Source organism: Manis javanica, chromosome 15 (genome assembly GCF_040802235.1).
Source record: "Manis javanica isolate MJ-LG chromosome 15, MJ_LKY, whole genome shotgun sequence".
In the NCBI taxonomy this organism is placed as follows: domain Eukaryota; kingdom Metazoa; phylum Chordata; class Mammalia; order Pholidota; family Manidae; genus Manis; species Manis javanica.
In genome coordinates this window covers 39,282,156-39,402,530 of record NC_133170.1, presented here as the reverse complement: position 1 = coordinate 39,402,530, position 120,375 = coordinate 39,282,156, and the positions used below count along the sequence as shown (strand labels likewise).

The 120,375-nt window shown below is 42.7% G+C and overlaps 2 protein-coding genes across 6 annotated transcripts; one reads left to right on the top strand and one right to left on the bottom strand.

Moving 5' to 3' along the window:
* Window positions 1-13,319: 13,319 nt before the first annotated feature.
* Window positions 13,320-71,281, bottom strand: BTD (biotinidase). Of its 4 annotated transcripts, XM_073223464.1 has the most exons (6): window positions 71,149-71,261; window positions 28,415-28,473; window positions 21,060-21,315; window positions 16,234-16,383; window positions 13,872-14,780; window positions 13,606-13,732 (listed from the first exon to the last, which is right to left on the bottom strand). In XM_073223464.1, the coding sequence occupies exons 2-6, from the start codon at window positions 28,456-28,458 to the stop codon at window positions 13,727-13,729; spliced, it is 1,365 nt and encodes a 454-aa protein (XP_073079565.1). In that variant the 5' UTR covers window positions 28,459-28,473; window positions 71,149-71,261; the 3' UTR covers window positions 13,606-13,726. The 4 variants fall into 4 exon arrangements, with proteins under 4 accessions (XP_036851200.2, XP_036851204.2, XP_036851206.2 ...); XM_036995305.2 differs by having other exon boundaries at window positions 13,320-14,780; XM_036995309.2 differs by lacking the exon at window positions 28,415-28,473 and having other exon boundaries at window positions 13,320-14,780; window positions 71,149-71,281.
* A 38-nt stretch (window positions 71,282-71,319) lies between these two features.
* On the top strand, window positions 71,320-107,470 carry HACL1 (2-hydroxyacyl-CoA lyase 1). Of its 2 annotated transcripts, XM_017650143.2 has the most exons (17): window positions 71,320-71,505; window positions 71,647-71,751; window positions 76,210-76,250; window positions 76,852-76,932; window positions 77,971-78,043; window positions 79,993-80,070; window positions 80,946-81,040; window positions 82,583-82,695; window positions 93,163-93,298; window positions 98,332-98,437; window positions 99,636-99,719; window positions 100,618-100,719; window positions 102,650-102,804; window positions 103,198-103,356; window positions 105,239-105,346; window positions 106,228-106,414; window positions 107,315-107,470. In XM_017650143.2, exons 1-17 carry the CDS (start codon window positions 71,422-71,424, stop codon window positions 107,345-107,347), a joined length of 1,740 nt encoding a protein of 579 aa, XP_017505632.1. In that variant the 5' UTR covers window positions 71,320-71,421; the 3' UTR covers window positions 107,348-107,470. The 2 variants fall into 2 exon arrangements, with proteins under 2 accessions (XP_017505632.1, XP_036851183.1); XM_036995288.1 differs by lacking the exons at window positions 76,210-76,250; window positions 76,852-76,932 and having other exon boundaries at window positions 71,414-71,505.
* Window positions 107,471-120,375: the final 12,905 nt, after the last annotated feature.

Genomic DNA, 120,375 nt, shown 5'->3' with positions numbered 1-120,375 from the left:
CTACACAGGAATGAGTGGGCGGATCTGCCTGATCACTGATGGGAAGCAAGGAGGCTAGGTTAAGGGGTGGAGAGACTTGTAGGGTTACCTGTGGATGTTCAATAAACAGGAGGTGGAATTCCTGTACTCTTGAAGGACTCAAGGAGGCCAGGGGTTTATGACTCAAAAGATCTTGTAACCAGTGTGGGGAATACACAGTAATGGGCTGTTGCAGCATTAATTTCAGGGCTTCTCAGGCCGGACTTTCCACAGCTGCCAGGGCTCGTAGGCAAGGCTGCCACCCTCTGGCGGTGGCATCCAACTGTTTGGAGAGAAATGCAATGGGACGGCACCCCAGCCCCACTGGCTGTACCAGCACTCCGGTGGCCACTCCTGCCCTTTCTGCTGTATATAGGGTAAAGGGCTTGGTTAGGTTGGGGAGCATCAATGGGGGGGATGAGAGTAATGCATTCCGCAACTGATTGAAAGCAGAAGCTACTTCAGTGGGTGAAGTTAGCGGCCCAGTAGGAGTCTCTGTAGCAGCTGCATAGAGCGGTCTGGCCAGAAAGGCAAAGTTAGGCACCCAGTGTCTGAAAAACCCTACTAATCCTAGAAAGGATAGTATCTCGGCTCCTGAAGTAGGTGGCAGGAGAGCTTTAATCGTAACCACTCAGTCTGCCGTCAGGGCTTTAGTGGTGGGAGTTAGAGTCAGCCCAAGGTATGTAACTTGAAGTAGAGACAGCTGTGCTTTGGCCGGGGATACTCTGTACTCTAGGTCTGCCAGGAAATTGAGAAGGGATGTGGTGTCTAGGACCGAGGCCTCCTTTGAGGGGCTGGAAAGTAAAAGATCGTCCACATATTGGAGGAAAGTACTCTTGCCTGTTGAATGTCACGAGAAGTCCTCTGCCAGGGCCTGTCCAAAAAGATGGGAGCTGTCTCTAAAACCTTGAGGTAGTACAGTCCAGGTCAGTTGTCTAGATTGACAGGTATCAGGGTCTTCCCACGTGAAGGCAAATAGCGGCTGCTATTCTGAGTGGAGGGGTATAGTGAAAAAGGCATCTTTAAGGTCTAGTACAGTAAAATGAGAGGTACCGGATGGGACCTGAGATAGAAGAGTGTATGGGTTAGGCACTACTAGGTGTAGAGGCATAACAGCCTCGTTAATTATTCAGAGGTCTTGAACGAGGTGGTACGCTCCAGAAGGCTTTTTTACTGGCAAGATGGGAGTATTGCATGGAGAGTTAGTCAGTACTAAAAACCCTTGCGAGAGTAGACGGTTAACAATAAGCTGTAGTCCCTTTCGGTGAATCTGCAAAATAGGAAATTGAGGCCGAGAAGGGAAGCGGGATGGGTCTTTAAGGCGTATTAAAACTGGGGTGTGGTGAGTTGCCACCATGGGGGTGGAGATGTCCCATACAACTGAATTGACAGCAGTCCAGGGAGTTGGGAGACTTAGGTCTCTGTCATCTAACTCTCCTTCGCCGACTAAAGCAACAAGGGTGTTTCTAGCATTTTGTAAGCATTTAAAAGGTGGGAGGGAAATAGAAGCTTCTAACTTATAGAGCAAATCTCGTCCTAACAGAGGGGTAGGACAGGAAGGCATGACTGGAAAGGAATGAGTAAACGGGATGCTTTGAAAGGTGCAGGCTACTGGGCCTGTCTCTAAAGGCTTGAAGAAGGTTCCCATGACTCCAACTATGGAGACCTTGGCAGGGTATAAAGGCCCTGTAAAGGAGGGGAGAACAGAGTAGGTAGCCCCCGTGTCCACCAAGAAAGAGATGGACTTACCTGCTACCCACAGCTTAGCCCTGGGCTCGGCGAGGGTGATCGGGGTGTCTGAGTCCAGGCGTCTTCAATCTTCAAGGATGCCCAGCAGGTCTGAAGGGTAGTCCTTCGAGGGCATCTGCCCCCCACGGAACTCTGCTGCCGGGAGAGGACCACCCTCTAGAGGACAGTCTACTTTCCAATGACCTCGCTTACCACAGCTGGGGCATGGTTTGGTCGGTTTGCTTGGGTTGGGGCACTTCTGTGCCCAGTGCCCTTCTTCACCGCACCAAAAGCAAGGGCCCGGAGGTTCAAGTCGATCTTCAGGGACACCCCAACGATCCCTACGAGCCAGCCGCAGAGCAGCTGTTATGGCACCAGTTTGTTCTGCCATTCGGGCAGCTGACTTCTCGCTCTCGTCCTCTCAGGCATGAAAAACTTTAAATGCCATATCTATCTACTAGGTCTCCAAGAGGGGTTTGGGGACCATCTTCAGCCTTTTTAAGCTTGTGCCTGATGTCAGGAGCTGACTGAGTTATAAAATGCATGGCTAGGAGAGAGGAACCCAATGCTGAGGGCGGGTCAATCTTAGTGAAAGCTCCTAGAGTTTCTTTGAGGCGCTTGAGGAATTCTAATGGGTTTTCGTCAGGTTTCTGGGTAATTTCTCTAAGCTTATCATAATTGATAGCTTTTTGGGTAGTAGAGTTCATACCTGCCAATAAGTAGCGAACCATGTGATCCCAGCAAGCTTCACCCTTGGGAGAATTATAATCCCACAGGGGTTCTTGTAGAGGAATAGCTTCTCTGCCCATAGGTTCCCGCTCATCTGTGGCATGGGCCTCATTGGCACAGTGCTGTGCTGCTGATGTGACACGGTCATATTCCTCCGGGGTTAGAGTGGATTGGAGGACCACATGTACATCGTGCCAGGTGAGCTTGTAAGCTCGAGTAAGATATTTAAACTGTTTAGCAAACATTACGGGGTTGGAGGAAAAGGATCCCAATCGCTGTTCCACTTGGGACAAGTCTGCCAGGGAAAAGGGAACATGAACTTGCATGAGCCTCTGCTTTGGAGGACTGGTTCCCCATGTCTGCGCCCACTTCCTAAAAAAAAAATCCCGCTGAGAGGCACACCCAGTGTCCCAAGCACACCAAGTCAGGGGAGACGGCCTGGGAGCCTGGGTGAGGGACGTCTCCCCCACCGCAGGGTCAGGGGTGAGTATCCCGGATACTCACAACAGATGGGCTGAATGCCCACACCTTCAGCTCCTGCTACCTCTCTTAGAGGAGCTATCACGTGGGCTTGAGACCGCTGTGACTTACAGCGAGTTACAGGAGGGCTAGACCATATGGGCACCAGCTGCAGCAAGTAAGACGGTGGTGGATTTGAAGGAGGGGATGGAGGAGGCGACTTTGGTAGTGGGGGATACAACCTGGGAATCAGTACAGAACTAGAAGGCAGGGGATTAGGATATGAGGGAGTTTTATCTGAAGTGGAGTCAGCACCTGTGGAGTAAAATGGTGGGCAGACTGGAAGAGAAGGGGAACAAGGCAGAGGAGAGACCGGAAGAGAAGGAGAACAAGATGGAGGACATGAACAATGAGGAAGGGAGCTGGCCCCCGGGGTGGGCCTGGAGGAGCTGGAAGGGGGGTAGCCGAGATCCTCCACTGAGTCCATCAGAGAAGAGCCTCCCAGTAATAGGAGTGGTAGAGCTCGGTGGTCTTTGGCGGAGGCCTGAGCCAACAAAACTTGGGAAGGAGAACACTTAACATATAGATCGGGACGGGTGCACAAAGTCCAAAAGGCCTGCACATATGGGATTTCACTCCACTTTCGCCCCAGTGGCAAGAATTAGTTAAATCGGTGAGGAGGCCAAAATCAAAAGTTCCCTCAGGGGGCCAGCGAGATTGGTTGTCCAAGGGATACTGAGGCCAGGCCTGAGAGCAAAGGAAGACTAACTTCCGTTTGCGAATTTCCCGGGACAAATATAGAGTAGCCAGATTAGAAATGAGACACTGCAGTGGGGTCTGAGCCTCTGCTTTGGAGGACTGGTTCCCATGTCTGTGCCCACTTCCTAAAGAAAAATCCCGCTGTGAGGCACGCCCAGTGTCCCAAGCATACCAAGTCAGGGGAGACGGCCTGGGAGCCTGGGTGAGGGACGTCTCCCCCACCACAGGGCCAGGGGCGAGTATCCCGGATACTTGCAACAGATGGGCTGGATGCCCACACCTGGACGTAGCTACGATTTCGGACGGACCAGGTGAAACGGAGTCAGGAAGGGAAGCAGACCGGGGGAAACTGAGGGACTCACCAGAAAATAGTCCATGCAGTGTAGAGCAGGCTGAGGTCCCAGGTCCGGGAAGGAGAGGGTGGGGCCGCCAGTGGCCGGTCAGGGCCCCACGCTCACACTCCTTCCCGGGTTTTGGCACCAAATGTAAAATAAATTCTAGCCGAAATAAGCAGGCGAAGAGAGGCAACAAAGGGCCAGGTAGTTTATTTGAATGCAAACACCCGGGCGAGATTTCCCCAGTCTACAGAAATAGAGGCTGGGGAATTCACACACATAAGCAGACAGGCACCGAGTTTTTAAAGAAGGCAGGGGGAGGCAGAGCTTAGATTTACAGCAGTGCGAGGATTGGCTAACGTAAGGCACATTTTTCAGGTTGGGAGGGGGCAACAGCCGGGAACTTGACACATTATCAGGGTCCGACATGCTTGCTCCTCCCATCAGCGCTCTCAGCCTTACAGATACCAAAAAAAAAAAAGCACAATCAACACAAGCAAAAATAAACAAACAAAAAAAGTAAGAACAGAGGAAAAAGAATGAGTCTCCAAGGCTGTCTGACCTGAAATCCCCTGGTCTAACCCCCTGTTACAGAGGCCTGGCCCAGCTCACCCAGCGAGCGTGGGTGGAGAAGCAAGGCCTGCTCCCTGTGCTCTCAAACCAGCGCTTCCATATTGTATGTAACTTCCTGTTTTGTTTATATTTTTGTTGTGCTGCTTTGCAGAAACAAATCTGTTCTATGACATATGTTCACTTTACGTATTCAACCCAGATGGCCCGTTCCTAGGAAAGATCTGGGACAGCATTTTATCAGTGTCTGTGTAAGAGAGGGTCCAAACTGTGGTGTACTAATTGCACAAGAATGAAATTCCCCAACCATTTCAGATTCCGTTACAATCCCAGAGGGGTGGCCCTTGGTAGAGCTTTGTCTTTACATCCCATCAACCCTATAATTACCCTCACACAGGCCGCAGTTCCCAAATGAGTCACCACGCTCAGCACATTATGATTCGGAGGACAAGTCCTTGTTTTTTTGATAGTTGCTGTAAAATTTGGACTGAAACCATTCTTTGAAAATGTATACTTTTACTGGAAACAAACACCTCTGTTATCTATGATTGTATTCCCCTCTTTGGTTTGACGTCTTTTAAAAACTGATGCTGGCCTCTATTAGAGGGTGTTAGGCTTACCGTAGATAATCCCAAAGAATTGCTGCTTTTTCCTTTAAATAAATTGGTATTCTATTATGAACCTAAAATTTCCCTTTTTTCTTAAATTGCTATTTACCATGGCCCCTTGTGAGTCCTCATGGTGGTCAAAGAGCACGACTGATTTAGGAGGGGGTGGGGCTTCTGGAAACTTCTCTGAGCAGTAGGCGGAGTCATTCCCCTGCTTGGTTCCCATAGAAACTCGGACTCCTGCCTCCCTCCCTGACCCTATGGCTCCTTCACTCTTCACCAGGAACCTTTTTTAGTTTGTAGTGTTTTGATTCTCCAAATATGACAAACTTCTATTGCTGATTTAAATCAGTTTTGTCTGTTATTTGCTGCATAACAAACCACCTCAGAATGTAATGGCTGAAAGCCACACAACCGCTCGCTTTGCTCACGAACCAGCAAGGCGGCGGGCTGGTCCGGGCCCTACTCTGGGGGCGGCTCCCACCGCCTGTGGACCTGGAAGCTGGAGGCTGGGGCTTGGGGGGGAGGGGCGATTTCTCTCCCCGGGTCTCTGCGCGCGGCCTGCATGGCCTCAGGGTGTGGCGTTTGGGTTCCTGGGACAAAAGCAGCAGGAGGCAGAGCCAGCGGGGAGCCGCATCGTTGTGTAACTGGCTTTGCAGCCATAGCGTCCCGCCCACCACACCCTGGTCCCTGGGGCGCTAGGTCAGGCTCCCACCTCTTGATGGGGACTGGCAACATTTCAGGAGAGCAAGTGGGTCCAGAAACGTGACTGCGGCCACTCTGGGAAAGTACAATTGCCACGATATCTTTCACTGCTTTCTTTTGGGGATGCATGTGTGTAGGTGTGTTTTTAAATCTCCTGTTTACGCAAACCCCCGACAAGGCACAGTATTTCACTAGACACAGTATTTTACTAGGAGCTAACCCTTAATTTTCACACCTGCTTTTATGAAAGTCGCAAAATATCTATAGTTGAATCAACAATTTTTTAAAGAATTAGAACCCTCAGATCTGTGTTCTCTTAAATCACACCGTACATAGCTTTATCTCTCTTTGAATTTTCAGGAATCACTTTAGAAGCACACAGTTCTTTCAGATCAATGGTATGACTTTCAACCATTACATTCCACAGTACAGAGAAAAACGTAAAATGCTGATCATTTACATTTTCTGTAGGGATATTTAGTGTGTGAAAAATAAGAAAGGTGATGTCTTTGCTCTTAGTGTCATGGTGTCGTCAGTTAGAGCATCAGGACCCTACAGCACAAGTCTTAGGATTTGTAAAATAAACTGCAAACCAGGTCTTGAAGTTCAACGGCACAGCATCTAGAATTTCATTCTGTCAAATCAGGTGATACTGTATCAGAAATTTTAAACACTTGGAAGTATTGATAAAACTACTGCAGCTTGTATGGTAGGCTCAGTACAGACACACAGCAAACATGGAAACAGGCGACTCCACACTTTATTCTGAGTGTTGAAGCACCAAGTGAAAGGACTTCATGCCAGCTTCTCACATTGGAGCTGAATAAAAGGATTATACTCAAAATAATTGCAAATAAATTGGTTCAACAAGATTTCTGCATTCCCAGGAAGCCTTCCAGAAGCTTTCAAAATTACACAGGACCTGATTAAAGGCAATTACTTAACTATATGTCATATTTTCCTATTTTGTCTTTGGTCAAACAAAACAAAAACAAAAGTAGAGTAATATGTTTGGGTAACAAAATGTCAACCAAAAAGGGTGATAATAGGTTGAAAACTAACATGAGGAGAGGAGAGAGTGTTCTGGCTTGGCAGTCTGGAGGCTACGCACCTAGCTGTGCGTAGGTGCTGGGGGAGCCCTGGCTCTGTTCTGGGTACTGCTGGGCAAGGCACTTCCCTCTGAAGCCTCAGTCCCCACTTCTGTAAAGTGGGCACGCTTGCATGTGTCCAACACCCGGTGTGAGCAGCTGCACTGCTGCTCTGGGGCGAGCAGAGGTCTCCTGATCAGGGTCGGGATCACCAGGAGAGCTTCACTAAACAGAATTGGAGCCCTGTCCTGGAGTTTCTTGCTAGAGCTGACTTGGGGGTGGAAAGAATGAAGAATGTACATTTCTAACAAGCCCCCAGGTGCTGCAGCTGGTCGGGGACCACCTTTGAGAAGCCTGGCCGATATCACACCAGGATGATGAGAGAGTCTGCCTGGGGCAGCTCCGGTAAATCCTGGAGGCAGAAGACATGCCTGGTCACTCTCAGATTGCCTCCTATACAACTGCTAATTTCAAAGCAACCAGGGTTGCTCAGCAGGGACCCCTCATTGTGTCTTCTCACTCCATCTCAGGACATTTCCTGGGTTCCCTTTAGTCTTCAAAATCGTAAGGAGATGATTTCTGACTTTGTGTAATCCACCAAATAATAGCTTCTAGTAGCACTTGAGTTACACACCTGACCCTTAAACATGGGTTTGAACTGTGCAGGTCAGCTTGTACGTGGATTTGTTTCAGTAAATACATTGGAAAAGTGTTTGGACATTTGCAACAATTTGAAAAAAAACGCTTTCTTTTCTCTGGGTTACTTTAAGAATACAGTATATAATGCATGTTAGGGCTTCTAGTCAGCAGCTGGCTATTGGTAGTTAAGTTTTGGGGGAGTCAGGAGTTATATGCAGGCTTCTCTGACTGTGCAGGGCACGGCACCCCTGACCTGCATGATCCGGGATCAGTTGTACACACTGGGGGGGCCTGTGAGGGCAGCCGGGGCAGCGAGCCTGGGCATCACATGGGTCTGAGCTTTGGCAGGAGGTTGAGGTGCCGCAGGAAGGTTATTGCACTGGTGGTATTTATTGCTGCCTAATAAATTACCCCCAAACTTAAAAGCTTAAAATATTACCTCACAGCCTCTGGGGGTTGCGATACGACTTCACTGGGTGGTTATGGCTTGGGGCTCATGAGCCTGCAGTCAGGATACTGGCAGCAGTTGCCCAATGCGTGGCTGGAGGAAGGAGGAGACATCTCCTTGCTGAATGGGCCTCTCCATGGGGCTCCACGGGACACAGCAAGCGGGCCACCAAGACGGAAGCCTCAGTATCTTTTATAACCTAATCTCAGAAGCAACGCAACACTGCATCTGCTGTTTCCTGTTGCTCTCACAGAACCACCGTGGAACAGCGTGGGAGGGCACCACGCAAGGGCCGGGAAGGGGGCGTCGCTGGGCTGGTGGCCACAGGTGTGCTCACCAAGAAGCCCGTCTGTTCCCTGGGCGCTCTGCCCTAACCCCCTGACTCTTAGATGAACTGGTCCCTTGAGCTTCCAGAAGGTGTGAGGGGCACCATGCCTGTGCGGCAGTTTCTTCCCAGCAAGCTGTCCCTGCTGCATCCTTTTCTGCGACCTTCCCGCTGGCTTCTGCAGACAGCACAGGCTGGACTTTCTCGCCCTCTGCCTCCTGTTGAGTCCAGCCGGTGGGGGGCAGCTGCAGGTTGCTCCCGCGGGAGCTACAAGCGGGGAGCAGAGAGGACGCGGCATCTGAGGCCTCCCGCCCCACCAAGCCACGTGATCCGCGGGGCTCTGGGGAAGCTGCCGCCTGCCGGGCTGCTCTCCGCACCGGTGGCCCGCCCCGGGTTCTGCGAGCACACGGGGGCCTGGGGAGCCCGCGGCTCCTTCCCTGGTGTGGGGCTGCCCTACAGCCCTGCCCGCGCCTGTGGGGACCGCCTTGTTATCAGACTCCCCTCAGTTCATCAGGGTGTCCCACCTGCGTCCTGCGCTGGCCCAGACTGGCACAGCGCCAGACGGGTGCCAGAGGGAAGCGTGGCTCAGAGACGGCCGCCGGTGACAGTCACCGTTCCCGCCGGCCCCACGCCCCGGGGCTCCCTCGGGGAACCACCTGTCCCCATCTCCGGGCAGCGCCAGGGCACCATTCCCCTCGCGGCCCTGCCCTACGGCCCGAGGCGCGGGGAGGCTCAGTCCCGGGGCTCTTTTAACTGCGAAAGAGAAACTTCTCCTGTGGGGCTGCTGAGAGGCTCAGATGAAGCCCAGGCCTGTGGCGGCCACTGTCACTACCGCTACCTGGAGAGTCTGTCTAGGAAAGACAGTGGTAAGAAAAATGCAGGTGCAGAGACAGACAGACACGTGTCCAAAGTCACCCTCCGGCCCGCGGACCCGGCAATACCTGAGAACTACTCTTCAGACTCTTGTTATACAAACCAGTGAATGATACCTTTTCCTTAGGCCAACAAAAGAAACTAAGAAGAAAAACTATATGTGAAAAAATTAGACATTCATGAAGCCTACAGTTCAGATTATTGGTTAATTTCTATTTTAACTGTTCAGCTGGTAGATTTTTTTTTTAACTTCGGTGTGAAAGAACTAAAAGAAAAGTTTCCCAAGGGAAGGAAAATTTGGTTTTGCTGTTTCAGCCTGTCTAAATGGAGTCAGCACACTTGGTGACTGCCCGTTGCTCACGCATTCATCCAGCTGTTAACATGTGCCAGGCACAGATTTGATGAGCCCAGGGGCCGTGCTGGGAGCTGGAGGCACAGTGGCTCTTCCCGCAGAGGGTGGGGCCCCACAGTCACTGCCGGGCCTCGCAGACCCCGGTGTCAGCGCTCGCCTGCACGTCTCAGCCTTCATCTGCAAATGGCCATATTTGACCTCTAAAGGCTTGTGGAGAGGGTAAGGCTGCCGCTCCCTGCAGGGCAGCTGCCCTAGGCGTGGCCCACACTCCAGCAGAGAGGACCGGTCAGGGTCTCAGCCGGTATGGAAGGGCTATGGGAACTGGGCGCAGGACAAGTCGGTTGCTGGGAGAACAGTCTCGACGAGCTGATGAGGGGGTGGCCTTCAAGGATGGGTGATTCCCCATCAAAAGAGGCATTTCAAGACCACAGCTGAGGCCAGACTTGAGGCCAGACTGTGCTCAGCACACAGCAGGGTCAGGAGGACCCGGCACAGCAGGACCAGAGAGCCGGGTTGCTGGTGAGGGCTCAGCATGCAGGCAGCCTGCACAGGTGTGGGCTTCAGGGGTGTGGGAAACGAGAGACAGTGTCTGGACAGAATGGCAACCAGCTCCAAAAAGGTCCCCAGTGGTCGTCCCCCATGGCATCCATGCCGTATGTCCTCCCTCAGTGAGCGGGCTGGGCCGGGGAGCCCAGCAGGAGAGCAGGGAGGTGACGGAGTCTGAAGACTTCTCAGGCTGGGACGGGAAGGCCTCTGCTTTCCACCTTGCTCTCTCCTGGACCACTTGTTCTGGGGGAAGCCAACTGCCCCATCAGTGAGGGCACCTGGACAGCCCGAAGGGAAGGCCCCTGCACGGAGGACCTCTGCGTCTGGTGAGCAGCAGCGCCCACGTGCCAGCCCATCAGAGAGGGAGCCCCTGTGTCAGTTTCCCGGGGCTCCCATGCCAAGGTGCCACCCACTGAGTGGTTCAAGGCACAAACATTTATGGTCTCACAGTTCTGAGGCTGGAAGTCTAAGATCAAGGGTGGGCTGGGACTGGTGTTCCTTCTGAGGCCTGTAGGGGAGACTCCCTCCGTGATTTTTCGAGCTGCTGTTTGAGGCAATCCTGTTTTCTCTGGTTCATGGATGTTTCCCTCCGGTCTCTGCCGACGCCATCACACGACCATCTTCACCTTGTGTGCCTGTGTCTCTCGTCTCATTAGGACACCAGTCATACTGGAGAGGGGCACTCTGGTCTAGTAGGACCATATCTCAATGTGCACCTTAACCACATCTACAAAGACTCCACATAAAGTCACATTCTGAGGTACTGGGGGTAGAAACTTGTTTTACCTTTTGGGTGGACACAGTCACTGTAACACCCTCCAACTCCATCCTCTTCAGCTGCCATTAGCCCAGGCCGCCATCCTGGTTGTAGCCTCATGAGGCCCTGAGCCAGCACGGTCCCACAGGGCCACTCCCAGACTCCTGCCCCATGGACACTGTGAGCTAATCATATGCACAATGGGTTTAAGCCACTCAGTTTTGGGGCAAAAATTTATCATGTGGGAATCAGTCATGGCCACCAGGTGGGGGACCTGGCGATGGGAGCCTGCAGTCCCCTCAGCAGGCCTGCTTACAGCACTTCATGCCCTGCCGGCACTACGCGGCCCTTCTGCATAACCTGTCAGGCTGTTAAAACTTCAAAGAAAGTTTTGCCATATGTAAGCCCACTTTGCTGAAAACTCATTTGATTTCAGTGAGTGGGTAACTGGTATTTGAGGTGTTCTGAATTTCACTGTGACCCCAAGCAGCTGACTCACCATCGGTTCCTCCAAGCAGAGCTTCTGCGCCAGGAGCCTCCCCAACTTCAGAATCACAGTTCACAGAAGAGGGTATATCACAACCATTAGTCAGAGGTATATTTTTTCCCTGAAAATGACTTATTTTGCTCATGTTCCCATCCTCCACTTTTGTTCTAATCTGGCAACCACTTTTTTATTGTAAAAATCATTTTTTTACCACCATTATTTATTTCCCCCCTTGGGCCTACCTCATGGGCAGTTTATTCTAAATTGTCAGTAGAAGTAACTCAGGGAAAGCTCCGAAGGGTGGAATGTACACCTTGCAGGTGCTCCGCACGTGTTTATTGGGTGAGGCAGGCCCACCAAGTCTGCACTTAGGACTGGTCTCTCTCAGGCTGTTTTGAGTCATCTTGGCATGAAGCAACAGTATGCATTTTTAAGATGATTTCCATTTCCCTGGGGCTTGGGGCTTGGGGCAGGGAAGCCGAGTGGGCGCAGACAACCACATCCTGAGCTACATGCCACCCTCCCGCTCCCGCTTCCACCGGGGGCCCCCACGGGGATGCAGGCGAGCTCTGTCATCTGCTGCCAGAGGTTCCACTCCCATCCAGGGGACTTCCCAGGGCTCAGGAATTCTGAGAGGTTCCTGTTCACTCCCTGAGGATTGACTCATTCCAGCCCTTGGCAAGCGAGCAGAGTCAGCAGGGGCTTTGCTTCTTTCCAACGTGGATTACTCAATACACGTTCTACGAATGGGAAAACCAGGACACCACAAGGTTCAAATAAACGGTCCAAGGTCTGCACAGGGCGAAATAAACGGCAAGGCTGAGAGTAACCCTGGCCAGTCTGACTCCAGGACTATGCTCTCCATTGTCCTGCCCAAAGGCTGGAAAAGTCTGGAAGGCTGCACTGAGGGGGAAGGGGGAAGGAATTTCATCTTCTACTTTGTGTGATTATGTATCTGTATCTGTATGTGTGTGGGTGTGTTTGTATATATACGCCCATAGTGTTTTTAAAAACCCAATTTAAAAAAGAAAACTAAATAACCATAACATGACAGGGGAAAACCACAGAAAGCTATCCATTCTTTTTAAAACTTAGACGTTTTACACTTTTAAAATTATCTGAAATGTTACTAGACATCAAGTCAAAATGACTGATATGTTGGATACAAAGAATACGGTAATCAGTGGCCTAAAAATATCTTCATACAGTGACAGCTATTTTGCATCGGGGAATAATATTGTGGGAGGCCTTGCTCTGTACCTGGCAGGCTCTCCGAAACCCGCTGAGTGATTCAATAGGTGAATGACTGAAGTGAGCCAACCTCCACGGCAGTTCTGGCAACTTCTCTTCAAGAGGTATGGCGCCTCTCGCCAAGGGCAGACAGCGAGCTGATTCTCCGTGTCACCCACCCTGTGCAGCTGGGCACCTGTGAGTTTCTTGTCCAAAGCCAGCATGATTTATTCATGGAATAAATGGAACCCCTGGAGGAGACACTTGGGCAGAAAGATCCTTATTACTCACCCCACCCAGGGCTGCCCCCCTTCAGCGTGATTTTCCAGTCTCTCTGGGGCACCGCACTCTTCCCGGCTGTAGGAGTCCCGCCTGACACATTCCGTTTACACAGAAAGGCAGGCGTAGGCTTCTGTTTTTAGAAGCTGCTTCAAGATCCACATTGCTGATGTGGCTGGTGGCTCTGGCATCACCGTTCCACTTGGATAGAACTCCGGCCGACTGGGATGGAAAAGGGTCCCCAGGCAGCCATTTCTAATACAGCTTTTGCTTCGAGATTTGTTTCTTACCTTAGAAAAAGTTTGAGGCAGGTGGAATACTCAGGTGTCACCTGATCAGCAACAGACAAAACACACACACACAACCCACTGCTTTGTGGCTGTGTAAAATATAAACTGACATTTATTTTTGTTTCAGTCTGAAAACCAACTGTGCAATGAGAGACTTCCTGGAGGAAGATTTGGCCTGAAAAAGACAAGTGCAAGTAGGAAATACTAGAAAATGACTCAACAATTTGTGTAAGAAGGAGAGTCCACAAGGGAATCACCTCCCCTGCTTCTTCCCACAGCTCCAAGGGCAGCTCCGGGGCAGAGGGGCCCCAAGCGCCTGCGCACTGCAGCCTGCGCCAGAACAGGGCTGTGGCGTGGGGCCCGGGCCCAGCCTGCACATCCCCTAGTCCCGCTCATACCACCGCCCATAGAGACCTGCTGTCACCAGGCCGGAGGAAAGGCTGCTCTTCCTGAGGAAGTAGTGGTCATTCTCCCAGCCAAGCTGGTCAGGGGTTTCCAGGGTCATCCCTGAGGTCAGAAGCAGAGGAAAAATATAGGAAGTGCTGAAGTTCCCCCACAGGTGAAATTCAAACATCCCCGAGGCCTCTGTGACCTCCTGTCCACAGGTGTCAAAGCCAAGACCCCCACACTTGACCAGGGCACACACCTGAACATAGTAAGTGCCATGCACAGTGTGAGGGCCGTCAAAGGCCCCCAGGGCGTACAGCTCTCTGGACAAAGTGTGCCTCCGGTAAAGTAAATAGCAGCAGAGGTCACTGGCACAGACCCGGAGATGGCCTTCCTTCCCTGACACAGGGACCAGGGTGAAATTGTCATACATCATCTCAGAGTGAAATGTGGGCAGAGCATCCATGTTCCATCTGGTGGCTCCTTCACAGCGGACTTCCTGGGCATCCTTTTCACAGTATGGACCCCCTGCCACAACTTCTAGAAACTTACTATGTGATGGGTCCATTTCACCTGTGGCATTCTCCGTACCAGTGAGACCCAGTGGATGTTTGGCTACCTGGGCAATTATAAGGCGACCTCTGGGGCTTTCCATGTCATGGTGCCAGAAGGACTCCAGAGGGGTATGAATGCCACTTCCGGTCATCCCCAGAGATGGGTGGTGGATATTGGCAGCGAGAAAGTTGATGCCAAAGGCGACGGCAAAAGCACTCTGGATCTGAATAGCTGCCAAGAGGGGGAGCTGGTTCATCCAGGCGGTTGGATACACAACGTGCCGCACCTCAGAGTCTCGAAGGAGTCTGACGGCAGGGTCAAAGAACAGTATGTCAAAGCAAGTGAACATACCAAACTTGCCAGCAAATGGGGTATCAAACACGATGTGATCCACTTTGAGAGGGGCATCAAAAGCAGCCTCAAAGTACAGGTTGTGTTTACGGTAGCGGTCAACAAGGGTTCCATTATTGCTGAACACGACATTCGTGTTAAATTGGTACCTTCCATCATCTGGGCACCCTGGGTCACTGTTATGACAAGGCTGCTTTGTCCCGAGATTGGCCACCAGGAACATCTCTCCCTTGATAGCCAGACAACTCAGGCGCTGGAGGACCTAGAGAATAAAAAAGGTATAAATGATTTTTTTAAATCCTGCCTTTGCCTTAAAATTTAAAATCGAAAGCTACCTCTACTGTGTCCATTATGTATAAACAGCTATCATAAATCAATAAAAAAGGCAACCAATACTGAAAATGTGCAAAGGATATGAACAGGTGATTCACCAAAGAGCAAATACCAACAAACATATAAGATGCTCAGCCTTATTAGTAATATGGAAGTGTGAATTAAAATGAGATAAAATTTTTATCTTCATAAGATTGGAAAAAATACAAAACACTCTTCTATCTGTACTGACTGAAGGGTGGGAAAACAGGCACTCATACACTGTTACTGGAGATGTGAAGTGAAATCAAAGTCTTTTAAAAGGGACATTTAGTATTTTTTAAAGTGTGCATATCCTTCAGCTGAGAAATTCCATTTCTGGGAATCTTACCTTACAGAAAAACTTGGGCATGTTTACAAAGATGTATGTACAGAAGATGTGGTACATATACACAATGGAATATTATTCAACCATAAGAAGAAAACAAATCCTACCATTTGCAACAACATGGATGGAGCTAGAGGGTATCATGCTCAGTAAAATAAGCCAGGCAGAGAAAAACAAGTACCAAATGACTTCACTCATTTGTGGAGTATAAGAACAAAGCAAAAAACTGAAGGAACAAAACAACAGCAGACTCACAGAACCCAAGAATGGACTAAGAGTTGCCAAAGGGAAAGGGACTGGGGGGGGGCAGGTGTGCGTGTGAAGGGAGGGAGAAGGGGAATAAGGGGCATTACAATTAGCACACATAATGTAGGGGGAGCACAGGGAAGGCAGTACAGCACAGAGAAGACAAGTAGTGACTCTATAGCATCTTACTATGCTGATGGACAGTGAGTGCAATGGGTATGTGGTGGGGACTTGATAATGGGGGGAGTCTAGTAACCACAATGTTGTTGTCCATGTGATTTTATATTAATAATACTAAAATAAAAAAATAAAAATAAATAAAGATGTATGTACAGGATATTCATTGAACAGCAAGAGTTTTTAAAAAAAGGATAAGCATGTTGCATGCTAACCAAGAGGATGTCAATCACCACAACATGCACAGAAAAGAATATAGCTGGGTGTACATCAAATGGCTCACGCAGTTTCTCTAGAAAGGGATGTGGGATGAGGGGTGGGCTTTCATTATTTAAAATTTCTTTCATAAGCATATATTCACATATTTCTTGTGTGATTTATAAATAGAAGCATCTATAGCTGAGTAAATGCCTCATAGTAGCAGACACTCTCCAAATGAATGCCTGTTTGCACAGGGAGTGTGGGGAACATGATTTCATTTTTATAATCCAAGTTTCTCCTTTTGGTCTCCTTGAACGTGTGTGGCTGTGACCCCGGCCCGGCTCTGTGCATTTGCAGCCTGCTGAGGAAGAAGGCTGGGACCCTTACATACCTCCGTGTCACTGAATCGGTGGGGTTCCAGGCATGGGTTCCACCTGACCAACCGGGGAGATGGCATGAAGTCCAAAAATGGGTAAATGGATGTTCTTGTAAAGTTGAATCCATGAATGCCATCTTCTGGAAACACTATGATCTGTACACCCTGTAAGACAAAAACATCAAAGTACAGGATGTTACCAGATAACACACAGCACCACTTAATTCCTCAGTTCTTTTTATCCACTCCTTTGACGGCCTGCAAGTGACTGCAGGAACCGGGGGTGAAGAGACGGTGGCTGGGCCCTCCTCAGGGAACTTAAGTCTTGGGGAAGCTGTCTCATTTGGCCTACTCAGAGGGAACAAAGACAGTCCTCCGCGAGTCACCCGGAACTGTGCCTGGGGGCATGTCAGGGAAGGAGGGGACGAGTGAGCTTGGTTGAAAGGAGCAGGAGTTTGCAGGCTAACAGGAGGGGTTTGGAGTTTTGGGTGGTGCAATGGGAGATGGGGCTGATTATAAACAGCCCTCAGCATTGGGCTAATTCACAGATGTGGCATCTCCAACAAGTGGTTTTCAACCTTCACCATGCATCTAAACCACATAGGGAACTTGTGAAAAAAGACTTTGTTCAGGGGTGATGCTGGGGCCCACCTCTAAAATGTCTGCTTCAGTTGATTGTGGGTGGGGTCCTGGCAACACTGTTGAGAGATCCCCAGGTGACCCTAAAGTGCAGCCAAGGTTGGGACCCACTGGGCTGGAGGGTCGCAGTCAAGTGTCTTCATTTCATCAAAGAAACAAGGACTTGCTATGACTTGCAATTCTCAGCTGGGAATAGGGATGCTCCCTCCAGAATCCTGGCCACCCTACAGGCCTTTTCCCATGTCTGGAGGCACCCTGGGCTCCCTGACTGTGACAGCTCCCCGGGACATCTGCAGCGACCTAAGGAAACCCGAACAAACAGGGAGACCCTCGGCTCTCGGAGCCACGGCCTCCTCCGGCGGCTCTTCACTCACACCGCTCATGTCAGGCCGGGGACACTGCCCCCAAGCAAGAGTGCGGCAGGACAGAGGAGGCATCATCATCTACAGTAACAGGCAATTTCAGCCCCTTATTTCTGGAACGCACCACAAACTGCAATTTTTTCCCTGGTTACAAAAGCTTCAAAAGTTTGTAAAAAATTTGGAAAACAGAAAATACAAAGGAAGAGTTCATAACCCTAGAAACATGAAGATATTTACTGTTAATGTCTTGGCTATTTTCATTTTTCCGTGTGTGTGTGTGTGTGTATACTTGAGATAATAATAGATACGTGGCTTTCCACCTTGACTTTCTCACTACATCAAGGCAGAAAGATATCTTCAAGAATATCATTTGTAATGACTGCATTTAAGAGGACACCATAGTTTATCCAGTATTATTGGGCATTTGAGTTGTTCCCAAATTTTTCTAATAAAAAGAAAACTATGGTGACCACCTGCATTCAAGAGTGCTCAAAACACTTACTGAATGCGTACTGTACACACATCTCTGGATCTCTATTTCTTCAGAATAAAGTCTTATAAATGAAAATACTGGGTCAAAAGTATGAAGAGTTTTAAGTCTTTAACATACTTTGCCAAATAGCTTTCCAGAAAGATTATACTAGTGTATACACTCTCTCCAGCAGAGTCTGAGATTAGTCATCTGTTTGCACATTATAAAGAAAAATTATCGCAAACTTGGAATAAAGATAAACAATGTATGCCTTTCTTATTTTATTTACTAGGATACTGTACAGGCTTACTCAAGTATTATTTATCTAGTGAATGTACCACTGTTTAGCTTTGTTATTTACTGTAAGATTATCCTAAATATTATAATTCAATTGCCTTGTAGGACATTAGCCGGTTTTGTATCTTCTAGTAAATTCACTTCAACATTCATTTCACTGACTGACATACACATTTCTATTCCTCAAATTCTCTTTTGAACCAGCTTTACCATCTTCCTGGGTCCTTCATTTATTATTGAGTTTAAAAAAAGCTTTGACACATGTCCATTCTATATTTGTGTTGAGTCATGTTTTTAACTTTTTGAAAATTATACTTGACAAGTATTTTCCTTTATTAAAACAAAACTTTGAGAGCACTGAACAGTTTATTATGGACAGTGACACTTAAATTATATATACATATTAGATTAATATCAAAATTAAATTGCATTTCCTGAATATATATCTGCCAAACCTAAGCTGGGGCAGAACTCTGGGTCTGACTTGATTACCGATCCACTGTAGGAAATATTAGCTTTCATGATAAATGGCTTGAGCAATTTTCTGATAGACCTTAACGAGGTAAGAACTGAGGAATGAGGGCTGCCAACCAAGTGACGAGCAGCTGAGTATCTCTAAGCTAGACTCTTCTTCCCTATAAATGCATCTACCAAGGGAAAAACACTTCAGCTGGCTTGTTCAGGCACCCGACTTAGAGCAAGTGTCATATAAAACTCTGACACGTCCTTGACATCAGTATGTCCTAGAAGCTGCCTCCACACATCTAACCACGAAGAGGAGCCGAGGCATCTGTAAGCCCTAAACCTCAGTGGCTCTGTCGTGTTCCTGGGCCACAAAGAGAAGGAGCGATTCCTTGCAGTTGGCACAGGTTCAGCCCAAACCTTGTGTTTCCTTTGGGGGCAGGTTATTGGTGTGCAAGGGACAATACGGTCACAGTCTCAGGGTCTCAGTATGGCACTTGCCAAATGTCTTAAAATGGTCTTGTGGCCTAGCTAGAGAAGCAAGACGCGGGTGGCATCCCCTGCCATGCAAGCAAACACCTCAGTGCAGAGAACGCTCTCGAGCGGATCTGTATCATCAGGAGGACTGAGAGCAAAGCTTGGGATTTTTTTACACTGACTTCAGCACAGACATAAATGAGGTGTGTATCAAATGTGTGAATGATGTGAAGTAATTGATATGCAGATGTCAGTAAAGATCTCCAAATAGTCTAACAGGCTGGAATGACGAAATTTGATAGCATAAATGTGAAGTCTGGCTCTCAGGTTAAATAAATCATCCTTGTAAGTATAGGAAGGCAATGGCAGCACGTGCATGTGAAAAGGCCCAGGGGGTCTGGTTCACAGCACGTGCCTTGGGGGCCACAGTGAGATGTGGCTGCCAAAAGTTTTCTGGGGATAATGTCTTGAATGGGAACAGTGTCCTCATCAGACAAAATCAGATCACCTTTTAGAGCTCTGGGCATGAGATGACCTGGGAAGTCTTTGGTGGGAGGGCTGGGGTGTGCCTCCCAGGGAACTGCAGGAGAGACACAGCTTGGGGATAGAGCCCAGGGCAGGCCCGCCAGCCACCTCAGATCTGCGGAAGACAGCGCACCGACACAAGGGACTCAGTCTGTTCTGGTCAGCTCAAAGGACACATCAGTGGGTGGCAGTTCAGGGCAGCCAGCTGCTGTTCATCAAAAGGAAGACTTTTCCAGAAGTGCCCAGTGTCCCTAGCTGGAATGAGTGGTCCTGTGGGACAGTGAGTTCTGGGCCACAGAAGGTGTTCAAGGAGAAATAGGATGTCAGGGTGGGGACAAAGAGAGGAGGGTCACCCACCAAAGCTAGACCAGGTCCTCAAGCTCCCATCCAACATTAGTTACACATGTACATGTATTATATCTTAGATATGTCTATACATAATGATATATATAACATGTACTGTATGTCATATTATACACATATATTGGTTATATGCATGCATTATTAGTTATATGTATCATGTATGCATTAAAATCAGTTATATGTATATTATATGTTAGTTATATATATTAATATTAGTTAGATATGCATATGCATTATAGGCTTTGTATTTTAAATGTAGCAGTAGACAGTGGCTGTCCAGTTATTCCTGACCATCTTGGACAGAGACAGGGACAGTTTGGGGCAAGACCTGCTGGCATGACTGGTTCTGCTCTCCAAACTCACAGACATAGGGAAGCTTTGCTCACATGGAGTTCATCTCTGGTCCAGGCAGAGCAAGGGCTTCCTCAAGTAGCAGGCCTAGTTACCCCACCACAAGGGTTAAAGCCCCAACTTCCCTTTGGATACAGGTTTCCTGATAGAGAATTTTCTTACAGTAACGTCAGTCACCGACATTCCCCTCTGCACCCCACCCTTCCTGGAGAGAGTGGGAAGTGCTGGCTAAACAGGAAACCTTCACAAAGGCTGGCAACAACCCCCATTTGTCAGTTTGGGCTCAGTTCTGTCTGGACTGAGTTCTCACACTGTTCATGGTCTGGCAGAGACCAGATAGGGGCCACAGGTAATCTGAAGGCAGCAAACAGCTGTTCTGTGCACATGACTCCTTCAGTTAAACTACCTCAGAGAGTGTGAGAGGCCATCATGCCTGGTGGTTTTCAGATTTTTCTGCACATCAGGATCCACTGGGGAGCCTTAAAAAACCCCAATGTCCGACCCACACCCCACTGCAGTCGTGGACCCAGTCTCCTGTGTTGGTTTACAAACTGGCTCAGCCATTCCTGCACACAGCTACATTTGAGGACCAGGGATCTAGCCCCGGGCCTCTCAGACTTGGGGCAAAAAGCATCAGTTGGGGATCTAGCTAAACTGTAGATTCTGCTGCAGCATGTCTGGGGGGCGCCCAAATTCTGCATTTCTCACAAGCAGGGCGGGGCTGAGGCTGCTGCATACCGAGGCTCCAGCCAGCTGACGGATTCAGCTCCGCCTTTCCCACTGGACTGCTTGGACTGATTTTCCAGGGGGCTGCAGGAACCGCTGGCCGGGGGCTAAGAAGCAACTGGGCCTGCTCTGCACAAGCAGAGGGTCGGACCAGGCGTGGTTCTTGCCTTTTGGGCCGCCGTCATCACTTGCTGTTCGTAGATGTCCAGGTTCTGGCTCATGAGCTCCAAGGCCTGTGCGCGGCTGCTGAGAGCCCAAGGGTCCGGGCTCAGGACCGCGTGGTGCTCATACACAGCTGCCACGAAGCGCCCGGCCTGGGGAGGCCCCGCGGCGCCGGCTCCCAAGGCAGCCAGGCAGCAGCCGCCCAGGACGAGGACAAGCCCGAGCAGCGTGCGGGCTCCAGACATGGTGCGCGCCATCAATCTGGAATGCAATGAGGAAGGGGGAAAATGACTGAACACAGGGTCCTGCCAAGGATTTAACTTGAGCAGCTGTGGTTTATTAATTCCAACAACTCCCCTGCCATGATGCTGCAGCTCAAATAGTTTGTTTCATGTTCCTAATAAAAGGCTATGTTTCTCTTCAAACACGTGGCAGGCTGCGTGTAAGGCGCTCTGCTAAGAGCCTGGATTTAGAGCACTTCCGAAAAAGGCCCAGCCCTGGCCTTGATTTTCCTACCCTGTGCTCGGCAAGATGGCTGTGCGGCGCCACTCGCTCTTCTAGCAGCCCACTTCAGTTTTGGGCAATAGCAACTACTCGATTTTTTTACATAATTCTAACACACCCCACATCCCCGCCAGCTGCTCTATAGACGCATGCGTGTCAACCATCAGCAGAGCCATGACTAGTGGGCCTAATAATACAGCTCAGCTTTCCAGCCATAAAAACCCACTGGGATAAAATTCTCCCTTCCTTTCTTTAGTTAGTAATGAATATAAAAGGTAAGTCTCCCTTTACTCAACACAATGTCCTTCATTTGGGGCAGAGAAGCTGCTGACTGCTACTTAAATGCCCACCGAAGTACATCTGCTCCGCCATGGGCAGCAGTCTCCTGGCCCGGGCACACCCTTTTTTTCCTCCTCAAACTTGAGAATCGCTATTGTACGACAGCGCTTGGCATCTCTGAAACTCCAAAACTCGTAGTCAAAAGCGTAACTGAGAATAAAACCCTTTTGCAGTGATAAAATGCAGTTTTCTAGAAAATAAACTAGAAATATCCAGAAAGTAAGCAGCTTTGTAGCTCCTACTATAAGACACTAGAAGTAAATTCTGTCACTTACAATGACACTTTCATGGCTTTTTGGATTTTGCAAGAACAGGAATTTTTATTTCTAACAGCTCTGTGTTACTAAGCAGTTTAGAGTAAATAGTCCATTCCTGCCTTCAAAATCAGGCTAGCCTCGCTGACAGTCTGATTTACCAAGGGGTGTGCCACAGCCAGGCCACCTGCTCTGTGGAGATGCGCTGGGGCAGACCAACTGCCCAGAAATACGAATTCAACATCAAGATAACAAAGACAAATCAAGGAGTCACACTGCTTCTCTTTAAAATGAAAATGATGCCCAGCCCATGTCTGACTCATAACTCCTATATTTGCATTTCAAGACCAAAAGTGTCCAGGCCACAAATTTATTTTTGTTTTTCTCTCCAATTTCCAGAAACAAAAAGAACCCTAAATATTTTCATTAACAGAACAAGGACTAGGGACATTCAGCCAGAACCTTGGAAAACCAAACATTTCTCAGAAGAGCAGCCTTCTGCCTCCATGCCCACCGGGTCTCACACTATTACTTTTTCCCCAGGGAATAAGTGTACTATCCAAATTCCTAAGGCCAATATTCGTTGCCATTCATCTGGAACACTGTAAACAATTTTTTAAGATTAGAACAAAGGGTCTTTGAGTGAGCAGTCATGAGTTTTGAGTAGAAACAAAAGTATAATTGATAAGCTTTCTTATTAGAGTTTTGGCTTTGAAGACCAACAAGGGCTAATTTTTACAGTCTCAAAATCTCTGGTTTCATAGGATAATAATGGGGAGTGGTTTGGGTAAAACTTTCATCTTCAAAGTCATATTCACAGTATTTCTAAAGTATAAGGCTGAGGCCTAAGAGGTGGGGACAGTGAGACTGGGGGTGGTGGCAGGTCACGAGTTTCTGGGGCTAAGAGAGTAGAGTTCACAGCATCCCCCTTCTCATATCTGATCTGGGAACACAGAATATTTTTTAAGTCTCAGGAACTTGAAAAATAGCAAAACAAGCAAACTACAGAACCAGCAAGACATCACATTTCTTTCTATTTTGAGAAAATAAAATTTAGATTATTTACAAAAGAGGCCTAGCAAGAGCTGTAAGTGGCAATCATTTGTGCGTGAACAAAGGTAGGTTGGTAATAAGAGGTTATATAGACTGAACCAGGTATCTGTGCTTGAAAGAAGCAAGCTTAGTGAGGCGGAGAGAATGAGTAATTATAATAAGAATAGGTACCACAGTTTGCCCTTCCTGAAGAGCCGTGAAATAGCTGCCATTTGAACCAGATTTGCAAATGCTGGTTTTTCTTAGTTGGCACCACACAGCTGTCTCAGGAAAAACCAGACAAGGCCCAGGCGGAGCCTTTGAAGGGCCTGGCAGGCAGGACCAGAAGGGCCCAGGTACCATCTGGATGGATCCCAGTAGTTCCCAGGTGCTGGCTTGTGATGGTATGCACAGGTAGGTTTGGGGGGCAGGGGATCCCTGAAACAAGGGGTTGGAAGCCCACGGTTCTTGGAAACCAGCACCCAGTCTATGTTTGTAGCTGGCTGGGTCCTGGCCCATAAACAATACTGTAACTAGAGGTGTGTGCTGGGTCTGAAAAGGTAGCTCGCCCCCTCTCCCACTGGAGGGCATCTGACAGGTGAGCCAGCTCCAGGAAGGTGGGCCTGAAGTGCATCCACTCCACCCCCCACTGCCCTCAGAGATGGGGATGGGCTGGGAAGCGCCCTTAATCGCACTGCCAGCAAACAGAGCTGAGGAAGGTGCTCTCTAAGGGTGTCACTATGTGTTTTAGAGTGAGCAGTCCAATTCTGCCTTGAAAACAGCCATGGGACACCTGACTGTGAGCCAGACACAGGTACAGTATCAGGGGGTCAGCACTCAACAAGTGGGGCCTTCCCTCGTGGAGCCCTCATTCTGGGCCTATGGGGAGATGGACACAATGTCTGTCAGCAGTTAAGTGCAGAGGAGAAATAAAGACAGGGGAGGGCAGGGAGGGCCTGGCCTGGGTGGGAACAATGTAAACAATATGGTCAGGGAAGGTCTCAAAGAGAAGGGGATGTCTGCAGAAGGTGTGGTCTTCTGTGGCTGCCTCGGGGAAGTCTTGCAGGCAGAGGGAACTGCTTGGTCAAAAGACCTGTGGGGAAGCCTGCGGTGGCTTCAAGAACCAGGAGTGCAGTGGCAGGAGCCCAGAGACGAGGGCACAGCAGTGGAGAATGAAATCGGAGAAAGAGCAGGGCTGCCTGCCGGCCTCCTCAGACCTCCCTGCAGGCGCCCTGCCGTCTCCACTCTCCTCCCTAGAGCTGTGGAATACAGTTAGAGCTTGAGTCAGTCAAGACACTCCTCTGCTTAAAATCTTCCAGTGACTCCCCGCTTCAGGAAAAGAGGAAAGCCAAAGAACTCACAGTGTATCAATAGGAATGATCCAGTAGGCAGGAAATCACCGACAGGGTGGGGACAAATTCTGGAGTGACATCTTTAAGTAGGCATCTTGATCTTTTAACTGCCCTACAGAGGCCCCTGCTGCCCATTTCATAATGAAAAATTGTTCCCCTGACACTAATGCTGGTCAGGAAGGTTCTTGTGATCTATGAGGAAATCAAAGTCTAAATTACAAGGAAATCTATTTTGTGGGAATTTGATAACATGTCATCACTAGATATTTTTACACACAAAGAACTTTTTTTTCTCCACCTTGCTAAATGATTCATCTTGGTAACTGTTTCTTTCCTAGCCATACTATTAAAATAGACTCTTTTGCAATGAAAGGATTATCATTAAGGTATTAATAGGATAATTCCAAAGGCTGGTGTATACATTTAAAAATTCATATATAGACCGATTGATCATTTTAATTAAAGATCTTGTCATTCTTTACCTGTTGGGAAAAATAAAGCCCCATAATTGGGAAAGGAGCAGGGACAGTCAGCAGAGGAAATGTCGCCCTGTGAAAAAATGCTGGAGGGACCAGCTAAGTCATCAGGAATCATCAGCCCCACATACGTTTCTAGGTATATCGGACAGGTTGCCAAGAATAAACACTGTAAAGTTAAATAGTTTTAAACCTATTCTCGTGAATTTTGTGATATCCTTGTCTAAATCCTCTTATATAAAGAGGGTAAATAATGTCCATTTCTACCCAATTTATGTAATCTGAATTTAAAGAAATCCTAAGAGACCTGTTTTTCCTAAAAAGCCTGTAGTTTTCCGGTTCTCCCCTTTGATGATACTAGTTGTAAGCTCATCATTTGGCCCCTGGAACAAGCAGCCCCACAATGATTTCAGCTTGGACAACTTTGCACAAACCCACCCACCAACAAGACTTTTGATGTCTCAGTCGGAAATGTCAAGTTTAAACACTAGTGAGTGGCAACTCATGATGATGTCAAAATTCAAAGCTGAACTCAAAATAGTGAGTAAATTACCAAGTCCTCCGATTTGAACTAGTAAGCTGTGATTTTGCTTTTTAAAAAATTCCAGCTATTATCTTCAAAAATGAGAGTCACATACAGAAGTGTAATTTTAGACCAGGTTTATTTTTGCTCTGTTGACCAGAGTAATCTATCTTCAGCCACTAAATGAGCAATCAAACAACGCATCGTGACACTTGACACTTAAACCTAAATCTTTCTTCTCCTCAAATGGAAAATTATCTTCATAATTTAAATAAATAAAACCTGTCCTTGAAATGCCCAAGTGTTCAATGTAAGAAGGAGCTTTCATTTTCATTTTGCTGTGTAGACAGAAAGGGGCCCAGATGAGACAGACTCTACAGGCTTGCTACTGCCATCCTGTGGACAAAGTGAGTATCACTCGCCTAGGTGAGTATTTGCTCAAGTACAAGAGCTGAGTGAGTCTTAAGCAGCGAATGGACAGTTTTCCTCTTTTCCTTTTCATTTCAAACTTCATCTATCTCTCTTACAGTAGAAAACGCAGAAAACATTTTATTTTACAAGATTTGGGTTGCATAAAATGTTTTTTATTCACTATGCTTCAAGGACCTATTGTATCTCTTATATTCACAAGTTCTAAATTTGTTGCAATTTCTTATCTAGATATACACTCCACAGGATGTGACTTGATATGCAAAGGAAAGACAGCATTAGGCATGGGGAAATCTGGGTGAGTTAGGAATCTATAGGGACAAAATTTTCTATGGATGCCACACTGAATTTTACATGTGTGAAATAAAATGAAATTCTTGTCCCCAACGATGATCCCACAAACAAGGTGAACTGTGCAGGCTGTGAAGGCCCTAAGTCAGCAGGACAACTCATGCTGTGCTGTGAAGAAGCCATGTAGCCATTCTCACCTGTGTCAGCAAGATTGCCACAGCCCCCAACCCATGACCAAGAAGAAAAACAGCCTGGAATGTTCAAAAAGATCAACTGAAGAGGAGTTTGTGTGCTCATGCCCTTGATAGAATGCTTGAGGAGAATGGTAAACCAATCCTAATCCTTGCCACCTCTCCCATATAGATAGTATCAGAATGTGCACAATGTTTCCTTTTAAGATATTAACAGATGCCCCCTTGCCACACTCCTATGATTTACCGATTAGCATAATCTCTTTCCTGCATGAAACCCTTTGTAACAAGTACATAAACTGCTCCCAGATGAAGGGTTTGGGAGCAGTCTACTCAGAACTCTCTCTGATTGACTGTCATTCTGGGCCCCCACCCTCAGGAATGAAGACGCTGAATAAACTCTATCTTTAATACAATAATAAACTCTATCTTTAATACAATAGCTGTGTTGATTTCAGTTGCATGTTACATGTTAACATTTTCAAATCACTTTAACGTCCACTATTTCCCTGTCACGTAAAGCAATGAAAGCAGATGGTGTTAGTCTCTTTCCACGGAGGGAAAACTCCAGGACTAGGTAGTGGTGTGAATGAGCCAGAACCTGGCTCTCCTATTCCAGTCCAGCCCTCCAAGCACATGCTGAAGAACCAGGGCACCTTATCAGGCTGACCTTTAAAGACCACTGGGGAGTCTTTCCTGCAGCTGAAGTGGAAATAAAAACAAATTCAAAGTAGCACTCCCAAGGGAGATTCTGGGTGGTCAGACCGGAGTGGGGGTTCTCAAATGTGAGTGTGTGCTCAAAGCCACTTGGAGGGCTTGAACACACAGATCCCTGGGCTCCCCAGAAGTACTGACTCAGAAGGTCTGAGATAGGTCCTGAGAACCCTTGTTTTCCAAGAGGTCCCAGGTGACGGCTGCTGTGGGTCATACTTGGAGAACAGTGGGCTAGAGGTTAAAGGCATCCAGAACCTACATCTGTCTTCTACATTTCCTCACATCACAGAAAAATTAGTCCAAACCCTCACCTCTATTTCTCAGAGCCTCTCCACTATATTTAATGAAAATAAGCAGCCAAGTATTTAGAGATTCAAACCAAGGGAAAAAACTCCCCCAAACAATTCTGTCAGGGTCAGTTGAAGAATACAGTGCTTATCCTAGGCTTGACAGGAACATCATTGGAGACAAAGGTTCTTACTGGTTTCCGTTCATTCAAAATAAAGTTCCTGGTTTTAAAAGAATAAAACAGGGGAAATAGACAGATTTTCTCAGATAACATGAATAAATAAATACATAGGTAAGTAGATATATAATTTATAAATGTAATTAAATTTTTTATTTTAAAGTAATTTAAATTTATTTATAAATAGGTAATCTGAGAGGTCTTCCGTCCATATTTGCAAAAACGTATCCTACTTCTTCTCAGTGACCTATCTGGAATCCCTGGGGGCCTGGACTAAGCCACCCAGGACGTAAGGCTGGGACTGTGGCCGAGGCCTCGCGCAGCGACCAAGGCAGGAGCACAGAGAAGGCTTGCCTGCACCAGCCAATCTCAGTAGCTACGCTGCCCTCCCAGAGCGTTTACGACTCCCAGCTGGGCTTTACCTTCTTGGTCCTCCAAGAATTATCATCAGCTTCTCTGAAATGAGCCTCAGTGGGTGTTAGCAGGAATTATTTTTCAAAGCCCTTGGGAAATTTCTCCCCCATTTTCTTGCTGGACTAACTTCCATCAGAGTTATGAGAAGAACCACCTTCTAGATAATGAGAACCTGAAGGCTGGATATCTGGGAGAAACCCATCCAGTGCCTGGAAAACACAATATCCTAGAACCACAGGTCAAATTCTTCAGGGAAGATGTGCTCAGAAATGTGAGCAATGGAAAAACTCTTAAGCATCTGGTGAACATAACATCTTTAAGGGTATGGTGGGCAAAACATTACTACATGAAGTCCCATAACCCTTGTGCTCTTACCTGCCAGTGCTCAGGAGGAAAAGCCAGATCAAAGGAGCAAACATGATGGCGGGGATGCCCTGCATGCAGACGGAGGAAAACACGGAAATGGGTAATAGAGCCAAGGAATCATGTGCCCCAAATAAAAATTAACAACCCTTAGCAGGATGGTCTGGAAACACTGAGAATGAATGACGGTAGGATGTAAAAGAAACAACCAAAAAAGCTAAAGTAAAATAACACCAGAGAAAACATGCCAACAGCCACTTTCTCCTGTGGGGAGGCCAAGAATTACAACTTTGGAAAAGGCATAGTCAAGTTTACCGAGAGAATCAGCAAAAAGGAGGCCTGTGGGTCCAGATACTGTCAGTTCAGAGTATGGGTGGAGACTACTCTTGACACAGCATGGTGGGAAGAGGCAGGGGCCCCAGCACAGGCAGGTGGTCAGTGGTGTTCAGTTACAGGTCAGCACATGATTGAGAATGACAGTGATCATTTAAATGAGCTGTCAAGCCATGAAAAGACATGGAGGAACCTTAAATGCATATTACTAAATGAAAGAAGCCGAAACTGAAAAGGCTACATAGTTGAACATGAGTTCAACTATATGACATTCTAGAAAAGGCAAAACTATAAAGACAGTAAAAAGATCAGTGTTTGCCTAGGGATGGAGAAGCGAGGAAGGGATGAATAGGCATAGCACAGAGGACTTTAGAGCAGTGAAACTATTCTATATGATACTATAATGGTGGATACATGTCATTATACAATTGTCAAAACCCTCAGAATGTACAAACAACACTAAGAGTGAATCCTAATGTAAAATATGGACTTTGGGTGATACAAGGTGTAGTGCAATCTCGGTGATTGTAACAAAGCTACCACTCTGGTGTGGGACACTGGTAGTGGGGGAGCCTGTGCATGTGTGAGGACAGGGGTACACGGAACTCTGATCCTGCTACACAGTACCTATGTGGGCTACTTTCTGGTCAATTTTACTGTGAATCTAAAACTGTTCTAAAAATATTTTTAAAATAAATAAATAACTGAAAATTAAACTGGTTACATGGTACTGAGACACTTCTCAATCTTGATATCCAAGGGGTTTATATTTTAAAGGAGCTATGAGGTAGAAGACAAGATCTTGAGATGGGAATGAGATCTGTGCATACAGCTAGGACCCTCAATGGGCTATGTCCTCATTGAACTGATGGGCAAAACCAAACAAACATATAAATGGCTGCCAGCAAGTAACCATCTGACATAGAAACTTATATACCTCATCTTGGGCTTTGTGTAAAGAAAAAAAAGTATTCCCTGAGAAGTTATAACCAAAGGTTTCCTTTGGTTTAAGATTTAAATTCACACAACATATATGGCACAGTAACCCAGGCCAAGATGTGAACACAAATGGTCTTGAGACGTTAACATTTCTGAGATGCCTGGAAAAGGCAACCCACATACTCTTTAAAGGGACTCATCCCACTCAATCGGAGGTCAAGTAGGCATGAGCTCACAATTCAAAGTTACTGAACATACAAGGAAACAAACTATCACACAAGAGAAACCATCATGGAAGATGGTTAGATGTAAGAGTCAAAAGAACACAGCAAAATCAGACCCCCAACAACTTCAAATGATAGTATCACTAGTACAGATTATCAACTAAGACAAGACAATTAAAGAAATACCCAGTAAAATCTGAAACAGATAAAAGAATAAGATACTGTCAAATAAAACCAGATGGAGAGATTCTGTGACAGGGGGATTAGACATGAAAAAAATTTTTTTGCTTAGAATGTACCAGAGAGATGGCAAAAATGAAAAAAGAGGATAAGAGACATGAAAGATATGTATGATGTTTCATCTTATTTGAACTTGGGACATCTTATTGTCCCAAATAAGGTAATTATGAGTTATTCAGAATTTCAGAAGGAAAAAATACAGGAAATTACACATATTTGAAGTAATAGTGGATGAGAATTTTCCATAACAATGAAATACAGAAATTCAGATTCAGAATAACCAAAAAGAAATCTACACCCGTTCACATCATAAAGTAACTTCAGAACGCCAAAGACTTTTTCTTCTTTTTAAATCTTAGAAGCAACCAAAGGGAAAAGTTATGGTGATTTAAACAACAGCAGACTTTTCAAGAACTATGATGGAAGGAAGCAGATGGCATCTTCCAAGAGCTAAGAGAGAATAGCTATCGATCCAGAATGGCTTTGTTCACCTCCTACATAAACTTCCTGTAAATAAATGGTGCAGGAAAATCTCTCACTCAGAAATAAATAAGTAAAAGCTCAAGATCCGTTACAAGATACTACAAGAAAAGCAAATGAAGACTACTCACCAGAAAGCTGTCACAAAGCACATAAAAATTATAACCAAACATTCTGCCATAAATGAAAAAACAAACAATTGCTTCTATAAAACAAAAGCACAAAATAGACCAAGGATAAAAATATTTAAAGGAGTAAGTGGAGGGAAGAAACAAGACAGAAGAGGAGGAGGAGGGGAAATTAAATGTTATCTGACAGAGCTCAAAAAAGAAGCAAGAGAAAAAAATAAAACCATCAAAGAAATGAAGCCAAACTCCACTTATAAAATAAGTAAGTCATGGAGATGTAATATACAGCATGGTGACTCTAGTTAATACTGTACTGCATATTTGAAAGTTGCAAAGAGAGTAAATCTTAAAAGTTCTCATCAGAAGAAATGAATTATAACTATGTATGGTGTTAAATGGTGTATGTATGGTATAGGATGTTAAATAGACTTACTGTGGTAATCATTTTGCAATATACACAAATATTGAATCATTACGTTATACACCTAAAAATGTTTTATGCCAATTATATCTTAATGAAAAAAAAAGACATAGAGGGTATTATGCTAAGTGAAATAAGTCAGAGAAAGACAAATACTGTAAAATTTAACTTACATGTGGACTCCAAAAAGCAAAACAAAACAGAAATAGTCTTTTAAACACAGAGAACAGACTGGTGGTTGCCACAGGGTAGAAGCAGGTGAGATAGGTGAAGGGGACAAAAGAGGTACAAACATCCAATTACAAAATAAATGAGTCATGGGGATGAAAGTATGGCACAGGGAAAACAGCCAATAATATTGTATTATCTTTGTACATTGACAGATGGTAACTACACTTTATTGTGGTAAGCATTTAATAATGTATATAATTGTCAAATCACTGTTGTATACCTGAAACTGATATAATATTTCACATCAACTATTCTTCAATTTAAAAGAAACTAAAAATATTTAAAGAAATTAAGGCAAATAACAGAAGCAGCACAAAGGAATCTAACGATGCTATAAACAAAGTGACAAAGAGATTGGGAATGAGAAAAGTCAGCAAAATGAATGGAAGTACAGAACTGAAAAGATGTCTTGAGGAAATAATAGGGAGTACAGGTGAATGAGATCTATATGGATAATTAGAAAATCCACAGAAGAAAAAAGAAATAATGTGTGGTAAACACACCCTAATGTGATCCTTTGTATAATCCCCGAGTTCCATCCTCTTATAATCCCCTTCCCTCCAGTGAAGGTAGAAACTGTAGTTTACTTTCAGCCAATAGAATATGATAAACGTAAAGGGACTTAACATATGTAATTAAAGTCCCAAATAAGGTAATTCTGAGTTATTCAACAGAGATTATTCTGGGTGGGCCTAACTCGATCAGGTGAAACCTTTAAAAGAGGAACTGGAGGCTCCTCTGAGTTCAGACACTTCTCTCCTGCTCACCTGGAAGAATCCAGCCAGCAGGAGTTCTACGGCTGCAAGGAAATCTATTCTTCCAACAACCAACTGAGCTTGGAAGAGGACTGAGCCTCAGATGTGACTGAGCCCAGCCAACACCTTCTCTGTAGCCTTTTGAGATCCAGAGGAGAAGGTCCAGTTAAGCCATGCTCAGACTGCTGACCCACAGAAACTGTGAGATAATAAATGGGGCTTGTTCTAAGCTGCTCAGTGTGTGGTAGGGTGATTTGTTATACAGCAATAGATAATAGATAAGGGAACAGGAAAAATATCTAAAGATGTAATTAAGGAAAACTCCCCACACATAAAAGCATATTTGAATTTACAGACTGAAAAGACACATCAAGACTCAGGAAAGAAAAGAACAGAGTGTCAACACCAGAACATAGCCTAGTCAAATTCCTGATCTTCAAAGATAAAGTAAGAATCATTTGGGAAGTCAAATAAAAACATCAAATGCACTTATAAGGACCAAAACTCAGGGTGTCCTCAGACTTTACCACAATAACGTCAATGCTAGTAAAAGCCTATAGAGTTTTTTGAAAAAGAAAATGTGAATCAGGAATTTTATACTATGTGTGGATAAAACTGTAATATTTCCAGAATATCTCACCTGGCTTTAGGACATCTGCATATCAACAGGCACTCAAGGGTAGAGATAAGTATGGCTGTAGTGTATTTGCATCATTCCTCAGGGGTGGAGAGAAGTTCGTCTCCATATCAGTAGATAATTACCTGGGCAAGGAGGGCCTATTCTGTCCTCAAGAGGTGAGGGGAGAGCCAGTTTTGCTGCTGCTGGAGCAGGAAAGAGAGAAGGCCCCAGACTGCAGTTGGTAAGCAATAAATGGATTTTAAATCATTTCTCCCTTTGACTGATTTTGGTTTTTAGAGGTATTTTGCCCCGGGATTTCCTTTCCCTGGATTTACATCTGGTGGTAGTTGACAGGATTCAACTGAAATCTGTCAAAATGGGTGCAACCTTTGGGAGGGCTGCCCCTAGAAATGATACAGAAAAGTGGCGCTTGTGCCAAGGGACGTGTGTCTACACTCGTGTGGTCATGGAGGTGCCACCACTGGTGCTGGCCATGCCTACCCCAGTCCATAGCCCAAGCCTAAGGCTACTGCTTCTGCCACTGCTGCTGCTTCTGCTGCTGGCTGGAGCCTGGTCACAACTATGGAAAGGAGCAGAGGTCTGGTACATCTTGATAGAGAAGCAAGTGGCTGCTGTGTACCACACCTTGCTGGCTATGGAGCCCATCACCAGAACAGCTCTGACTAAGGTAATAACCTCCTATCCCACCGCGGGCTGGATGAGAGACTGGACCCAAAGGCCACAGAGTGGTGTGGCACAGACACCTACTGTATATCATGTGACTTGCCATTTGCCTTTGGCATCCCCAGGAATGCTGAAGCAGAGGCATTGGCCCAGGTGTGCTGGCTAGAAGGAAAGTCTGCTTCTCATGTGGCCAAATGGCTACATCAGCCAGCATTTGTTGCACATGGGGCAAAAGACAATGTGGGCTTGTAGCCTGTTGGTGGGGCTTGCCCTTGACCTTTGAAGAAGTCAGCCGAGCCTGGAAGGAGTGCCCTGCACGTTGTAGACCAGCAAACCACCAAGAGGAGCCTGGAGAGTCTCTTTGCAGCCTATGGCTGGTCACCAGTGATTGAGAGTGATCAAGGCACCCACTTTATTGGACATGCATTGCAAGGATGGGTGCAGCAATTAAGAATAAAATGGACTTGGCCCTAGACATTTTGACACATGGACTGGAAATGGCTGACTCTTCTGGCACCTTGGGGAAAAGGCCTGGAAGCTGGCCTCCTGTGTATTCCTGTCATAACAGCAAATTGGCCCCCCAAAATGACGATTATTGCCTTCTACAGTTCTTGTGTCCTGGATGCGCCCCCTGCCTGCAGCTGCCGCGTGATGGCTGGAATGGACAAGCTTTGAACTTAATTTGCATGGGACTTCAAACCTCACTGAATCCTCTGGCTTGAGGATTGTCATGGTTTTATGCTGTTGCTATTGTTATGTCATTAGTCTGGTCACAATGCTCCAGTTTTCTCACACAGGGACCACTGTGAAAGGGAAACAAGTAGATTGTAAGGCGAGATTTCTGGAGGGGTGGCCTATGGGTAAAATTGTAACATTTCCAGACTATCTTGCCTGGCTTTAGAGCATTTGCATATCCTCAGGGGTGGAGAGAAGTTTCATCTCCATGTCAGTGGGCAATTACCTGGGAAACCGAGGATGAGTCCGAACCTGAGAGTTTAAAGGGAGGGGCTGGCTTGCTTGCTGGCTTCGTCCGGAGCAGAGGAGAGACAGCCATGACTGCAGTTTGTAAGCATTAAACAGGTTTTAAACTTTCTAACTCCCTTTGACTGATTTCAGTTTTTAGAGCTATTTTGCCCCAGGATTTCCTCTCCCTGGAGTTACACACACATAATGGGGGTGGGGTGGGGGCAGCATGGCAAAGGCAGTATAGCACAGAGAAGACAAGTAGTGACTCTACAGCATCTTACTATGCTGATGTACAGTGACTGTAACAGGGTATGTGGTGGGGACTTGGTAATGGGGGGGAATCTAGTAACCACAATGTTGCTCATGTAATTGTATATTAGTGATACCAAAAAAAAAAACACCCAAGAAAATCTACATCAAGTTATTATAATTAATAAGAAAGTGTATTAGATTTAAAACCAACATACGAAAATTAATTGCATTCTAAAACATGGGTCCCCCAAACTAGAAAATTCAAATGAATAAATAAAAAGTAAGGTACTAGGAGTAAATTTAATAAGTGATTTCCATTGAAAGACATTAAGGAAGAATACAGAGATAGATCATGCTAATGGCACTATAACTAAAGAATATGAATATTTTTTTCTATCCAAATTAATTTACAAATTCAATATAATTCAAATTAAAATCCCAGTAAGTGTATCACGGAACTTGATAAACTAGTCCTATAATATGTATGAAAGAAAAAAAGGCCAAGAATAATGGCATTAGCAGAGTGATGCTCCCTCAAAGATGTTCACATCTTAATTTTCAGAACTTGTGAATGTGTTATGTTACATGGCAGTGTAGAAAGAAGGTTACTAATCAACTCTGAGATGTGGAAATTGTGCTGGATTATCTGAATAGGCTAAATGTTATCACCAGTGTCCTTATGAATGGAAGAGGGAAGCAGAAAAAGGAGAACCAGAGTACAGCAATATGAGAAGTGCTAGGCCTGACACTGCCTACTTTGAAGATGGAGTCAGTAACGTGGGAAGCCTCAAAAGCCAGAAGGAACAGGCACAGTTTCTCTCCTAGAGCTTCCAGAAAAGAATGCAGGCCTGTCAACAGCTTGATATTATCCCACTTCAGATTTCTGAACTATAGAACTGTAAGATAATACACTTATGTTGTTTTAAGCCCTCAGGTTTGTTGCAATTTGTTATAGCTGCAATAGGAAACTAATTACAATAGACAAGATGGTTTCAAAAGAACAAAATAAAAGGACTTGTCCTACCAACATTTCTACAGTTCTAGTGTAGAATTGGTGTTTGTTATACGAAAAGAACAACGAGTCCAGACACAGACCATACAGAAGGTGGATAAATGTCAGAGACAACATCATGGATCATGGGTATAAGAATGAACTATGCATTCTACCATAAATGGCATATGGAAATGGATATTTTGGTAAATTAACTACAAAAATGGCCAACAATTATTCCTTTCTTCATATTCATGTTCTCTTCTCATATAACTTTAATTCTATCCCTCTCCAAGTCTGAGCTCAGCCAAGTAATTTGCTTTGGCTAACAGGATGTTAGCAAACACAATGCACCAAGGCTTCCACGATGGGGTTTGTCTCCTTTTGCAACCTGCTGCCTTCACATACAAAGAAGCTTAGGGAGGCCTGCTGAGTGATGAGAAATACAAGGCTTAGTGGTGATATGCTTGCCACTCCAGTGGACAGTCAGCTTCTAGTAGCAGCTGACTAGCAACTGAACACAGATATATGAAGGATATAATCTGTGAGGCTGGGCCTATGAAGGCCCAGCCTCACAGATTATAAATTAAATAAATGTGGTTGTTTTAAATCACTAAGTTTTAGAGTGGTTAATTATAGTGAATCTGATACACATATCATATGAAATAAAAACCCTGGATTGCTACCTTCCATCGTATAAAAAATTAATTTCAGATAGACTAGAAACTTAAATATGAAAAACTAAACTTTTTGATGAAAATATAGGAAAAAAAATCTCCATAACCTCAAGTTAAGGAAAGATTTCTTAAGCAAAATATAAAAAGTACAAAACAAAGGAAAAGAACTGTCAAATGTGACCACACACCAAAAAATCCCATAGAATTTAGCATCTCAAAAGTAACTATAAACAAAGTTAAAAAACAGAAAGTATTCAGAATATGTAAAGAACATCTACAAATAAATATTTTTAAAAAGATGAACAATCCAATAAAGAAGGGAGCAAAAGATATAAACAGGAAATTCATAGAAGAAATCCAGATGGTATATCTATATCTATCTACCTATATTTAACACACAAATATAGATATGGATATCTTCATTAGTAATCATGTTGGGAAAGAAATTTACTTCAGAGATGCAGGAAAGTCAGAGTGGAAGGACTCATTAAAGTGAGAACAGCAGGGAATGACAGCTGCCTTGCAGGCAGCAGACAGTGAGGAAGAGCAGAGGGAGGAAAGAGAAGCTCGCTGAACTTCGGCTCGGCACAGGGCAGATCCCTTGCCAACTCCTGAAGCCAGGGTCACCAGACATCCAGTGTCTGCTTGAATCTGCACAGCGTGCGAACTGAGTGCTTACCACCCCAGGATTTGGGGGTTGCTGCAGAGCACTGGATGGGGTGATATTATGTTCTGAGAACTTCCCAAAGGCAAAGAAAAGAGATTTTCAGGCAGGCTACAAAAGAGCATGATCACACAGCTGCAGTCCCGTCCAGGTCATCCAGGCAACAGGAACCTGCAAACTCAGATCAGAGTTCTCAATAGCCCTTCCCTACTTACCTGGAGCAGGACAGAGAGAGTGACACACTTGAAGAAAGGGGAGCATGGGCAACATCAGAGAGAAGGCACACTTAAGGGTTTAGAGCTTGAGGTTTTATAGGGCCTTTTGGGTAGGCGTCAGCATAAGGCATCCAGGTGCTTTATAATTTCTTTGAATTTTTGTCTTAAGAACAGGGTTGTTTAGGTGACTGTTGGTCTGAATCTCAGCATTCTTTATCCACATAGGTTTATTTACACTGGTTACAAAGGTACTTGATTAAGAGCCTGGAAGAACTGGAAGAACAGCATATGGATTAAGTTAAAGAATTAACTGGGCCTTTTTTGCAAGGTAAGTAGATTTTACACCACCATGACCCTTGTCCCCTCATGAGGTAGAGCAGACAAGTCCTTGACTGACGATTCTTTATCTGAGAAACATCTGAACATTTCAAATCACTCCTGTCCTTTGAAACTTCAACTAATTAACTCTGTGAGTCTTTTCTGGCTCTTTGGTTTTATCTGCTTAACTGTTTTTAGTCCCTTTTAGTGGGCTTTACTGGCTTTATTCTCTCTCCACCCACTCATGTCTATTTTTCTGCCTAACAGGAAATGGAAATAAGAAGCCATTTCATATGCATCAGATTGGGAAAAAAAATTTAATTGTACAGTTTAGAATATGGATAAAGGCGATTGCTTATAAACAGATGGTACAATCATAAATTGGTAAAATAACTCTGGAGATCAATTTGGCAATACTATTAATATTGATGATGACCTACCCCTAGATATAAATGCAAGGCTGTAGGCACTGGAGGGAGGGGTGAGCATGTCGGACACTGATGACGTGCCAAAGTCCCCAGCTGCTGTCCCCTCCCAACCTGAAAAAGGTGCCTTAGGCTAGCAACTCCTCGCACTGCTGTAAATCTATGCTCTGCCTCCCCCTACCTTCTTTAAAAACTCGCTGCCTGCCCTGCTGGGTGCGACTTCCCCAGCCTGTGACTAACCAGACCGGCGAACATCGCCCAGGATTGCGCTTAAATAAACTGCCTGGCCCTTTGTTGCCTCTCTTCACCTGCTTATTTTGGTTAGAATTTATCTTACATTTGGTGCCAAAACCCGGGAAGGGGCGTGAGCATGGGGACCCGACCGGCCATCGGCAGCCCTGCCCCCTCCTTCCCTGACCCAGGACCTCAGCCTGCTTTCTGCTGCATGGACTATTTTCTGGTGAGTCCCTCAGTTTCCCCCAGTCTGTTTCCTTTCCTAACCTGTTTTCACCTGGTCCATTCAAAATCGTAGCTACATCCAGGTTGGGGCATCCAGCCCTGGGCATCCAGCCCATCCTCGGCAGGCATTCGCCCGCCCCTGGCCCTGCGGTGTGGGAGACGTCCCTCACCCAGGCTCCCAGAACATCTCCCCTGACTTGGCACACTTGGGATGCCGGGTGCTCCTCTCAGCAGGATTAGTTGGGGGGGTGACGCAGACATGGGGAACCAGCCCTCGAAAGTGGAGGCCCAGACCCCACTGTGCTGTCTCATTTCTAATTTGGCTACTCTGTTTGTCCCGGGAAGTTCGCAAACAGAAGCTGGTCTTTCTTTGCTCTCAGGCCAGGCCTCAGTATCCCTTGGACAACCAATCTCGCTGGCCCCCTGAGGGAACTTTCGATTTTAGCCTCCTCACCGACTTGACTAATCATTGCCACCGGAGTGGACAGCGGAGTGAAATCCCATATGTGCAGGCCTTATGGACATTGCACTCCCGCCCAGACCTTTACGTTAAGTGTTCAATGACCCAGGTTCTCCTGGCCTGATCTCCAGTTAAAGATTGTCAGCCTCTTACTCTGCTCAGTCCTTCTTCCTTTTCAGATCCGCCAGAGGACCTTGGTCTCCCACCTCTCTCAGCTCACGATCCCCTCCCTGTCTCTGCCACCATCTTTAAGTTCTTTGTCCTCCCCAGCGTCGCTGCCATCCTCAGGTCCTTCATTCCCAGCCATGCCGCCTTCCTGATCCTCTCCTATTCTGGTGTCTGCACCACCCCCTCCCCATCTCCTTCCGCCTTCACCGCCCTCTTCCCCCACCAGAACACGCCACTCCCGCCCTCTGGTTCCAGAAGCCATGGACAAGACTCCTCCCAGCACAGACCTGCCTCCTTTCTCTCCTGACCCTACACCCCTCCCCACACCCACCATTTTGTAAGTGGTCTGGTGTGGTTGTTGAGAGTGGGTGAGCTGGGCGTAGCAAGTAAACATCTTAGTGATTGTGTATTGCAGTGTGTGTGCCTGCCTGCAGCCTGAAAATTTTTGTGGTGACCCAGAATCTTAAAGTTTTGCTAAAGTAGACATAATTTGTGCTTAGGGATTATGCTGTGAAGCACATGGTGTCAGGAATTATAAAGTGTGTTCATGAATTTATTAATCTACAGAATGCTAATGCAATAGTTTACAATAGCCCACTTTTCAGTGTTCACTGAAAATTAAAGTTCCCAATGGTTTTGAGGTCTAATTAAAGCTATTTAAAGAAGAAAACATCTCTACTTGCTAAAAAGGTGTGTGTTGTTTTTTCTTTTTTTTGAGAGTGCATCTCTCATATTTATTGATCAAATGGTTGTTAACAACAATAAAATTCTGTATAGGGGGGTCAATGCTCAATGCACAATCATTAATCCATCTCAAGCCTAATTCTCATCAGTCTCCAATCTTCTGAAGCATAACAAACAAGTTCTTACATGGTGAACGAATTCTTACATAGTGAATAAGTTCTTAGATGGTGAACAGTACAAGGACATTCATCACAGAAACTTTCGGTTTTGATCACGCATTATGAACTATAAACAATCAGGTCAAATATGAATATTCGTTTGATTTTTATACTTGATTTATATGTGGATCCCACACTTCTCCCTTTATTATTATTATTATTTTTATTTTTAATAAAATGCTGAAGTGGTAGGTAGATGCAAGATGAAGTTAGAAAACATAGTTTAGTGTTGTAAGAGAGCAACTGTAGATGATCAGGTGTGTGCCTGTAGACTATGTGCTAATCCGAGCTAGACAGGGGCAATAAAACATCCACGGATGCAGAAGCTTTCTCTCAAAACGGGGGGGGGAGGGGGGGGAGGTTCTAAGCTTCACCACTGTTGTTCCCTGATTTCTCACCTGATGGCCCCCGTGCGACTGTGCCTGTCTTAGGTTGTTCCTCCCTTGAGGAATCTTACCCGTCTCTGGCTAACCAGTTGTCTTCCGGGGCCATACAGAGAAATGTAAAGTTGGTAAGTGAGAGAGAAGCCATATTGTTTGAAAAGGTTAGCTTTTTACTTCTTTGCAGATTTATGCCCTGTGGCTTCTATGCCCAGCACTTGTCTCGAGGTATCTTTACCACCTGGAGGAATTATGATACTCAGTAAATTCGATATGAGGCACGAATTCTATTTAAGGGTTGTAATTAGGAAGGAAGAAGAGAAGCTATAGAGGTAGCATATGGAAGAAAACATGGGAGGATTGATTATTTCTTTGACATATCTTCTTGTAGAGTACCTTAAGCATGTATAGGTTTTAAACTACTAACTAACTTGCGCACACATATTAACTTAATAGGAATATGGTGACATAAACAAAGCAAATCTATAATTACCATCCATCTCCAGTGAAGCCAAGAAAACCATTTAGGCACCCTAGGCATTAGTGAAAATTTGTCCATGATATGATGGATATTGTCCAACTGTACTTGAACAGTCTGAGAGAAATCAGACAAATTAAAACAACCCATTTCTGGGATCTGTTCACATCCCATATGTTCTTTTAACCATAGATAGTCTATAGTCATAAGATTTTGGAGTGCTACAACTTGCACCCCTCCCAACTCCTGGTTGAGTTCCAACAGTACAGATCTGGTCGAATTCATTGTCTCACTGTATGCACATGCCAGCCTAGACATCTCCCTCCTCATTCCTATGGCAAGTACAGGAAACGGTGGGGCGGACACAGCCACAACCGCAGCATTGCCCAGATCCCTGTGGAGGCTTTATGATGATCATCCACCGGCACGAGTCCTCCAGAGAGTGCTGATGCCGGAAGCTCCTCCTCATATTGTATCTTAGTTCATTTTCTGGGTAGCCAAGCTAGGCCTTGATCTTCTGCATAGAAACAAACAGACCCTTTGCCCACACTTTGACATGCCCTATATACCACTGTGTAGAACTAACTCTTTGGAGGTCAGCACACAGGAACTGCATTTTTTTTTTATTAAGAGAAAGGCATGTTATCAGAAAAGAGTACCTCCATAGCTGATTATCTGACACCCTTTAAGTGATCCACATTAACAATATTTAAAGCATGTGTTAATCTTTGATTTACCAAGTTTTATCCTATCAAGGAGTAATCCCCCTTTTCTTTCTTTCTTTTTTTTTTTAATCTTTAATCTACAGTTATATGAAGAATACTATGTTTACTATGCTCTCCCCTATATCAGGACCCCCTAAAAACCACATTACGGTTACTGTCCATCACCATAGCAAAACGTAGAATCACTACATGTCCTCCCTGTGTTGTACAGCCCTCCCTCCCCTTTCTCCCTCCCCCTCCATGCATGATAATCTTAATATCCCCCTTCTGCTTCCCCCACCCCTTATCCCTCCCTGCACACCCATCCTCCCCAGTTCCTTTCCCTTTGGTACCTGTTAGTCCATTTTTCGATTCTGTAATTCTGCTGCTGCTTTGTTCCTTCAATTTTTCCTTTCTTCTTATACTCCTCTGATGAGTGAAATCATTTGGTATTTCTCTTTCTCCGCTTGGCTTATTTCACTGAGCATAATACTCTCCAGCTCCATCCATGTTGCTGCAAATGGTTGTATTTTTCCACTTCTTATGGCTGAGTACTATTCCATTGTGTATATGTACCACATCTTCTTTATCCATTCATCAACCGATGGGCATTTAGGTTGCTTCCAATTCTTGGATATTGTAAATAATGCTGCGATAAACACAGGGGTGCATCTGTCTTTCTCAAACTTGATTGCTGCGTTCTTAGGGTAAATTCCTAGGAGTGGTATTCCTGGGTCAAATGGTAGGTCTCTTTTGAGCGTTTTGATGAACCTCCAAACTGCTTTCCACAATGGTTGAACTAATTTACATTCCCACCAGCAGTGTAGGAGGGTTCCCCTTTCTCCACAGCCTCGCCAACATTTGTTGTTGTTTGTCTTTTGGATGGCAGCTATCCTTACTGGTGTGAGGTGATACCTCATTGTAGTTTTAATTTGCATTTCTCTGATAATTAGCGATGTGGAGCATCTTTTCATGTGTCTCTTGGCCATCTGTATTTCTTTTTTAGAGAACTGTCTGTTCAGTTCCTCTGCCCAGTTTTTAATTCGGTTATTTGTTTTTTGTTTGTTGAGGCGTGTGAGCTCTTTATATATTCTGGACGTCAAGCCTTTATCGGATCTGTCATTTTCAAATATATTCTCCCAAACTGTAGGGTTCCTTTTTGTTCTATTGATGGTGTCTTTCGCTGTACAGAAGCTTTTCAGCTTAATGTAGTCCCACTTGCTCATTTTTGCAGTTGTTTCCCTTGCCCGGGGAGATATGTTCAAGAAGAGGTCACTCACGTTTATGTCTAAGAGGTTTTTGCCTATGTTTTTTTCCAAGAGTTTAATGGTTTCATGACTTACATTCAGGTCTTTGATCCATTTTGAGTTTACCTTTGTATATGGGGTTAGACAATGGTCCAGTTTCAATCTCCTACATGTAGCTGTCCAGTTTTGCCAGCACCATCTGTTGAAGAGACTGTCCTTTTGCCATTGTATGTCCATGGCTCCTTTATCAAATATTAATTGACCATATATGTTTCGGTTAATTTCCGGAGTCTCTAATCTGTTCCACTGGTCTGTGGCTCTGTTCTTGTGCCAGTACCAAATTGTCTTGATTACTGTGGCTTTGTAGTAGAGCTTGAAGTTGGGGAGTGAGATCCCCCCTACTTTATTCTTCTTTTTCAGGATTGCTTTGGCTATTCGGGGTCTTTGGTGTTTCCACATGAATTTTTGAATTATTTGTTCCAATTCATTGAAGAATGTTGCTGGTAATTTGAGAAGGATTGCATCAAATCTGTATATTGCTTTGGGCAGGATGGCCATTTTGACAGTATTAATTCTTCCTAGCCATGAGCATGGGATGAGTTTCCATTTATTAGTGTCCCCTTTAATTTCTCTTAAGAGTGTCTTGTAGTTCTCAGAGTATAAGTGTTTCACTTCTTTGGTTAGGTTTATTCCTAGGTATTTTATTCTTTTTGATGCAATGGTGAATGGAGTTGATTTCCTGATTTCTCTTTCTATTGGTTCATTGTTAGTGTGTAGGAAAGCTACAGATTTCTGTGTGTTCATTTTGTATCCCACAACTTTGCTGTATTCCGATATCAGTTCTAGTAGTTTTGGAGTGGAGTCTTTAGGGTTTTTTATGTACAGTATCATATCATCTGCAAATAGTGACAGTTTAACTTCTTCTTTACCAATCTGGATTCCTTGTATGTCTTTGTTTTGTCTGATTGCCGTGGCTAGGACCTCCAGTACTATGTTAAATAACAGTGGGGAGAGTGGGCATCCCTGTCTGGTTCCCGATCTCAGAGGAAATGCTTTCAGCTTCTCACTGTTCAGTATAATGCTGGCTGTGGGTTTATCATATATGGCCTTTATTATGTTGAGGTACTTGCCCTCTATTCCCATTTTGCTGAGAGTTTTTATCATGAATGGATGTTGAATTTTGTCAAAAGCTTTTTCAGCATCTATGGAGATGATCATGTGGTTTTTGTCTTTCTTTTTGTTGATGTGGTGGATGATGTTGATGGATTTTCGAATATTGTACCATCCTTGCATCCCTGGGATGAATCCCACTTGGTTATGGTGTATGATCCTTTTGATATACTGTTGAATTCTGTTTGCTAATATTTTATTGAGTATTTTTGCATCTACATTCATCAGGGATATTGGTCTGTAATTTTCTTTTTTGGTAGGGTCTTTGCCTGGTTTTGGTATTAGTGTGATGTTGGCTTCATAGAATGTGTTTGGAAGTATTCCCCCTTCTTCTATTTTTTGGAACACTTTAAGGAGAATGGGTATTATGTCCTCTCTGTGTGTCTGATAAAATTCCGAAGTAAATCCGTCCGGCCCCGGGGTTTTGTTCTTGGGTAGTTTTTTGATTACCATTTCAATTTCTTTGCTCGTAATTGGTTTGTTTAACTTTTGTGTTTCTTCCTTGGTCAGTCTTGGAAGGTTGTATTTTCTAGGAAGTTGTCCATTTCTTCTAGGTTTTCCAGCTTGTTGCCATATAGGTTTTCATAGTAGTCTTTAATAATTCTTTGTATTTCTGTGGAGTCTGTCGTGATTTTTCCATTCTCATTTCTGATTATGTTGATCTGTGTTGATTCTCTTTTTCTCTTAATAAGTTGGGCTAGAGGCTTATCTATTTTGTTTATTTTCTCAAAGAACCAGCTCTTGGTTTCGTTGATTTTTGCTATTGTTTTATTCTTCTCAATTTTGTTTATTTCTTCGCTGATCTTTATTATGTCCCTCCTTCTGCTGACTTTAGGCCTCATTTGTTCTTCTTTTTCCAGTTTCGATAATTGTGATGTTAGACTATTCATTTGGGATTGTTCTTCCTTCTTCAAGTGTGCCTGGATCGCTATATACTTTCCTCTTAAGACTGCTTTCGCTGCATCCCAAAGAAGTTGGGGCTTTGTGTTGTTGTTGTCATTTGTTTCTATATATTCCTTGATCTCTATTTTGATTTGTTCGTTGATCCATTGATTATTTAGAAGCATGTTGTTAAGCCTCCATGTGTTTGTGAGCCTTTTTGTTTTCTTTGTAGAATTTATTTCTACTTTTATACCTTTGTGGTCTGAAAAACTGGCTGGTAGAATTTCAATATTATGGAATTTACTGAGGCTCTTTTTGTGAGCTAGTATGTGGTCTATTCTGGAGAATGTTCCATGTGCACTTGAGAAGAATGTATATCCTGTTGCTTTTGGATGTAGAGTTCTATAGATGTCGATTAGGTCCATCTGTTCTAGTGTGTTGTTCAGTGCCTGTGTGTCCTTACTTATTTTCTACCTGGTGGATCTATCCTTTGGGGTGAGTGGTGTGTTGAAGCCTCCTTAAATGAATGCATTGCAGTCTATTTCCCTCTTTAGTTCTGTTAGTATTTGTTTCACAATTGCTGGTGCTCCTGTGTTGGGTGCATATATATTTAGAATGGTTATATCCTCTTGTTGGACTGAGCCCTTTATCATTATGTAGTGTTCTTCTTTATCTCTTGTTACTTGCTTTGTTTTGAAGTCTATTTTGTCTGATATTAGTACTGCAACCCCTGCTTTCTTCTCACTGTTGTTTGCCAGAAATATGTTTTTCCATCCCTTGACTTTTAGTCTGTGCTTGTCTTTGGGTTTGAGGTGAGTTTCTTGTAAGCAGCATATAGATGGGTCTTGCTTTTTTATCCATTCTATTACTCTGTGTCTTTTGATTGGTGCATTAAGTCCATTTACATTTAGGGTGACTATTGAGAGATATGTACTTATTGCCATTGCAGGCTTTAGATTCGTGGTTACCAAAGGTTCAAGGTTAGCTTCTTTAGTATCTTACTGCCTAACTTAGCTCACTTATTGAGCTGTTATTTACACTGTCTGGAGATTCTTTTCTTCTCTCCCTTCTTATTCCTCCTCCTCCATTCTTCATATGTTGTGTGTTTTGTTCTGTGCTCTTCTTAGGAGTGCTCCCATCTAGAGCAGTCCCTGTAGGATGCTCTGTAGAGGTGGTTTGTGGGAAGCAAATTCCCTCAGCTTTTGCTTGTCTGGAAATTGTTTAATCCCGCCATCATATTTAAATGATAGTCGTGCTGGATACAGTATCCTTGGTTCGAGGCCCTTCTGTTTCATTGCATTAAATATATCATGCCATTCTCTTCTGGCCTGTAGGGTTTCTGTCGAGAAGTCTGATGTTAGCCTGATGGGTTTTCCTTTATAGGTGACCTTTTTCTCTCTAGCTGCCTTTAAAACTCTTTCCTTGTCCTTGATCCTTGCCATTTTAATTATTATGTGTCTTGGTGTTGTCTTCCTTGGATCCTTTCTGTTGGGGGTTCTGTGTATTTCCATGGTCTGTTCGATTATTTCCTCCCCCAGTTTGGGGAAGTTTTCAGCAATTATTTCTTCAAAGAGACTTTCTATCCCTTTTCCTCTTTCTTCTTCTGGTACCCCTATAATACGAATATTATTCCTTTTGGATTGGTCACATAGTTCTCTTAGTGTTGTTTCATTCCTGGAGATCCTTTTATCTCTCTCTATGTCAGCTTCTCTACGCTCCTGTTCTCTGGTTTCTATTCCTTCAATGGCCTCTTGCATCTTATCCATTCTGCTTATAAATCCTTCCAGGGATTGTTTCACTTCTGTGATTTCCTTCCTGACATCTGTGATCTCCCTCCAGACTTCATCCCATTGCTCTTGCATTTTTCTCTGCATCTCTGTCAGCATGTTCATGATTTTTATTTTGAATTCTTTTTCAGGAGGACTGGTTAGGTCTGTCTCCTTCTCAGGTTTTGTCTCTGTGATCTTTGCCTGTAGTTTTCCCTTTTCATGGTGATAGAGATAGTTTGCAGAACTGGTATGAGTGACCGCTGGAAGAGCTTTCCTTCTTGTTGGTTTGTGGCCTTCCTCTCCTGGGAGATTAGCAACCTCTAGTGGCCTATGCTTGGCAGCTGTGCGCAGACAGGGCTTCTGCTACCTGCCCATTTGCTATGGAGTTTATCTCCACTGTTGCTGTGGGCGTGGCCTGGCTGGGGCTGCTCCTCCAAAATGGTGGAGCCCCATTGGAGGGGGAGCGGCCAGGAGGCTATTTATCTCTGTAAGGGGCCTCTGTGCTCCCTGTTGCCCAGGGGGTTAGAGTGCCCAGAGATCCCCAGATTCCCTCCCTCTGGTCTAAGTGTCCTGTCCTGCCCCTTTAAGACTTCCAAAAAGCACTCTCCAAACCAAAACAACAACAGCAACAATGAAAGAGGGAAAAAAAAAAAAAAAGGAAAAAACGCACGATTTTCTTTGTCCTCAGGTGCTGGTCCCAGGCACCTGCTCACCGGTCCTGCTGCCCTGCCTCCCTGCCACCGGGGTCCCTGTCCCTTCAAGGCTTCCAAAAAGCACCCTCCAAAAAAAAAAAAAAGGGGGGAAAATGCACAATATTGTTTGTCCTCAGGCACCGGTCCCAGGCACCCGCCCACCAGTCCTGCCGCCCTGCCTCCCTAGCACTGGGGTCCCTGTCCCTCCAAGGTCTCCAAAAAGCACTTGCCAAAAAAAAAGGGAAAAACGCGCGACCCTCTCCATCCCCAGGCTCCGGTCCCAGGCACCCGCCCACCGGCCCTGCCGCCCTGCCTCCCTGGCACTGGGGTCCCTGTCCCCCTAAGGCCTCCAAAAAGCACTCGCCAAAAAGAAAAAAGAAAGAGAGAAATGCGCGATTTTCTTTGTCCGCCAGGCATCCGCCCACCGGTCTTGCTGCCCTGCCTCCCTGGTATTGGGGTCCCCGTCCCTCCAAGGCTTCCAAAAAGCACTCGCCAAAAAAAAGGGGGAAAACGCACGATTTTCTTTGTCCTCAGGCGCCGGTCCCAGGCACCCGCTCACCGGTCCTGCCGCCCTGCCTCCCTGGCATTGGGTTCCCTGTCCTTTTAAGGCTTCCAAAAAGCACTCTCCAAAAAAAAGAAAAAAAGGGAAAAACGCACAATATTCTTTGTCCTCAGGCGCTGGCCCCAGGCACCTGCCCACCAGTCCCGCCGCCCTGCCTCCCTAGTATTGGGGAAAATGCGCGATTTTCTTTGTCCCGAGGCGCCGGTCTCAGGCACCCGCTCACCAGTCTTGCTGCCCTGTTTCCCTGGTATTGGGGTCCCTGTCCCTTTAAGGCTTCCAAAAAGCACTCGCCAAAAAGAAAAAAAAAGGGAAAAACACGTGATTTTCTCTGTCCTCAGGTGCTGGTCTCAGGCACCCACCCACCGGTTCCACTGCCCTGCCTCCCTGGCATTGAGGTCCCTATCCCCTTAAGGCTTCTAAAAAGCACTCGCCAAAAAAAAAAGGGAAAAACGGGATTTTCCCTGTCCCCAGGTGCTGGTCTCAGGCATCCACTCACTGGTCCTGCCACCCTGCCTCCCCAGTACTGGGAAAAACGTGCGATTTTCTTTGTCCTCAGGCACTGGTCTCAGGCACCTGCTCATCAGTCTTGCTGCCCTGTTTCACTGGTATTGGGGTCCCTGTCCCTTTAAGGCTTCCAAAAAGCACTCGCCAAAAAAAAAAAAAAAAAACCGCTCCGGTTTCTTTCCACCCGCCAGGAGCCGGGGGTAGAGGGGCTCGCGTCCCGCCGGGCCGGGTGTTGGCAGCCGCGCTCAGAAAATAGCGCCCCATGCAGGGCAGCCGGAAGGCCCCGAACTTCCTAATGACAAATCATCCCACACCACTAAACTACATGCTAATTGCGCCTTGGCATAAGGACCAATGAGACCCACCAAATGGTTATGCTAATAAGGCATATGGAGCCGCACCAACCAGGTCAGAGCATGAGAACTATATAAGCAAGCCTCTCCTTCCCCTCTGGGTCCTGCCCAACTCATTTGTTTCACAAAGAGCTGAAGAATAAAGCTTTCTGCAGAAGAATCCTGCTGTTGTTGCATGCTGTTCTTGCCGGCGAGGACAGGGCACGCGACAAGTGGTGCCGAATCCCGGGAACCATAACATCACCGGCACAGGGAGGACCCTTCAGACATCTGGAGAGGATTCAGAACTGCAGGTCAGAAGAAAGCCCGGAGGGGTAAGTTCCGAGAGGCCCCTGCTTTTTAGGATGATGGTTGATGGTTCTCTGTAAATAAGGAGGCACCATGGGGAATGCACCGTCATTAGTCACGGCGCTGCAGACAGCTCTCAAAGAGCGAAACTTGAAGGTCTCCAGCAAAGTCTTAGGATCTTTTGTGAAGGAGATAGACCGTGTGGCCCCCTGGTTCATTTGTTCAGGGTCCCTCTCAATCCCGAGCTGGGACAAACTGGGGAAAGATCTTGATAGAGAGGAGGAGGAGGGTAGCCTGAGGGGAGGCACCAGGCCCCTCTGGAAACTGATTAGAGCTTGTCTGCAAGATGAGAGATATGAAAAGGTAATAAAAGAAGGTCAGAGAGCATTGACAGATATCCAAGAGAGCATGTCAGAAACGGAACGGGAAACAGAGAGCGCGCGCGGCCGAAAAAAGGCCACAAAAACGAAGGTAAAGAAACCTCAGAGTGAGGGAGAAAGCCCACCTAGGGCAAAAGCGAAAGAGCCCCGAGAAGCGAGTGACAATCGCCTCGGAGAAAATAGTAAATACCCCTGGAAAGAGTTGAGGGACCTCCAACTCTCCAATAGGGAATCTGAGGAGGAATTAACGTCCGCAGAGGAAGGGGAAGAAAATAAAACCGCAGAGTGTAGAAGTAAGGGAACCAGCAAAGTTGAAAAGCGGACCAAGGAAAAAATGAAAGCAGGGTGTCCCCCGACGCCCTTTGCCCCGCCACCTTACGTGAGTGGCGCACTCTCCTTTTGCCACCCAGATACTCTTCAGGCAATTAGACAAATGTTTCCTGTATTTGAGGATAACGGTGTACGCTCTCACCAGCCCCTGAGCCATAAACAAGTTAAGGAGTTAGCAGAATCCGTTCGGGCTTATGGAGTCAGTGCTAACTATACCATAGCACAAGTTGAGAGATTAACAGAGACAGCCATGACACCCGCAGACTGGCAATATGTAACTAAGGCATGCCTTTCTAGTATGGGGCAATACATAGAATGGAAGGCATTGTGGCATGATATCAGCATGACCCAGGCACGCGCAAACGCGGCCGAAGGACAGCCTGCATGGTCATATGATATGCTGACGGGCCAAGGACAGTGGGTAGCCGACCAGACCGCCTTCCCCTTACAGGTATATGCACAAATAAACATGTGCGCCGCCAAGGCATGGAAAGCCCTCACCAACAAAGGAGAAGTATCAGGCAATTTGACAAAAATTATTCAGGGGCTGAGCGAGCCATTTTCTGACTTTGTCGCTCGTATGATAGAGGCCGCAGGCAGAATATTTGGAGATCAGGAACAAGCAATGCCCCTAGTGGAGCAATTAGTGTTTGAACAATGTACCAAGGAATGCAGACAGGCGATAACACCCTGGAAACAAAAAGGGATACATGCCTGGTTGAAAGCCTGTAGAGAAATAGGAGGGCCACTCACCAATGCGGGCCTAGCCGCGGCCATATTACAGAGCCACAAACAAGCCAGGATCACTAACAGAAGTATCAAATGCTTTCAATGCGGGAAATTAGGACATATAAAGAGAGAGTGTAGGAGCCCAGCTTCAGAACAAACAACCCAAAAAACCCCTGAGTTGTGCCCTAAGTGTAAGAAAGGCAGGCATTGGGCTAATGAGTGCCGGTCTATTAAAGATATAGAAGGGAAACCCTTAGAGTTGCCAAAAAACGCCCAGAGGGGCCCCCGTCACCAGGGCCCGCAAATATATGGGGCAACCAGCACGCAAGTGTCATTCGGGAACAACCAGGCCCCCCAAGGAGAGCCACTTCAGGTTCCGCGGGATTGGACATCCGTGCCACCACCAGAATAGTGTTGACTCCACAGATGGGAGTTCAGCCTATCCCTTCAGACTTTAAAGGCCCCCTACCACCAAATACCATTAGGTTACTCCTAGGGCGCTCTTCTGCTGCATTGAAAGGCCTGGTAGTTCATCCCGGAGTCATAGATCAAGATTATGAAGGACAGGTAAAAATCATGTGTTCGGCTCCCAGAGGAATCTATCCTATATCCCCGGGAGACCGCATAGCCCAGCTCTTAGTTTTACCTAGTCTCCACGCCAATTATCCTGCTACCAACACGGAGAGGGGAGAAAGGGGCTTCGGCTCCTCTGACTGGGATTCAGCCTTCATAGTATTAGATTTAGCAGACAGACCAAAATTAACTCTTCAAATAGAGGGAAAGAGCTTTGAGGGAATCCTAGACACTGGAGCAGATAAAAGTATTATCTCTGCAACCTGGTGGCCCTCCAAGTGGCCTGTGACCCAATCCTCACATTCATTACAAGGTTTAGGATATGAGTCAAGCCCTTCAATTAGTGCCAAACCATTGAAATGGCGAGCCCCTGAAGGACAAGAGGGTACAGTCACCCCTTATGTACTCCCTCTACCGGTCAATTTATGGGGGAGGGATGTCATGAGAGACTTAGGCCTCAAACTCATTAATGAATACTCCACCCCCGCCCAAGGCATGATGATGGACATGGGATACATCCCTGGCAAGGGGCTGGGGAAACACCAACAGGGACGCATAGAGCCCATCCTGCCCAAAGTAAAGAATGACCGTCACGGCCTGGGTTTTTCATAGGGGCCATTGAAGATGCCATGCCCATACCTTGGCTCACAGAGGAGGCCGTATGGGTTCCTCAGTGGCCCCTATCCTCTGAAAAATTAGAAGCAGCTCATTGCTTAGTGCAAGAGCAGCTCCAAGTGGGACACCTAGAACCCTCTGTGTCCCCATGGAACACACCCATATTTGTAATCAGGAAAAAGTCAGGATCATGGAGGTTGCTTCATGATCTGAGAGCAGTAAATGCTCAAATGAGAATGCTTGGACCCGTACAACGGGGACTGCCACTCCTCTCTGCCTTACCCAAAGAATGGAAAGTGCTCATAATAGATATTAAAGATTGTTTCTTTTCTATACCTCTAAGCTCCAAGGACAGGGAAAGATTTGCTTTTACTTTGCCAGCTATTAACCATGAACAACCCGATGCCAGATTTCAGTGGAAGGTCCTCCCTCAAGGAATGGCAAATAGCCCCACCATATGTCAACTGTACGTTCAGCGAGCGCTAGACCCAATTCGTAAGACCTATCCCACGCTAAAGATCATCCATTACATGGATGACATCCTTCTTTGCTCCCCACAACCAGCGGAAATAGAAGAAGCATATATAGATCTCACTAGATCCCTAGAAAATTGGAGACTGAATATAGCAAGCGAGAAGGTCCAAAAATCTAGTGTTAGCAAATTCCTAGGAGCAACCATTTACACAGATGTAATTTGCCCCCAAAAGCTTGAGATAAGACATAATCAATTGCGAAATTTGAATGACTTCCAAAAACTCCTAGGGGATATTAATTGGTTGCGCCCATACTTAAAGATACCCACCACTGAATTGACTCCACTATTTAAAACCCTAGAAGGAGACCCACAACTAACGTCACCGCGCTCCCTCACACCTGAGGCATTACAAGCCATTCGCAAAGTAGAACAGGCTTTGATGACAGCACAATTAAATAGAGTGCAATCGAATGAACCCTTTGAGTTGTGTGTCCTTCCCACCCCAGAGCTGCCAACAGCAGTCTTATGGCAGCACGGCCCACTGATCTGGATTCATCCCCAAGCCTCTCAGGCTAGGACAATAGAGTACTATCCAGCAGCCGTGGCCAAACTTGCTTTGAGAGGAGTAAAAACCTCCATGACACATTTCGGAGAGGCTCCAGCTAAAATTATAACCCCTTACAGCGTAGAACAGATACAAGTATTATGTGCTATGAACGATGATTGGGCCATACTTGCTTACAGTTTCTCAGGAACCTTTGATAATCATTTCCCTAAACATCCCCTCATCAACTTCGCCAAAAATCATCTCCTAGTATTTCCTCGGGTCACTAGCCTAACCCCGCTGCCTCATGGAAAAACAGTTTACACGGACGGGTCTAAGACAGGCACAGGTGCCTATGTCCATGATGGCAAAGTTGTGACAAAAGGCTACACGCCTGACACTCCACAAATAGTGGAATGTCGCATAGTCTTAGAGGTCCTACAAATCTTTCCTGAACCTTTAAATATTGTGTCTGACTCCTGTTATGTAGTTAATGCAGTCAAATCTCTAGAAGTGGCCGGGCTAATCAAAGCGTCCAGCCCAGTAGCCACTTTGTTCAAACAGATACAATCAGCACTACTTCATAGGCAATCTCCTTTGTATATAACTCATATCAGAGCACATTCAGGCCTTCCCGGGCCTATGACCCAAGGCAACCACCTGGCAGACCTCGCAACCAGAAATATAGCTTTTCCCCTGCTAGACCCTATCACCACAGCTTCAAAATTCCATACACAATTTCATGTCACTGCCGAAACACTGCGCAAGCGGTTTAGCATAACCAGGGCCGAAGCTAGGAACATTGTCCTTAGCTGCCAACATTGCTGCAGCTTCCTTCCCACACCTCATGTTGGGATCAACCCCAGAGGTATTAGGCCTTTACAAGTTTGGCAAATGGATGTGATGCATATTTCGTCTTTTGGGAAACTGAAATATGTACATGTATCCGTGGATACTTGTTCAGGAGTCATCTTTGCCTCCCCATTGTCAGGAGAGAAAGCTTCCCATGTCATCCAGCACTGCCTTGAAGCTTGGAGCGCATGGGGGTTACCACAGATTCTGAAAACAGACAATGGCCCAGCCTATACCTCTACAAAATTTGCTCAATTTTGTCATCACATGGGGATAAAACATATCACTGGCCTTCCCTACAACCCACAGGGTCAAGGGATTGTGGAACGCGCGAACCGCACGCTCAAATCCTATTTACTTAAACAAAAAGGGGGAATTGAAGATATACCCCCCACACCAAAAACTGCCATAGCCCTAGCACTTTTCACTATAAATTTTTTGAATCTGGATGCTCAAAGCCATACAGCAGCGGATCGCCATAATCAGTGGCCAAAAGACCCACAAGAACTAGTAAAATGGAAGGACGTGTTATCTAACCAATGGAAGGGCCCGGATCCAATCATAATCAGATCCAGGGGAGCTGTGTGTGTTTTCCCCCAGGGTGAAGAAAATCCCTTCTGGATCCCGGAGCGCCTAACGAGGAAAGTCCTAAACAAAGGAGATGACTTCGCTGTACCTCCTGACCCTGCTCCTGACACTGGAGACCCCGACTCAGGGAGTATTGAGATGGGGAATCCTGTCTGCCTTTCCTAAGCCTATGCCTGTCCGTTTCAATGCAGCCGTTTTTCCGCGCTTTTTCACTACCAATACTAGTATGAACTTGCCCTACTTAGTTAAAGACACCCTAGTAGCTCCCCTGGGAGAAAACCGATCCTTCGTAACTAATGGGTCATTATGCTTCACCACTCAGAATCTAGCTGGCTGTATCTCCCTGAAACGGAGGAAATACGGATGGTTCAGTGACATAATTCTAGAGGCCAGTAGCCTCCCCGTTATGTCAGCTAAATTTGAAGGGCCTAATAAGGAAGGGAGCCCGTCCTATAAGAACATGACTATCCACCAGATGGTTCTCTGGATCAATGGCACATTTGTACACTCTCCCAGGAACAATTCCACCGACAGGCCTCGTCAACCCAAATATGCCTCCCATTGTGTGGGCGACTATGAGGGAGAGCTGTGGCCCTGGACTGACTGTCAGTCAACTGTAGTAACGTGGGCAACTGAGAGGCAGGAGTTTACCATCTCCCCAGATATGGAGGGACGGCCAGCCAATGAGGCTTGGTGGCCAGTAAAGGTGCTCGAAGGCGAGTTTCGTCAGCAGCTGAGCATGAACCCCTTCCATAAATGGATGCTGTGTGGAGTCAATGGCTCGTGTACCGACCTCTCCCCCTTTTCCGCCCTCCAGGGTGGGGGAATCGGTGTAAAAAATATCACCTTTTGGTGCGAGAATAACCACATGCGCGCACACTGGAACATGATCATGACCCATAACAACGAGAACTACACGTGTTCAGCAAAATCAGGTCCAGAGTCACCTAATTCCCTTTTTCCACCTTCTCCAGTATGCGTATACCCCCCATTTCTGTTTATCTTATCCAATAGTAGCTTTGACTCCTGCTCCAATGAAACCTGCTTTCTGTCTCAGTGTTGGGATGCGCGTAACTTTACCAATGCTTTGGTAGTCCGCATCCCCCGTTGGGTCCCTGTTCCCGTAGACGCCCCTAACACCATGACTCTGTTTCGAGAAAGGCGCGATTTCGGTGTTACAGCCGCCATAGTGCTCCTGATCTCCGCGACCGCGGTCGCAGCCACCGCCGCTGGTATAGCTTTAGACACCTCCATCAAATCGGCTACAGAGCTCAATAACCTTGCAGCCTCAGTAGCTTCTGCCCTGGACCAACAGTCCACACTTGATGGCAAACTGAAAGGAGGAATAATGATCCTCAATCAACGCATAGATCTCGTGGAGGAACAAATGGAGGTGCTCTGGCAAATGGCCCAATTGGGATGTGAGCGGAAATATCGTGCCCTCTGCATCACTAGCATTCAATATAAAAATTTTACACGGGCAGCTAATCTGTCACGAGACCTGTCCCAGTATCTTTCAGGAAACTGGTCCCAAGACTTCGATGGGACACTAGAAGAGCTGCGGCGAGAAATTATCCACATCAACTCCACCCGTCTAGATATCTCCGTAGCGGAAGGACTCTCTTCCTGGTTCCTCAGAGCTCTCTCCCACGTCAAGGAGTGGGCGGGCATGGCTGGGATGGGCGTGTTCCTGCTTGGAGGTCTCATGCTCTTACTCTGGTTGTTATGCAGACTCCGCAACCAACATAAGCAGGACAAGGTGATCCTTGCTCAAGCCCTAATGGCGATAGACGTTGGCGCCTCTCCCCAAGTGTGGCTCAACATGCTTAAGAAGGAAGCTCGGCTTTAGCTTGAGGTAGCTCTTGCACCCTGAGCCCATGTGGCACTGCACCAGGCCCGAGTACCTCAATGCTTAATCACAGCTTTCTTTAAGAAGCTCATGGTGCAAGAGGGTTGAGAAAAAGGGTCCAAACCCTTTGTACCAAGCGGTCCCAACGCCAGCCAGAGGATGCGAGGCAAAGCACTGCAAGAGGTCTTGGACCCCTCTGAGAGGCATGCCTGACTGCATAGGGGTAGATGCCCAGAACCCCTCTCCAAAAAGGGGGCATCAGGAAGTATGATGGAGGTCAGGCCTCTGTCTCCGCCTCTGCTGGCAAGTTCCGCCTTGAGCTTCTGTTAGACAAAAAAGGGGGAGATGTTGGCAGCCGCGCTCAGAAAATAGCGCCCCATGCAGGGCAGCCGGAAGGCCCCGAACTTCCTAATGACAAATCATCCCACACCACTAAACTACATGCTAATTGCGCCTTGGCATAAGGACCAATGAGACCCACCAAATGGTTATGCTAATAAGGCATATGGAGCCGCACCAACCAGGTCAGAGCATGAGAACTATATAAGCAAGCCTCTCCTTCCCCTCTGGGTCCTGCCCAACTCATTTGTTTCACAAAGAGCTGAAGAATAAAGCTTTCTGCAGAAGAATCCTGCTGTTGTTGCATGCTGTTCTTGCCGGCGAGGACAGGGCACGCGACAGCCGGGGCTTGTATCTTACCCCCTTCATGAGGCACTGGGTTCTTGCAGGTGTGGATGTGGTCTGGATGTTGTCCTGTGTCCTCTGGTCTCTATTTTAGGAAGAGTTTTCTTTGTTATATTTTCATAGATCTATGTGGTTTTGGGAGGAGATTTCCACTGCTCTACTCACGCCGCCATCCTGGCTCCACCAAAGGTGTGTGTTTTAATAAGAGAAAGTATAAAGAATGGAAATTCATTTTGTTGAGGGTAAAAGAAGGTAATTGTTCTAAAGTACAGCTATTTATTTAAGAGGGAGAACACTGAATGTAAAAAGAAAGTTGTAGAAAGGTTGTGGAAGAATTTAATATGGTCATGCTATATAAAATTAAAGGAAATAAATCTCAGTATCAAGTACACAGCAAAATTAGAATTTTGTTTTCAGCTAAAAAGCTATTTAGACAAATGCCTTAAAAACTTTAACAGATTCCCAAAATCAAATTCAAAAAGGTGCTTTTACCTCTAGTTAACTCTGATATTTTCCAGAGAGCCCCTAGAACATGTCAGAGGAATTTTTTCTCGTTGGAGAAAGTATGTGGCCAATTTGTCTTTTTTTTTTTCATTAAAGAAAGTATTTAGCCAATTTAGCTTATCTCTCTAATATAAAATTACCTGCTTAATTACCTAGAAAGCACTGTCAAAGGGAATAATGCTAAACTTTGTTACTGTTTTGTGTTACAGAAATATCCGAATTTCCTTATGTCAACTATCTTACATAAGCTCTCATCAGATCTTTAACTGCAGTCATTTGTAAGTCTTTTGTCATTTATAGTCACTGTTTTATTACTCCTAAACTAGTAAAGAACTAGATTTCACAAAAACAAGTATTAGTTACATAAGACATAAGTTAAAAAGGCAGAAGGGAGACCCCAGACTCCACTCCATGACCTGGTAACCATGGCCTTTAAAGTCTTTAATACCCATGATGAAGAACAAGAGAAGAGGACAGTGTCCTGAACCTGAGCCTTTGCGGCGGCCCTGCCACCAGAAGGACAGGGGCCTCAACACACCAAAGACCGGTCCAGAGCTTGTGAGCCTCCGAGACCTTGTTTCCGGTGTGGCCAGGAAGGCCACCGGGCAAAGAGATGGTCCAACCCGACCAACAAACCGACTAAACCCTGCCCAGTTTGCGGTAAGAGAGGTCATTGGAAAGTAGAGTGCCCAGTTGGGGAAGGTTATCCCCCCATGACAGAGTCTCAAGGGAGGCAGGCCCCCTGAGGGACTCCTCTCCAGACCTGCTGGGCCTACTCGAAGACTGAAGATGCCTAGACTCGAACACCCCTATCACCCTCACCAACCCCAGGGCCATGCTGTGGGTAGCAGGTAAGTCCATCTCCTTTTTGGTAGACATGGAAGCTGCCTACTCTGTTTTACCTTCCTTTCACGGGCGTTTACATCCTTCCCAGGTCTCAGTTGTGGGTGTCATGGGAACCCCCTCTAAGCCTCTAGAGACAGGTCTGGTAGCCTACACGTTTAAGAGCTGTCCTCTTACCCACTCATTTCTAGTCATCCCGTCCTGTCCCATCCCTTTGTTAAGGAGAGATCTCCTCTCCAAGCTTATCGCCTCTATCTCCCTGCCTCTTAGTCATCCCCAACCAAGCTCACTCATCATCTTAGCCTATATAAGTTGTAGCCCTGAGACCTCTACAGACCCTCCTGTACCGTTGATTGGCATTAACCTGATAGTCTGAGACACCTGTACTCCTGTAGTGTCGAGTCATCATGCTCCAGTCCTCATCTGAGTCAAAGACCCATCCTGCTCTCCTTCTAGACCCCAATTTCCTATTTCCCACACCCATCGCAAGAGTATCCAACCTATCATTAACAATATTCTTTCCCAAAAGCTTCTGGTACCAACTAATTCTCCCTGTAACACTCCAATCTTCCAGTCAAGAAGCCATCAGGGGCCTACCAGCTTGTTCAAGACCGGCAGATAATCAAAGAAGCTGTAGTCCCTCTTCACCCAGTCGTTGCTAACCCTTATACTCTCTTATCTCAAGTTCCCCCAGACACCTCTCCTACCTACCTTACTTCTCACTCCTAAGAAAGATACCCTCTTGTCCCGCCCAATGCTCGTCTTTCCATTCTTTCATCCAGGATGCCTGCTTTGAACAAGCCTCAGTCTGTCTCTCATCATGTGGAATATAGTACTAGATGGGGCAAAGCCTGAGTGGTCAAGCTAGATATATCTGTCCTGAGAGATGAAGACAACATATATGCTAGAACCTCTGGCCACCAATAAAGAGGTTGGACAGCAGAAATGCACAAAACCATATGGGTACATCAGTACTCACCCCTTCCCTCCAAGCCTCCTCTAGCCTCCCACCAGCCTCAAACCTGCCCGTGCCGCCCCTCCTCAGCCGGAAGTAGCCAGATCAAGTCAGCACCCATTATAACCAAAAGGCTGGAATGTAAGGCTGGAGGCACCAGAGGGAGGGGTGAGCATGTCGAACACTGATAACATGCCAAAGTCCCCGGCTGCTGCCCCCTCCCAACCTGAAAAAAGTGCCTTAGGCTAGCCAATCCTTGCGCTGCTGTAAATCTATGCTCTGCCTTCCCCTGCCTTCTTTAAAAACTCACTGCCTACCCTGCTGGGTGCGACTTCCCCGGCCTGTGACTAGCCAGACTGGCAAACATCGCCCCGGATTGCACTCAAATTAACTGCCTGGCCCTTTGTTGCCTCTCATCATGTGCTTATTTCGGTTAGAATTTATCTTACAATAGAAACATAAAAATTGATACTTGTGTATAGGAGACACACAGTAATGTTCACAGAAAACTGTTTGTAACACTGAAAACCTAAAAATAACCTACATGTTTGTCACTTAGAGAATGGATGTGGGAATTATAAAACACCAAATTCAAGATGATTACCTCTATGGATTAAGGCAGAAGAAGAGTGGGGGAGGGATACACAAGGGTCTTCACTGTATTTGTAATGCATCTCTTAAGCTAAGGGGTGGGTACATGGGTATGTTTTAATCTTTGTCCCTATTCATGTGTCCAAAAGATGTCAGAAATGTTAAATCTGTTTTTTAAAAGTGAATAAAACAAAAAATCACAGCCAAACTCCAAGGAAGGAACTCAAAGATTATGAAGTTTAAGGCTTGAGCTCTTTATCCTGAAGATGTCCCTCACCCACGGTTACACCCCAGTTCAACTCTGAACTCTGGGAATCATTCAGACATTCTTCTCTAGAACCGATTCTTTGTTCTGTTTATAAACAGAACACATTAAAAGCAAAACAAAACAATAAGGTACAATTAAAAAGCTAAAGGGGGGCAGAGCCAAGATGGAGGCGTGAGAAGAGCAGCGGAAATCTCCTACCAAAACCATATATATTTTTGAAAATACAACAAATACAGCTATTCCTAAAAGAGAGACCAAAAGACACAGGACAACAGCCAGACTACATCCACACCTGCAAGAACCCAGCACCTCGCGAAGGGGGTAAGATACAAGCCGTGGCCCGGTGGGACCCGAGCACCCCTCACCCCAGCTCCCAGCAGGAGGACAGGAGTCAGAGAGGGGAAGGAGAGGGAGCCCAGGACTGCTACATAGCCACCCCTAGCCATCTGCACCAGGAGTGCAGACACACAGTGTGTGGTATGCTGGATACTAGGGAAATGGGACAGTAAGACCTGTGAGCAGGTCCCCGCAGCCGGCACCCCTGGGACAAAGAAAAGCAAATGTTTTTCGAAAGTCTTAAAGGGACAGAGACCCCACAGCTGGATGGAAACGTCCTGGGACACTTAGCCTAGCAGCTGGGAATCCCAGGGAACTCCAGGTGCCCTAACCCCCTGGGCGGCAGCACAGCTGAGAGACCCCCTCATGGAGATAAACAGCCTCCCACCTGTTTCCCATCTGATGTGGCTCCACCATCTTGGAGCAGCAGACTAAGGCCAGCCACACCCACAGCAACCGTGGAGCTTAACTCCACAGTGGCCGGGCAAGAATCAGACACCATGTCTGCACGCAGCTGCCCAGCACAAGCTGCCAGAGATCGCTGTTCTCCCAGGAGAGGAAGGCCACAAACCAGCAAAAAGGGATGTTCTCCCAGCCGACACAAGCGCCAGCTCCGCTCAACTACCTCTATTGCCATGAAAAGGCAGAAGAATTTGATGCAGGAACCAAAATCACAGAGTCAACCCCTGATAAGGAGATAGACCTAACCAATCTCCCTGAAAAAGAATTCAAAATAAAGGTCATAACCATGCTGATGGAGCTGCAAAGAAATATACAAGAGCTAAGGAATGACATTCGGAGGGAGATTACAGAAATGAAGCAATCCCTGGAAGGATTTATAAGCAGAATGGATAAGATGCAAGAGGCCATTGATGGAATAGAAACTGGAGAACAGAAACACACAGAAGCTGATGCAGAGAGAGATAAAAGGAACTCAAGGAATGAAACAATATTAAGAGAACTGTGTGACCAATCCAAAAGGAACAATATCTGCATTACAGGGGTACCAGAAGAAGAAGAGAGAGAAAAAGGGATAGAAAGTGTCTTTGAAGAAATAATGGCTGAAAACTTTCCCAAACTGGGGGAGGAAATAATCAATCAGACCACGGAAGTACACAGAACTCCCAACAGAAGGGACCCAAGGGGGACAACAACAAGGCACATAATAATTAAAATGGCAAAGAACAAGGACAAGGCCAGAGTTTTAAAGGCAGCTAGAGAGAGGAAAAAGGTCAGCTACAAAGGAAAACCCATCCGGCTATCATCAGACTTCTCAACAGAAACCTTACAGGCCAGAAGACAATGGCATGATATATTTAACACAATGAAACAGAAGGGCCTTGAACCAAGAATACTGTATCCAACACAATTATCATTTAAATATGAAGGAGGGATTAAACAATTCCCAAACAAGCAAAAGTTGAGGGAATTTGCCTCCCACAAACCAATACAGGGTATTTTAGAGGGACTGCTCTAGATGGGAGCACTCCTAGGAATAAATAGATGTCACCACAGAAAATAAAATCACATCAAAGAAAGCAAATACCAACCAAATACTAACTAAAGGCAAAAAATAAAATCAACTACCCAAAAAGGAGTTAAAGGAAACACAAAAGAGCACAGAATAAAACAACCTACATACAAAGAATGGAGGAGGAGGAATAAGAAGGGAGAGAAATAAAGAATGATCAGACAGTGTTTAAAATAGCTCAATAAGTGAGTTAAGTTAGACAGGAAGATACTAAAGAAGCAAACCTTGAACCTATGGTAACCACTAATCTAAAGCCTGCAATGGCAATAAGTATATATCTTTCAATAATCACCCTAAATGTAAATGGACTGAATGCACCAATCAAAAGACACAGAGTAATAGAATGGATAAAAGAGCAAGACCCATCTATATGCTGCTTACAAGAAACTCACCTCAAACCCAAAGACATGCACAGACTAAAAGTCAAGGGATGGAAAAAGATATTTCACGCAAACAATAGGGAGAAAAAAGCAGGTGTTGCAGTACTAGTATCACACAAAATAGACTTCAAAACAAAGAAAGTCACAAGAGATAAAGAAGGACATTACATAATGATAAAGGGCTCAGTCCAACAAGAGGATATAACCATTATAAATATATATGCACCCAACACAGGAGCACCAGCATATGTGAAACAAATACTAACAGAACTAAAGGAGGAAATAGAATGCAATGCATTCATTTTAGGAGACTTCAACACACCACTCACCCCAAAGGATAGATCCACCAGACAGAAAATAAGTAAGGACACGGAGGCACTGAACAACACACTAGAACAGATGGACCTAATCGACATCTATAGAACTCTACATCCAAAAGCAACAGGATATACATTCTTCTCAAGTGCTCATGGAACATTCTCCAGAATAGACCAAATACTAGGCCACAAAAAGAGCCTCAGTAAATTAAAAAAGATTGAAGTTCTACCAACCAACTTTTCAGACCACAAAGGTATAAAACTAGAAATAAATTGTACAAAGAAAACAAAACGCTCACAAACACATGGGGGCTTAACAACATGCTCCTAAATAATCAATGGATCAACAAACAAATGAAAATAGAGATCAAGGAATATATGGAGACAAATGACAGCAACAACACAAAGCCCCAACTTATGTGGGACGCAGCGAAAGCAGTCTTAAGAGGAAAGTATATAGCAATCCACGCATACTTAAAGAAGGAAAAACAATCCCAAATGAATAGTCTAACATCACAATTATCGAAATTGGAAAAAGAAGAACAAATGAGGCCTAAAGTCAGCAGAAGGAGGGACATAATAAAGATCAGAGAAGAAGTAAACAACATTGAGAGGAATAAAACAATAGCAAAAATCAATGAAACCAAGAGCTGGTTCTTTGAGAAAATAAACAAAATAGATAAGCCTCTAGCCAAACTTATTAAGAGAAAAAGAGAATCAACACACATCAACAGAATCAGAAACAAGAAATGAAAAATCACAACAGACTCCACAGAAATACAAGAATTATTAGAGAATACTATGAAACCTATACGCTAACAAGCTGGAAAACCTAGAAGAAAAGGGGAACTTCCTAGAAAAATACAACCTTCCAAGACTGACCAAGGAAGAAACACAAAATTTAAACAAACCAATTATGAGCAAAGAAATTGAAGCAGTAATGAAAAAACCACCCAAGAACAAAACCCCCGGGCCAGAAGGATTTACCTCGGAATTTTATACAGAGAAGATATAATACCCATTTTCCTTAAAGCTTCCCAAAAAATAGAAGAGGAGGAAATACTCCCAAACTCATTCTATGAAGCCAACATCACCCTAATACCAAAATGAGGAAAAGACCCCACCAAAAAGAAAATTACAGACCAATATCCCTGATGAACATAGATGCAAAAATACGCAATAAAATATTAGCAAACTGAATTCAAAAATATATCAAAAGGATCATACACCACGACCAAGCGGGATTCATCCCAGGGATGCAAGGATGGTACAACATTTGAAAATCCATCAACATCATCCACCACATCAACAAAAAGAAAGACAAAAACCACGTGATCATCTCCATAGATGGTGAAAAAGCATTCGATAAAATTCAACATCCATTCATGATAAAAACTCTCAGCAAAATGGGTATAGAGGGCAAGTACCTCAACATAGTAAACACTATATATTGTAAAATCACAGCTAACAATATACTGAACAGTGAGAAGCTGAAAGCTTTTCCTCTGAGATCTGGAACAAGACAGGGATGCCCACTCTCTTCACTGTTATTCACCATAGTACTAGAGGTGCTAGCCATGGCAATTAGACAAAACAAAGAAATACAAGGAATCCAGATTGATAAAGAAGAAGTTAAACTGTCACTATTTGCAGATGACATGATATTGTACATAAAAAACCCTAAAGACTCCACTCCAAAACTACTAGAACTGATATCGGAATACAGCAAAGTTGCAGGATACAAAATTAAGACACAGAAATCTGTGGCTTTCCTATATACTGACAATGAACCAATAGAAAGAGAAATCAGGAAAACAATTCCATTCACAATTGTATCAAAAAGAATAAAATACCTAGGAATAAACCTAACCAAAGAAGTGAAAGACCTGTACCCTGAAAACTATAAGACATTCTTAAGAGAAATTAAAGAGGACACTAACAAATGGAAATTCATCCCATGCTCTTGGCTAGAAGTATTAATATCATCAAAATGGCCATCCTGCCCAAAGCTATATGCAGATTCGATGCCATCCCTATCAAATTACCAACAACATTCTTCAACAAACTGGAATAGTTCAAAAATTCATAGGGAAACACCAAAGACCCCAAATAGCCAAAGCAATCCTGAGAAGGAAGAATAAAATGGGGGGGATCTCACTCCCCAACTTCAAGCTCTACTACAAAGCCATAGTAATCAAGACAATTTGGTACTGGCACAAGAACAGAGTCACAGACCAGTGGAACAGAATAGAGACTCCAGACATTAACCCAAACATATATAGTCAATTAATATATGATAAAGGGGCCATGGACATACAATGGTGAAATGACAGTGTCTTCAACAGATGGTGCTGGCAAAACTGGACAGCTACATGTAAGAGAATGAAACTGGATCACTGTCTAATCCCATACACAAAAGTAAATTCAAAATGGATCAAAGACCTGAATGTAAATCATGAAACCATAAAACTTAGAAAAAAAAATAGGCAAAAATCTCTTGGATGTGAACATTAGCGACTTCTTCATGAATATATCTCCCCAGGCAAGGGGAAAAAAAGCAAAAATGAACAAGTGGGACTACATCAAGCTGAAAAGCTTCTATACAGCAAAGGACACCATCAATAGAACAAAAAGGTATCCTACAGTATGGGAGAATATATTCATAAATGACAGATCTGATAAAGGCTTGACATCCATAATATGTAAAGTGCTCATGCACCTCAACAAACAAAAAGCAAATAATCCAATTAAAAAAAGGGCAGAGGAGCTGAGCTGACAGTTCTCCAAAGAAGAAATTCAGATGGTCAACAGACACATGAAAAGATGCTGCACATCACTAGTTATCAGAGAAATGCAAATTAAAACCACAATGAGATTTCACCTCACACCAGTAAGGATCACCACCATCCAAAAGACAAACAACAACAAATGTTGGCAAGCATATGGAGAAAGGGGAACCCTCCTGCACTGCTGGTGGGAATGTAAATTAGTTCAACCATTGTGGAAAGCAGTATGGAGGTTCCTCAAAAAGCTCAAAATAGAAATACTATTTGATCCAGGAATTCCACTCCTAGGAATTTATCCTAAGAATTCAGCAGCCCAGTTTGAAAAAGACAGATGCACCCCTATGTTTATCGCAGCAGTATTTACAATAGCCAAGAAATGGAAGCAACCTAAGTGTCCATCAGTAGATGAAAAGATAAAGAAGATGTGGTACATATACACAATGGAATATTATTCAGCCATAAGAAGAAAACAAATCCTACCATTTGCAACAACATGGATGGAGCTAGAGGGTATTATGCTCAGTGAAATAAGCCAAGCGGAGAAAGACAAATACCAAATGATTTCACTCATATGTGGAGTATAAGAACAAGGAAAAACTGAAGGAACAAAACAGCAGCAGAGTCACAGAACCCAAGAATGGACTAACAGTTACCAAAGGGAAAGGGACTGGGGAGAATGGGAGGGAAGGGAGGGATAAGGGCGGGGAAGAAGAAAGTGGGTATTATGATTAGCATGTATAATGTGGGGGGTGGGGGAAAAGGGAGCACTGTGCAACACAGAGAAGACAAGTAGTGATTCTACAGCATCTTATTACACTGATGCACAGTGACTGTAATGGGGTTTGTTGGGGGGACTTGGTGAAGGGGGGACCCTAGTAAATATAACGTTCTTCATGTAACTGTAGATTAATGATAACAAAAAAAAAAGCTAAAGGAAGTAGCTTATAGCAAATGTTAATGGCAAAGTAGAAGAAACAGAACAGAAAATGTTTAAATACTGGTACCATGTTTCATCAGTGATAGGTGCTGGGCCCCTACCCCAAGGGTCATCTCCAAATATTAAATTCTATCATCATGAGAAATATATTACAGTTTCTAAGCCATTCAAGATGAATATCCTATGTCCTCAAACATGATAGACAGTTGTCACCATTTCCTGGTACATTTTACACAAAGTAAACATCCTTATAAGTGATTCAATGATTGCTGATGCCACATTATCCCAAATTTGCTTTATAAAGAAACAATCTTTGAAGGCAAAGCTACAACAGTTCTGTTTCTGCCCCTTAATGCTCCCTGGTTCAGTTCTCTATCTTACTGGCATTAAAATGCAGAGAAAAGGTAAAGGTGTTGTTCACCCATGCCAAGGGCTGGTATCCAATGTTGCTCTAGTTCACATTGTTGGAGTAGGTAGAGAGCTAGACATACACAGGAAAAGGGAGGAGTACTTTGGTCAGATGCTTGCTTACATTCTACACATTCTGTATAAGCTGTTCCTGTGGGAGGGTGGGTGATAGTACAGATAACAGACTGGCCAAACTGGTTGGTTCCATAATGGAGAAGTTGACCCTGACTTCACCTCCAAATACATTATACACTCATTAACACAGTAAAATTCACCCCCTCCATCATTAACATAGTAAAAAGTCACACTTCCGAGGAGAAACAAATATAGTCAAAACCCCCCTGTCTAACATGAGGGTGGAGCAAGCCTGACTCCAGGAGGACTCCACCTGTTCCCTTTGAAACATCACCTCACTTAAGGAATCTTCACCTTTCTTCATATGAAAAAGGCTCCCTATTGTTCCCTCAGTGCAAACCCTGTGGGTCTGCCAGCAGACCAGCTCTCTGCATGTACTCTTGTCTTTCTCTGAACTTTATTGTCCAACTAAACTTAACGGTCAACCACATTTTTTCTGTGTCTGTTCTTGAATTCTTTCTTGAAGATGACCAAAGACCAGTCTCCTGTAACAACACGCTAACTGAGAAAAATTCCCAGGGCTTGTTCACTGGTAACAGGCATTAAATCTGTCCCTAATGGACTGATAATAAAACTGCTTTTCACTGGCTTTGCTTCAAGTCCATCTCTAAGCTTTGGTACTCTGCAGTCCATAAATTTGAGAAGCAAACAAAATCAATTTAACCTGTTTTATTCAAGGAACCATTTTACTATTTTATTTCCTGCTCTGTTTTTGTTGACATATTTCCTATGTCAAACACATAAAAGCTGACCACCATACTAGGGACAACTGAAAAGATTTGAGACAAAAGTACAGAAATTTCATTAACTCTGGAAGTCTCAAAATGGCCACCCTTGAAAAATTAAACTTTATTTCTCTATAATGCCATCTGTTAATTAAAACCAAGTTAAAGCTAAACAAAGTATGCATCACCACATCTCTTCTCCTTTGCTGTCCAGATTCAAGCTCAAGGTCAAAAGATAAACAAAAATTTTTGCCCTTTCCCTTAATGCCCTTTGGTGCCAAGACTAGATAGACCCCAACCCTCCTTTTTAGCATCACATAGTTTATGGGAATGAATGCACCCCTTTCAATATCTGCCTTCTTTACCTGTTTCCATCAGGATATAAAAACCATAGAATGACTTGGGCTTCTTAAAACATTTCTCCTATCCATGGGAGTAAATGTTTCCTGGCTTAAGTCCTCACCTAGCTCACAACTCCTTATTTCTCATTGACACCTACAGCACTTTCTTTTGTACAGAAACCACTTGCAACTCCAGAGAAAGGAAATCCCAGGGCAAAAACCTTCTAAAACTGAAATCAGTCAAAGGGAGAAATAAAGTTTAAAACCTGTTTATTGCTTACAAACTGCAGTCTGGGGCCATCTCTTTCCTGCTAGGGCAGAAGCAAGCAAGCCCTCCCCCTAACCTCTCTGGTTTAGCTAAGCCCTTGGTTGCCCAGGTAATTACCCATTGATATGGATATGAACTACTTTATCCACCCCTGAGGAACGCTTGTTGATATGCAGATGCACTAAAGCTAGGTGAGATATTCTGGAAATATTACAATTTTACCCACACCACTGTACAGTTTTAAGTGTTGTTTTTAAAAAATAGCATTCTACATAGATTCCCTTTTTTGCTGTTGCTTGCTTTTTGATACTCAATTTGTTTTCTCTTCATTTATTTCAGCCAATTTTATTTTCAGCCATATATTGCATCACAAATGTTCCTAATTCATCTCTTCAATTGAATACCAAATGATTCACATTTTGATAAAATGTTTGTGAGAATATTTCTCACAAGTTCAGCTAGTATAATGCTTTTAAGTAAGCACAAGAATTTTAGCATCCTTGATAGTTTACTGAAATTAAAATGTACTATCATAATTTAGGGGCCTCAGGAGTTACTTCCTGTAAAAGCTGCCTGTTTTAAATCTTTGGAGAGTGTATTTTCCCCAGGCGCTATATTTGCAGCTCTTACTAAATTACCTGGTTGCCTGGATATTCTCTTCATCCAGGTGGAATAAAGCCACTAAACAAATCTCTCATAATCTCAGGTCCAGAACCCACAAACAAAGTAATGGGTATGAAGATTCTTTGATGACTGGCTCTGCTCTTTGGAGAGCATGTTATCATTATTTCAGTCTTTTCTTTTAAAAAAAATAGACGTCTCCTTTGATGTACTCCTACCAATAAACAAACAAAAACAAACAAAATTCCAATAAAATACCCCACAAAGAAATTCTACGTCTGCCACCAAAGAAAGTAATAAAAACGTTGTGAATGCTTACAAAGTCTGCACAAGGGGCCTTGAATAAATCATAAAAGAATCCTTTAATCCTGTAATTACAAATGGATTGAAAGGAGTTGCTTCCCAAGCCTGCTAATGCTCAGGGCAAGGACTATCTTTACTTCTGCTGAATCATCAGACTCAGATAAACAGTGGAATGTACCCTGAACTGAAAGGTGTAAAGGTGAATGCAAGTTTAAACAGGCTCATTGATTTTCCCCTCTGCTGAAAGGCAGAAAACAGTTGAGAATTTATCCTTTCCAAAAACCAGTTAATCCCAATTCGTAGTTCAGTTTTCATCACATTTTATATTGAGGGATTCTGTCAGTGATTCTTTTGACTCACAAGTGGACACAAGGACCCATGAATGTACTACCATCTATATTGTGTGCCAATGTCAAACTGGCCTTGAACCTGTAAATCCAAATTAATCAACAGTATTACTTTGGCAACAGGCAATCATACATTTAGTTGATGTCTGTAGCATGAGTACAGAGCTAGTGTGGAGAAAGTGAAGGTTCCTATGGCCAGGATTCTCACCTGGCCCTGGTCGGCTAGCTCACTACACACGTGTGGGCGATACGTTGTTACTGACTCTATATAAAGAGCCCCGTCCAGTGCTCTGAGCTGCATGGCTGCAGGAGAGCAGAGGCTGGAGTGGTGGCAGCACCGAGGACAAGAGACTGAGATGGCTTGAGGGGGCTGAGAGGCCCAGAGGCAGTGACCGGCTTGCTGCATGCAGCCTTGCTCTGAGAGGATGGGATTCTAGTGATTGACCTGCCACAGTGGAATAAAGTTGGGTACAAACTCTTTCACCCCAAGAACGTTCCATTGTCATTTTTTCAGTCTCACTGAATTCATAGTGAGCTTGTCCAGGGCTGAAACCCATTGGCAAGACAGCTAGCAATTCTCAGGTTGGACTACAAATCAAAATTAGGTTGTAGCTTAAAAGGAATACAGGTGCCTAAATTGTCCTAAGACAATGATTCAGAAAATGTGTGGTAGAGCCCAAGCAATTATATTTTCAAAAAGCTTTCCGAGTGATGCTGATGCAGTGGGGGTGGAGACTGTCACACAGGTCCTGACATAAGAATACATTACAGGGTGCGGTGGGTTTGGTGCTTCTCACACAGGGACAGGAGACACAGGTGACTATTCAAATTCACACAAAGAAGTTTCTGCATCTTTCTGTAATGTCAAATTTTACTTGACAGGTAAGTAGTTTAAGATTTTAATTTGGGTAGGGGTTACACAGGTATTACCAATATTAAAACTCACTTAATATTTAAGATCCACACGTTTATTTTACCTCAATAAAAAAGTCATTTTTATATTAAAATATAGATACATTCTGGAGTAGAATGCACGATCTGCATTTATATTTTAGATGAATTCTGACACTTCAAAGAAACCTCCCTCTTGGGTGGGCTATCAGCTTCCTTAGGACAGGTTCCCACATGCAGGGAGGCAGCCATTTCACTCTCCCCTGCTTGGGGTTGGGATTAGGGCTTGAAATGCAGGGGGAAAGGCCTTTTGGGAGGGCCGGAGCCTACAGTTTGAAAATCTCTGGATTTAGAAATCCTTTCACAAATCTGTTCATTCATTTCATTAGCCATCACCCACCTCCCTCTCTTCTCTGTCTTTACCTTACACATATTACTGGTCTTTTTGCTTTCAAAACACTCCAAATTCTCAAAAAACGTAAGTTCCACTTTCTGTTGTGGAGATTTTATTAGTTCCTGAGCAGTTGGGTTAATGACCCTGAAGCCATGGCTCTGAAATCCCACTTTGCAAACATGTTTTTCACTCAAAAATGTGTTTATCAGCTGCAGGGCTAGTGGTGGACTGGAACTGAATCTAAGAATTATGAAAACCCACATTTCCTGACTTTGGAAGGACAAGAGTGGAGAGCTAGGTGTCTCCTTTGCTTGCCATCTCGGTGTCCTCATGCACATACGGGGGTAAAGGGTACACGTCCCCTTACGGATTTAATTAACTTAAACTGAACGGATTGCAAAGCCACAAAGTTATGAAAGCACAAATCAAAAAGCGTGTAAACTCAAACCTAGAACCCGAGGGGGCGGAGGGGGGGGGCGAAGGCACGACACCGCGCGCAGGAGACGAGTTGGCACAACGCCGGGCGGGCCAGCCCCCCTCCGCGGGGCCCTCTTGCCCCCCCGGCCCCCGGCCCCGGACGGTGCCCCGGCGCAACTCGCTCTCCGCGGCCCCGACGCGCGCGGGTCGGCGACCTCCGCCGGGCGCCTCCGGGGCTCAGCCTCTCACCTGCTCGGCGCAGGCCGCCGTCCAGCGAGTCCCGCCTCCTTCTGACACGACCCAGCGAATGGACCGGCCAGGCAGAGGGCTCGGTCCTGATTGGCGAAAAGGGGTTCACGTGCCCGCCGCCCGGGCGCGCACTTTGGCCCCGCTCCTCCCGGCGCAGAGGCTGGCGGCCGTCCTCCCGGCAGTCCGAGGCGGGGGCCTGCAGCCGGCGCGTGGCCGCCCCGGGGTTTCTTCGGCACGGTGCGACCGCGAGTGCCCTGGGCTCTCTCGTGGGAGATGTCTGACAGGAGTGCGGAGCGCGGCGACGGAAACGAGACGGTGTCTGGCGCTGAGGTTGTCGCCCAGGCCCTGAAAACGCAAGTACGGGCACCCGGCCGGGAGCGGAGGCTCCTACGGAAGCCGGCGGGGCAGACGCGTCGCCTTGGCGGCTGGGCTGGCGGTGGGCGGGGCAGAGGCGTCCCCTGGGATTCCCCGGGCGCTTACTCCCCGCTCTGTCCCCAGGATGTGGGGTACATGTTTGGCATCGTGGGCATCCCAGTGACCGAAGTAGCCGCCGCCGCCCAGAAGCTGGGCATCCGATACGTCGGGATGAGGAATGAGCAAGCGGTGAGTGTGGGCGCTCCTGGGAGTGATGGGTGTAACGGCGGACACTTGCTGCAGGCCCTCAGCTCTTACCGTTGTTCTGGTGCCTCACACATAAGTTACAGAGCCCTGGGGCAGGAACCATGTTAGTGTGCTTGGCAGGTGAGACGCCGAGGGTGAGTGACTCGCTGAGGCGGCAGCTGATGGTGGCAGATTCGGGGTTTGAGCCCCAGGGGATCTGGGTCTGGAGGCATGCTCCCAGCGCTGTGCTGTATCTGGACAGGCTCTGCCAAGTGCAGAGCGTCAGGATGCGAAGGTACACTTCCTGGTGTGAATCGGCCCCGTCTCCTTCCCTCTCGTAGGTATCTGTTAGTATGTGTCTGTTTCTGTGTATTGCCTGTCCAGTCTGATTTCCCTGTTAGGCTGTGAGCTCCAGGAGGGCAGGGACATTATTTCTTCTTGACATATCTGCATCTCCAGGGCCCAGGGCCTGCATGTGACAGGTGCTCAGGGAGTACCTGTGAAATGAATGGGTGAAGGCCAAGTGTCCTGTAGGTGGCCCTACAAGGTGAAGGACATCACAAATGGTAGAGCCATGGCTAGAACTCAGGTGTCTTAAATATCAGGCCAGTGCTCTTTCCACCACATCACTGCTTAACAGCTTCCTTAGAGGCTTATTTGGAAGCATGACCTTCAAAAGAATACATTTGTCAGCCCAGTCTCAGTGCTTCCCCTGTTAACCCAGCATTGACCTTCTTTTAGCAATTATGGCCTAAAAAATCAAGAATCCACTTCTGCAATGTCATATCCTGTCAGCCCATCTAAAACTTAACTCCTCTGCCTTCCATTCCCACTGCTGCTCTCTAATTCAAGCTCTGCCACCTCTTGCCCAGACAGCTGCGTTGACCTCCTAAAATGGTGCCCTTCCTCTGCTGTCAAATGTAGGCTCCCAGAGAGCAGGAATTAAGGTTTCTTGGTTATATCCCCACAGTGTCTGGCTTTGTTAGGACTTTTGCATGATATACTTGCTTTCTACATTTTTTATTTATCAGTGACATTATTAAGATTTGAGAGTTGTATTTTTTTTAGATCTTAAAATAACGTCTTGAGTTTGTGTTGTTTCTACCTTGTACTTTTCTTAGTTGGAACAACATTCTGTTCTTTTATCTGTGTGAAAATATGAAGCTATTGACCTACAAATGGAACTTACATTTTACTGCTTTTCTAGAGGTGGATTGTCTTGTGTCTTCTTCCCCAGCAAATATTTATTGAGTACATACTGTGTATCAGATACTGTGTACATAGCCTGTGGGCGATATAATGAAGGAATTCCATTTAATCTTGATCTTCAAGATCTTCATAGTCTGGGAAGACAGAGCAAGACACACAGGAAAAAACTTAGTATAAACTCATAATAGATATATGTGTAAGGAACAGTACATGGAAACGGTGACCAGTTCTTGTTGAGTGGGACACAGATTGCCCTTAGAAGCAATGTTTGTTTGTGCTATTCTATCACAATAACATAAAGGCCTAGTGGGATGTGAAACTGGATAGGTAGGCCAAGGGGAGGTTGTAGACAGTCTGCAGCTGGGAAAGGGGTAATGACTTTTCAGTAGGCATTGAGTGAGACTGTAAAGGTCTTTCCAAGTAGGTGGGAGACATAATTAGATTTTTAATTTAGAAAAATGATTTTCTTGGTAGTATAGTGTATGGGTTTTTATTTCAGTCCCTAAGCTTAGTTGAGGGCCTTGTTAGGTCCCAGGTGCTTTATTGGGCACTGGATATGCATATGAGTGATACACAGTTCCTGTCCTTAAGGGGCTTATAATCTAGCTGTGGAGATAGACACAAATAGACAATTTTATTATAATGTGGTAGGTGCTGTGATAGATATATCCAGAGTGCTATGGAAACCCAGAAAAGGGTACCCAACTCAGCCTAAGACTTCAGGGAAGGTTTCCTGGAGGAGATGATGCCTATCTTGAAGAATGAGTAGGCATAACCAGGTAGGAAGGAGAGGGCAAGCTCTTCTGGAGATGATTCCTAGTTTGAGCTTGCTTGACTGGATGGATCATAGTGCCACTGACCCAGATCGGGAATACAGAGAGAAGAGCTAATTTGGAAGGAAAAGGTAATAAATTCAAATCTAGACATGATGAGTTTGAGGTGCCTGTAGGACATTCCCAGCACATAGGTCCCTGAGTCAGCCTGACTTTGCAGTAGTCAAAGACTTCACTAGTGCCTGAACAAAAGGGTAAAGACAGGATGGTTAAGAGAGAATGTGAGAACTGGTTCAGAAGCCATTCTAGAGGCTGTAGACGGCTTGGCATGTTCATACTACAGAGAAAGGTGCAGTTCGGTTGTGACTTGATTGTCTTCATGAGATCCTGAGAGTAATCAAGACATATGCTAACCAGTATTCCAGGAAATAGGCAGACTGTTAGGAATTTGTTACTGAGAGCCTACTGTGTACAGGCAATATTGTGAGTGTTTTACATGTATTAACTGATTTCACCCTCACAGCAGTCTGTGAATCCTGTTCATTTTATAGATGAGGAAGCTAGGGTCCAGAATAACTTGCCAAAATTTCACAGCAGAAAGTAGGGGAGCTGGGATTTAATCAAAGGAGGTTGGTTCCAGAGTTTCCTTTCTTAAGTATTACAAACATTGGTCTGCCTGTAAATGGAGGTAGTTTGGTTAGAGAAATAGCTTTTTTTATTGTCTTAAAACCAGTTCCTGTTCAACTTTTGATATCTACACCAAAGGAATATAGTTGTTATATATTGTTTTGTATTTTGCATTCTGCAGCAATATTTCTTACCCTGCTTTAATAAGTGGACAGTGCTTCTATGTGTCCACATAAGTGTTCTTATCACAGCAGATATTATATATTTTATCCACTTGGATTTCTTAGTTGTTTTCTTAGTATTGTCCTTTGTGAATTTGGCCTTATAGACAAAAGGGAAAAGAGAGAAGGACCAATAGAGAATAGCAACACAGAAAAAGTACCTTTGTGGAACTTCTTAGTTGGGTGTATGGTAGTAATGCCAGTTAAGATTATGACTCATAAAAACTTATTTTCAATTTTTCACACCTTGTCCTTAACATGGATTTATGTAAGTTCAGTCTACCACATATAAAGTTGAATGAAAGTTGGAAAACACTCAATTTATTGTTATTTCTTAAAAATTGAGAAGAAATAACACTGAAAAAACGATGTTCCAAACTAAGAAAAAGTATTTGTTTGAGAGGGCATTTAGCATTTTTCCAGGTTGTCTTCTATTTGATTTAGCACCTCCCCTCTCTTCCTGTTATGAACTGAAGTGCAGTTTAAAAGTAAAGACCGTATACTGGTCACCAAGGAAATCTCAACAAATCTCCAAGGATTGAAAACATACAGTATAGGTAATCTGACCTTGTGGAAATAAACTAGAATTCAATAACAAAAAGATAACTAGAAAATCCCCAAACATTTGAAGATTAAATAACACATTTAATACTTTTTAAATATTTTTAAAGATTTATAAACTCAATAAACTTCAGGAGAGGCTGGTCAAGAATGAAAGGGAGAAAATACAAATTACTAATATCAGGAATGAAAAAGGACCCTAATTAACCAATGAGTTGAAGAACAAATCACAATGGAAAATAGGAATTATTTTGAATTGAATGATAATGAAAAGATGACATATCAAACTTGTAAGCTATAGCTAAAACAGTTTTTAGAGGAGATAGTTTTTTTGTTTATTAAGGTATCATTGATACACAATCTTATGAAGGTTTCACAAATGAGCAACATTGTGGTTACTACATTCACCCATATTATCAAGTCCCCCCCACACACCCCATTGCGTAGTCACTGTCCATCAGCGTAGTAAGATGCTCTAGAGTTGCTACTTGTCTTCTCTGTGCAATATAGAGGAGATAGTTTTAAGTGAATCTGTTAGTGATCAAAAACCAATACTCTAAACTTACGTTTTAACAAGCTAGAAAAAGAAAACCAAATTAAACCCAAAATGAAAGGAGAAAAATTGTAAGTACAAGAGCAAAAATCAGTGGAATAGAAAATAAATGAACAATAGAGAAAAATCAACAAAGCCACAAATTGATTCTTTGAAAAGATTAATAAGTTTGGTAAATACTTAGCAAGACTGCTGAAAAATAAGAGAGGAAACACAAATTACCACTATTAGAAATAAAAAAGGATATTCTTATTGATTCTGCAGATACTTAAGCAAGTATAAGAGGGTATTATTAATGAACTAGATGAGATGGACAAATTTTTTTAAAAACTATCAATTAGATTTGGTAACTAAACCATTATTTGAAATTTACAGGTAGAACATTATTTATTAAAATGGAAAGTATTCTACTTCCTCCTTTACCATTCAGTTCCAGTCTCTTACTTAATAGAATATTATATAAGTGCTCACTATAAGAATTCCAATATGCTTAAGTCTCAGTGTTTTTTCTTTGTAGGCTTGTTATGCTGCCTCTGCGATTGGATATCTGACAGGCAGGTAAATTAAAGTCTATGTGTTACTTCAGTTCTTCTGAAGGCTGTCTTAAACAGAGGTTCTTAAGAAACTACCTTGTAAATATAAAATGGCAAGCTGAATTATATGGAGATACCTTTTCCTTGAGTGCTTTAAACTTAGAAAGTCCCATCTAGGGTAAAGCATTCAAATTCGATTTTTAAAAATTGGGGCACAACATTACATTTCAGAATTACTTTTTGTCAGAGGTCAATTGACATTACATTTACTTATTAAGAAATTTAAAAAAAACACTTTCCATATAAGTGTACTCAGCATGAAACATTCGTTTCTGTATGCAGTTAAATTGATTTAGCCCAAATAGAACATCTTCAAAATATGAAGAGGTTGGTGAAATACAATATGAAAGTGATAGTTAACCTTATTTCTTATAGGAAGACTGATACAGTCTTCCTTGTTTTTTTCTAATTCAAAAAATATTCTAGTAATTGCTTTACTAATTATAGTATGGACTTATAAATCCTTTCTTTTAAGTCTGAGAAAGTAGCCTTGATTCACCCTAAGTCATGAATCAGGTAATGTATTTGATGTGCTTTTAATAAAACACATTACGTTTTGCTTCTAGGCCAGGAGTATGCCTTGTTGTTTCCGGCCCGGGTCTCATCCACGCGTTGGGTGGTATGGCAAATGCAAACATGAACTGTTGGTAATTAGACTGTTACTATTGAAAAAAATTTCCTTAAAAATGCCAATGCATGATATGTAGTAGAGCAACAACTGATCTGGGGTGGGAACACTTGGAATCAAGTGCTTGAGGGAATGGCTTAGAAAAAAAATGAATTAGGAAGAATATTAGGAAGAAAATAAAACATCAATAATTCCTTTACCTTGGGATAAAAACTGTTTGGAGTTTTCATAATTATTTGTCTCTATATATGTGAGTGGTGTATAATAGTTCTCTGTAAGTGAAGAATTATTTTTTAAAGATTCCTGCTCAATATGTAAGAATGTGTCTCGTTTTTCATCTTCATAATGACCAAGACAATTTAAATTCGTATATTAATTGAGTTTGCTTTATAAGCTGATGATTACTTATTCCTTGACATTGCCCTTAATCTCATCTCTGCTACTTTACCAATAAGAACAAGTTAAACGGGGTTATGTTCTAATGAATTTGTGAAATACTTAATCTTCCTAAAGGACATTGTTTTCTTTCTTGCCATGTTTCTTACAATTCCTTTTTTCCTTCCCTCCCTCCTAGTCTTCCTCTTTCTTCTCTACTTTCAGGTCTGATCTTTTTTGAGTAACTTTAGGTTTGCTGTATCTTTTTTCCTCCTTGAAGGATACAGATTTTATTAGTAAAGAATTTCTCTCATTCTGCCATTTCCAAATAGACTCAGTCAAGTGTAAAAAAAAAAAATTTCTGCTCTTAATCCCAAGAATAATAGGAAGGGGATAAACATTCATTTTCATATCAACATACCTGGAGGTTTAGCATCATCATTCCCAAGGGGAAGGATGGAGGAAAAACATACAACTGTGCATTTCAGACTTTCCTGAAATTGAAGAAGAGTTCTTAACATCAGTTTGCTTTGTAAATCTTCTTTAATGTGCAGTTTTTAAGGGAAAATGTAATTCTTTCTCTTTTTTTAAACACTCAGTAAGTGTTATTCATTGGACACTGTGGAGTATTTTACATGTTGATACCATTCATAATTCTCTTTTTAAAAAATGAACATTTCAGGCCCTTGATTGTGATTGGTGGTTCCTCTGAAAGAAGTCAGGAAACAATGGGTGCCTTCCAGGAGTTTCCTCAGGTACCCACTCTAAATTTTTCTTTTCATAAGTATAATCATTAAGATTTATGGAGAAGAAAGAAAAACTCCTATCTGCAAAATAAACAAAATAAAATAGAGCTACCTGAGGTAATTTAAAGGTAACTTTTCTCAACTAAAAGACAATCTCAGCTCCTAAGAAAACTTAGGCTCTGCTTAGGAGTACTCTTCTAAGAAACCCACCTTTTTGACAGGCTATGAAACTCTGAAAAATAACTTCTTTAAAAAGTCAAGATATAGGAATAAAAAATGGTTTGGAACTAGGCCACTCAGACTTCAAAGTAAGTAGTAAAAAGTTATAAGTAGTAAAAAATTGAGAGGAGAAATCTTATTTAAAATGAGTATCATTATGGACCTAGAGGGTATTTTGCTAAGTCAGACAGAAAAAGACAAATACCATATGATTTCATTTACATGTAAAATCTAAAAAACAAACAAAACAGATATACTCATAGTTCTGAAGAGCAGACTGGTAGTTGCTGTAGGAGAGGGAAATCAGGTGAAATAGGTGAAGGAGGAAAGTTAATGAGAATATTTGATATATTGATCTGGGTGATGGTTACATGAGTTATATTCATATAAATGTCGAAATTCATCTAGCTGAACACTAAGATTTGTACATTTTATTGTATGTACCTCAATATAAAAAATAAGGTTTTTTAAATAAAAGCAGAAAATGATTCAGTAGACTCTGGACAAGTTCATTTATTTTATTACTGAAGAAAAGTATTTAAAATTTTTTGATAAACTTAAAAGAATTCGTCAACAAAATGCTAATTTTAAGAATAGTAGAAAGCAAATAGGTAAGAGTGAATGATTAACACTTAAGACATGAATATATTTGAGCATTTAAGCACAAAGTTATGAGCAAAGTTAAAACCATTAGGCAAAGTGTTGGTAAATTGGGAATGATTGTGAAAACTTCAAAATATAAACATAGGATATTATATATGATTTAAACTAATATAAAGTAGTAGATCTTGATATATGTTGATGCAAAAGCTACATTTTTACACTATTGAAGGGAATTGAAGTTTTACTTAGTTAATGGTAAAGAATAACAATTATTTTAAAATGCTGCTCTATTTAAAAAGTAGAGCAGATAACTTATTTAAAAGGAAATTTAAGGTTACTACAAAAACTGTGGATGAAAGAGAAAGCAGAGGATAATGTTCATTACAAATATTTTTGCCTAAAAGGAAAATAGAAGTTTATTAGATGAAATTAAAAATTTGAAGAGAAACATAATTGATTTGATTTAAAATCCAACTATCTGTTTCTTGTGGAAATACTTTATATGACATGACCAAGAACAGACTGAAGATTGTAATTCTATCATGCTTGTGGGACTAAGATTTCCAGCTGCTTCACCGATTTAAAAGAATATCAAGAGAAACAGTTTCTGTATAATGTTTCAGAGAACAATAAACCATGAAAACTTAACACTATTGAATTTATATGTCCCAAACAGCATAGCAAAAAAATATGTAACAGGCAGAAGTATAAGTGTAGATTGTAATTGTAATAAGATGTAGCAGATAAAATTGTATATTCCTGGCTGTGAAATTTTTGGGTCAAAGGATATGCTCATTTAAATTTTTAGTTGTCAGCTTGGCTTCCCATTTATACTCTGACCAACAGTTAATGAGAGTGTCTGTTTCCCTGTTGTAGATACTGAGTTTTATTTAACTTTTTCATTTTTGCCAATCTGAAGTATGAAAATGGCATCTTGTTTTGATTTGCTTCTTGACTCACACTAAGGCAGAAATTTGATTGTGCTTGCACAGACTTTTAAGAAACAGTCCAGTTAATGTATTTTCTCCTCTTTTTTCTAAGTATAATAGAAAGTAATGACTTGACATTTTGTCTTCCTTCAGAAGAGGAATATGACCTGTGAGCTCAATTTTAAGTGATGCTCTTTTTGCATATAGGTTGAAGCTTGTAGATTATATAGCAAGTTCTCTGCCCGGCCGAGCAGTGTAGAAGCTATTCCTTCTATTATTGAAAAGGTAAAGTATTCAATTACAGGCTCTCCAAATAAACTGGTTTTTCTCAGTTACTCATACCTGTGTTTTTTTTTGTTCTCAATAGAATGAGTAACAATTTGGAATATTCTCAGGCAGTTAAAAATGATATTTAAGTTAGAGATATTTATGCTTTAACATTTGCTGCCATTATATTTGATAATAAAAACATATATAAAAACTAAGTTTATTTTTGAGATAAGATAAACAAAAAAAAATAAAATTATTTTGTTAAAAGTTTCCCTTTAATTAAAACAATGTCTTTAATTATGGAAAAGTAGGAAGAATACACTGAAACTCTCTCTAGGTACCCTTTCTCTTATACTTTTGCAAAAGATTATTTTTGAAAATTAGTACTAATGCACAGAAGACCATCTCTTAGTTGATTAAACAGCATATTATAAATTAATTTTAGTTAACAAACATTTATATGTGAGGTTATATTTGAGCTGTTTCAAAACCATGTGTTCTAGAAACCATTTGACACATTACAACATCAGTTTCTGATGTTTGCCAAATCATTAGGATTATGAAGCAGGTCAAAGTACATGTCACAGAGTACAAACTTAGCAGGGAAAAGCCTAGTGAATAATTTCTAAGATTAAAGTATAATAGAACATGAATTTTTAAGCCCTAAGTGAGTATTTTCTTTATCTTTTTTAAAATAAAATATCTTTAAAAATGTATAGAATCAATAGGGGGCTTTACAATTTTAATTAAAACTGTTTATTTCTCCAAATAAGGATGTCCAGAGAAGTTAAAATAGTGTTCATTTCAGAATTTTAAATTATCTTTGAACAGAATATGATAATAAGGATTGAGATTTTGAAAATATTTTCTTGTATTTGTAATAAATTAAGGCAGTGAGAAGCAGTATTTATGGTCGTCCAGGTGCTTGCTATGTGGACATATCTGCAGATTTTGTGAACCTCCAAGTGAATGTGAATTCTATAAAGTGAGTAATAGTTATACTGGAGCTTTTTCTAATTGTGTAATCATAATGTTTATCTTTTTAAAAGAATTTACCTAGCAGTTTATAGGTTAATCTTCATTTGTCTTAACTTTTTTGACAGTTCAGTGGTTAAACTAAATCATAGCCAAAGAGCTTAAATTTTCTTAATTAAAATGGTAATATTTAGTAATTATTAGGGGCTTGATTACTAAATCAAATACTTGGAGCTTCCTGAACTCCTCATTTGAAATTATTCTTCCAGTAGCCACAAATAATGTATGCTCATTATTTGGAGTCTTCATAATATAAACCAAGAGATGAAGTAACTTGAAAAATTATTAGGACTCAGCATAAAAAATTTTGTCTGTCACTTTTCCCTGTGATTTAAAAATATTCTAACACAGATGTTACTGTAATTTGCCATGTTCCCTTATTCCTGAAATAAACACTGAGTGAATGAAAAATACAAGAAACATTTTTCACTGGTATCTAAGTCACGCTTGGTAAGGATAGCACTTGGGTTAATGCATCATCCTGAGTACCAGGTAACACATCCCTGCTGTTGTGGAGACAGTGGGCATTTCTGTGTACTTAGTATACCAAGGAGTGGTTTCTGTCTGCTAAAGTCAGACAAAAAATTCATACACTGTACAGAATTCCTGAATGTGATAATCAGAACAGTATTACTGGGGGGAAGGAGGGACAGATAAGCCTTAGGTTAAGCCTGTCAGTCTTCTTTAAAATTTTTGTAAAGATTGAATGTCTTTTTTTTATGTTCAAGTTTTGTATAGTATGATGTTTATTAATTAGAATAAGTGAAATAAAGCACTGAGGACTTGATGTCCAGAAATAAACTTAACTATCACAATTCCAATATTTCTTTTACTAATGCATATTGTGGTAGTAAAATATTCACTTATACAGTGAGTGGAAATATAGTGAGGAACTTGAAAGCATGGAGACCGAATGACCTAGTTCAGTCCAGTCTCTGCCACATGCCATCTGAAGACCGTGGGCAAGTTACTTACTGAGTTTTTTCCCCAGTGGTGAAATGGAGATAACAATAGCATCTAACCTCATGGTTCTGAAAACTAACATTAAATGGCACATAGTAAGTATTAAGTATTAGCTCTTAGTATGTTTTTTACTAACATTACAACAACAGCTACTGCTACAGTGTGAAGCCGTTAACTCAAAATTTGTGTCCATGAATTATTCATTTGACTGACTAGTAGGTAGCATCAGAGAATAACTGTTAATCTAGAAATGATAAGGCTATTATGGTTATATAGAAGAAAGTCTTTATTTTTTAGACATGCATGGAGAAGTTTATAAGTCTTGATGACTAATTTACTTTAAAATGTTTCAGGGAAAAAATTTATATGCATATCTGTATGGATTGCGTGAAGCAAATGTGGTAAAATTATATTGTTCAATCTATATGGAGTTTATTGCACTACTTTTTCTATTTCTACCTTTTTATATATTTTCACAATAAAAAATTTTAGAGTTGGCTACTTTTAATTGACCTAATCGTATTTACAGGTACGTGGAGTGCTGCATGCCACCTCCTGTTAGTATGGCAGCAACCTCTGCTGTGTGTCTGGCAGCATCTGTTATTAGGAGTGCCAAACAGCCCCTAATTATCATCGGGAAAGGTAGCTATGAATGGAACTCTAAATCTTGCTAGGCTTTCAGAAGAATGCTGATTGTGTTTTTTTTTTATTGAAGTATAGTTGATATACAATAATATATTGGTTTCAAGTATACAACATAGTGATTCGACAGTTCTCTACATTATTAAGTGTTCACCCTAGTAAGTGTAGTTACTATCTGTCAACATTGAAAGATGTTATAGAATTATTGACTATGTTCTCTATGCTGTACTTCCAACCCCTGATGATTAGTAATGTTGAGCATCTTTTCATATGCCTGTTGGCCATCTCTGTGTCTTTGGAAAAATGTCTATTCAGGTCCTCTGCCCATTTTTTAATTGAGTTAATTTTTTAATTTTTTGGTTTGAGTTGTGTGATTTCTTCATTTGGATATTAACCCCTTATTGGATATATCATTTGCAAATATATTCTCCCATATCATAAGTTGCATCATTTTGTTGATGGTTTCATGTCTTATATTTAGGTTTTTAATCCAGAGTTTACTTTTGTGTATAGTGTTAGTGATTCAGTTTCATTCTCTTGCATGTAGCTGTCCAGTTTTCCCAACACCAGTTACTGAAGAGGCTGTCTTTTCCCCATTGTATGTTCTTGCCTCCTTTATCATGTATAAATTAACCATATATGTGTGGGTTTACTTCTGGACTCTATTCTATTCCATCAATCTTTGTGACTATTCTTGTGCCAGTACCATATTGTATTTATCACTGTTGCTTTGTAATTTAGCTTGAAATCAGGGAGCAGGATACCCCCAGCTTTGTTCTTTCTCAAGATTGCTTTAGCTATTTGGGGTTTCCTGTGGTTCCATATAAATTTTAGGATTATTTGCTCTAATTCATAGAAAATGCCATTGGAATTTTTTTTTTTTTTTTTTTTTTTTTGAGTTTTGAGATTTCTTTATTTATTCCTGATAAAAGTCCTTTATCACATATATGCTTTGCAAATATTCTCCTAGTCTGTGGCTTGTCATTTAATTTCTTTAACAGTGTCTTTCAAATAGCAGAAATCCTTAATTTTGATGAAGTATGTTTTTTCAATTTTTTCTTTTTTTTTTTTTTTTTTTTTTTGAGAGGGCATCTCTCATATTTATTGATCAAATGGTTGTTAACAACAATAAAATTCAGTATAGGGGGGTCAATGCTCAATGTACAATCATTAATCCATCTCAAGCCTAATTCTCGTCAGTCTCCAATCTTCTGAAGCATAACGAACAAGTTCTTACATGGTGAACGAATTCTTACAGAGTGAATAAATTCTTACATGGTGAACAGTACAAGGGCATTCATCACAGAAACTTTCGGTTTTGATCATGCAATATGACCTATAAACCATCAGGTCAAATATGAATATTCATTTGATTTTTGTACTTGATTTATATGTTGATCCCACATTTCTCCTATTATTATTATTATTTTTATTTTTAATAAAATGCTGAAGTGGTAGGTAGATGCAAGATAAAGGTAGAAAACATAGTTTAGTGCTGTAAGAAGGCAAATGTAGATGATCAGATGATCAGGTGTGTGCCTATGGACTAAGTATTAATCCAGGCTAGACAAGGGCAGCAAGACATCCACGGATGCAGAAGATTTCTCTCAAAGCAGGGGGGGTGAGGTTCTGAGCCTCACCTCTGTTGATCCCCAAATTCTCACCTGATGGCCCCCCTGCGACTGTGCCTGTCTTAGGTTGTTCCTCCCTTGAGGAATCTTACCCGTCTCTGGCTAACCAGTCATCTTCCGGGGCCATACAGGGAAATGTAAAGTTGGTAAGTGAGAGAGAAGCCATATTGTTTGCAAAGGTTAGCTTTTAACTTCTTTGCAGATTTATGCCCTGTGGCTTCTATGCCCAGCACTTGTCTCGAGGTATCTTTACCACCTGGAGGAATTATGATACTCGGTAAATTCGATATGAGGCACGAATTCTATTTAAGGTTTGTAATTAGGAAGGAAGAAGAAAAGCTATAGATGTAGCATATGAAGGAAACTTGGGAGGATTGATTATTTCTTTGACATATCTTCTTGTATAGTACCTTAAGTATGTACAGGTTTTAAACTACTAACTAATTTGCACACACATATTAACATAATAGGAATACGGTGACATAAACAAAGCAAATCTATAATTACCAGCCATCTCCAGTGAAGCCAAGAAAACCATTTAGGCACCCTAGGCATTTGTGAAAATTTATCTATGATATGATGGATATTTTCGAACTGTACTTGAACCATCAGACAAATTAAAGCAGCCCATTTCTGGGATCTGTTCACATCCCATATGTTCTTTTAACCATAGATAGTCTATAGTCATGAGATTTTGGGGTGCTACAACTTGCACCCCTCCCAACTCCTGGTTGAGTTCCAACAGTACAGATCCAGTCAAATTCGTTGTCTCACTGTATGCACATGCCAGCCTAGACATCTCCCTCCTCCTTCTTATGGCAAGTCCAGGAGACGGTGGGCTGGATGCAGCCACAACCGCAGCATCGTCCGGATCCCTGTGGAGGCTTTTTGATGATCATCCCCCGGCACGAGTCCTCCAGAGAGTGCTGATGCCGGAAGCTCCTCCTCATATCGTATCTTAGTTCATTTTCTGGGTATCCAAGCTAGGCCTTGATCTTCTGCCTAGAAACAAACAGACCCTTTGCCCACACTTTGACATGCCCTCTATACCACTGTGCAGAACTCATTGGAGGTCAGCACACAGTAACTGCTTTTTTTTTTTTTTTTTTAATTAAGAGAAAGGAATATTATCAGAAAAGAGTACCTCCATAGCTGATCATCTGACACCCTTTAAGTGATCAACATTAAGGATATTTAAAGCATGCGTTGATCTTTGATTTACCAATAGTTTTATCCTGTTAAGGAGTAATCCCCCTTTTCTTTCTTTCTTTCTTTTTTTTTTTAAATTTTTAATCTACACTTACCTGAAGAATACTATGTTTACTATGCTCTCCCCTATATCAGGTCCCCCCTAACAACCACATTACGGTTACTGTCCATCAGCTTAGCAAAATGTGGTAGAGTCACTACTTGTCCTCTCTGTGTTGTGCAGCCCACCCTCCCCTTTCTCCCTCCCCCCCATGCATGCTAATCTTAATACCCCCCTTCTTCTTCCCCCCCCTTATCCCTCCCTGCCCACCCATCCTCCCCAGTTCCTTTCCCTTTGGTACCTGTTAGTCCATTTTTGGGTTCTGTAATTCTGCTGCTGTTTTGTTCCTTCAGTTTTTCCTTTGTTCCTATACTCCTCAGATGAGTGAAATCATTTGGTATTTCTCTTTCTCCGCTTGGCTTATTTCACTGAGCATAATACTCTCCAGCTCCATCCATGTTGCTGCAAATGGTTGGATTTTTCCACTTCTTATGGCTGAGTAGTATTCCATTGTGTATATGTACCACATCTTCTTTATCCATTCATCTACAGATGGACATTTAGGTTGCTTCCAATTCTTGGCTATTGTAAATAGTGCTGCGATAAACATAGGAGTGCATCTGTCTTTCTCAAACTTGATTGCTGCGTTCTTAGGGTAAATTCCTAGGAGTGGAATTCCTGGGTCAAATGGTAGGTCTGTTTTGAGCATTTTGATGCACCTCCATACTGCTTTCCACAATGGTTGAACTAATTTACATTCCCACCAGCAGTGTAGGAGGGTTCCCCTTTCTCCACAGCCTCGCCAACATTTGTTGTTGTTTGTCTTTTGGATGGCAGCTATCCTTACTGGTGTGAGGTGATACCTCATTGTAGTTTTAATTTGCATTTCTCTGATAATTAGCGATGTGGAGCATCTTTTCATGTGTCTCTTGGCCATCTGTATTTCTTTTTTGGAGAACTGTCTGTTCAGTTCCTCTGCCCATTTTTTAATTGGGTTATTTGTTTTTTGTTTGTTGAGGCGTGTGAGCTCTTTATATATTCTGGACGTCAAGCCTTTATCAGATCTGTCATTTTCAAATATATTCTCCCATACTGTAGGGTTCCTTTTTGTTCTATTGATGGTGTCTTTCGCTGTACAGAAGCTTTTCAGCTTAATGTAGTCCCACTTGCTCATTTTTGCTGTTGTTTTCCTTGCCCGGGGAGATATGTTCAAGAAGAGATCACTCATGTTTATGTCTAAGAGGTTTTTGCCTATGTTTTTTTCCAAGAGTTTAATGGTTTCGTGACTTACATTCAGGTCTTTGATCCATTTTGAGTTTACCTTTGTATATGGGGTTAGACAATGGTCCAGTTTCATTCTCCTACATGTAGCTGTCCAGTTTTGCCAGCACCATCTGTTGAAGAGACTGTCATTTTGCCATTGTATGTCCATGGCTCCTTTATCAAATATTAATTGACCATATATGTTTGGGTTAATTTCTGGGGTCTCTAATCTGTTCCACTGGTCTGTGGCTCTGTTCTTGTGCCAGTACCAAATTGTCTTGATTACTATGGCTTTGTAGTAGAGCTTGAAGTTGGGGAGTGAGATCCCCCCTACTTTATTCTTCTTTTTCAGGATTGCTTTGGCTATTCGGGGTCTTTGGTGTTTCCATATGAATTTTTGAATTATTTGTTCCAATTCATTGAAGAATGTTGCTGGTAATTTGAGAGGGATTGCATCAAATTTGTATATTGCTTTCGGCAGGATGGCCATTTTGACGATATTAATTCTTCCTAGCCATGAGCATGGGATGAGTTTCCATTTATTAGTGTCCCCTTTAATTTCTCTTAAGAGTGACTTGTAGTTTTCAGAGTATAAGTCTTTCACTTCCTTGGTTAGGTTTATTCCTAGGTATTTTATTCTTTTTGATGCAATGGTGAATGGAATTGTTTTCCTGATTTCTCTTTCTATTGATTCGTTGTTAGTGTATAGGAAAGCTACAGATTTCTGTGTGTTGATTTTGTATCCTGCAACTTTGCTGTATTCCGATATCAGTTCTAGTAGTTTTGGAGTGGAGTCTTTAGGGTTTTTTATGTACAGTATCATATCATCTGCAAATAGTGACAGTTTAACTTCTTCTTTACCAATCTGGATTCCTTGTATTTCTTTGTTTTGTCTGATTGCCGTGGCTAGGACCTCCAGTACTATGTTAAATAACAGTGGGGAGAGTGGGCATCCCTGTCTGGTTCCCGATCTCAGTGGAAATGCTTTCAGCTTCTCGCTGTTCAGTATAATGCTGGCTGTGGGTTTATCATATATGGCCTTTATTATGTTGAGGTACTTGCCCTCTATTCCCATTTTGCTGAGAGTTTTTATCATGAATGGATGTTGAATTTTGTCAAATGCTTTTTCAGCATCTATGGAGATGATCATGTGGTTTTTGTCTTTCTTTTTGTTGATGTGGTGGATGATGTTGATGGATTTTCGAATGTTGTGCCATCCTTGCATCCCTGGGATGAACCCCACTTGGTCATGGTGTATGATCCTTTTGATATACTGTTGAATTCTGTTTGCTAATATTTTATTGAGTATTTTTGCATCTACATTCATCAGGGATATTGGTCTGTAATTTTCTTTTTTGGTGGGGGCTTTTCCTGGTTTTGGTATTAGGGTGATGTTGGCTTCATAGAATGAGTTTGGGAGTATTCCCTCTTCTTCTATTTTGTGGAACACTTTAAGGAGAATGGGTATTATGTCTTCTCTGTGTGTCTGATAAAATTCCGAGGTAAATCCGTCCGGCCCCGGGGTTTTGTTCTTGGGTAGTTTTTTGATTACTGTTTCAATTTCTTTGCTTGTAATTGGTTTGTTTAACTTTTGTGTTTCTTCCTTGGTCAGTCTTGGAAGGTTGTATTTTTCTAGGAAGTTGTCCATTTCTTCTAGGTTTTCCAGCTTGTTGGCATATAGGTTTTCATAGTAGTCTTTAATAATTCTTTGTATTTCTGTGGAGTCTGTCGTGATTTTTCCATTCTCATTTCTGATTATGTTGATTTGTGTTGACTCTCTTTTTCTCTTAATAAGTTGGGCTAGAGGCTTATCTATTTTGTTTATTTTCTCAAAGAACCAGCTCTTGGTTTCGTTGATTTTTGCTATTGTTTTATTCTTCTCAATTTTGTTTATTTCTTCTCTGATCTTTATTATGTCCCTCCTTCTGCTGACTTTAGGCCTCATTTGTTCTTCTTTTTCCAGTTTTAATAATTGTGATGTTAGACTATTCATTTGGGATTGTTCTTCCTTCTTCAAGTGTGCCTGGATTGCTATATACTTTCCTCTTAAGACTGCTTTCGCTGCATCCCACAGAAGTTGGGGCTTAGTGTTGTTGTTGTCATTTGTTTCTATATATTCCTTGATCTCTATTTTGATTTGTTCATTGATCCATTGATTATTTAGTAGCATGTTGTTAAGCCTCCATGTGTTTGTGAGCCTTTTTGTTTTCTTTGTAGAATTTATTTCTACTTTCATACCTTTGTGGTCTGAAAAATTGGTTGGTAGAATTTCAATATTGTGGAATTTACTGAGGCTCTTTTTGTGAGCTAGTATGTGGTCTATTCTGGAGAATGTTCCATGTGCACTTGAGAAGAATGTATATCCTGTTGCTTTTGGATGTAAAGTTCTATAGATGTCTATTAGGTCCATCTGTTCTAGTGTGTTGTTCAGTGCCTGTGTGTCTTTACTTATTTTCTGCCCGGTGGATCTATCCTTTGGGGTGAGTGGTGTGTTGAAGTCTCCTACAATGAATGCATTGCAGTCTATTTCCCTCTTTAGTTCTGTTAGTATTTGCTTCACATATGCTGGTGCTCCTGTATTGGGTGCATATATATTTAGAATGGTTATATCCTCTTGTTGGACTAAGCCCTTTATCATTATGTAGTGGCCTTCTTTATCTCTTGTTACTTTCTTTGTTTTGAAGTCTATTTTGTCTGATATTAGTACTGCAACCCCTGCTTTCTTCTCACTGTTGTTTGCCTGAAATATGTTTTTCCATCCCTTGACTTTTAGTCTATGCTTATCTTTGGGTTTAAGGTGAGTTTCTTGTAAGCAGCATATAGATGGGTCTTGCTTTTTTATCCATTCTATTACTCTATGTCTTTTGATTGGTGCATTAAGTCCATTTACATTTAGGGTGACTATTGAAAGATATGTACTTATTGCCATTGCAGGCTTTAGATTCGTGGTTACCAAAGGTTCAAGGTTAGCTTCTTTAGTATCTTACTGCCTAACTTAGCTCGCTTATTGAGCTGTTATATACACTGTCTGGAGAGTCTTTTCTTCTCTCCCTTCTTATTCCTCCTCCTCCATTCTTCATATGTTGTGTGTTTTGTTCTGTGCTCTTTTTAGGGGTGCTCCCATCTAGAGCAGTCCCTGTAGGATGCCCTGTAGAGGTGGTTTGTGGGAAGCAAATTCCCTCAGCTTTTGCTTGTCTGGGAATTGTTTGATCCCACCATCATATTTAAATGATAGTCGTGCTGGATACAGTATCCTTGGTTCAAGGCCCTTCTGTTTCATTGCATTAAGTATATCATGCCATTCTCTTCTGGCCTGTAGGGTTTCTGTTGAGAAGTCTGATGTTAGCCTGATTGGTTTTCCTTTATAGGTGACCTTTTTCTCTCTAGCTGCCTTTAAAACTCTTTCCTTGTCCTTGATCTTTGCCATTTTAATTATTATGTGTCTTGGTGTTGTCCTCCTTGGATCCTTTCTGTTGGGGGTTCTGTATAATTCCATGGTCTGTTCGATTATTTCCTCCCCCAGTTTGGGGAAGTTTTCAGCAATTATTTCTTCAAAGACACTTTCTATCCCTTTTCCTCTTTCTTCCTCTTCTGGTATCCCTATAATACGAATGTTTTTCCTTTTGTATTGGTCACATATTTCTCTTAGTGTTGTTTCATTCCTGGAGATCCTTTTATCTCTCTCTATGTCAGCTTCTATACGTTCCTGTTCTCTGGCTTCTATTCCTTCAATGGCCTCTTGCATCTTATCCATTCTGCTTATAAATCCTTCCAGGGATTGTTTCACTTCTGTGATCTCTTTCCTGACATCTGTGATCTCCTTCCGGACTTCATCCCACTGCTCTTGCATTTTTCTCTGCATCTCATCCCACTGCTCTTGCATTTTTCTCTGCATCTCATCCCATTGCTCTTGCATTTTTCTCTGCATCTCTGTCAGCATGTTCATGATTTTTATTTTGAATTCTTTTTCAGGAAGACTAGTTAGGTCTGTCTCCTTCTCAGGTGTTGTCTCTGTGATCTTTGTCTGCCTGTAGTTTTGCCTTTTCATGGTGATAGAGATAGTTTGCAGAGCTGGTACAAGTGACCGCTGGAAGAGCTTCCCTTCTTGTTGGTTTGTAGCCTTTTCCTGGGAGAATAGCGACCTCTAGTGGCTTGTGCTGGGCAGCTGCGCGCAGACAGGGCTTCTGCTTCCTGCCCAGTTGCTTTGGGGTTTATCTCCGCTGTTGCTGTGGGCTTGGCCTGGCTGGGGCTGTTCCTCCAAAATGGTGGAGCCCCGTTGGAGGGGGAGCAGCCAGGAGACTATTTATCTCCGTAAGGGGCCTCTGTGCTCCCTGCTGCCCAGGGGGTTAGAGTGCCCAGAGATCCCCAGATTCCCTGCTTCTGGTCTAAGTGACCTGTCCTGCCCCTTTAAGATTTCCAAAAAGCACTCTCCAAACCAAAACAACAGCAGCAACAATGAGAGAGGGAACAGAAAGAAAGAGAAAAAAAAAGGAAAAAAAAGGGGAAAAACAAGCGATTTTTTTTTTTTTTTTTTTGTCCTCAGGTGCCGGTCCCAGGCACCCGCTCACTGGTCCTGCTGCCCTGTCTCCCTAGCACCAGGGTCCCTGTCCTTTCAAGGCTTCCAAAAAGCACCCACCCACCGGTCCCTCAGGGAAGGAACGCTCAATATTCTTTGTCCTCAGGCACTGGTCCCACGCACCCGCTCACCAGTCCCGCTGCCCTGCCTCCCTAGCACCGGGGTCCCTGTCCCTTCAAGGCTTCCAAAAAGCACTCGGCAAAAAGAGAGAAAAAAAAGGGGAAAAACGCGCGATTTCTTCCGTCCTCAGGTGCTGGTCTCAGGCACCCACCCACCGGTCCCACAGGGAAAAATGCGGGATATTCTTTGTCCTCAGGTGCCGGTCCCAGGCACCCGCTCACCAGTCCCGCCGCCCTGCCTCCCTAGCACTGGGGTCCCTGTCCCTTTTAGGCTTCCAAAAAGCACTCACAGAAAAGAGAAAAAAAAAAGGGGAAAAACGTGCGATTTCCTCTGTCCTCAAGTGCCGGTCTCAGGCACCCGCCCACCGGTCCCGCAGGGAAAAACGGGGGATATTCTTTGTCCTCAGGCGCCGGTCCCAGCCACCCGCTCACCAGTCCCGCCACCGTGCCTCCCTAGCACTGGGGTCCCCGTCCCTTCAAGGCTTCCAAAAAGCGCTCGCCAAAAAGAGAAAAAAAAAAAAAGGGGAAAAACGCGCGACCTCCTCCGTCCTCAGGCACCGGTCTCAGGCACCCGCCCCCAGGTCTCGCAGGGAGAAACGCAGGATATTCTTTGTCCTCCGGCGCCGTTCCCAGGCACCTCCTCACCGGTCCCGCCACCCTGCCTCCCCAGCAACGGGGGCCCGTCCCTCTAAGGCTTCCAAAAAGCGCTCGCCAAAAAAAAAAAAAAAAAAACCGCTCCGGTTTCTCTCCACCCGCCGGGAGCCGGGGGGAGGGGCGCTCGGGTCCCGCCGGGCTGGGGCTTGTATCTTACCCCCTTCACAAGGCGCTGGGTTCTTGCAGGTGTGGATGTAGTCTGGATGTTGTCCTGTGTCCTGTGGTCTCTATTTTAGGAAGATTTTTCTTTGTTATATTTTCATAGCTCTATGTGTTTTTGGGAGGAGATTTCCACTGCTCTACTCACGCCGCCATCTTGGCTCCGCCCTCTCTGCCATTGGAATTTTGATGGGGATTGCATTAAATCTAAATTGCTTCAGGCAGGATGGCCATTTTGACAGTATTCTATCGATGAACAAGGGATAGCTGAGAATGCTGATTCTGTTTAGAAGTTGTCTTCATTATTTCTTAACATCTGCTCTAATGTTCAAAATTGGAGTAAGTTCTTTTCATCTTTTTACCATGATTTATTAGTTTTGAAATCATAGAATTATTCTAGAATGCCTGGAGATCTTGTTCTTTTAAAGATTATCACTGATTAAATTTCTTTGGCCTTATGAGTAAGATGTGTCTTTTTCCATTATAAAAATAATACTTAATCATTACAAAAACCTTTGGAAAATCTAAAGGTCAGAAAGAATCTCTTCATCCAAAGACAACTATTTTTAACATTTTGCATGTACATTTTATATATTGTGATGATGCGATATAGACATATATACAGAACTATTGCATTCTTAACCTATTAAAATAACAAAGATAAAAACCATAGTCACAATTTGTTTTTGAGTTTAAGCCCTGTATAAGCAAGAGAATAGGTAACAAGTTCTAAAAGCAATTTCACATTAGCTCTTTTAAGGGTCCCAGGTGCCTGGAGCATAACTGCCTTGTCTGATACATTTCCACTTCTTACAGGTGCTGCTTATGCCTGTGCTGAGGAGAGTATCAAGAAATTGGTAGAGCAATGTAAATTGCCATTTTTGCCCACCCCCATGGGCAAGGGTGTTATCCCTGATAACCATCCAAACTGTGTAGGTGCTGCCAGATCTAGGTACGTGGCATTCCAACTCTTAAATACAATGGCTTGTCTGATTTTAGACTAATTTGAATTATTTTGTGACTTTAATGAGTCTAGCATAAGTTCTGAAAGAGTCATGTAATTTTAACCGTACCTGGCTTTTTTAGACTTTTCGGCACTTTAAAGATATCATACACTATCTTCTGACCCTCATGGTTTCAGATGAAACATTTGCAGTATTTTGAATCATTTCCCTGTATATAATATGTTGTTTGGCCACTTTCAAGTTTTACTTTATTTTTGGTTTTCAGCAGTTTCATTATGGTGTGTCTGGACGTGTTTTTCTTTCAGTTTATCCTGTTTGGGGTTCTCCAGTCTTCTTGAATCTGTAAATTTATGTCTTTCACCAAATTTGGAATGTTTTTGGCCATTATTTCTTCAAAACTGTTTTTCTATGTCAATCTCTTTCTTCTCTCCTGGGATAACACAGATTTTGATATTTTCCCATAGGTCTTGAAAATCTTTTTTTTTTTCAGTCCTTTTGTCTATTTTCTATATCCCTGCTGAAAATCTCTATTCTCCCATTTGTTTTAAGAGTACTTTTGTCTGTCTTATGCAGTATAGTTAATAATAGCTGCTTTAAAATCTTATTTACTAATTCCAACATCTCATCATTGTAGAACTGGCATCTATTCATTATCTTTTCTTTTGAGAATTGGTCACATCTTTCTTGTTCTTTGTATATTGAATAATTTTGGGTTGTTAGATAACAATCTAGATAGATTTTTGAATATTATATTGTGAGATTCTAGGTCATGTTAAAATCTTCTGTAGAATATTGATTTTTATGTTAGTTCAGCAAGTAGTCACCCTGGTTCAGACTGCAAGTCCTGTCTTTCTTACTGTGGGTGGCACTCCCAGGGTCAGCTCAGGTTCAGAGCCCTTGCGGTGGTCCTTCAGGCCTGCGCACACATGCTCAGCCCAGGCTGAGGCTGCACACGGGCTGGTCCACACTGGGAGGAAGAGGTTTCCTCTCTCTTCCCTTTAGGATGAACCCCCACCACTACAGCCTGCCCAGTCCAACCCTGCCACACACACACACACGGTTTCCAGGAGCCCTTTTCCTGGCCCCTGCTGCTGCCTTCTAGAACCACACAACTGGGGTTGCCTTTGGGGCAAAATGGCAGAAAAAAGAAAGATGAAAGATAAAGGAGATTGTCATCATACCCTTCAGACCACAGGAGTCCCTTTTCCCAGTTCTTCTTGCCCAAAAAATTAAGTTTCTTTAGGAATTTTAGCTCCGTGGGAGCTACCACAGTGCAGCTGTGCTGCCCTCAGAGCATGATAGGGAGAGAAAGGGAAAAGCAGAAGATCTGAGCTTTCCACCATGTCAGCCTGTAGGGGCCCTGGTCCTGATCACCTGGCCAAAGAGGCAAAGTTTCTCTGCAAGTGTTTGCTGTGCTGAGTCAAAGTCAGGAGATGAAAGCGGGGGAGTGGGGGTGGGAGGGGCAATATCTTGGAAATTCACACTGTGCGTGGGCCACTCCACTGACTCCCCTCACCAACCCACCCACTACTGTTTGCTCTTTAGAATCCTCAGGTAGTTGCTTTTTCTGTTCTGTTGAGTTTTCTGTTATAATCAGTTGAAGAGCTAGGCTGAGGTGGGCTTACCCAATATTGGCTGGCACTAGAAGTCAGTCACCTCTTAGATTTTTAAAACATTTTTTAATTTCTTGAAATTTCTTTATTATAAAATATTCTAAATATGCAAACAAAAAGAATAATTCAATGAACACTTAAGTAACCACCACTCAACTTTATCAAATTTAATGTAATATTAAGTAATATATTGTTGCATTAGGGTTTTTTTCTATTTTTAAGAATCAAAAAATTACAGATTCATTTGTAGTTCCCTGCATGTCTTTACTGATTTCATTCCCTACCTCTCCAAAGGCCACCACCATTATTCATTTGGTTATTTTCTTATTTTCATGCATGCAGTACATTTAATTTTGAGGGTTTTCAAAATGTAATGTTTGTTCATTTAGTTCTGTCTTAGTAGATTGTACCTTAATCTATATAGTATAGATTATACCATTTACTTATTTTCTATATTAGTATACATTGTACAGTAACCAAATTAAATTTTACACATTAAGGTTTTTTATAAATATATTTTAGCTTGGGTTGAGCTGAAGTTTATCTTTGTTCCAGCTGAATTTTAAGAAGGTAATCTTAATGATATGAATAGTGTAAAAAGCTTGCAGCGAGCTATACATAATTGTATCAACAATTCCAAGGGTTTTAGAGTATCAGTAAGCAAATCTATCCTTCCATTGCAGTTTTTATCTGTGTTAAATTGGGTCCCCCAGGACCAGTACAGTTGACCTGTGACAACATGGGTATTGGAGGGCTGACCTACAGTCAAAAACCTGTGTATGACTTTGACCTCCCCCAAAACTACTACTAATAGCCTGAATACACAAACAAGAACAGAGACCAGGAACCTTACCAATAACATAAACAGTCGATTAACACATATTTTGTGTGCTCTGTGTATTGTATACTATATTCTTATAATACAGTAAGCTGGAGAAAAGAAAATGGTTTTTCAAATTGTTGCAAATCTCCAAAAATTTTTTCCAATATAATTATTGAAACAAGTCCACATATAAGTGGACCTGCACAGTTCAAATTTGTGTGGTTCAGGGGTCAACTATGTATGAAAATGCTTTTTTGAGTATATACTTGAAATAACTGAATTTCTGTGAAAAATAGCAACATCACCGAAGAAGACAAAAGTGAAAAAATAGATCCTCCATGGTAAAAGATAGGAAAAAAATGGAAACAGTCAAGAAGCAGAAATTGAGAAGTAAAAAAAAAAAACCTCCAAAGCAATTATAATAAACTGTCCTGGAAAAAGGCAGAGACATTACTGTTTGGACCAATAATAATGAGTTACATATATGCATTATAAGAGCAAAGATGTATGAGGTAAAAACAAAACAAGGGTGGCTACATTAGCATCAATGTGGATATCAAAGTAAAAATCATTTTGAAACACTGAAAGTTATATTTATTGACAAAGGTATTAGGATATGTAATATAAAGCTATTAGAAATATGCTCAGTATAATACTTTCTTAAAGCAATTTGGGACTATGAATCAGTTTTCTTTTAAAATCAATATGAAGTATTGCATTAAAATTCAGGCATAAAGATGTACAACAACCCAATACTGTTAAAAACAAATTATTCAGCAATTGAGAAAAGGCGAAATAAATTTGGTATATGTGTTCAGCAAAATATTTAGCCTTTAAAAATTGTATTTAAGGAGAACTTAATGACAGAGGGAAAGAAACATTTATAGTAAGCAAACATACATGAGACATTATTGCAGAATATAAGCTTAACTATGTAAAAATATACTTGCATAGAAAAAAGCCTAGTTGAGAATATGCCAGGTTATTAATAATAGTTTATAAGTTGATAATATTACTGGATGGTTTTTTTTCTTTATACTTTTTCTGTTTTTTTCCAGATTACCTGCAGTGGATTTGTATTGAATTTTTTAATGATAAAAAGTAATAAGTGATGAAATAGGTTTAGATACAGTTTTATAGTAGTATTTTTCTACTTATTTCATCTTTTAGATTACTGTTTAAATAGAATAGCTTCATAAATTATTTTAGTTTGAAATACAGATTTACCCTAGAAGCTGATCTTTTTATTTATTTATCATTTTATGTCCTCGAAGTATAGTTGATAAACAATAGCTTTTGGTTTAAGTATACAGCATAAGTGTTTTGACAGTAATCTATATTATTACTCACTCACCCCAATGAGTGAAGTTACTGTTAACATAGAAGAATGTTACAAAATTATTGACTGTGTTCTCTATGCTGTACTTTCATCCCCATAACTAACTTATATTATGAGTGAAATTTTGTGTCTCTTTATCACCTTCATCTATTTCACCTGCCCACCCCAACCCCTTCCCCACGGTAACCACCAGTCACTTCTCAGTGTCTATGAGTCTATTGTTCTTCTGTTCATTTTGTTTTGTTTTGTTTTTAAATTTCACATGTAAGTGAAGTCATATGGTGTTTGTCTTTCTCTGCCTGGCTTATTTCATATAGCATAATACCTTCTAGGTCCATCCATGTTATTGCAAATGGCAAAATTTCTTTCTTTTTTATGACTGAATAACATTCCATCTTATATATGTACCACATCTGCTTTATCCATTCATCAATTGATGCGCACTTTGGTTGCTTTCATGTCTTGGTGTTGTGAATAATGTGGCGTAAACATAGGGGTGAGTGTATCTTTTAGAATCAGTGATTTTGTTTTCTTCAGGTAAATTACTAGAAATAGAATTAATGGATCTTTGGGTATTTCTGTTTCTAGTTTTTTGAGGAACCTCCATACTGCTTTCCAGAGTGTCTGCACCAATTTACAATCCCACCAGCAGTATAGGAGGGCTCCCATTTCTCTACATTCTTGCCAACTATTTTTATTTCTTGCCTTTTTGATATTTTCCATTCTGACTGCTGTGAAGGGGTATCTCATTGTGGTTTTGATTTGAATCCCTGATGATGAGCGAATGTGGAGCATCTTTTCATGTGCCTGTTGGCCATCTGTGTTTCTTCTTTGGAAAACTTCATTCAGGTTCTCTGCCTGTTTTTTAATCAGGTTATTTGTTTTTTTGGTGTTGAGTAATGTGAGTTCTTTATTTGGGTATTAACTCTTTATCGGATAGATCATTGGCAAATACATTCACTCCTACAGTAGGTTGCCTTTTCATTTTGTTGATGGTGTCCTTTGCTTTACAGAAGTTTTTTAGTTTGTTTATTATTGCTTTTGTTTCCCTTGTCTGGGGAAAAAAATTACTGATCTCATGTTCAGAGAGATTTTTGCCTGTGTTTTCCCTAGAAGCTGATTCTGGAGACTAAAATAATCTCCAAATTATTTCAATTTTTCTAACTACTTCAGAAATGAATTTTAGAATATTTCATATAAGAAATATATTCTGTTTGTGTTATATTAGATTTTTCTTTTTAATAGGGCTTTGCAGTTTGCTGATGTAATTGTGTTATTTGGTGCCAGATTAAATTGGATTTTGCATTTTGGACTGCCTCCAAGATATCAGCCAGATGTGAAGTTTATCCAGGTACTCAGAGAGGAGGGATTTAAAATCAGAGTTATTTATAGTTTATTGTCTCCCACTTAGCCATTATCAGCTCTGCTTTCATCTTGGCTTTTGTAAAGAGCCATTTCTCTTTTTACAAAGGTAGAGTTTTATAATAGATGCCAAAATAAATTGCCTTTTCAAGCCTATGAAACATAATATGCCACTTATAACAAGAAGACCTTTCAAAATCAAGTTTTAAATAGTTTGATATGCATAATTTGCCTCTTCTTCTTAGTTCAACTCTATTTAAAAGTAGACAAAAGAGGTTTAAGTAGGATGGTAGATTAGAACACAGTATATTCAGCATTGTTAGGGATTGAGTTCATTTAGACGCCACAATTTTCAAACACCTTTTGGTTAGAAATCTCTAAACAATGCTGTTTTCACCTATGTCTTTAAACACAGTATTTGGAATATATTCTGACCTCCCTTTGATGAGTCTTGTATCATTAGGACCCTCTTTATAAGCCAGTTTCTTTACTACTGTAGAAAGTACTGCCCCTCTGCATAGTGGCATGCAAGTGTGGTCGTCCTACACAGATTATGTACGGTAATTAATGACCCAGCTACAACTGCTATCTTCTCCCCTATTTACCTTTTTATTAAGGTGTCAATTTCTAATAGTTCCTGTGTCCCTGAGGCCAATGAGAACTAAAACCAAAAACAAGCAAAACTTGGGTTGTACCTGGAAGATGCCACCTCCTCATTGCCCCTCAATTACAGAATAAAGTTGCATCCCTTTGGGCTAACTTACTCCTCTTTGCACAAGGTATTTTCATTAGTGCGTTGCTGTTCAGAAATGGACCTTCTGAGTAAATGGGAAGTAATCACGCCGTGCCCTAGGAGTGGTTCTTAGAATGTGGTTCCTGGGTCAGCAGCATCCACACCACCACTTGGGAAACCTGTTAAAAATGCACATTTTCAGGCCTCACCCCAGACCTATTAGGATCAGAAACTTCTGAAGTGAACTCTTGCAATCTCCAGTTTAACAAGTCTACCAGGTGATTCTTATGACACTCATATAGTTTAATGGTTTATTACTTTCATTAGGAAACTTTTTGAATAGAAAAATCCTTTATCATGTTACAGATAAACAGTTTTTATTCAGCCTTAATTGACTTCTTAAAGATTTTTAAAAACAAACATGGCATATTCTTCAGCCTTATCTGTTTTTTAGGTTGATATCTGTGCAGAAGAATTGGGAAATAATGTAAAACCTGCTGTGACTTTGCTAGGAGACATAAATGCTGTCACTAAACAGGTAAGAGCTTTTACCTGTATTTATTTGGGTTGGTCTTTAAGTTAATAGTTCTTGAAAATTTTTCAATCTTGATTCACATGTGATGGGTCTATTAATATCTGTTTTTAAACAAAATTTATGGTGGAAGGCTGTTCTTAAATGTAACTTCGGAACTCAATCCAACTCTTTGTATATAGATCATTTTTGAGTCAGTTAATAAATTTTGGAAGATGATTGAAAACTTAAAGTAGGCAAAGAATTGTTTACTAAATAGGATTTAGCTACCTGAAAAATTACAATGCAGCTTCCAGAGGAACTGCACTTATAGCCAAGAAATCTAACTTAGTATTTTTTTAGGCAATAAAGAGGTTTTTACTCTTCAAACTGTAATCAGTGACTTGTCCAGATTATTATTATTTGTACATAAAAATACATTTCACTGTGACAGGAGGTAAAATGTAGTCACATTTATCACTTGATTTTGGATACAAATTGTATTGTTATCATGGTTACTCTATTTTAGGATGCAATCCCCAATGATGTATTAAAACACCTTGGAGCATTTGGTTTGCATTGTGGGAATCCCTAGCCATTGGGGGCTATTGGCCCTCCCAAAAGGGTCTGTGGAGGGGTGATTTTCCTTCCAGTGTCCAAGCTCTGCCTGGGAGGTGAGCAGGAGGTGGCACCTGCTCTCTGTCCTGTGGGACCCCCAGGTCTGACCGCAGGCCACACCTGCCCCCACTAGAGCTTTCTATCACTTGTTTATCGTATCAGTTGTTTGCTGCTAGAGGAGAAATGGTATGAGTGATGTAAAGAGCAGGATCAATAGCAGCATTGTCTTCTTTAGGAGGAGATTTTTATGTTAGTATGATTTAAGTTTATTTTCAAAAAGGAAAGAAAATGTCTGTGGTGTTTTTAGCTTTTAGAAGAATTTGACAGAACACCATGGCACTATCCTCCAGAGAGTGAGTGGTGGGAAACCCTGCGGGAGAAAATGAGGAGCAATGAAGCAGCATCCAAGGTAACGCAGGGCCCCTGAAACCCCAGGACACAGCCGGTTCTGGCTCCATTAGTTCTGTCCTAACACACCATGTGCGTTCCCTGAGACACCACCCCGTGCAGGACTGTGCAGTCAAAACCTCAGGGCTCATGGGAGGCACAACTCTTACAAATGCTTAAAGCAGTAAGGTAGAAACCTAATGAAAATGGAGGCAAAGTTTTACACGTGTTGCACAGTTAAAATATACATTACAATGAATATGCATGTTACCTTGGAAGAGACCTGGAGCTCCTTTGTAGAAGTGGGCACAGGGAAGGCTGCAGCTTGTACAGGCAAAGGAGGAGGATCGGAGATTGGACAGAAAGTTCTTCAAGCCCATGTTTGACTTTGGCACTAAATCGTAATTCAGAGATCTTTGAGAACCTTATATCCTGATGTTTTGGGGGGCATGTTTTTCTACCTTTAAGATACGTCTTCCTTTTTTTAAAATTAAGGTATCATTGATATACATTCCTATGAATGTATATAAACTTGTAAGATACTTAAAGACACATCATGGTGAGCTGATAAACATGCATTATGGAAGGATTTTCCCCATCTAGTTAACACATCCATGAGTTCACATGTATTTTTTTTTTCTTTGGGTGGGAACATTTATGGCCACCTTTTTTCAATTAACATTTGTATCACTGCTAGAAATTCCTTTATGATTTCATCTGTACCCATGGCTTTGCCTGATAGCTGAAGGCTTTGGAAATCATAGTAATGTATGAAACTACCAAACCATCTACTCCTAGCCCTAAACTGAGCCACTTCTACAGCACTTGGTGACTTCTGTTTACGTCTCCACATATAGATAGTATTTTCTCTTTGGTTGGGAGAAAGGCTTGTCCTGATTTGTCTGGTGTTTTGTGTTCCTGTGCATGATGGTTCTACTGGGTGCAGTTTTTTGTGCTTACGCAGTATCTGCTACTGACAGAATCATGCAGAAGCAAATATGAGATTCAAGTTAATGCTCCTATTGTTCCCCAATGTATCAGTCTTCCTGGGATAAATTCACATTTTCGAAACAAGCAGAGTTGATTATATGTGATTCTTTCACTGGAAAGACACTTAATCAGTGACTCTTTATCTTATCAAGAGCCAGTCTCAATTCTGTTTCCTGAATGGTATCATGATTACTCTCTTCTTTTTTCCAGGAATCACCTTATGTTAGGATGGAAGGATCTTGCTTCTCTTGTCTGGTGCAGGAGTGTGGGAGGGGCCCTCATCTAGCCTGGGTCTGGTCTCCCGCAGGCCAGAGTAGCACAGGGGAAGATGCAGTGCTGGGGCCGAAGGGATTGTGCCTGCCAAGCCCCACGTGACCTGCTCTTAGCTCTGAGGGGCATATGGCAGGGCAAAGGTGTTCACCTTGCTGTTTCCTCCATTCAGAGACTGGAATAGTGAATGAAGCACACCCCCTTTACTTACCAGTATGTGTGGGCAAGAACCAGATTTTCAGACGTCCTTAAATCCTGACTTCTTCTTAAGCTTATGGCCATATTTCAAATTAAACTGTTCTAGAATAAAAATTCCTGTGCAGTGTTTTCCTAAAAGTGCTCAAATAAGCTTAGTTTTGATTAACCCAGTGTTTTTAGCTATCTTTACTATAGCTATCAGTTTTAGTACACAGATAGGCATTGTGAATCTCCAGGAAGAGGGCCATTACCTGGCTTATTTGTGTCTCAGACTGTGACTATGGGTCCCTTTTGTCTTAGCTTGTCCCCTGGGACTGTTCACAGATCAGTTGGCTTCTCAGAGTGGTCGTTCGGTGGCCATTTGGGAACTAGATTCATGGCACACACAGCTTATTGTTGCCTGTTTCTAGGTAAGTCTGATAGTAGCTCATTGACCTTGTCTCCTCTCACTGCATTTCCATCTAATTTGATTATATTTCCCTCAAATATTTTAGGAATTGGCTTCCAAAAAATCCCTGCCTATGAATTATTATACAGTCTTCTACCATGTTCAAGAACAGCTCCCCAGAGACTGTTTTGTGGTGAGTGAAGGAGCAAATACTATGGATATTGGACGCACTGTGCTTCAGAACTACCTTCCTCGTCACAGGTAAAGCTTCCAAAAAAGAAATTATAATGAATTATAATGTGTTAAACTTGAAACTGTAATAATGTAGGTTAATAAAACATTTGAGAATTATACATGTTCAGTACCTGAGGACATACTTTCTTAAAGTATTCCTAGGTGAGGTTTTATGTGATTGTGTACTGGGTGTTCTAAGATGCAGTCACAATCTTCCAAGCATTCATGAGTGATGTCTCCTGCTCACTTTGCATATCCTTGACGAGGTCGTTCCTCACGTTCTGAAAGCTTTATGGTAAAGAAGGAGAATGTTTTTATTGTCCTGAGCTGCCTGTGCACCATGTGAATAGGACTAGCTGTGTGCTGCCCCCACCATCTGTGACACATCCAGGGGTTCCTTTTCTCCTTGCTCCCCAACAGGCTCGATGCCGGCACTTTCGGTACCATGGGAGTCGGTCTGGGGTTTGCGATTGCAGCTGCTTTAGTGGCGGAGGATAGAAGCCCAGGGCAGCGGGTCATCTGTGTGGAAGGAGACAGTGCGTTTGGGTTTTCGGGCATGGAAGTGGAAACCATCTGCAGGTAAAACAGTGTCTTGGATCACGGCATTTCTTTCTTGAAAATATGAAAATCATGCGTAAGACCTATTTGCCTAACAATACTTGGCAAGCATCCCGTGTGCCAGCTTTCCCGTGTATAGCACTGTCCTGCATCCTGGTATATTAAATACTAGTAAAATGCTAATAAAAATAAGTGATGTTAGGATCTTTGTCATCCATGACAGTGCTCATGACGTCTCTACTGCCAAACCTGCGCAAGTGTGGGGGGTGGTTTGCAGTTGCCAAACAAGAAGTTCTGGTCTGAGAAGAAGCTTGTTTTCTGCCGGGAGACAGCAGGGTTTGGTGGTTAAGAACATGAAACCTGGTGCAGATGGCCTGACTGTAAATAATGGCTTGGCCGTGTGGGAGCCAAGTGACTTAATCAAACTTTACTCTCCTCTAAAACAGGGAAAAGGCTATTAATAGTTCCTACTTTAGAGGATGGTTGTAAAGAACAAATGAGCTAATCTAGGTAAAGCTTAAAGTGACTGCTCAGTGAATGTGACCTATTTAAATTGTGTTTATAGTTGTAAGGATTCAGGGAGAAACTCATGCACTGCAGATCCTGCTATAGAAGTGTGGGTTTGTTTGTTTTTTTCTGCCACTAGTAAAACCGTCCTTAACTGGGGCTCTTATTAGGGCTCCTGTAAAGCATGTTTAGGGAGCTTTCAAAGCTTTGATATATAAAACATTCAAGATTAGAGGGAAAATACGTGCCTGGTAGAGTGTCTCTATTGACAATCAAGTGATACACACCAGGAGAGTGATTTATGGGGATCTGGAGAGCGATGGTTCCCTCTGAGCATGGGGAGCAGGGAGTTACCACAGTCCTAGTTTGTTTTACATCTGATCTCAGGAATTATATCTGTAGAAAAGAAAGCCCATGTTCTTCTGTTAGTCATTAGTAAAGACAGCCTTTTTCTCTAATTGTTACACTGTGGGATGTTTTTCTAACCGTGAGTGAAGGCAAGAATATGTGCTCATCACTGCCTCCCATAGCATCTAGCGTGTACCTACGATTGTCCATGAGGAGCCTGTAGATTCTTTTCAAACAGTACTTCTAGGCACCACCTAGAAATGGTACTTCAGAGGGTAGTAAGTGTGGAAGGTGTCATTCTTATTAACACCTGCATCTGTGAAAAACAGAGTTCAGAAAAGCTGAAGTATTTGCCCAAGGTCAATGGCGGCATAGTGGTAGAACCAGGTCTATGAACCCCTAATCTTGTATTCATTCTACTACTCCACAATGTTTCTGTTAATGATTTGATATTCTTTACTAGGATAACAAATGCTTACTTTTTAGTCTTACAAAAAGGCTACCCATTTTTAAGTAAAAATTTCAGCCCAAAGAAAAGAAATTACTTGAGAATAAAGAATGCTTTCCTTTTTTATTTTTTATTTTTTATTTTGATATCATTAATGTACAATTACTTGAACATTATGGTTACTAGACTCCCCCTATTATCAAGTCCCCCCTACATACCCCATTACAGTCACTGTCCATCAGTGTAGTAAGATGCTATAGAATCATTACTTATCTTCTCTGTGCTATACTGCCTTCCCCATGCCCCCCACCTCCTACATTATGTGTGCTAATCGTAATGCCCCGTTTTCCCCCTTATCCCTCTCTTCCCACCCATCCTCCCCAGTCCGTTTCCCTTTGGTAACTTAGTCCATTCTTGGGTTCTGTGAGTCTGCTGCTGTTTTGTTCCTTCAGTTTTTCCTTTGTTCTTATATTCCACAGATGAGTGAAATCATTTGATACTTGTCTTTCTCCGCCTGGCTTATTTCACTGAACATAATACCCTCTAGCTCCATCCATGTTGTAAGAATGCTTTCCTTTTATCTTTTGCTCCCAATTTTAGATACAACTTGCCAATTGTACTTTTGGTGGTGAATAATAATGGAATTTACCAAGGCTTTGATACAGGTACTTGGAAGGAAATGTTAACATTTGGAGATGCTACTACAGTGTAAGTAGCCCAGAATAATGTATATTTACTTTCATCTGTTCCAATCTCTCTCTTCAAAGTCTGCTGTACTGGGATGCGCTACTGAGCTGGTAGTATTGCTCATTTATATTGTCAGCCCTTCTGAGGGGCAGGAACCCTGTCTGCATGGTTCCTTTTTGCACAACCATCTGGGATCGGGTGTCTCAGTAAATAATTTATGACCAGGGAGCCACTGAAGACTTGGACAAATTAGTTTGATGGCTAAGCCTTGTTAAGGAAAGGGCTATTGCAACATGCTCCATCCTTCTGTCCCTGCTTTCCCACAAAGGAATGTCACTGCTCACCTGTTATTTGTGATCCTTCCTTCTCTTTAACACTAAGCTAAATCCAATCATCCGGTGACACAGCCAGGCTGAGAGCATGTTGTCCGCGAGGGGAATCTGTGAGTCCTGGGGATGCAGCAGGCTTGTGTGCTGACTTCACTTGTTGTCACTCTCTGTTTTGTGTTCATTCCTTTTTTCTTCTTTTTCTTTTGGATTCATAATAGTTGCCATGTACCCTGCACTGCACACTATAGCCGCTAGCTACGTGTGGCTATTTAAGCTGAATTAAATTAAATAAAAAATTCAGTTCCTCATTTTGACTAGTCATATTTCAAGTGCTCACAGCAACAGGTTGCTAGCGGCTTCTATACCAGATGGCGCAGATAAAAGATATTCCATCATAGAAAGTTCTCTTGGACATTGCTGTATAGGTAATTAAAAATATGTGGAAATTTACTGTAGCGGCATCTCAGTTTAAGTGTTGGACATAAAAGTATGCCTTTCAGTTCAGTCTAAGTTTTTCCACAGATTATTTCAGAGAATGATTTTTTTCTGTTGGCTTGTGACCTCCTTTTTCAGAGCCCCTCCGATCTGTCTTCTTCCAAACTCACATTATGAGCAGATCATGACTGCATTTGGAGGCAAAGGGTATTTTGTACAAACACCAGAAGAACTCCAGAAATCCCTGAGGCAGAGCTTGGCAGACACAACTAAACCCTCTCTTATCAACGTCATGATCGAGCCACAAGCCACACGGAAGGCCCAGGTATGTGCACTTGCTAAGCGGAAAGCAGAAGCTCATCTCCCCTCCAGCCCCCAAAAGTACCTGCCAAATGGAGCACCCTGTTACTGCACAGTGCTTTCTAAACCATTTCTGACTTGGCAGTTAAATATCTGTTGAGGTATGTGTTAGGTGTGCTGTGTCAGACAGCATTCTGAGCAAACCCAGGCTCAGCCCTCACTTCCTGGAGCTTATGGTCCAGTTGGGGAGAGGTACTGTCTAGTCACTTCATGACTGGATACAGCACGGCAGAGGAAGGCAGGTGCTCTGAAGGAAAGGCACCAGCTCTGAACGAACACACAGCAAAGGAATCATGGCTGTATTGGGGTCATAAGGCTTCTCAGAGGAAGAGATGTTTGAAACTGAGCTCCAAAGGATAAGTAGGGACAAACTCAGCAAAGAGGCCGGGGAAGAGATGTGCAGAGGCTCTGTGGCAGGTGGGAACAAGGCAAGTCTGAGCTACTGAAAGAAGGCCAGAGTGGCTGGAAGGCAGAAAGTGGAGGAAACACAGTGGGAGATGAGACTGTCACGGGGCGATTGGTGCAATTGCATTCAACATTTGGACCTCTTTAGTTTATTCTGTTCTTTTGAGTTTACTTCTAGTTCTTTTTGGAGTCTAGTTTTCTGTTCTCTGATTACTGTTAATGGGGGAGGACCCAGAAAGCCATTTAGGTTGTTTGTAGAATAAGACAAAAAGGTTTGCTATGAAGTTTTAGCTCCTTTTTGGCTAAAGCATAAGACCAAAGACAAGTTTCATCTCTCACCACTGTGGTAAAGGTGGTTATTATGGGACTTACGATTTTAGGGCAAGCAAAACAGTGAGGACATAGTTTGATACAGTTACAGTTACTTCTTTTGATTGAATGTTATCTTTTCTTTTTCTAGGATTTTCACTGGTTGACTCGCTCTAATATGTAAATAAAGATGCTGGTAAGAGTGGCCTTGAGGAGTTTACTCTTTCCTGTGAAGTGGAATTTTCCACAGCAAAATTACTATGTTAAAATATTTACACAAACAAATAAAAAACATTTTTAAATTGCGTTTTATAGTAAAGGAATTGATTAAAAACAGAAAAGTTACCAGTGTTATACCACAGATGGTTTTATATTCACAGAAAAGGTTTTATTAAGTAATAGCATTGTAACTGTCTAAAAGCTGTTACACATCAGTATTCTTTTACATAAATAAGATTACATTCTTTGACATACATCTTCTGACGACAAAAGCCCCAAGGATTACCTGGTTAGAGGCGTGTTCAGGAAGCTGGAAGGTTGGGCTGCTCCTGCTGCGTCGCTCCATCTGTGGACGCCTTGGCAGCTCGGTCTCCCCAGTACTTAATGGGGCTGGTTCTGCACTCTGTGAGTTGGGTTTTTGTTTTGTGCTGTTTTGTTTTCCTGGAAAAATCTTACTGAGCCAAAGGAGAAGTCACACCATACCCAAACTAATAATTTGGGTTAGCAGCCTCAGTTTATGAAACTGCATTGAAACCAAGAGAGGCAACGGCCTTACCATATAAAGAATTCTTATGAATATTAAGAATATGAATATACTAGTAGAAAATTAGGCAAAGGGCATGGTATAATTAACAGAAAAAAATGGTCAATAAAAGTATGAGTGTGAATAAATATAAACATTCAAGAGGCTGAAAAGCTTTTTTTTGCCTATCTACTTGACAGAGCACTTTTCAAATTTGATTCTGAGCATGGGTGAGGAGGCCGTGCAGCGGCACCACTGTGCCGTGGTGGCTGCAGTCTGCGGGGCACCTGTGGACTGAATCTAGCTGTGCCTGACTGGGATTTTAAAAATGTGCACACCGTTTTTTTCCCATATTTCCCCTTTTTTATTGCCATTCCATTTATCTTTGTGACTGTTTTTCTTTACATTGAGGAACACATAACAAAGTGCACAAATCTTAATGGACAGCTTGATGAATTTTGACATGTGTATATGCTCTTGTAACCATCACCCAGATAAGATAATCAAACACTTATTTTTCCCTGTTCACCTATTTTACCCATACCCCCACTCCTCTCCCCTGTGGCAGCCACCAGTCTATTCTCTCTGTGAGTCTGTTTTGCTTGTTCATTTGTATTGTTTTTTAGATTCTACATATAAGTGAAATCATATGAATACTCCATAACTTTTGATGCAGCGAGCCTATTTAGGGAATGTGTTATAAAGAAACAATAAAAAATTTTGGGCAAATACATACAAGACTATTCAGCATAGTTTTATTTAGGAACAACCCCTATGTTTAACAGTAATATTGGTTACATACATTATGATCTGTCAACATCATAAAATAAATATTGTATTAAAGAATATTAATAGAGAAATAATCACAATGTAATTTATGTGAAAAAAGCCAGCTACAAAGTGGATAGACCCAGGTCTGGATACACCTGTACTTACTGGACACATACATACCCAGAGAAAAAAGATGGGTGTGAAATAAACCAGAAATTCGATATAACTTGGTGTTGGGGTTATAGGTAATTTTTATTTTCTCTTCACGTTTTTCCTTCTTTTACAAAATTTTAAAATAATAATTATATAATATTATCAATAACTGACACTATTTTAAGAGAATCTTAGAAATGGAATAGTATCACTGCAGGGTCATTCCTGTGTATAATCTTCAATTTGATGAGAATTGGAGCTCAGGACATTATATCAAAGTCCAGCCTCTTTGTTCCATAAAAGTCAGATCTGTCTCCATTGGCTAAATAGGGGCATAGACGACCTCCACACGGTACACTGCAGCTCTTAAGTGTTAACGCAGGAGATACATGCAGGGAGCTATACTTTTACCCAACAAGGCCTACCCAGGTCTGCAGCTGCCCCTCTGGTAGAGAACCTGGGCTGCATAGCCTCAGCAGCAGTGTCTCTAACCACGGACGCCTGCCTTGGGCAGCTGAATACAACACAAGATTCTGCTATAAGATAGTGTGGGGGACTTGATGAATATTTGTGAATGGAACTATATAAATATAAATACTATATAGATATAAATTGAGGAAAATGCTCCTTTCCTAGTCATGTGATCTCGAAGGAAAAAAAAAAAGGCGGTAGTTTAGTAGACTGTCCAGCAGAGGTCAGTCTGAGCATGTAAAGACCAGACCGGTCCAGTGGCACTGTTTTGAAATGAGTCTCATTGTAGGATTTTTCTTGAAAAGGATAAAGTATTGAATAAGTCCTTCTAAAATGAATCTCTTGGTTAATAGCCAAAGCTTACTTTGATAAAATATTTTGCACCTCCTAGTTTAATAATGAATACTCTGATCCTACTACGTTGAATACTCAAGTGCCTCATAAAAACTGAACTTTGAAAGATTATGGTTGTTTTCTTGATTTAGAAAAACCAAGAATCCAGGGTGGGGAATGATATGCTGGGTTAGTTCCTCTACTAATATTCTTTGTAGAGTCTTTCATACTTCATGGGGTTGTTTGGGGATTCAAAAAGCTATCCAGAAGTTTCTAGCCCAGTGCTTGGCTTACAGAAGGCACTTAGTAAATGCTCCATGATTTAAGAAGCTGTGGCTTTAGAGGAGCGCGCTGGCCAGAGTTAATCCTGCCTGACTGTGTTTCACTTTTCAAGTAAACGAGTCTTACTTCCCCAAGTAGGTGAGTCATTTCCTGGAAAACAGGTTATATGTTTTTACTTCCTTATATAGCCTTCAACTCTTCAAGGGTTCTCTCAGTAATAGTTGAATGAGAATTCATGATGATTGGAAACAGCTCAGTGAGTATTTTCTATGATTATTTCACACATGCATCTTTGAAGTAGCTCAGCTTACTATGTGAGATGAGTGTATTTTCCTCAGAAAAAAAGTCTCAACTCTGTTACGAAGAAATAATAAGACTTTTGAACACCAAAGGAAAATGAAAATAACCTTGAATCCAGGAATATTTTTGTTCCTGTACTCTTTGAAGACACTTTGCTAGACAGTGAGGAAGCAGTATCTTCCAATGAAGAAGTGGCATGTGACTAACAATGCAAAAGTAGAGTTCTGGAATTTCATATGAACGTTTTAATAAAGTTGGAGACAAGTTAAATTCCAGATGGAATGCGTGACTGAGAAACCCTGATAAAACTGACTCTGCTGATTGCTTGGGGAGTAAAATGTGTGCAGGTGACGTTTGAATCATCTGGTTTTTCTGGTTGCATTTGCTGCTGCTAATCTGAGTGATGGACTAGCATGTATAAAGGAAATTGAAGATCTACGAGTTCCTCCTACGGATAAGGTACAAAGGAGAGCACAAGCACCTGGGGTACAGATCTGACAGGCAGGACACCTCTGGTTTTCACTGGATCATTTTGGACCTTCCTTCCCCTCTGAGGCTTTTTCCTCCAGGAGAAGAGGTAGCTGATCAGTGAACACATGGTAAATCCTGAACCCATGGTAAATCCAGGGTGTATGGTTACCTTTCAGTGAGGGAGCAGGGAAAGGTACACCTAGAAACCTCAGGATCTCCAGTTCCAAAGTTTAAAGGAAGCACCTTACATGTAACTCAGGCCTGGAGATATCCGCAGAGATGGCGGCATCCATATTTTTCCTTCTGCCCAGCAGTCACTGGAGCCAGCTCTGGAGTTAATCCACAGCTGTAGAGTTCACCCTGAGGCCCATTCCCTGGCCCTGGCGTGTTCCCAGGAATTGCCTCCTCATTCCGCTGGTCAGGGTGGACTCGAGACCAGAGCCGCTCTGTCTTAGCGGGAGCTCTGCTCGTGCTGTCTCCACTGCAGTGCTCTCTGCACTCCCACTGCTTTTTGCCATGTGGAATCAGCTATGTCCTTCAAGGTCCCATGCAAAGGTCACCTCTTCGGTAATGGCCTTCAAGGTCCCATGCAAAGGTCACCTCTTCGGTAAAGCTGTCCTCCCTGTCAGCCCTCCGACAACACCCTGCACCACTCAATTCTGTCACTACTCATGATGTTCATGGTTAACTGACTCCCTCTCACCCTCCCCGTCTTGATTGAGTGCCGTGTGCCCAGATGTCCCCCAGCCTGCATCTCCCAGGACCCGGGTCTCAGGCTCCTGTGTGGCAAATTCCTCTGTGAGCTCACCACTGCGGAACCACTTGAGGCACAGAGGTATGTAAACATCACACACATTCTCCTGCAGGAAGGGCCTGTGTCACAAAGGCTGCACCAAACAACTTCAAACACAGATACATATTGGAGGATGAGCTGCCAGAGCCAGAAAGGAGCCCTCCGCAATGCCTAGGGTGCCAGTTACAGGCAGTGGGGGGGTGGGGGGCTTGGGGCCATGAGCCCCTGACCTTATGCAGAGTCTCTACCCTGGCAAAGTGGGTCAAAAGAGAATTGAGTTACTAAAAGGAAATACTTTTTAAGTGCTGTGGGCTGAAATTTATATTTATACCCACTATGTTCATAAAACCATTTTATAATCCACTATGCTGTCCCCGTCTGCCCCCCCATCAACCACTCCACCCCCTTTCCTACCACCCTACCTTTGTTGTTATATTTCAGAATTTTCATGTTTATCTTCACTTATTTTTCCAAATTAACTTTAGTAGCAAAAAAAAATCTGTTTTCATTGGAGTGTGTTTGAATATATATAGTATACTAATAGAAAAACTTAAGGTTCAGTAAGGTCTGCTGATCAGAAGACAATTGCTATGAAAAGTTTCTCACAGTTCCCAGAGAGAACACCACACTGCGCGCAGAGTTAAGGCTAGGGTCCTGCCAAGAAGATTGGGTCAGTTTTTGTTTGAATGTGTTTGCAATTCTTTTGCATATATGTCTAGAGATGAAATTGTTGAGCCATAAGAAAATTGTATTTCAATCTGTCTAAGGAAACCAAACTAGCGAATGCGTTGGCTGCACCAGTTTACATTTCCACAAGCAATGTTTATGGGTTTTAACTTTACATCCTTGCAAACATTGTTATTTTTAGTTTTCTTGATTATAGTCATACTAATGTGTTGTGAAGGAGTATGATGGTGTGATTTTAATTTACATTTCCATAATTACTAATGTGGAATTTAACATCTTTTCATGTGCTTGCGGATGTTTCTATGACTTATCTGGAGAAGTGTCTATTCAAGTCCTTTGTCCTTCGAATTAGGTTGTTGTAAAAGTTCTTGATGTATTCTGGATAATAGACTCTTATCTGATATATAATGTGCAAATATTTTCTTCCATTTTGTGGGCTGTCTTTTCACTTTCTGGATGGAGTCTTTGATGCAGAAAAGCTTTTAATTTTGAGTAAATGTCATCTACTTTCTTCTTTACACTTTGATGTCAGATCTACAAAACCATTCCTAAATCCAAGGTCATAAAGATTTATCCCCATATTTTCTTCTAGAGTTTGCAATTTTATCTATTACATTTAAGCCTTATATCTATTTTGAGTTAATTTTTGTCTGCTGTTTGAGCTAAGGGTCGAGTTTCATTCCCCTGCACATGGATAGCTGGTTGTCTAGCACCATTTGTTAAAAAAACCATTCTTTCCCCAATTTAATGTTGTCCACCCTTGTCAGAAGTCAGCTGACCATAGAAGGATGCATTTATTTCCAGGCTCTGCATTCAATTTCATTGATCTGTATGTATATTTTTTTGCCAGTATCACATTTTATTTATTGTTGATTTGTACTAAGATTTGAAATTGGGAAGTGTGAGACTCCAATTTTGATACTTTTTAGTTTTGGCTCTTTGGGATCCCTTGAAATTCAGTATGAATGTTAGGATCAGCTTGCTCATTCCTTCCCAAAGGCCCTTGGGAATTTCATAGGAATCACACATGAATCTGTAGATTATACTATATACTATTGCTGTCTTAACATTAAGTCTTTCCATCACCATGGGATGTCTTCACGCTTACTTAGGTATTCTTTTACTTCTTTCAGCAATGTTTTATAATTGTCAACATACAAGTCTTGCACCTTGATTAAACCTATTTCCAAGTATTTTATTGATGTTGACATTATTTACAATGGAATTGTCTCCTTAAACCCTTTTCCAAAAGATTACTCATTGCTAGTGTATACAAATAAAACAGATTTTTGTGCGTTGGTATTTTTTTTTTGGGTATCATTAATCTACAATTACATGAGGAACATTATGTTTACTAGACTCCCTCCTTCACCAAGTCTTCTTTATCCATTCATCTACTGATGGACACTTAGGTTGCTTCTATTTCTTGGTTATTGTAAATAGTGCTGTGATAAACATAGGGGTGCATCTGTCTTTTTCAAACTGGGCTGCTGCATTCTTAGGATAAATTCCTAGGACTGGAATTCCTGGATCAAATGGTATTTCTATTTTGAGCTTTTTGAGGAACCTCCATACTGCTTTCCACAATGGTTGAAGTAATTTACATTCCCACCAGCAGTGTAGGAGGGTTCCCCTTTCTCCACAACCTTGCCAACATTTGTTGTTGTTTGTCTTCTGGATGGTGGCGATCCTTACTGGTGTGAGGTGATATCTCACTGTGGTTTTAATTTGCATTTCTCTGATGACTAAAGATGTGGAGCATCTTTTCATGTGTCTGTTTGCCATCTGAATTTCTTCTTTGGAGAACTGTCTTTTCAGCTCCTCTGCCCATTTTTTAATTGGATTGTTTGCTTTTTGTTTGTTGAGGTGTGTGGGCTCTTAATATATTTTGGATGTCAACCCTTTATCAGATCTGTCATTTATGAATATATTCACCCATACTGTAGGATGCCTTTTTGTTCTATTGATGGTATCCTTTGCTGTACAGAAGCTTTTCAGCTTGATATAGTCCCACTTGTTCATTTTTGCTTTTGTTTCCCTTGCCCAGGGAGATATGTTCATGAAGTTGCTCATGTTTATGTCCAAGAGATTTTTGCGTATGTTTTTTTCTAAGAGTTTTATGGTTTTATGGCTTACATTCAGGTCTTTGATCCATTTCAAATTTACTTTTGTGTATGGGGTTAGACAATGATCCAGTTTCATTCTCCTACATGTAGCTGTCCAGTTTTGCCAACACCAGCTGTTGAAGAGGCTGTCATTTCCCCATTGTATGTCCATGGCTCCTTTATCATATATTAATTGACCATATATGTTTGGGTTAATGTCTGGAGTCTCTAATCTGTTCCTCTGGTCTGTGGGTCTTCTTGTGCCAGTACCAAATTGTCTTGATTACTGTGGCTTTGTAGTAGAGCTTGAAGTTGGGGAGTGAGATCCCCCCCCACTTTATTCTTCCTTCTCAGGATTGCTTTGGCTATTCGGGGTGTTTGGTGTTTCCATATGAATTTTTGAACTATTTGTTCCAGTTCGTTGAAGAACGCTGTTGGTGATTTGATAGGGATTGCATTGAATCTGTAGATTGCTTTAGGCAGGATGACCATTTTGACAGTATTAATTCTTCCTAGCCATGAGCATGGGATGAGTTTCCATTTGTTAGTGTCCTCTTTAATTTCTCTTAAAAGTGTCTTATAGTTTTCAGGGTATAGGTCTTTCACTTCCTTGGTTAGGTTTATTCCTAGGTATTTTATTCTTTTTGATGCAATTGTGAATGGAATTGTTTTCCTGATTTGTCTTTCTATTAGTTCATTGTTAGTGTATAGGAAAGCCTCAGATTTCTGTGTATTAATTTTGTATCCTGCAACTTTGCTGTATTCCAATATTAGTTCTAGTAGTTTTGGAGTGGAGTTGTGCATTGGTATTTTGCCATGAGTAAACTTTCCAGTCTTCCGTGTTGTGTATGATGTTTGCTGAGGCTGGTCTCAGCCATAGAGAGAAAGGGAGTTAATAGGCTCAAGCCTTTATTGTGGCTTCCTTGGGAAGAAAAGTGAGTTGGGGTAAACAGGTTTAGGACTGACTAGCTTGAATGATGTCCATGGGTTCTGGGGTGCAAGGCCTACCCCTAGTTGTCTGGTACATGTCCCTGCATGACTACAGCAGGGCAGAATGGCCCCAAGTGTGAAAGCCCCAAGAGAGAGTGATAAAGAGTGAGGCTGGGATTAGGGGCTGGGCCTGGCCGGTCTGCAGGGAAGGAGAGGTCTTCACTCACCTGGGTGAGTAGGGTGCCTGGTGTCAGAGCATCAGAATCACAGAAAACAAGGCGTGTTATTACAGAGGGGCAGTAGGTGCGTATTTATGACATATTCATATAAATATTAAATGTTAAATGCATATTTGGAGAATTGGATCTAGTTTTTCAACTTTGGGCCTAAGCTGTGTCTCTTGGACAGAGAATGATAGGCTGGAGTTTCCATCCAGGCTCTGCTTTAGTGGTCATACAACCCTTCTGAGCCTCGGGGTCCTCATTTCTCTGGTGGGGATAACGTAATGCCCAGCTCATGGAATTGTCTGGGGTGTGCACAGTTGATGGAAATGCTTGGTGTGAACCTTCCTGCTAGTCAGAAAAGAGCTCCTAGATCACCACCACCCCCTTCCCTTTACTCCTTCCTCATACCTCAGTCCCAGCCCGCACAGAATAAAGGTCAGGAGAAAACTAGCTTTGTCCCACTGTGAACCCCTCTGGTGGGGGGTTCCCAAGTCTGTATCATGACTGTGAGCCTGACTGTTGCCCACTGGAGAACTGGCCACAACCAGCATTTAGTTTAGCCACCTTCCTTCCACACCTCAGCATAGGCCTGGGCTGTCACCGGAAACTCAGGAAAAGGCATTCGTTTGAGCCAAACTGAATTAGCCAGGCGAGTCGGCGGCCAGGAAGTCACATGCTGCTTTCCCAAACTAAATAGAAATTATTTTTAGATTATTCACTGTTTGGTATTATCCATGGCACAGCTCCCTTCTATTAAGGCATATCAGACAAAACTGGCTGCATCCAATTAATGGATATTTTGCAAGCCATTAGTCACCACTGGGCCTCCATGTTGTCATTTGTGAAAAGAGTAGTTGAAATTGACCAGTGGTTCTCAGCCCTGGCAGTGTGCAGAAAGCACCTTGGGACTTTAAAAAATCCTGATTGTGAGGCCTCACCCCAGCGCAATTACATCAGAATCTCTGGGGAGCGGATGCAGGCATCAGTATTTTTTTTTTTTTTGAGAGGGCATCTCTCATATTTATTGATCAAATGGTTGTTAACAACAATAAAATTCTGTATAGGGGACTCAATGCACAATCATTAATCAACCCCAAGCCTAATTCTCAACAGTCTCCAATCTTCTGAAGCATAATGAACAAGTTCTTACATAGTGAATAAGTTCTTACATGGTGAACAGTGCAAGGGCAGTCATACCACAGAAACTTTCGGTTTTGATCACGCATCATGAACTATAAACAATCAAATCAGATATGATTATTCGTTTGATTTTTATACTTGATTTATATGTGAATCCCACATTTCTCCCTTATTATTATTATTATTATTTTTTAATAAAATGCTGAAGTGGTAGGTAGATGCAAGATAAAGGTAGAAAACATAATTTAGTGCTGTAAGAGGGCAAATGTAGATGATCAGGTGTGTGCCTATGGACTAAATATTAATCCAAGCTAGACAAGGACAACAAAACATCCACGGATGCAGAAGATTTCTCTCAAAACAGGGGGGGTGAGGTTCTAAGCCTCACCTCTGTTGGTCCACAATTTCTCACCTGATGGCCCCCCTGTGACTGTGCCTGTAACCAGTCATCTTCTGGGGCCATACAAGGAAATGTAAAGTTGGTAAGTGAGAGAGAAACAATATTGTTTGAAAAGGTTAGCTTTTTACTTCTTTGCAGATTTATGCCCTGTGGCTTCTATGCCCAGCATTTGTCTTGAGGTATCTTTACCACTTGGAAGAATTATGATACTCGGTAATTTTCTATATGAGGCATGAATTCTACTAAAGGGTTGTAATTAGGAAGGAGGAAGAAAAGCTATAGAAGTAGCAGATGGAAGAAAACATGGGAAGATTGATTATTTCTTTGACATATCTTCTTGTAGAGTAACATAAGCATGTATAGGTTTTAAACTATTAATTAAGTTGTGTACACACATTAACATAATAGGAATACAGCTACATAACAAAAGCAGACCTACAATTACCAGCCATATCCAGTGAAACCAAGAAAACCAGTTAGGTACCCTAGGCATTTGTGAAAACTTATCAATGATATGATGGATATTGTCTAACTGAATTTGAATAGTTTGAGAAAAATCAGACAAATTAAAACAACACATTCCTGGGAACTGTTCACATCCCATATGTTCTTTTAACAGTAGATAGTCTATAGTCGCACGATTTTGGAGCACTGCAACTTGCACTTCTCCTAATTCTTGGTTGAGTTCTGACAGTATAAATCCAGTCAAATTTGTTGTTTTACTGTATGCACAGGCCAGCTTAGATATCTCCTTCTTCATTCCAATGGCAAGTCCAGGAACCGGTGGGATGAGTGCAGCTACAACTGCAACAGCCAGGCATCAGTATTTTTTAAAGCTCCCCAGTAATCCCAGAGTGCAGCCCAGCTTGAGAACCAGTGAAAGACAATTTCAAAGTGTCCTTCCATTTCTAATTCCAGCAATAATGACTTGAAGGGGTACAGGCTACTTTTAATGTAATTCGTAGAGTAGGAATTGTGAAAGTGAATATTCCAGTGATTTTGTCATTTTATGTTTTCCTTCAATTCCCTGCTCTCAGTCATATTCCTCTTTGGCATCTTGATCAGTCAATGTTTAAAATAATAATTACTATGTTTTTCTACATAAATATTTTTACTTCATGCATCTGTCATAATCTTCTGTTTTCACTTATATAGTATGTTTGTGGCAGGCATACATTGCACAGAACTGGTTAATTTTTCTTTATTGCCCTAATAGAAATTTACTCCTGTGCTCCATTTCTACTTGCTATCTTAAGTGTACAGCTCAGTGGATTCTTACATAGGTATGCGTTCATGCAGCCACTGCCCAGATCAAGATATATAACATTTCTGGCAATCCGGAGGGCTCCCACAGGCCCTTTCCCTTCATCCCCAACCCCCAGAAATGACCACCCTCGGCTATGCTTAGTCTCTTTTTGACTAAGTGCTTCATCTAAATTTAAGTTCATGCCTCTCCCCTAATTCCTTCTTCCCTGAGGATGACCTCTTTTTCGGGGGTCTTACCATCCTGCCATCAGGAGCAAGGTCTGCTTCAGGCGTGGCTGGTTCAGTAATCATTGATGTGTAACAAACCATCCCAAACTCAGTGGCTAAATACAACAGTTTATTTTCAAAGTGTTGTGGGTTGATGGGGCTCAGCTGATCCCGCCTGCCGGACGTGCAGCCGTAGCCAGATGGCAGCTGGAACTGGATCCTCTAAAGGTTCCACTGCTCTCGAAGGGCCAAGTTGCCTTCTTTACTCTTGAGAAAGTAAAATTTAGCTCAGGCTAAGAATGTAATAATCTGCATGGCCATTCAGGCTGGAATAAGAGACATGGATAAAGCCAGGTGCTAAATTAACAAAAGGGAACATCTCATTCAAGGACACACTGCAACTGGAAATGCCTAACATCCATCCATCTTTGTTACTCATGAAAACTTTAATGAAATCAGATTATAAGTAGAATGACATGCCCCAGTTTTACCTGGAGGAGCTACGTCACTTGGACACAGAAACATCCTTGATTTGCAACTCAGGTGCAGTTTCTGGACACAAAATTCTCTATCTACCATAACTTCATAGCATCCAAGGGAACAGGACCTGGGGTTCACTTCACAGCCAGATCTGATGGGGAATTCTTACACAAGGCCTGCTTTGCTTTGAGCTTATCAAAACTGTAACTCAATACTAAAAATCACTGAATTGTAGACTCTAAAATGGTGACTTTTAGGGTATGTGAATTTATGATCTGTGAAATATGGCATCTCAGTTTTTAAAAGTGATAGACATGGAGAAAATTGGAATGTCCTCGGTGGCTTTGTGTCTGTTGGCACTTCCTAGGCCGGCCCTGCACAGTGTTTATTCCCAGCTCCCAGCGGATCCCCACTGCTCCACTTGGTAACTCCACTGAGACTCTTTGATGCCCCTCTTCTCTGTCCTTTGCACCCCTCTTGTCCTCCTTGAGCCCCTCATCCCTCTTCATCCCTCCTATTAGGATGCATAAATATTCTCCAAGGGCTTTGCATGAAAATTGTTGGCTCTTACTGTCACCTTACACAGTTTCCTTGGTGACCTCAATTTAATAAAATGTTTTTTCAATTAAACAAATAAAAACCTCAGCTTAATTTATATTTCACCTCAACTCCACCCTTCCCCCAGGTCCCATACTAAGGCTCCTTTACTTTTGTTTGGTGAGATGCCCTACGGTTCCTCTGGGGTGTGGTCTGTCTCATTGCAAGGGGTCCATAAGCCTGACTTTGTCAGACCATAGGTGTGTTCCTGATAGGCATGAGCTGGTTGGTCTAGGACACCCCTGGCCCCTTGGCCCTCCTCCACATGGTCTCGGCAGAGTGCTGTCCTCTCCCCGGGCTCCTCTCTCCAGCAGGGACCCTGGGCTTTCCCCTAGGGGCTGACTTCCACCAGGGCAAAAGTAAAAGCCACCGGGCTTTCTTAAGACTTGGCTTGAAACTGCCGCTCACTCTTGGTTAAAATGACAGGCCCACCCAGCTTAGGTGTGGGAGGGGACTGTGCAGGGCAGTGACTGCCGGGAGGTGTGGTTCATGGGACCATCCTTGGGGGCCAGCTTCCACACTGACCTTGCTCCCATGCCAAGGCTGTCCTGGGGCTTCATCTGCCTTGGGTTTGGCCTCAGGCCCTGCTCATCTGCAAATAGCATCCACTCTTTGCAAACTCCCATGCTCAGTCCCTGCCAGGTCTCTCTGGGAACATAAGGAGTGTTTGGCTGCATCTTCCACACTATGCTGGGTGTCCATGTCTCTGAAAGTCTCCCTCAGGCCCATCTTCCCGGACCCCTCCCTCAGATATTGTAAGGCCACCACCAGGTGCCATGTGAACGTGGCTTCTTGAGGTCCACGTTCTGTGGAGTCAGGTCCCTTCTGCTCAGGTATTCCCCAAACTGGGCCCACCCCCT

Excerpts from the sequence above, each read along its gene's own strand:
- HACL1 (XM_017650143.2), top strand. The coding sequence starts at position 71,422 with ATGTCTGACAGGAGTGCGGAGCGCGGCGACGGAAACGAGACGGTGTCT. Across the intron at positions 71,752-76,209 it reads GGATGAGGAATGAGCAAGCG|GCTTGTTATGCTGCCTCTGC; the intron begins GTGAGTGTGGGC and ends TTTTCTTTGTAG. Across the intron at positions 105,347-106,227 it reads TTTGGAGATGCTACTACAGT|AGCCCCTCCGATCTGTCTTC; the intron begins GTAAGTAGCCCA and ends CTCCTTTTTCAG.
- BTD (XM_036995305.2), bottom strand. The coding sequence starts at position 28,458 with ATGTTTGCTCCTTTGATCTGGCTTTTCCTCCTGAGCACTGGCAG. Across the intron at positions 21,316-28,414 it reads TTCCTCCTGAGCACTGGCAG|ATTGATGGCGCGCACCATGT; the intron begins GTAAGAGCACAA and ends ATTGCATTCCAG. Across the intron at positions 14,781-16,233 it reads ACCGATTCAGTGACACGGAG|GTCCTCCAGCGCCTGAGTTG; the intron begins GTATGTAAGGGT and ends TTTATTCTCTAG.